We start from the raw sequence: 132,500 nt of genomic DNA, 5'->3' as shown, positions 1-132,500 counted from the left end.
GTAGCAGCAGTAGTAGTAGTAGTAGCAGCAGTAGCAGTAGTAGTAGTAGCAGCAGTAGTAGTAGTAGTAGTAGTAGTAGTAGTAGTAGTAGCAGCAGTAGCAGTAGTAGTAGTAGCAGCAGTAGTAGTAGTAGTAGCAGCAGTAGCAGTAGTAGTAGTAGCAGCAGCAGCGCAGCATTAGTAGTAGTAGTAGTAGTAGTAGTTAGTAGTAGTAGTAGTAGTAGCAGCAGTAGCATAGTAGTAGTAGCAGCAGTAGTATAGTAGTAGCAGCAGTAGCAGTAGTAGAGTAGCAGCAGTGTAGTAGTAGTAGCAGCAGTAGCAGTATAGTAGTAGCAGCAGTAGTATTAGTAGTAGCAGCAGTAGCAGTAGTAGTAGTAATCCAGCAGCGCAGTATAGTAGTATTAGTAGTAGTAGCAGCAGCAGCAGCAGCAGCAGCAGCAGCAGCAGCAGCAGCAGTAGTAGTAGTAGTAGTAGTAGTTGTAGTAGTAGCAGTTGCAGTAGCACTAGTTGTGGCCACCTTAGAAAATAGCACCATTCTTGCAGTTACTGCTGCTGCCGCTGTTGTTGTTGTTCAGGTGTTAGTTGGCCCTAACTGAGCAGAACTTTCATGAAAGACAATCTAGCTTTGACCATCCCATCTTTTATTCAGTCTGACTATCCCGAACTACATTATGCAGCATTTCACTTCTGGAAAAGGAACAATGTAATTTCAGGAAATTTTTGCTGCTGTGTAGTAAGTAGCTTGGTTCCGGGTTCAGTCCCACTGCGTGGCACCTTGGGCAAGTGTCTTCTACTATAGCCTCGGGCCGACCAAAGCTTTGTGAGTGGATTTGGTAGACGGAAACTGAAAGAAGCCAGTCGTGTATATGTATATATGTATGCGTGTGTGTGTGTGTGTTTGTGTGTGTTTGTGTGTCTGTGTTTGTCCCCACCCCCGTCGTATATATGTATATATACATATGTATATGTGTGTGTGTATGTTTGTGCGTCTGTGTTTGTTCCCCCAACATCGCTTGACAACCGATGCTGGTGTGTACATGTCCCCGTAACTTAGCGGTTCGGCAAAAGAGACCGATAGAATAAGTACTAGGCTTACAAAGAATAAGTCCTGGGGTCGATTTGCTCGACTAAAGGCGGTGCTCCAGCATGGCCGCAGTCAAATGACTGAAACAAGTAAAAGAGACCCAGCAACCATTTTCTTTTCGTTGATTGCTGTTGTTGTTATTGTTGTTGTTATTGTTGTTGTTGTTGTTCTAAATGCTAGTCTTGTTGGTCTTCCTGTCTATTTATCTACGTCACCCTCTCTTCTTACGTCTGAGTAAGAAAAAAAACTACTTTATGTTTCAGTATTTCGAGCCATAAAAAGCCTTTAAGACTGCACAAAACTCCTTGGTCATTTTAAGAACTGAGTTTTTGTTTTGCTTTTGTTTTTCATTCTGTCTCCAATTTGCCTTGTTTGTATGTATTATGTATGTATGTCATTGTTCAGTTTTATTTCAAGATATGTATATATTATGTATATATATATATCACTTCAACAGCCATGAGTGATGGATAGAATTGGATGCCTTCTTATAGTCAAGGTTTCACAAGGTTTCTGCGTTGCTTTCTTCAGACAATGCAACTTTGTTTATTAAAGGTTGTTCGGCACATCCCCACACTCCCTTCTTTCCACCAGCCTGTTCATCAGTCACAATGTGGTTCGACCAATAATGGTCCTGGAGGAATTGGTTTTGGCAAACTTGTGTACAGTTTATAAATGATGTTTAGGCAAGCAATGGGCCTATAGTTTCCTGCCATTTCGGTGATTTCATGCAGACTTTTCTCAAGTTCCAAATGTGTATTTGTCTATGTTAACTACATCCCATAAACGGGGCCTTGTATTTTTGTTGGAAACTGGTTCCTTCCTCAGTGGAAGATTTATAATACTTAAAAAATAGAAGAGACACACACACACCACACATACACATACATACCAACTGATTTGTAGTGATCCTCCGTCCTTTTCTGTTTCGCGCGTGCGGGGTTGGTGCTTTCACCACCGGAAGAAGGAATTTGCCTACGTGGCAGTTTAGCCGCGAGGCAAGGGAGCGTAAGACGTTGACCACCAGCGTCCACTAGGCAGTGACTTGAGACACAGCTATCGAAGGTACAAGACGTGTTCTCTCTCTCTGTCCGAACTTGACATAGCAGCAGCCTTTACCAAGACTTTTAACCAGATCTGTTGCAGACATCATCTTCTTCCTATTCGGACGCCATCTTGACCAGTGTCGTTTGCATTTGGACACTGTAAATTCTACAGCGATAAAGTTCAGCTCTGACACATCCATACCAAAAGGATACCAGATACACCACTTATTTGTTACTGTCATAAGAGAATAAAGTAGATATATATTTTTTACGTTTGCGTCTTGTTGTTTCTGACTGGTAGAATCTGGATTATTAAAAGCAACGGAAAGTGATTGCACCAACTGCACCCAAAAAGTGCAGAGAAGATATTCACTCCCGTTACACTGGTGACCCCCGACGTGATTCTGGTCTTAAAGCAGAGATCACTTAACAACAAAAAATCCAGTTTTTCTGCCAAGTCTGAACACGATCAACTCTACGGATTCATCTTTCGACGATTTGTTTCCGGTCCCCTCAAACAGTTATAGAAGGAGCCTTTCTTATTCTTCAGCAATAATGACGGACGCCATCATATCAACGATGCTTTTTCTCTGCCGTCGTCATCACCATCGTCGTCTTTCGACTTCACGTCGTCGTTATCTTCGTCGCCATCACCACTAAGAACAATGTGCCTCAAGTCCACCACAGTCGCCTTCATCACCGTCGCCTTCAACACCGTCGACCTCAACAATATGTAAACAGCAACTCGCCCACACGCTGTTCGTGTATACACACCGGAATTAACAGCACAGTCTATCTGCGAGATCTTCTGTACCCAGTTAACCTGTCACAGCATTGAAGCCACAACCGCTACACGACATGTGTTCAACCGGCATCTGCATTTGTGATCTCAACATTCTGTTACAGAACGAACTGCTATTGTGCATCAGGCTATTACGGACTGGTAAATTAACTCCATCTTGTCTGAAATAGCCCTGAGAGACTTTTTCCTATGCGCTGTATTTGTATTTTGCTCGCATTCACCTTGTTTGTATTTCTGTCGCACACACGTACACACACATGCTTTTCTCGCTTGTTTTTCCATGCTAAATTTGCCATTGTGGACACACCTCATTTCTGTAAGACTCTAGGGGTCACGTATACATAGAGAGGGTTGTTTGTCCATTATAACGCGCCAGCATGTCACACTTTTGTTCCTGTACGAACGAGGCATATAATCGCTCAAGCACTGGCTGGCAGCTCAGCCTTACTACATTAACCACTGGCATATTCATTGCTGTTTTTCTGGCAAGCCCTATTTCATTCATGCACCACTGCTCTGCACGTGTACTGCCTTGTCTTTGCAACACGTTTGCGTTAGCTTAGTTCTTTTCCCGACTCAAAGAACGTCGGATGTTCACATGCGCTGCGCCCATGTATAGGCGTAATATTTTTCCCTGTTAGACCCCTGTTGGTCACGTAATTAACAGAGAAAGTTATCTGTCTCGCGCATCACACCAGCATGCTTGCACTGTCACCTTGCTTACCTTACACTTTCAGCTGAAGCACTGTCTGCCTTTTGTGTTACTAGCGATCTATCTGTCAGTTCCATTTCCTCTCCTGCAGCAATTGATTTAACTGCTATTTCGCAGGACCAACCACCTTTAGAGGAGTTGGATTTAACTTCGCCTAAGTTTATTAACTGTAGGTTTGCCTACCTTCCGCTCCCTACAGCGGAAGGCTCTATTCTTATTCACGCATGCACTTTTGATTTTTGCTCATTTTGAGTATTTTTTCCTTTTGGTGAATTTCTTATGTATATTGTAAATTCTGCCATTTTTGTATATTGTGTGCTATTTGGTTATCTGGTGTCCACCTTGAGTTTTTTATTAGTCACTACAAAGAATTTTGTGTCGTGCTTACGCACTGGGGCGGAGCTTTGTAGTGATCCTATATAACTGTGCGCGCTTGCGCACCGTCCTTTTCTGTTTCGCGCGTGCGGGGTTGGTGCTTTCACCACCGGAAGAAGGAATTTGCCTACGTGGCAGTTTAGCCGCGAGGCAAGGGAGCGTAAGACGTTGACCACCAGCGTCCACTAGGCAGTGACTTGAGACACAGCTATCGAAGGTACAAGACGTGTAGTTCTCTCTCTCTGTCCGAACTTGACATAGCAGCAGCCTTTACCAAGACTTTTAACCAGGATCTGTTGCAGACATCATCTTCTTCCTATTCGGACGCCATCTTGACCAGTGTCGTTTGCATTTGGACACTGTAAATTCTACAGCGATAAAGTTCAGCTCTGACACATCCATACCAAAGGGATACCAGATACACCACTTATTTGTTACTGTCATAAGAGAATAAAGTAGATATATATTTTTTACGTTTGCGTCTTGTTGTTTCTGACTGGTAGAATCTGGATTATTAAAAGCAACGGAAAGTGATTGCACCAACTGCACCCAAAAAGTGCAGAGAAGATATTCACTCCCGTTACAGATTTATACATTACAAATACAATATGTAAGTGGAACAGTGAAATTATACAAGACATTTTTCAAATTCAAAATGTGTCATTGTTTTTGTTATTTATATTCAAAGATGGAGCTTATATCTCTGTTAGAAATCAGCACCTTCTTCAGAGGAATTTAAATGATTAAATACAGCAGAGACATACATACATGCATGCACGCGTACTAACGTCACATATCGTCAGATGAAAGGCTGAGTGTATGTCAGCAGAAGAACTTGCATAGATATGTAGCAAAAACTCTAGTATAACAGCAACAGTCCATCATGGATCAACAACCGGATTACTAACTCTTTCTTTGAAGAGTGCGTGTGTTTACAATCCAGGAACAAGAAACAGCAACCAATTCCTGATACACAAAAACGACAAAGTTGCAGGAAAAACACCGAAATGTGACCAGGACAGACTTTGTGGAGTTAACATCGAAGATATCACCCATATCACAAGCAGTTGTCCAAAAATGTCACAGCGTTTATTATCTATCGATGAGACATGATGATGCGGCCAAGACACAGTACAATGACATCTGTCGGAAAGTTAATCATTTGGCAAAAGATATACTTAGTATACCTAGTATAACATAAATACTGTAAGGTATACTAGCCATCTCAATATGGCTAACCACTAAGGGTGGGTGTTACTGTAGCTTGTAGCCCCAAGAGAACATCGTCTCCAGCTGGCTTTAGGCACACTTTCTGTGCCCTTATGGTATTTGCAAAGGGTGGTCATCCCTCCCTCGTCAACCTAAGTGATACGCACGGACTGCAGTTTCTAGGTATTTGCCTGTCTTCGGCGTACGGAAATCACCGGTTTTCGACGACGGGAGTCCCAATGCAAATCCTTATATATCGTTTTTCCAGTAACTTTTCGTCACTGATCTCAAAAAACTTAGCTATATTGAGATGGCTAGTATACCTTACATTGTCGTTCAGTTACTGTTTACATCTTGTTCAGAGATTTATTATTGCTAACATAAATACTGTTACAAAGAAAAACTTGAATTTCAGGATAATTACTGATCGCATTCAAATGAAGCTTTAAACATGTATTTGTGGGCTGAACAAAAATTTGCATAATTTATTCAAATGACCTCCTCAGTTGATGCAGCGCTTCAAACGTTCAGGCCATTCATTTATTGCAGTACATACACACAATATTAATTGGAAAATCGGTCGTTGCTGCGACAAGAGCGCGCTTAAGAAAATCCACATTTTTGTGTGGCTTACCACACGCCATCCCTTCTAATTCTCACCACAGTTTGTAATCCAGAGGATTCAAATCTAGACTCTCAGAAGGCCAATCCGCCGTTCTAATGACGTCAGGAACATTCTGTGACAGTAATTTCTGAGTAACCTTGGCTTTGTACGCTGGGACTGAGTCCTGCTGGAAGCTTCATTTTTTTTTTACCATTGAACAAGGATTTGTTAAGGCTCTTAACTTTACCCTCTTGGACATTAGTGATGTACACACGAGCCGTGGTTTTCATCCTTTTATCACATAAATGAAGCTCAGTCACCCCTTCGTAAGATACATCCCACCAAATCATGACTGAAGTAGGGTGATGGTCTCTTTGAACTTTGTGACAACCTCAGAAGCTTCCTAAGAGCTCTAGGCATACACCCTGTCATTTTGACAATTGTGAAAAGGATGTTTCTATGAGCACCGCCTGCGTACCGGAGAAGCTGTTTGGATCTTGTCACTCTGATCGCTTTCAATGAAAGAGTTAACATGTGCCCCGTACGTCAATTATAAGCACGCATCCCTAGATCTTCCCTGATTAACCTAGACATTGATCTGGGTGAAACTTCCATCTCTTTAGCCATGATTTTTTGCTTCCTCGGCGGATTCCTTCGAATTCTATCTCCAACAGCTTTGACCTTCTTGGGAGTCCTCACAGAGCGAGGACGACTTTCTCTTGGAATGTCATCCATAGTCTGATGTTCTGAGAACCTCTTTGTGGTGTTATACATACAAACATTCTGCAAATTCCAAATGGTTCAAGTAGTTTGAAAATGGTGGACGCTTCGTGATCTGCCTTGTGAAGACCAACAACAGTTATACGGTTTTCTTTGACACTCCATTCCGTTGTTAAATAAGAAAATTAGATAAGTTAATACCTGAAATTCAATGCAGAAGGTTAACTAATGACTGTTACAAAGGAAAAATAATTTCGGTACAAAAACCTATGAGAAATTAAAAGAGAATATTTGTAACAGTATTTACGGATATACTAGGTAAGAACCCATATTGTCACAGAGACCATAACCACTCATAATATAAAAGTGTACTGCTGGGATGTCCCAGTGAAAACCTCAGTAATATATAAACATAATAGATCAAACATAGTGTATTGGGACAGTGAAGAGAAACTATGTACAGTAGTGGAAGTCAATTGCCCAACGGATGTCACCATAAAGCCAAAGATTTATGAAAAAGAAAACGCCTACACTGAACTATTGAGAAATTTATAGCTATTCCACCCTGATCACAAGTTCAGATTTATATCCGTAACTAGCAAATATACCCGTCCTTTAGACGGTTTAAGTTGCTTTGGTGTATTTCTTTTTACCAAATAATTGAACTACCGAGAAGGTTTATGAGTAGCACAAATGAATTTTTTGCATGGAATCAAGTACCCTGACCTCCTAATATGCTGCAACTCCCTTACTTTGGTTTTGAAAAAAGAAGGGACGAGGGGAACCCCCCCCCCCCCAATCCTGGAATCATTGGAAATTATTATTTTTTTTGTTGAATGAATTCCTGTGACCTCCTAATATTTGCAAAATTAGGCTACTTGAGGTGATCCTGGTAACTGATGGTTTTGGGGTCTTATTTGTAACTTTTGGTGAGCCATGGTGCAACCAACACCATGGTACAAATCCCTGCCATTAATTTGGTGTGGAAGGGTAATATCAAATAATTCAATCACAATATATATTTAAATTAAACATGAAATAAATTGAAATATTATCATGACTTACATGAAAAAATTGAAATATTATATTTTCAGTATTTTATAAGGTAAAACCTTAAATTATAGACACATTATTAATTATCTTATAACAGCAATGCCTGGAAAAATCATGGATTACATGGAAAACTGCGAGAATGAAAAGTAATATTCTTAAGATTATAAACCTGTAAAAGTATAGGACAAGCTATTACTTCTAGTAAAGTAAAGAATAAGAAGCGTTTTACTTAAAATATTGCAACTAAGATTAAAATTTTAATATTAAAACTTATTATATTATAGTTTACAAATAACACTATACTTATTTAAGTAGAATATGACTAATTTACTACTTTAAATACAGAAAAAAAGTGACTAATTAGACAAACTTACAAATTAGCTGAACAGTTTTGTACAATAAATTTAAAAGATGAGAACTGTAAAGAGTGATAAATTAGAAGAACTGGCATTCTTTACTGCAAAGTAAAATGTTTCTTATTCCTTACTTTACAAGAAGTAACAGCTTGTCCTATACTTTTACAGGTGTAATAACTTGTTCTGTACATTTCCAGGTTTATAATCTTTAAAATATTACTTTTCATGCTCTCGTTTTTCCATGTAATAACAGAATGGACAACACTAAAGGCACCCGAGATGCCTGTGGTAGTATTTGATAGTTGACAATAAAAACACAGAACGTATAAAGAATGAATATGCATGTCACCGTTTTGATTCTTGCTGTTCCTCATGGTCATAGTGATTTCTTATACACACACACAACACACACACACACACACACACACACACGCACACACTCACACACACACACACACACGCACACACACACGCGCACACACTCATGTATACATCTGTCATTCTTTTATTCTTTTAATGGTTTGTTGTCGTTTTATGGCAGGAAATTGGTCTATGTTGGAGTCTGTGATGGCTGACCTTTCTTGAGTGTATCTTTGAATGGTTGACTGGTGGTCTGGCATCGTCTTTACGAATTTATCCAATGATTATTTTCTATTTTTTTGTTTCAGTAGAGGCGGATCTTTTCGGTTTGAACGGCAGTTTTTAACATAATTTCTAGGTAACTAAAAAATTTTAAACTTCGTATACTGGTAGAATGTGTTAAAACATCTTTTCCTCTTGGCTTTATTGAGAAAATTCTATAGTTTGTAAGATATTTGTTGGTTTTTTTCTTCAATTTCTGCAATTTCAACCAATCAGTGACGTCTATTGAGTTAAAAAGCATTCTGTGCCGTATGAATATGTCCCTCGTTTAAGAAATAGATTGGGTTTATTTATATTTGTGAAGAAAAAAGATACCCTTCCCCCCACCCCTAACCCTAACCCTAACTAACCTTAAACCTAAAACAGATTGAAATGCAATAGATCGATACTAGGGTCATAATTATGGGTGAAAACTGCCGTTCAAACCGAAAAGATCCGTAGAGGATCCTTTTATATTTCATATTTCTTTAGGTAAGCAGTTGAACAGTTGAGGACCTCTCAATATCAGACTGGTACAATAGAATGCTTTTGCTTGTGGTTTCCAGGGTGGTATATTTGGAAGCTGACAGTGTCTGCTAATTCGTGCTTTGACGTTCTCTTTAATGCCAAAGTTTAGAAAATGTCCCTCCAGGATTTTCCATATGTATATGATTGTATCTCTCTCTCTCTCTCTCACACACACACACACACACACACACACATGTATGTATGTATGTATGTATGTTGTATGTATGTATGTATGTATGTATGTATGTATTATGTATGTATGTGTTTCACTTGTCTCTTCATTCATAACCAGTCAAGTTAAACAGAATGAAACCAGTACTTCCTGTCTGACGATTTTTAACGAATACTAATCTCTCTTTTAACTTTAAGATACTTATTGACAAATGGAAATGATGACATTCCTTCCTGAAAGAATTAATGCAATGAACATAGCAAAATAACTTTGCAATGGTAGTGCTAATATAATATAAGAAGAAGAAGAGAAGAAGAAGAAGAAGAAGAAGAAGAAGAAGACGAAGAAGAAGAAGAAGAAGAAGAAGAAGAATAAGAGAGGAAGAAGAAGAAGAAGAATAAGAAGAAGAAGAAAAACAGAGAAGAAGAAGAAGAAAAGAAGAAGAGGAGGAAGAAGAAAAAGGAGAAAGAAAAGAAGAAGAGGAGAAGGAGAAGAAGAAAAAGAAGGAGAGAGAAGAAGGAGGAGGAGAGAAGAGAAGAAGAAGAAGAAGAAAAGAAGAAGAAGAAGAAGAGAAGAAGAAGAAGAAGAAGAAGAGATGAAGAAGAGAAGAAGAAAGAAGAAGAAGAAAAGAAAAAGAAGAAAGAAGAAGAAGAAGAAGAAGAAGAAGAGGAGGATAAGAAAAAGGAGAAGAAGAAAAGAAGAAGGAGAAGGAGAAGAAGAAAAAGAAGAAGGAGAAGGAGAAGAAGGAGGAGGAGAAGAAGAAGAAGAAGAAGAAGAAGAAGAAGAAGAAGAAGAAGAAGAAGAAGAAGAAGAAGCTAGCATTTTAATACTCCCTGCTTAAAACATCGTAACACTAACCTAATAAATGCCTTAACAGTGTAGCTTAACTGTTATTTTACAGGCGGATGATGTCCATGAGTTATATATTATATATTCTATTAAAACTTTAGTTAACCTTTAGTTAACTCGTATTGTTTTCATACAGCATTTGTCAATCAACAAAAACCTTTGTAGCAAAAGGAACCTATTTTCCATAATTAAATTTACCTTTGAAATCACACTGGAATTGAATTAAGTTACGGTAATTAATTGCTTTGTTTTGTTTGTTCACAGTTATTGAAGTGTTTAAAAACTGTGATTGACTGTGAAGCATTCAAGTTAGGCCTCGGAGAGCAGTTTACTGTAAACTAAAGACAGGGAGCTGTTGCTGATGTTTCGTTTCTTTTATCCTTGTTTATTTAATGCTTTATTTATTCAATTCATTTAAGTGGAATTTATTTCTTCCCTTTCGATTCCCATTCATTCTCTACTTAATCATTTCCTTTGTTTTTTTTGTGTTTTTAACTTTCATCTCTCTCTCTCACTCTCTCTCTCTCTCTCTCTCTCTCTCTCTCTAATATATATATATATATATATATATATATATATATATAATATATATATATATATATATATAATATATATATATATAAATGGCAGTTTGTCTGTGGCGTGTTTCTGTGTGTCTGTTTTCTCGTACCCTCACCCTGACCACGGCTTTCAACCGATTCTGATGAAACTTGACACACACATAGCCCAATGTCATAATTCAAAACTAACGCAGCGAAAATTTTGAAAAGTTCCCCCAGTTCTGAAAAAAATCGATAATTCGACATGGGGTCGAGAATCAGAAACACAAACCGCAAACTGTCTAGGGGACGCAACTCCACCTTTTTTTACTCTCAAAAAAAATTTACCATCATTTTTTTCCATCTTTTTGCTATTTTTTGGCTATAACTCTCTAAGAATGCTTTATAGTTATTTCCCTTACAAACCTGAGCAACGCCGGGCGATACTGCTAGTATATATATAAATGAAAGAATGGAGTTGAACGACGATTTAACAAAATTCCTTTATTCTCGACATATGTTTCGAAGACTGCATATTCCTAATTTCGAAGGAATAAGGGGTGCATTATGCCGCCTTCTCATCAGGAAAGACAAGGAACTTATGTCAGCATCATGATGAACAAAAACTTTTAGATGACTGCCCACACGGAGTCCATAGCGATAATGAGTGTTTCTTTAAAATATTCCTTTTAAGCAGTGACGTCAAAAATGGTTGAATGTAGAAGATTCTAGAAAGTTCAAGAGTTCAAACAAGGTTGGAAGGGGAGAGATCTAAGAATAGGAAGGTGACAGGGTGCAAGTCATATGAATGGTGATGTGTTGTTGTTTGCTTTTTCTAATGAGATTGAGTGCCTATGTGTGTGTATGTATATAACTGCATTCATGTTTATGTGTGTGCGTGATTGTGTGTGTGGATGGGTAGATGTCAAAAACAACTATTGGTGAAGTGACAGGTTTGTGTCTGTGTGTTTGATTGTGCTTACGATAGAGAGAGGGAGAGAGAGAGAGGGAGAGAGAGAGAGGAGGGAGAGGTAGAGAGACAAAGGTAAAACATACCCCAACGAATTAGGTAGTAGTCCTTCATGAGGATAAAAATTTGTCTTTGGTGGTGTTGTATAAGTGGAACCAAATTATTAAATTCAAGGAGGTTATCTATATTACTCATCATTCATATGAGTGAAAGGTGTGTTTCTGCCAGTGCATGCACCTATAGGATTTTTCAACCATTGTATTTACTAAAGGGAATTTGGCGAAAAGTATATGGAAAAGTTCGGAATTACAGACGCCACAAAATTTGCTACCCGTGTATCGGTTATCCGAATTATCCATACTAGGATAATTCATTCAACTACTTAAATATATATATATATAATTCCTTCGGTATGCGGTAAAGCAGCCTGTTGCCCGCCCTTTAATTATATATATATATATATATATATATCTGTAAATGTAAAAAAAAAAAAAACTGGGACAAGAACGTAAAACATTTAAGAGACGATACTAAAAACACGGACGGGACATTCGAAGCCTTCAATCTTCAGTCAAGAACCGGATCATCCTCGCAATTTCGGCTTATTAATCTTGAGATTGCTCCGATCTGGCCAGCCGCAAAGGAAAATCTAAGCCAAGCGCATTAGATTCCTTGGAAGAAAGCCTCGAATGTATACAAAACAAGGACGGAAAACTGGACGATGTTACAGAAATAAAAATACAAAAGTACGTAAAAACAATAATATATATATACCGTAAATCTTCGAGTATAATCCGCATTTTTTCCCCAAAATTTAAAGGTCAAAATCCCTAGTGCGTACTATATACGAGGTTTAAAATGAAAAGTATTTTCTAAGCAATGTCCGAGTCTCTATTTGCTGTCCGGCAATGTTTATTCAGACACATTTTGTGATGTCGGGCGCGAAAATATCTTAAGCTAAGCGTGAAAGCAATGATGTCATAAAAGAATCATTCATAACTTGCAGTAAGCAACATTTATTAAAATAAAAGTATTCAGAACACAGAATAACATGTAACATAAATAATTTGCAAACATATTTACATTCCCATATAACAGTTAAGAACATCACCATTATTGTATTACGCATGCGCGGAAGTGTTTGTTCAACTAGGTGCTGCTGACTTAATTACGCACGACTCGGGTTAGAAGAAGGGGTGCTTATTATACACAAGGTTTAGGCTTTTCAGAAGTACAGCCCCCTAAAAATCCCCTACGTATTATACTCAAGGGCGGACTAAATTCAAAGGTTTACGGTATGTATTATGTATGTATGTATAATCTTTTATCTTTTACTTGTTTCAGTCATTAGATGGCGGCCAAGCTGGGACACCTCCTTTAAGAATTTTAGCCGAATGAACCGACCCCAGTATTTGCTTTTTAAAGCCTGGTATTTACTCTATCAGTCTCTTTTGCCGAACTGCTAAGTTGCCGGGACGTAAAAACACACCAGCACCGGCTGTCAAGCGGAGAGAGGGACAAGCACACACATACACATACACAAAGAAGATACACACACATACACACAACACACACACACACACACACACACACACACAAACACCCACCCACACACACACACAAACGACAGGCTGATTTTAGTTTCCGTCTGCCAAATTTCAGTTTCCGTCAATTCACCACTCTTTGGTCGGTGTCCGAGGTAAAAGTAGAAGACATTTGCCCAAGGTGCCATGCAGCGGGATTGAACCTAGAACCATGTGGTTGGGAAGCAAACTTCTTACTACACAGCCACTCATGCTCCTATGTTGATGGAAATATTCTCAATCCGCGATTTCAAGGCTTAACCATCGTTTCAATCCCCTTTCCTTTTCAAACTTCGTTGTCATCATTAACTATACACACATTCTTACACTGATTCTTCAATTCTCCACATCCCCGTCTCTTTTTTGACGAATATCGTAGTTGCAGTAATTCCTCATCTGTTTCCAAGGTCAGCCGCAATTTTTTCTTAATTTAAGCCAATGCAGGGGTGGCTGTGTGGTAAGTAGCTTGCTACCCAACCACATGGTTCGGGGTTCAGTCCCACTGCGTGGCATCTTGGGCAAGTGTCTTGTGCTATAGCCCCGGGTCGACCAATGCCTTGTGAGTGGATTTGGTAGACGGAAACTGAAAGAAGCCTGTCGTATATATGTATATATATATATAGGCGCAGGAGTGGCTGTGTAGTAAGTAGCTTGCTAACCAACCACATGGTTCCGGGTTCAGTCCCACTGCGTGGCATCTTGGGCAAGTGTCTTATGCTATAGCCCCGGGCCGACCAATGCCTTGTGAGTGGATTTGGTAGACGGAAACTGAAGAAGCCTGTCGTATATATGTATAATATATATATATATATATATATATATATATATATATATATATATATATATATATATGTCTGTGTGTGTGTGTGTGTGTGTGTGTGTGTGTGTGTGGTGTGTGTATGTGTGTGTGTGTTTGTGTGTCTGTTTGTTCCCCTAGCATTGCTTGACAACCGATGCTGGTGTGTTTACGTCCCCGTAACATAGCGGTTCGGCAAAAAGGGACCGATAGAATAAGTACTGGGCTTACAAAAAGAATAAGTCCCGGGGTCGAGTTGCTCGACTAAAGGCGGTGCTCCAGCGTGGCCGCAGTCAAATGACTGAAACAAGTAAAAGAGTAAAGGAGTAAAAGAGAATGAATGTAAGAAACTCATAAAAACAATAAAAAGCATATTAAAAAAAAAACTAACAAAAACACGAGATAAAGCGTCTACAGGACTGTTCTTAGCTCTCTTTATATATCAAATTTCGCCAGCAAATTGTGATGTAAATCATCATGTCAAATTTCTCTGGTACAGTGTTTATCTGATTTTAACTGCAGCTCGAAGGTTAACAGATTATCATCAGAGTAGGAGTGGCTATGTGGTAAGTAGCTTGCTTACGAGCCACATGGTTCTGGGTTCAGTCCCACTGCGTGGCACCTTGGGCAAGTGTCTTCTGCTATAGCCTCGGGCCGACCAAAGCCTTGTGAGTGAATTTGGTAGACGGAAACTGAAAGAAGCCCGTCGTATATATGTATATATATATATGTATGTATATGTATGTATATGTATGTATATGTTTGTGTGTCTGTGTTTGTCCCCCCAACATCGCTTGACAACCGATAATGCTGTGTTTACGTCCCCATAACTTAGCGGTTCGGCAAAAGAGACCGATAGAATAAGTACTAGGCTTACAAAGAATAAGTCCTGGAGTCGATTTGCTCGACTAAAGGCGGTGATCCAGCATGGCGCAGTCAAATGACTGAAACAAATAAAAGAGTAAAAGAGTAAAAGAGAGTAGATAACAAATTTTCATCCTTCAAGTTAATGACGAAAGTGTTTTACTGTGAAATAAAATACGCCGGAAAATGTATTTGCATTCAGCTGCTTTCAGACACTTGGAGAATAATGACTAAATCTTGAGCTATGAACCATGACCCATGAATGAACAGTTTCAAGACAACGGCGATTCCAACATCTGAGACCTCTCCTAAAGGGTTCATCTTGTATTGGATGCGGCAAATAGGTATCTTAACACAATTCCTTTTTCTTTTTTTTTTAATATTGTTAAACAAGTCCAGTTCGATTCCAGGCAGTGACCTGAATAATAATAATAATAATAATATAATAATAATAATAATAATAATAATAATAATAATAATAATAATAATAATAATAATAATGATAATGATAATAATAATGATAATAATAATAATAATAATGAATGCCCTGATGCAGTACCAGGCAGTGGCTCTCATGGCTTCTGATCTTAACTGACTGGAAGTGTTATCATGTACATTGTTTTGTCTTGGTATAAAAGATGGGCTACAGCAAATATTCTGCTCAATACCACAGGTTTGCTTGTCAGTTGTTTGACCTTAACCAGTTGAGCATGTCCCTTAGTGGCTGACGATATGTGCATCTCTGATCACGAGCAGAAATAGTGGGGGAGCATCATGGCCATGTGTTGAGAGGGATTCTTTGGAGTTTGAATGGTTCACCTCTGGAAACAGGTGTTTCGTTCAACATCCTAAAGCAACCCTTATTCAGGGACCGTTTGAGCAGGATGGGCTACTCAACCTGAAGAAAATTCTAACTGGGCCCCACCTGCAAGGTCATGTGTTGTTTATCTTGATATGAGATCACCATGTCGCGCACATATGGTTGTGATGCATGTGCCTGGTGTACCTTTATCAGACGGGTAGTCATGATGGGTATATTGGGCTTCGTATATTTTACCCCAGTGTCACTTTGATGGCATGAACTGCTCTCCTCACTCAATAATAATGATAATGATAATAATAATAATAATAATGATAATAATAATGATAATAATAATAATAATATAATAATTAATATATAATAATAATAATAATAATAATGATAATAATAATAATAATAATAATTAATAATAATAATAATAATAATAATAATAATAATAATAATAATAATAATAACAATAACAACAACAACAACAACAACAACAACATCGAAAAATACCTTAGGAATGAGAACCCAGGTTCGAAATTTCTCCAAGACAGGCGTAGGAGTGGCTGTGTGGTAAGTAGCTTGCTTACGAACCACATAGTTCCGTGTTCAGTCCCACTGCGTGGCACCTTGGGCAAGTGTCTTCTGCTATAGCCTCGGGCCGACCGAAGCCTTGTGAGTAGATTTGGTAGACGGAAACTGAAAGAAGCCCGTCGTATATATGTATATATATATATATAATATATATATATATATGTATGTATGTATGCATGTATGTATGTGTGTGTGTTAGTGTGTCTGTGTTTGTCCCCCCAACATCGCTTGATAACTGATGCTGGTGTGTTTACGTGCCCGTAACTTAGCGGTTCGGCAAAAGAGACCGATAGAATAAGTACTAGGCTTACAAAAAATAATTCCTGGGGTCGATTTGCTCGACTAAAGGCGGTGCTCCAGCATGACCACAGTCAAATGACTGAAACAAGTAAAAGAGTAAAAGAGTAAGACACCTGATGAAGGCTGGAGGGTGTATCAGCCGAAACATTGTCTTAACAATAAAAAAGATGAGGACAAATATCCGTCAATTGTAAATAATGTAAATGTTACACATTCATACCTATGTGTATACGTAGGTATACGTGTGTAGAACACATCCCCCACTCTTGGGACGATTTTGTTAGTAAACAGTACGAACTGTGTCTAAAGAGAATGAGTTTCACTACGCTGAATATTGACAGTTCGTGTAAACAGGTAAAGTAAATAAACACGTAAAACAATAACAATGCCTTCATTGAGTTGTCTATCATCCCATCAAGAACGAAACAATGCATAACAGTAAATAAAGTCCAGTTCTTTTTCTGTTAAAATAATTTTCTTCATTTTTCTTTTTTCGGTTAAGCTTCAACGAATCGTTTCTGCACAATGCAAAATGAAAAGTCTGTAAAAGTTTATTAGACTAAGAAATTCTCTTGTTCGCAGGAAACTGCCCGACAGCGTCCACTTGTTTTATTTGTAGGATGAACCAGATTTACTACAGAGGTTCATAGATACTTATCACATTCGTGGTAGGGGGTACTTTAAGCCAAGAAGGATCTATTATGCAACATCTCTCCATGAAGGTTACCTTCGTGCAATTTAGGAACAAGAAATTCTTAGAAAAGAAAAAAAAGGAATCTAAGTGTGGTAAGAAGCTTGCATCCCAACTACTGCGTGACACATTGGCCAAGTGTCTTCTATAGCCTCGGGTCCACCAAAGCCTTGTGAGTGGATTTGGCAGACGGAAAGTGAAAGAAACCTTTTGTATTGTGTGTGTGTGTGTGTGTGTGTGTGTGTGTTTGAGTCTTTGTATCTGTGTATTTTTTATGTGCCTTTGTGTCTGTGTTTGTTCCCCACCACCGCTTGACAACCGGTGCTGGTGTGCTTACGTCCCCGTAACTTAGCAGTTCAGCAAAAAAGACCAATAGAAAAAAGCCTTGTGGGTGGATTTGGCAGACGGAAAGTGAAAGAAACGTGTTGCATTGTGTGTGTGTGTGTGTGTGTGTGTGTGTGTGTGTGTGTGTGTGTGTGGTGTGTGTGTGCTTGAGTCTTTGTGTCTGTGTTTGTTCCCCACCACCGCTTGACAACCGGTGCTGGTGTGTTTACGTCCCCGTAACTTACCAGTTCAGCAAAAGAGACCAATAGAAAAAGGACCAGGCTTAGAAAACAATAAGTACTGGGGTCGATTCATTCGACTAAAAATTCTCTAAAGCGGTGCTCCAGCATGGCCGTACTCTGAAACAAGAGATAAAAGAGGAAAGATAAAGAAAATAAAAAAAAACAAAACACCAATTAACAACGACTTGAGATGATGATATCATTTCCATAACGGATGATTTAGATATCACCCTTACAATAAACATTTGCTTGTGTGACAGGTAAGTCTCAGCTGAATTCAGGTAGATATATGGTGGGAGTTATACGTATATTAGTTAAATGTCAGTGTGTGTAAGGAACATCTCCGATGTTAGGTATATGTCGGGTAAGTGTCGTGTGTGTGTATGTGTGTGTTTGACAGTGAATTATCTAAGATACATATTCAATGAGTTGTGTGAGATACCATAATATTTTTGCATATATTACCTGGAAATTTTATTTGACTATCCACTCCAGTAGACAAATGTGGAGTTTCTCACTGTAATTTGAAGACGAAGTTATTCCGATCTAAAACGTTTATCTAAAATAATCGAGAAATGATAGACTGCATGAGAAATTACTCATTAAACATTTCACATACACTGAAAATAATCTTGACACCAATCAAGAAATTTTCGTATTTTCTTTTTATTTCATTTTATTTCTTATTTTCACATTTTACTGTTTGTACGAGGGACGTTCAATAAGTAACGCCCCTGACCCATTCCCATAGCAGTAGAGCAACGAAACTTGACACAGTTATTAGTCTTTTTCTACATAGGAACCACCCTGAGTTACGCATTTCTCCCATCGTTTGACGGACAGATGCCTCATTAATGGCAGAAGCGGGCCGACCAGATCTGGGAGCTGTTTCCACAGAGTTCTGACCATGTTTGAATTCACGATGCCAGCGTTTTACAAGGTCATATGATGGGGCATCATCACCATAAGTTACTTTCATTTCATCAAAAGTCTCCCGTGGTGTGCGTCCTTTTAACTATAAAAAGCGGATCACTGCTCGACACTCAACAGGCTCCATTTCACACTTGACTCGGTTCAAACACCTGTAAATCAGAAACCACAATTAATTCAGAGCTGTAATTTGCCACTTACTCTATAGAGATATAAATAATTGCACATGCAAAATTTCAGCTAGATCAAACAACTGTAACTGGGTCAGGGGCATTACTTATTGAACGTCCCTCGTATATGGAAGATCCCAAACATATGATGTGGCGGTCTGGGCAACTGCCCAAAGTACCAATACCTTCAGAAGTGGGCCCTGCCAGTTCCCATCCGTTGGGTCGAGATCCAAATTGTGTAGCGACATGATTTTAAAACGATTGCAGAGAAAAAAATCTTTAACTTTGAAATTGTTGATAAAATGTGAAATGTTCATAAATGTTATACAATGAGTCCTTTGTTATACGACACAGCATTTCATACAAGCAATAACTGATGAATATTTTCCTTCTAAATCTTAAATGTACCCTATCAGAATAATGGGTCACAGAAGATCATTGATTTGCCAAAATGGTTAAGAACCATTGTACAAAATACATTATGTTCATTGGATTCTACAGTTTCACTTTAATAACGTATAGTGAAAGGTTATAAATGACCATGGAATTACACCTAGGAAGTTCCCCTTTAAGGTACAAGTCCGAGCAAGGGTGCTTGTGGAAGATCAGAAGTTGACCATGCATACCAGCCACCCCCCACTCAACGGCACCAATGTTACCCAAGGCAAAACAAAGTCCGATACAACTTAGCACCAATGAATGACGTCGCAACTCATTTCTACAGCTGAGCGAATTGGAGCAACGTAAAATAAAGTGTCTTGCTCAAGAATACAACACACAACCCGGTCCTGGAATCAAACTAACAACCACACGATTGTAAGTCCAACTCTCTAACCACTAAGCCACGTGCCTTCACAATAATATATAGTAACAGACCCTAATCCATGGCCGTTTAAGTAAATAGAAACGGATCTCGAGTAAAATACACAAATTATACCCTACGTGTAAAGAACTCGATGTCGACAATTACATGTTATTTAAGACTCAGGTTTGGAGTTTTCCATTCTAATAGTGCAATTTCGTAGATTGATGTCGGCTCGATCGCGATACTTTTGGCACAAACTCGAAACTGAAATTAGTAAAATCTAGATAAGGGCTCGCTGATGTGCCTCTGTATCAACTTCTAAGATTTTCTCAAATTCACATAATCTGAGCAACAAGAGACAACTCTGATAAAATCGATATTAAAGGAGGCATATTCCCAAGATATAAACTGTCGCAGCAGTAAAGAATGAGTCCGTAACTAAATTATTTAGTCAGAACATTTCCGTCTATTTCTATTAAGTAACAATGAAAGATATCTTGCTAGCTAATATTTCTATCTTTCTTTTTGTAGGGGATCGTTTTGTTAATGAAAGTGTTCAACGCATTGTATCCGTCAGTTCTATGGTAACAATCCCTTACAACACTCATGCTTCGCTTCTCACCTATCAGAGATAGCTGGCAAGTGACAGAAACCACCCTCTTAGATATGTCCTTCCAATACATCACCAAATCTACAACTTCATGTCCGTCAAGTGGTTCGCCTATTGCTGCACAGCGACAGCTTCGGTAAAGAAAACAGCTAATGACACTTGGTAAAAATGCTCTCGCTGCAAGAAGAAAAATGCTTTTTACTTAGTACCATGACTGCAAAGGCTGCCTTCCTGTATTACACAGCCTGTAAGTTCTTCCCAATATCAAGTTACGGGTAACATTTTGTTGTCTTACCCAAATGATTTTTTTATTAATTTTCTCAGTTACGATTGGCTCTTCACATTAGCCACCCACTTTGCATCTAGCCAATCGCTCCATATTTCACTAGGCTCACCACCGTGTACACATACATGCCTGGTTCAAAAGCAATCCGGTCGCTTAAAGCCAACAAGGCCATCGGCCCCGATAATGTCTCTTCCATTACTCTTAATCAATGCGCTCCCGAGCTATCTCCTATCCTCGTTAAATTTTACTCTCTCTCCCTCTGAGAGAGAGAGAGAGAGAGCGAGAGAGAGAGATCTTACCCTTTCTTTAAAATCACATTATAGCATGTCATATTTTAAAAAAAAGCAAATAATGCAAACAGCCATTAGCAACAACTTTCTCAAACATCGAATCTCTCTCATATCCTCATTCTAAAGTCAAGTCTGTTGAAGACCTATTTTTCTATGCCTCTCATTCATTGACTTCTCGCTTTCAGATACAAAACCGTGTCTGGCACGCCAATAATGAATCCTGCTCTCATATTTGATACGGCGCTGTTACTAAATCGCTCGCCGACACACTCCGATCCTTGATCCCATAATATTTCGTCTTCCACTTTTCTACTTTTTCTACCAATACTACTACGGTGGCCTCTACATCTCGGAACTACTTTGTCTCATGCCACTACCATTTATGTACTTTTGACTTTCTCGCCTCTCCTACTCTAGTCACGCTTATTTTACCACACCCCAACAACTCCACCTACTCCGTGCAACACCAAAGCCTTAACGACAAAGTCCTTGCCAAGCAAACTCAGTATATAAAATGATTCTTTATGTAACTTAAAGATAAAAAAAACATTTTTGGTATGTTCTATACCAACAGATGTAGTTCAAACCACGCATGTCTTTTCACTCTTGCTGTTTATATAACAGTAAGATATCAAGAATAACTTACTTGGTAGTGTACGTTTGATAATATTTTTTTATTGTTCAGCTAAAAAGGAGCTAAAACCATTCACTCATTCTCCGAGATTGATGGGAGGGAGGTTGGAAGGCATCTCAAAGCCAGAGATCTGACTTGAACGATTGCAATAAAGTGGACATCACTCAATGCACCTAGGGTTAGATGAGGGGGATCTTTACCTTTTGACCTACAGATTTAGAAAATAATTTTTTGTAACTAAACACTTTCAAACTTCGTATACTGGTACAATGTGTCATATGAAATATCTTTTATTCATAGCGTTTTTGAGAAAAGCTTATATGTACGAAGTTATTTTACGTTAAAGTTGTCGTATTTCGGTAATTTTAACTAATCAATGACGTGTATTCAGCTGAATAAAATTACTGCTGTTGTTTGTCAACAAGGACTTCCGGCGGTGCATATTTCGTTTGTCACTGTTATTTATGACAACTCAAACCCTAAAACCTTAACCCTAACCCGAAAACCCTAATCCTAAGCCTAACCCTAAAATCTTAAAGCTAAAACCAGTACAAATGCACGAACGATGTCATAAATAACAGTGACAAACGAAAAATACACCTCCAATAGTTGTTGTTGACAAATAACAGCAGTAATTTTATTCACCTGAATAGACGTCATTGACTGGTTGAAATTACCGAAATACGACAACTTTAACTTGGAATAACTTCGTAAATATAAGCTTTTCTCAAAAATGCTAAGAGTAAAAGATATTTTATATGACACATTCTACCAGTGTCCGAAGTTTGAAACTGTTTAGATACAAAAAATTATTTTTTAAACCTATTTCTTTACTACCCACATAGAGGAGACAAACAAGGACAGACATAGGTATTAAGTCGATTAGATCGACCCCAGCGCGTAACTGGTACTTAATTTATCGACCCCGAAAGGATGAAAGGCAAAGTCGACCTCGGCGGAATTTGAACTCACAACGTAACGGCAGATGAAATACTGCTAAGCGTTTCGCCCGGCGTGCTAACGATTCTGCCAGCTCGCCGCCTAATTTTTTTTTAAATCTGTCGGTCAAAAGGTAAAGGTCCGGTGAGGGTGTTAAACTAAACAGATTAAGTCTATCGTGAATCCAAAAGAGAGTCTGCTAGATGTCTATAAGTTCGGTTACCGTAACAAATGGTAAAAGCCTGATGTTTCGGTGGCAACTCTTTGACAAAATGTAGAGGTATTTGTGGGATGACGTCAGCAACTGGGTGCGATGACCGGAAGCTGGGGCAACCGGAAGGGGAAACCGTCAGGCGTGTGTAGGCAGCGGTGAATTCGGCCTTTCCAACGTGGGTCGTCGAGGTGTCAAGACGTGTGAGGACGTCGCTAAGGTTTGGGTGAGCAGCTGCTATCTTTAGTGTTCGGGTCGGGGCTGTGTCGAAGGATTAGTTACCACTGAAGGGTCTCCATCACGAGGAAGAGAAGGTAGGTGCCTTTATATTCGAATCGCCCGCACACCACAGTATTAATGTATTCAGGTAACGTTAGGTGGAGTAAATACGTGATTTCAGAGAAACAGGAAGACGCCGAGGAAAAAATCGCAGTGAATGAAAGAAGTACAGTGATCCCTCGACTATCGTGGGTGTTACGCTCCAAAACCTCCCACAGAAATAATTAAAATCTAAAAAATATAAATATCTATCGGCCGCAGAAACCCAGATATACTGAGGGGTCCGCGATATAAATTCACATATATTAGCCAGAAAAATCCGTGATGTACGGAGTGCGCGATAGGTGAACAGCGATGTCCTCAGTGCGCGATAAGTGAACCGTGATATGGTGAGGGATTACTGTAATAGGGTGTGAGGAAAAGAGGTGATGGGGGTGTAAAGCTGTTGATGTACTGGCAGGCTAGTACTAGGACGACAGAGTATAAGGTGAGTTAATTAGTGTTGGACACACAGGTGTGTATCTTTCTTATGGATCAACGTATAAGGCAAAGAAATGCACGAAGAGTAAAGAAGTGAAAAGAAAGGGATGAGGTACAGGTATTAGTGAAAATGATTTACTCTTTTACTCTTTTACTCGTTTCAGTCTTTTGATTGTGGCCATGCTGGAGCACCGCCTTTAGTCGAGCAAATCGACCCCAGGACCTATTCAAGGCTTTGGTCGGCCCGAGGCTATAGTAGAAGACACTTGCCCAAGGTGCCACGCAGTGAGACTGAACCCGGAACCATATGGTTGGTAAGCAAGCTACTTACCACACAGCCACTCCTGCACCTTGTTCGTCGTTCATACTACTGAAAGCAAAATATTCCAGTTGGAAAATGAGTAGTACTGTTGTTCTCTAATCTGTTAGGTCGTCTTCAGACCATGGAATTCGGGAACTGCAAAAACGGAGAGGTGGAAGATGAAGGGAGTGCAACGGTTGTTATTCGTTGTTTGCCATTTGTAAGATGAAGGAAGAACAGTGATTAAAGTTGTAAAGAGATATTTATTTACCGTTACTTTAATATATACCTATTTCTTTAGTGCCCACAAGGGGCTAAACATAGAGGGGACAAACAAGGACAGACAAATGGATTAAGTCGATTACATCGACCCCAGTGCATAACTGGTGCTTATTTAATCGACCCTGAAAGGATGAAAGGCAAAGTCGACCTCGGCAGGATTTGAACTCAGAACGTAGCCGCAGACGAAATACCGCTAAGCATTTCGCCCTGCGTGCTAACGATTCTGCCAGCTCGCCGCCTTAACCAGCTATACCATACCACAATGGGCAGGCTTGTGTAATAGTGTAACACACTTCGTAAAGCATGCAAATAAAAAAAGGTAATTTCGGCCTGTATATGTGTCAACACGATCTCATAGTAGTATATAGAGAGAGATATGGTAATGTTGAAGAGAAAAGAAATTGAGCTAATGAAAGCGGGAGAGTGTGGGACGAGACAGATACTACGTTGGTTAATTCCATAGTTGTCAATCTGTGAAGTTACCTAAGTCGAGACAGCATTTCGCTTGAGCCGTTAGCCACCTCTCTGTCAGTCGCTCTGACTTTGGCCCACGGAGTTCTTGATTTTATAACTATCCAAAACCAACCAGGATAAGCATATTGTTGAGAACAGCAGATTCCGTTGGAGGTCTGTTATCTTTATTCTAGCTTTTGGTGGACTAGAAGCGGTTAGAAGGGTAAAGTGGCAAAGACATTATTCTGCTTAGCGAAGGCATCTGGCAAATGTAACTGCTGTCACTCACAGAAAAACTATTGTTTTACCGCGAGAAAAGTGCTGTTGAACTGTTAAGTGAAATTTGGCTATCGAGGTACAGGGTTAGGGTTTGCGGGTTTATTTTCATTAAATATTTTTACATCTTTAAATCCACGTCATGCCTGCATGAGGTTTACTACAGGAGTGGCCAAAAAAATAAAAGTGATGAACCACAGATATTAGAATGCTCGTGACGTTATTGCATCATACATTGAGATGTTTAGGAACTGATCATCCAATCGGCGACCACTTTCACCTATATTTAAGGCATTACAGTGACGACATGAGAAAAAGGAATCTATTAATGAACTAGCATCGATTATCACCATCATTATCAACCATTCCCTGGATACAGGTTAAATCACTGGCAATTAGAAGGTGAAACCATGACAAAAACCTTTAAAGATGTAAAAATATTTAATGAGTGTGGCTGTGTGGTAAGTAGCTTGTTTACCAACCACATGGTTCCGGGTTCAGTCCCACTGCGTGGCACCTTGGGCAAATGTCTTCTACTATAGCCTCGGGCCGACCAAAGCCTTGTGAGTGGATTTGGTAGATGGAAACTGAAAGAAGCCCGTCGTATATATGTATATATATATATATATATATATATATATATATATATATATATATGTGTGTGTGTGTGTGTGTGTGTGTATATGTTTGTGTGTCTGTGCTTGTCCCTCTAGTATTGCTTGACAACCGATGCTGGTGTGTTTGTGACCCCGTTACTTAGCGGTTCGGCAAAAGAGACCGATAGAATAAGTACTAGACTTACAAAAGAATAAGTCCCAGGGTCGAGTTGTTCGATTAAAGGCGGTGCTCCAGCATGGCTGCAATCAAATGACTGAAACAAGTAAAAGAGAAAATAAACCCGCAAACCCTAACTCTGAACCTTTATCCTAAACCCTCAAATAGTTTCAGTTGGTTGCTTTGAAAACATACAAATAACATCGTTTGTTGGGTAGGGTAAATCTGACTGGCTAAAATTACAAAAAGAAAGTTCCCTTTTTATAACTTTTCATAACTTCTATATTATTAATTTCTTAAAGAAAAAAAATGGTTGTGATTTTCGTAATTGTATGAAAAACTACGTTTGAGCAGAAATTGTTAATAAAATCTAGAAGAGGTAGGTTCAAACCGAAAAGTCCAGTGTTGTTGGGGGATGATGTTGTGGAGAGATTTCGGTGTTTCAGGAGGGGTCGGGGGAAAAAAGAGTTGAAAATGTATGCAAGTATTAAAATTTGTCCATCTCTAGAGATGAAATTAACAGTCCGAAAAATTATAATCATATAAGGTATCGCATTTTAATGTTTGGTATATAAGTTATCATAAGTATTTGCCTGTGTGTATACTTAATAGCAACGACCAGATGTTCCACTCCGTCATATATGATTTTTTTTTTAAATATAGGGGTTTTTTTTCTTAGCATAAATGTGCTGTATATTAAATAAATGTTAGGGGAAATGAGTTTTGACTATATGAACGGTTTCCTCCATAAGAAAGTAAAACGCGAACTCTAGATCTCTCACACCTTCCCTAAAACGACAGTTCGAGTCGTTCCAGTTCACTCCAACCACTGTCCATCTCAACACAGCTCCGAACAACGGTGGTTCAACAAACGTAAAGGAGGCATTAATGTCAAATTCAGTGAATTTGACATCTCCCTTCTGTCCTTCCTTGCCCAGTGCACAACAGATTCCCTCAATCGATTGAAGGAGAAACACCCTCCAGCCTGTCCGAATGACTACCTACACTGGCCCGACCCACAAGGTTTTTAACAACCTCTTTTCGATTTCAACAATGCCAGGAAGGCAACTGCTGGTTCTGGCGTTGGAATTGATCGTCCTCGACCTCAGTATCTCAAAGACGGTATCTCCCTTGTCAAGGCGGAGAGCTGGCAGAAACGTTAGCACGTCGGGCGAAATGCTTAGCAGTATTCCGTATGCCGTTACGTTGTGAGTTCAAATTCCGCCGAGGTCGACTTTACCTTTCATCCTTTCGGGGTCGATAAACTAAGTACCAGTTACGCACTGGGGTCGATATAATCGACTTAATACCTATGTCTGTCCTTGTTTGTCCCCTCTATGTTTAGCCCCTTGTGGGTAATAAAGAAATAGGTATCTCCCTTGTCAACTGGTTATGCCGGTCTAGAACTCTTGGAGAACCTAACCCAGTTCGTCAACATGTTCTCTTTGAGAGTGTCCTTCCTCACATTCGGCTCCTGTTCTTTGGAGCTAAACTGTTTGGTCTCATAAAGCCCAATGGTGACCTCCGCCCGATAGCAGTTGGGTGTACTCTGCGACGGCTCACAGAAAGTGTATCCGTCCTCGGTTTCAAATTGCCTGTCCGCCGAATTTTCCCCTATTCAGCTAGGGATTGTATCAAGCTAAGTTGTGAAGCTGCCGCTCACGCCACAAGAACATTTACCAAGTTGCTTCCAGAGACCCCAAAGGTCATCCTCAAACTAGATTTCAGGAATGCCTTTAATTCCATCAGTTGGGATATCATCCTCCGTATAGTAAGGGAGAATTCCTCACGGCTCTACCACTTTGCTTGACAAACTTATCAGGAGCCCTCCTAACTCTCTTTGGTGACCATTTCATCCCATCTGCCTCTGAAGTCCAATAATGTGGCCCGCTCAGACACGGCTCTATTTGTACTGGGTATCGATGACGTTATCAAGATGGGGGCTGAGTTGGACTTGAATGTCTGGTACCTTGACGATGCTTGTTTGGGTGGGGAGGCCTTTCTGATAAGATCCTTGTTATTCCGAGGACGAGGATTGAGGAACTTGGTCGTAGCGCCTTAACGTCAGCAGTCCCAAATGCGAGCTCTGGCACCTCAGCCATCCAACTTTGTATTAGCAGACTGTAAACCTGTTTGCGATTCTGTCCTTTCTATCACAGTTCCTCTCATCAGTGTGGCACTCTCTTGGAGCCCCAATTACTGACCTAACTTTCGATCCAAGATGACCAACCTTGAGCAACTACTAAAAAACCTTCAAGCAATAAAACCACATCAAGTTTTTTTTTTTTATACTTACAAATTATTTGTCGATTCCGAAGTTTTTATATTTTCTCAGAGTTAGTTTGACTTATAAATTCTTGCCGTCTCTCTAATGATTTGACGACCTAATCTTCAGGAAATTCAAATGCTTAGTCAATATCAGACCTTACAGAGTCCCGCGACCTGGCTCCTTTGGCCGAACGGTCTTTGGTGGCGGGTGGCGGTCTATGTTTGCGCAAGTGCTTGTCTCTGTCACCTCCCTGTTTTCTTTCCTCCATCTACGCTTGCTCCCCTTTGGTAGGCAATATCCTCCCCTTTTCAACTGGGAGATGGATAAAGCTCTGGGTTTCTCAATTCCTGATACAGCTGAGGATAGACAGAAGCAGAGAGTATGGGACAATCTGCACTTAGGAGCTACATTCAACTCTCCCTTTCATCAATCTGATCAACTTTCAAGGTGTCGCCTACTTTCCGCAAATGCGAAATTCTCGGGGGACTGGGTTGATACCCTGCCTGTGGTCAACATTGGTGGCCTACATGGATGAGCTCTGCATCTCCATTGCACTCAGAGAAGGAGCTGACGTCTGTGGGGAACTGAGATGTTACAGTAATGGGCCCCCTCGACTCCACAGGCCTTCATAGTTTGCTGATTGTTTTGCTCTTTACTTTGATCTAAATTTATTCATTAAGCGGGCCTTGACACGGGTTGATACCCGCGATTTCTGGAGTTGGCGGGATTATCCAGAAGTGACGGGAAGAGACCAGAAGGTCTTACCCTTTGTCCCTGGGTAAAAGGTAAGTGTCTCATCTGGGACGTCACAATCTATAACTCTTTTGCTCCCCTCCCCACACACACATTCTAGATGCTGCGGTAAATGGGAGGGTCATTGCTTCCGTAGCCAAACGGGACAAAATCCTTAAGTATCAGGACTTGTCGGTGAACCACTTCTTCCAACCTGAAGTGTTTGAGATGTTTGAAGGAGCTGGGCCACTATCAGCGAAGTTCTTGTCATCGTTGGCAGCACGCCTTCCCGAGGTGTCAGGTGATCCCCGTGAGGGTGCTTGGCTGTTCCAACGCCTTAGCCTAACAGTCGTAATGCCGCGAGCATGTTGGCTTGCTTCAGTAAGTTCCATTGGACCTTGTGGTGTGCGACCAATCGAAGCACTTAGCGTTGAATTGATGATTTTTCTTCTATTTTCTTCACTCATATTTGCATTTGTATTTTAATGTGGTTTTGTATCATATATGTATCAAATACATACGTGTTATATACTCTTTTACTTGTTTCAGCCATTTGACTGCGGCCATGCTGGAGCACCGCCTTTAGTCGAGCAAATCGACCCCGGGACTTTTTCTTTGTAAGCCCAGTACTTATTCTATCGGTCTCTTTTGCCGAACCGCTAAGTAACGGGGACGTAAACACACCAGCATCGGTTGTCAAGCAATGCTAAGGGGACAAACACAGAGACAAAAACACACATACATATATATACATATACATATATACGACAGGCTTCTTTCAGTTTCCGTCTACCAAATCCACTCACAAGGCTTTGGTCGGCCCGGGGTTATAGCAGAAGACACGTGCCCAAGATGCCACGCAGTGGGATTGAACCCGGAACCATGTGGTTGGGTAGCAAGCTACTTACCACACAGCCACTCCTGCGCCTTTATTAAATTCAATCTGCGGGATGTCTTCTCGCAAAAAAAAAAGAAAAGAAAAAGAAAAAAGCTGAATTAAAAAGGAAAATAAAATGAATAGAGCTTCGCCCAGGAATTGAAATCGGCTGCTAACTCAGCTCACCGGGAACTTGATTCTAGCTCTACCACAATAATTCCAAATGTTAAGTTTCGTAAATAAATCTTCATTTACAAATTATATTTGACTCTGAATCTGTTTATATTAGTCAACGATTTATCGAGTTTAAGGGGTGCATAATAAAGCTACTATTTATGAAGCGGAAGTTGATTTTCCCGGCATACTTACCATGAGAAATGGCGCTAACCATGTAATTTCTGAATAGGAGCTAGAAAGATAACACCGGCGTATTACAAGGTGATAAACAATGCCACAGCCGGCATTAAGTAAAAAGTTGAACCCTAAACAGAAAGGGACAAATGAGAAGCAGGTAACAATCTCCAGGTTTTTCGATACAATACATACAACGAAAAAGAGAGAAAATCAAGACGCTGACTGCAAAACAAGAGATTCCAAGAATGCATCTTCCCAGTCAAAGGTGAGTTTATATATAGCTGAGAGTGGGAGAGGTTATAAATATGTGCACAATGTGGTATTATCAAATCGTGATTAGTCATTTTCTTAAATACATTCTTTTATCTTACACGTTCAGCAGTAAAAGTGTTTTCGCTTGTAATTTTTTTGTAACTTTGTTTTAATATTTATTTCTGTATTTGAATGTTGTTACATGTGATTACACTAGCTTTGATCAGATATAATAATGATCTTTAGCTTAATATATAAAGTCTGGCAAGTATAAAACAAAAAAGATTTCCCTGTTTTGTATAAGATTAGATATCTATAGTAAACTGCCCAACGTGGTGGTAGTCAGGTGCGAAACCGAAATTATGAATGACAAGGGAAGTAACTCTATACTATTCTATACTCGTTCAGTTGCTATATGATACGTTCAGCATCATCCTACCTTGCTGGGACGACTCTAAGCTTTACGTGTTGCTAAGTAGGATCAAGTAGACTTTACTGCTGCTTATTCTCAAGGTCATTATATTTATAGTTTCTAATGAAGATAATGATTTTCTTTTCGCCTAGACAGTTAACTGTTGCTGAATTTTATTCTTCAGTTTGCTTAGTTCTGCATTAGAACTGGCCAGAAGTTGGTATTATTCCTATTTCTACTCAGTCTCATTATTCAACTCCACCATAATAAACAAGGGTAAAATTACAGATTAACAAACGAGTCTATGTTTGTCAGACCATTTCCATTAAAGCACTAGCACAAAATTTTCAAATCGTATTGTGATAGAAGGGATCTTTTCGGTTTGAACGGCAGTTTTTAACATAATTTCTAGGTAACTAAAAAATTTTAAACTTGTTAGAATGTGTTTATAAAATATCCTTTTCTCTTGGCTTTATTGAGAAAATTCTATGGTTTGTAAGATATTTGTTGTTGTTTTTTTCTTCAGTTTCTGCAATTTCAACCAATCAATTACGTGTATTGAGGTAAAAAAAACATTCTGTACCATATGAATATGTCCCTCGTTTAAGAAACAGATTGGGTTTATTTACATTTGTGAAAAAAAAAAGATACCCTTCCCCCCACCCCTAACCCTAACTCTAAAACAGATTGAAATGCAATAGATCGATACTAGGGTCATAATTATGGGTGACAATTTCATATGACACCACTAGAAAAAACTGCCGTTCAAACCGAAAAGATCCGATAGAAGTGGCTCGCAGTGAAAATTTTATAAATTACACATAGACAGTATAAATATGAACGTACATACACGTACATCCCCGTCGACAGGCGGTTGATATTAAATAAAGTTTTAAACACTAATGATATGCAAATTAGTCGTCCGGTTCTCTACAGCTACCTTAATTCTTGAATATGAATAAATCGGCTTCTTTGTTGAAATTGGTCAAATATGTAGGAACTTCTGATAAAAACACACTAAGGTTTTGACATTTGGTTAAGGCTATTCTTCAATTTTTCAGTCTACTGAGAAATAGTTAAATTTACTATTTTTGTATAGCATTTTCACCACGGGCCCCAATATGGTTGCTTAACCTCGATTTTGTTTTAAATATTTCTGACAGATGTATCACATAATTTGACCAAGAATCACACCACCAGCAGCTCTGCCTCTGTGTGTTTGTCCAAAATGGATTTTCACTGAAGCAGTTGATAAGCATATGTTTGGACAGTGCTCCGTTTGGCACTGTATGCATATAAGCAATACAGGCTGGTCCCCTAGTATGCAATCTTGCATGGATGACAGGCCCCACTTTTGAAAGCCTAATGCAGCCACTTATTGCACAAGCAAAATTATCACTAGATCCAGTTTTTAGGTGTTATGTTTCAACTATTTGATGGGTTATTTGAAATTTCTCAAACTGTTTGCTATCATTCCTCATTATAGACTGCCTTTCATTTTTGTTCAGTGCAAGATGTTCCAATGAACCATGCTGATGTTCAAGGACTTAAGGCTACTGCATTTTAACCATCACAAAACTTTTGTCTTGATTTGGGCTGGGGATCTTTTCAATCTCAGTCACAGATTTTTTACAAACTGTTAAAAAAATTTTTTTTAATCTATAACTGAGATTGAAAAAGTCCTGTGCTGGAAATGCTTTCCAAAAACTAATTCTCTATAAAGTAATTGCTTTCAGAAGCATGAATTCATCCAGACATGTAATCAGCCCATCAGATATGAAAACTTGATGAGGTGAACTTCCATACTAAGCAGTCAACCTATTTCAACTCTTCTGTATCAAGTGTAAAAGATTTCCAACTGGTATATACCTCAGACACTTTAAGTGAAATCTCTCCAGTATTTTAATGTGGTTGATACAGATGATACAGCAGAGATGTCATGACACTAGTGTTAAATATGCAAGACTTAATGGAAAGTTTAAAATCTGACCAGTGTTCCAAATGCAGTTGAAGTATTCTCAATCCTCAACTTGATTTTGGTATCTAAAGATCCATTCCAAAGGACAGAATTCACTACATCAAGGTCTGATCCCTTAGACAAGTATATTTGGTTCCAAATAAGTCTCTCCTGGAACACATATAAACATCATCTTAGTCATTCAGACTTTGTCTAAAACCAGTACAGGCACTGGAGAACTGGGTCATTATTTTTTGAATATTTTGTTTCAAGCAGTCCACAAGAACACAATCACCAGCATACAACAAATGTTTGATTTAGTTTTGAAATGATTCAGGTTAAAGTTAGTTTGTCTGTTAAATGATAGCCATCAAAAATGCTGAAATCACAATACTTAAATGCATGAACAATTACAACTATATTTGGAGAATAGTTATATGTTACACTATTTAATGTCGTTCTCCATTGGAATCAGTTCCAACAGAGCACTCTTTAAGTTCAAATAGGCCTTTGTAGCGGTGTACAGTTGCACAAACAAATCAACAAACTTAAACGGTCACCCCAACTTCCTAAAATTCTCCACAGTATATTTCTATCCACCATACCAACAATTTTTGCTAAATCAACAGAATGTGGTAAAAGTCTTTATTTTATGTGCTTCTCTGGCAACTGATCATATCTGTGGTGCCTATGCTAGATCTAAATCCATATTAGGACACTGGAACAACATTGGAGATTATGTATTTCTGTAGTTGATTCAATAAAAGTTTAGGTCTTCTCCCTCAAAGTGAAAGGCAGAATGTATGATGTTTGTATTTGAAATATGATGCTGTATAGTTGTGAAACCTGAACCTTGAATGTAGAAGATTTTAAAAGGCAAGAAAGAAATGAAGCATGCTTCAATGGATGAGTAATGTTAGTGTGCTGAGTACATATGAACTGAGAGAAAAGACCAGGCATAAGAGGAATCAAGTATAACATACAAGAGAAAAAGACTGTACTTGTATGATCATGTGAGATGTACAGCAAATGATTCGTGAATAAGGAAGTACTGTGTGCTCCAACTTAGTGAAACCTGTGGAAAAGGGTGATCAAGGAAGACATAGGAAAAATTGAAAAATACTGTCCTGAAGATGTTACATCTTAGGGAGGGGGATGATAAAGGACCATACTGATTGGCAATATGCATATTACGGAAGATCTTGGAAAAATTTTCCCAAACATAAAGGTAGTCATTAAGAAGCTGTAACACACATCTATGTATATCTGTATATTAATGTGTGTGTGTACACACACACATCATCATCATCATCATCATTTAATGTCCATTTTCAATGGTTTGACTGGAGCTGGTAAGTCCAGGGGTTGCACCAGGCTCCATTGTCAGTTCTGACATAGTTTCTACAGTTGTATGCCCTTCCTAATGCCAACCACTCCACAGAGTGTACTGGCTACCATTTATGTGACACCAGCACTCGTATCAATTCTACTGTGGTGAATGGGCTTTCTTGATCATAGCAAAGTGACAGATGTCCCAGTCCTTTGTCCATACACACATATATAAATATATACAGATGCAGTCATGGCTGTGTGGTTTTGGACTCATTATCACTGTGTGTACCTTGTGCAAGGGTCTTCAACAATAGCCCTGAGCTGACCAAGCCATGTGTGTGGATTTGGTATATGGAGGCTGAGAGAAGCCCATCATGTATGTATATTTTTTTTTGTTCCTTTTCGAGCCATGCCAGGCTCATAAGGGCTGGTTTCCTTGGCGTATAGGTTCCTCACCTGGACGGGACGCCAGTCCATCGCAGGTGAGCTGCAAGATGCAGGAGGAAAGAGTGAGACAAAGTTGTGGCGAAAGAGTCAGCAGAAGTTCGCCATTACCTTCTGCCGGAGCTGCGTGAAGCTTAGGTGTTTCGCTCATAAACACACACATCGCCTGGTCTGAGATTCGAACCGTGATCCCTTGACCACGAGTCTGCTGCTCTAACCACTAAGCCATGTGCCTCCACCATGTATGTATATGTATGTATGTATATGCATGCATGTATCTGTGTGTATGCATGTATGTGTGTATATGCATGCATATGTGTATATGCATGCTTGTATGTATATGTATGTGTGACTTCCCCCCCCCCCACCACCACCACCAGATGTACCCAGTGTAAGCTATGGACACATAAGAGGAAAATTAACTGAGAAGATAGCTTTCTTGTGCGGCAGATGCACAGCAGCAATAGACACCCCACAGATACTCAGAAAACAGATTCCATCACACTCCAGGGGGAGAAACTAGAAGTAGTTGATAGTTTCCACTACCTAGGTGACCAAGTTAGTAGTGGGGGTGGATGCTCAGAGAGTGTTACCACTAGAATAAGAATAGCCTGGGCAAAGTTTAGAAAGTTTCTTCCCCTACTGGTCTTTCATCATTGCCTCTGTGAGGCCCAACATGCCACCGGCACAGGTATCACAACTACAATATCCATTTAATTTTTATTTTGATGTTGATGTACTTAACTCAATAGGTCTCCTTAAGCACAGCAGGTCGCCCTATGATCCAAGGTTAGCACAGCAGGCCTCTGAGATATGCTGTGACTCCGAAGACCCAACAAATGAAGTGAGTTCATGGCTCACAGGAAAGCCTGCTGTGCTAACCTTGGATCGTAGGGTGACCTGCTATACTTGAGGAGACCTATTTAGTCGAGTACATTAATATCAAATGGAAATTGCAGTTGTGATACCTGTGCCAGTGGCACGTAAAAAGCACCATCCGAGCATGGCCGATGCTAGCACCACCTTGACTGGAGTCCATGCCGGTGGCACATAATAAGCATCAACTGATTGTGGCCGTATGCCAACCTCCTCTGGCCTCTGAGCCGGTGGCACATAAAAAGCACCCGCTACACTCACGGAGTGGTTGGTGTTACGAAGGGCATCCGGCTATAGAAACACTGCCAGATCAGACTGGAGCCTGGTGCAGCCTCTTGGCTTCCCAAGATCCCCAGTTGAACCGTCCAACCCGTGCTAGTTTGGAAAACGGATGTTAAACGATGATGATGATATTACTCTTTAATTAGAATAGTATTGACTGTGACTTCGAAGTGTTGGCCAGCTAAGCCAGCATCAGACAGTCCGATAATGGCTTAGCTGGATGAAACTTCAGAGTCACTGTCAATACTATTCTTGCTCAGGAATGATAGATTTATACTCTACAAAAGCATTGAGTAACCCTTTTTACTATAACTGAATATAAAAACAAGCATGCAGTTGGCTGTGAGCACACAGCATTTACAAGGACCAATGAGGCTGAAATGTATCTGGCATTCTAACTGGTTGCTGCTGAGACGGCCTTCAATATACATTGTGTTTTTAAACACAAGACATCTATAAGGGGTGTTATCTCTGGATGAATATTGCAGTAAATTTGCTTTCTTACTATGTATTTATATTAAGGATGGTACATAGATGATTTATATATATATATATATATATATATATATATATAGATAGATAGATAGATAGATAAACAGACAGACAGACACATGTACATGTGTGTGTGTATGTGCATATATATATATATATTATATATATATATATATTATATATATATATATATATATATATGACATATACACACATACATCTCTCATCATCATTATCATTTAACATCTGCTTTCCATGCTGGCATGGATTGGGCAGTTTGACTGGAACTGAAAAACCAGAAGACTGTGCCAAGCTCTACTATCTACTGGCACAATTTCTACAGTTAGATGCCATTCCTAATGCCAACCACTTTTCAGAGTGTATGGAGTACTTTTTGTGTGGCAGCAGCACCAACAGGGTCACTAAGTAACATGCAAGAGTGGACCTCTCATCTGAGAAGTGGTGTAGTATTGAAGGAAGTGGCATTGTGTCAGGTGTTGAGAGATTAGAGTATGATAAAGGAACAAAAAGACAGGTGTGTTGCAGTAGATGAGATACATGGCCACCCCAATTGAGAGAAGAGAGAAGATGGTGAAGATGTGTCAGGGTGTACTCTCAAGGTACAAGATGTATATAAGTTGCACGGAGGATTGGATAGGCTGAGAGGGTAGGTAATTTCATGAGTGTGGAAGGAGAATGAGAGATGAAAGGGAGGGGAATGCAATTAGAGAACACAGGTTGACTTGTATATTTTTTTTCTTTTACTTGTTTCAGTCATTTGACTGTGGCCTTGCTGGAGCACCACCTTTAGTCGAGCAAATTGACCCCAGGACTTATTCTTTGTAAGCCCAGTACTTATTCTATCGGTCTCATTTTGCCAAACCGCTAAGTGTGTGTCTATTTGAGGTTATGGTAGAAAACATTCCCAAAGTGCTGCACAGTAGGATTGCACCTGGAGGCCCATGAACTTTTTTACCATAAAGCCACACTTACCAGCACCAGTGGTTCAGTTACAGACTATTTGTGTGTTTGTGTGTATGTGTATATATCACACATGGCTGTGGTAAGAAGTTTACTTCGCAACCACATGGTCCTGGGTTCAGTCCCACTGCATGGCACCTTGGACAAGTGTCTTCTGCTACAGCCTCAGGCCAATCAAAGCTTTGTGAGTGGTATGGATTTGGTAGACAGAAACTGAAAGAAGCCCATTTGTGTGTGTGTCCATCCGTCCCACCACCGCTTAATAACCAGTGTTCGTGTGCTTATGTCCCCATAACCTAGCGGTTCAGCAAAAGAGACCAATAGAATAAGTACCAGGCTTGAAAAACAAAAAATAAGTACTGGGATCGATCCACTTGACTAGAAGTTCTTCAAGGTAGTGCCCCAGCATGGCCACAGTCTAATGACTGAAATGAGATATATATATATATCATCATCATCGTTTAACGTCTGTTTTCCATGCTAGCATGGGTTGGACTGTTCGACCGGGGATCTGGGAAGCCAGGCTCCAGTCTGATCTGGCAGTGTTTCTACAGCTGGATGCCCTTCCTAACGGCAACCACTCCGTGAGTGTAGTGGGTGCTTTTTACGTGCCAGGCGAGGCTGGCAACGGCCAGGATCGGATTGGTGCATTTTACGTGCCACCGGCACAGAAGCCAGTCGAGGCGGCACTGGCATCGGCCACAATTCGGATAGCGCTTTTTACGTACCACCAGTCCAGGGGTCCTGGTAACTGCCGGGTGCCAGTCATAGGATTGGTTCAATTTCGATTCCGATTTCGATTTCGAATATATATATTATAGCCATTGAACTTCATATTTTTGAATTCTGTTTGAAATTAACCAAACTTATTGATTTTATTTTCTTCTTTTTACCTTTTTGCTTTAACAAAATTCAGATTTGTTTTATTGATTACCAAAAGCACACTTTGATTTAGTTGTTTTATTTTACTTAATCATTTTTTAAAAATCAATAAATTAAAACTTGCATCTGTTACTCACCTTCTAGAACAAAGCATATAATCACATGATTCTACTTCTGTGTCAGTGGTTTGTTTTATGCAGTTATAAAAAGTAGAGCACAGTTTTTTTTTTCAATACATCCTCTCTCCTTTCTCCAGAAGGTAATTTAACATTAGATAATAGTTCTTTTGAATATTCATTAGTCACGCAGCTTTTTCTGATCACTTACAAATTACAGTGAAAGGAATAAGCTAAATATATAAAAATAAATAGTAAAAGCCAATTTGTGAAAATATTGTTACAGATGTTCCAAGCTTCTTTCAGGATTATTCAGTGAGATTGGTTGCCAGGATATCACTAGATTATTCTAAATAAATTAATCCATATCACCTCTGCTATTACCTAGGCATGCTACCTAAGTAGGTATATCAAATATCACAAATTATTGCCAATAGCATCTAAATTAGAATCTGTTTTTGCTACTGGAAAATTTGTTGCTCAAATTTATCTTTTGGAGCCAGTGAATGTATGTATGTATGTATGCGGGGGATTAGTAATATTTTCATAACATTCCATAGTATTTTACAAAATATATTTTACCAAATATATTCTCTCAGCCAACCTATGTCATCATCATCATCATCGTTTAACGTCCGCTTTCCATGCTAGCATGGGTTGGACGGTTCAACTGGGGTCTGGGAAGCCAGAAGGCTGTACCAGGCCAGTCAGATCTGGCAGTGTTTCTACAGCTGGATGCCTTTCCTAACGCCAACCACTCCGAGAGGGTAGTGGGTGATTTTATGTGCCACCGACACAGGTGCCAGACGAGGCTGGCGAACGGCCACGCTCGGATGGTGTTTTTTATGTGCCACCGGCACGGAGGCCAGTCAATGCGGTACTGGCTACGGCCACAACAAGGAGAAATGTTAAAAGGATTAATATTGAGGTGTGGCTGTGTGGTAAGTAGCTTGCTAACCAACCACATGGTTCTGGGTTCAGTCCCACTGCGTGGCATCTTGGGCAAGTGTCTTCTGCTATAGCCCCGGGCCGACCAATGCCTTGTGAGTGGATTTGGTAGATGGAAACTGAAAGAAGCCTGTCGTATGTATGTATATATATGTGTGTGTGCATGTTTGTGTGTCTGTGTTTGTTCCCCTAGCATTGCTTGACAACCGATGCTGGTGTGTTTACGTCCCCATCACTTAGCGGTTCGGCAAAAGAGACCGATAGAATAAGTACTGGGCTTACAAAGAATAAGTCCCGGGGTCGATTTGCTCGACTAAAGGCGGTGCTCCAGCATGGCCGCAGGCGAATGACGCTCTGGAGCAGGAGTGAAGAACAGCTCTTTCGAGAGGTTACACTTTCCGCTTATGATGTTGTGAGCAAGAATGAGATCTTATCAATAGTAGAAAGATGAAGGTAAAGTTGACCAAAACAGAATTTTTTTTTTACCCTCTGATCAGGGAGAATAAGGCAGCTCCGTTGACCATTTCTTCTCTCAGTCCTGTGAAACTGATGGAAGGAAGGGAAGAGATTATCCTTAAACCAGAAATCTAGCCTGGCTCAAATGCTTGCAACAAAGTTAAACTCTGCTCGAGGTACTTTGGTACCTCTACTAATCCACTACCCTACAACTGATAATTAATAACTAGACAGTTCTTCACATATTTTCCATTGTTGGTACCCCTGTAGTACACACAAACATTGGAGTTGATAAAAGAGCCTCTATATGATCAATCAATCTGTTAAAAGTAGCAACCAAATCTCCCTCAACATTTCACTGCATCCTTCAAAACTTCCATGCTTTCTGAGATTCGCCAACACTACACCTGATTTCCTCCCCTCCATACACACACAAGCATGTATCTGACTCATACATTGTTCACTTTCCAGACATTTGTACATTACTGCATATACTTTATATGCACTTTATGACAAGTTGTGGTGCACCTGAGCACTGTATACAATAATTTCATTATTATTATTATTGTTATTATTATCCAACAAAGTAAAAGACATTTGGTAATAAAGTCTTAGATATGTCCTAAAAAAACAGGGTGGTCATGGCTAGAATATCTTTGATTATAGGTCTGCTCAATCAAGGATAACACCTATCATAACCAACATCCCTTACATAAGCCAGCCCCTGAGAGTAAAAGACATTAGATGATATATTCTTAGATATGTCCTAGAAAAACAGGATAGTCATGGCTAGAATATCTTTGATTGTAGGTCTGTTCAATCAAGGGTAACCTATCATAATCATCATCCCATTCATAAGTCTATCTCTTAAAGAAGTTAACTTACATGAGGGATGTTGTTCATGGCAGGTTATGCCTATATATGGAATCTAAATGAGGTGATTCCCTACATCATTGCTTGACATGCTTCCCATTTTCTTAGTGGTCCAAACACAGGCCATCCTATTGGCTATCAACTCTTCACTCACCAATGCATTATTTACTTTATCTAATACTAGCAGTATTGCCCGACGTTGCTCGGGTTTGTAAGGGAAATAACTATATAAGCATTATTAGAGTTATAGCCAAAAAATAGCAAAAAAATGCATTAAAAATGGGAAAAAATGGTAAATTTTTTTTTAAATCGTTGACTCGTCGTAGACATTTTTAGAGAGTTACTTCCCTTATATAATAGCGAAAAAATGCATTAAAATGGAAAAAAATGATGGTAAATTTTTTTTTAATCGTAGACTCATCGTAGACGTGCGCTAATACCCAGAAGGGCTCGATATGTATCACGACTATAAGATACCCGGTTTTGGTTAAACTGCACCGCAAAATGTGGGAGTAGTTAGGAATCTAAATCGTAGGAGACAGACAGCACACAACCTCACTTTTATATATAAAGATTATGTAAAATGAAGGGTACGGAAAGTTACTGGAAAGAAGGGTGAGAAGTTGACTAAAAAAAAAATCCAGACTAAATAACTTACTTTTTAGTTTACCTCTACATTAAAAGTCAGTCAAACCTCTTTCATCAAACCAAGAAGAGAGAGTCTACACTGAATACTATTAAACAACTCTGGAACACATCTGGAAAATTCAAGAAAATAAGACCATTTCCTCACCCTTCGATCTATTTTGCAATCCACTTTGATCTTGGACTAATTATTTTAGCCAATCATTCCTTGTCAGAGCTGCCATTCTCTAGAATTTTCTCCATCTACATTCAGACACTGAACCACAGTAATTCAAATAAAACACCAACCACATCAATCTTCAGTGTGCAGCAAGAGCCATTGATACTGTTCTTCCCCATCTGATTTTTCTAATAGCAGGAACAAATGGGAAATAAATCACTACCATCTTTAACCCTTTGGTGTTCAAATTTCTCTATTAAATGTAATACTTTTTCACTCAAATTGTTTTGAATTAGTCATGCATTATGTTATAGCTTTGAGGTTTCAATGATGTGATTGTTTATTTTTAGAATGTCAATGTAGGTTAGGTGTGAGAGACCAGATATGGCCAGTTTGAATATAAAACATGTGGAATATCTGGGCCAGATATGGCCGGTTTAAACACTAAAGGGTTAAACTGCATCACTCAGATTGACCTTCCTCTTTAGACACAGAAAATACTTCAGCTTCCCAACTACTGCTAACCCTTAATAATGCTTAAGTACAGTCTACTGTGAAACGTTGTTCCCACATCTCAGATAGTTTTGTCCTTATACAGACATCCTGTACCACATACAAAGAAGGACCATTTAAGTGATCAGCATAAAGTCAATCACCAATACAATCCAATCTCTGCCTCATAGATATGCTGTCTAGTCTCTGTCTTGTCTTATTCTACTATAATAGCTTCCACTCCTCAACTGGCTGATCTCATACCACTTCTTCTCAAGCAATCCTCTTACTCAGAGTGTCAACTCCAGCTCAGTGCTTTCTCCTAAAAACATTGTCCCACTGGAATTCCTTTTCTCTTTATGCTTTTTCCTGGAGCTGTTGACTTGTATCTGTTAAAAAGAACATTCTCCGTCTTAATTTTTTTTCTCAAAGAGCCTACAAAAGTTAACCCTCCTCTACAAAAATCCTGCAAACTGCTTTATTTTTAATTCTTCATTAAAAGCAAAGTCTGCAGAATTTCAGACAACATGGTCATTTTTTATTCCTTATTTCTTTACTACCCACAAGGGGCTAAACATAGAGGGGACAAACAAGGACAGACAAACGGATTAAGTCGATTACATCGACCCCCAGTGCGTAACTGGTACTTAATTTATCGACCCCGAAAGGATGAAAGGCAAAGTCAACCTCGGCGGAATTTGAACTCAGAATGTAACGGCAGACGAAATACGGCTACGCATTTCGCCCGGCGTGCTAACGATTCTGCCAGCTCGCCGTCATTTTTTATTCCTGCTGACAACAACTTAATAGATTTGCTGTAATATTGATTAAGCAATGAAAATTAGTATAAACTAATGCACTGGACACAATACTTGTCCAGTCTACGTAAAACAAAATTTCATGCCAGGCTACAATATCAATGTAATGTTTCAGCTGCCAAGAAAGGCTGTGTCTCAGATTTAGGACTCTTTCAATTAAATTTGGCTATTGGAGAAACTGGATACATCAGTAATGTAATATTTCATGTTATCCATTATCATTCAAAACTGATTCTATTGTAGTAATGATGAAATAAACAGCAAGATATAACCAGTCACTAGATGTTAAATAGTAGTCAAATGTAAACACACAGCCCTGAGGATAATCAAATTATTAATCTCAGTTTAGAACCAGGAATTCTCGTTCTGTTATAGATCAATCACTGATCTATGCAATAGGTGGAATGTACTATAAACGGTTGTCATCTTTCTGCAATTTTTACATGAATAAAACTAAAAAATTTCAAATGATTTCACACTTTCTACAATATCCTTTTTATTATGTGCAATATTTGTTTTAGTTGCATTTTATGTGCAGCTTTGTGACACCTCCGTTACAATTGGTTATATATATCTACAAGACATTAAAAGTTTTTCTTTATTTTGACTTGACTTGACTTAACTTGACAGCATTCACCCGGGGTGGGTTGAGCTGGCTTCATTTATCCTCAGTGCTGCATCTCTCGCAAACGCCGACCAGGCCTGGCGATTTGAGGTTAACAACTGCGTGATCTCCAACCACTCTTTATTCCAGCGGTGAACGCTGTAGATATGGGGACCTAGGTTGGGTTCCAGATCAGCCTTGACTGTCATCAGCCAGGTTTTTCGTTGTCCACCACATCGCTTTCGCCAACCCTGAAGGGGAGCTGGGGCAATTGCTTCGTAGATGAATTCTCCTGGTTGACGACGGAGGGCATGACCCAGCCAACGCAGACGTCTCGTTAGGATGACTTGTCAGAGGGAGGTGATTCTGCACTGGTGTCGCACCGAATTGTTGAAGACAAAGTGATGCCATCGGACATGAAGGATGCGGCATAGACAGACAGAGAAAATAAAGAAAGGTGATTGAAGGATTCTAGCGACTAGAATCTTTCAATCACCTTTCTTTATTTTCTGAAGCCATTTCCTCCAACTGATTTAGATTTTGCTGTTTGTCTTCTCTATTAGCATTTTCTGCATCTTGTTTGGTGGGAGATAGGAACCTTTATTTCAATTTATCTTTCTCAACAGTTTAGTTTGTTAAATAATATCTTAATAAATTAATGAATAATGCTAATTTTTTACTCCTACTCCTGTAAAATATTGAACACATGCATAGTGGTTCCTTCATCACTACTTCCACAAATATAATGAAGTTTATGATTGAATGAAGAGGTCTAATAAGCTGAAAGTGTATGGAGTTGTCTCCCATACTTGCTATATAATTAGAATACTATTAGTTACTAAGCCAATATTTTTTCTCTCGCCACTATTATTTCTATTTAAGTTTTGATGTGAACATTAACTATATTAGAAAATTAAATCTATTAAGTTTTTAATAACATAAGTAGCTCCCATGTTTTCTGTTGTTGCTCAAAAGTAAGAATATTGTGTAAAAGATAGTGATGTCTATTGAATGCCAGATGATAGTTTTTCAGTTGAACAAAAGTAAAATTATATTGAACAGAACATTGATCGACTTAATGACTATTAAATCAGCTGACAATATTGATGGCTAATTACTTTTACCATCATTATCATCATCAGCATTAATGTTGTATACATGTTGTTGAGCCCTGGGTCAGTAATGATCAAACCCATGTATATCAAAAGTGATCCAGTCATGCCCATCCCATCTGGCTGCTATTTCAAGTGGGTTGAGTAACTGAGTAAATGTTGTTGTATACATCTGAGAGTCGTTGTTGTTGACAAATGCATAACTTATATGGCTCAGAAACCTGGACGTTATCAAAGAAACTTGAGAGGCGGTTGGATGGAACCTACACTCGCCTCCTTATGAGAGCTCAAAATCTCTCGTGGAAGCGCCATCCAACCAAAATACAAATATATGGGAAACTACCACCTGTGTCATCTCTTGTGAAAGGTAGGAGAGTCCAGTTTGCTGGACATTGTTGTAGAGCTGAAAACGAGGCAATTCCTGCTCTTCTTCTCTGGAAGCCATCTACTCATGATACCAGAGGGCGCACACTCTCCTACCCTGATGTAATCTCCAGGGATACAGGCATCCAGCAACAGGACCTCCGTAATGCCATGATGGACCGTGAAGTCTGGCGTAGCATGGTAAATTCCATTGTCTCAACCACGGTCGAACAATGATGATGATAACTTAGACTAAAGAGTCAGTGTTTCTACTCTGTCACTATAGCACATCTCCTACCACTGTGCCATGTCAGTCACATAGCACTGCCATAAAACATAAATATTAATGGCCTACTTTTCACAGACAGAAATATGCACCAGAAAATTGAGAGAAATAACAAAATCCTACTCACAATACAACCTACCATCTTTAACCCTTTAGTATTTAAACCGGCCTGTATCCGGCCAAAATATTTAATCTGTTTTATGTTCAAACTGACCAGATCCAGGCCCTCACACCTACCCTACAATGTTATTCTACATTAAGTAATTACACCATCAAGATCTTGAAGATATGAGTTACTCTTTTACTCTTTTACTTGTTTCAGTCATTTGACTGCAGCCATGCTGGAGCATCACCTTTAGTCGAGCAAATCGACCCTGGGACTTATTCTTTGTAAGCCCAGTACTTATTCTATCAGTCTCTTTTGCCAAACCGCTAAGTGACGGGGACGTAAACACACCAGCATCGGTTGTCAAGCAATGCTAGGGGGACAAACACAGACACACAAACACACACACACATACATACATATATATATATACATATATACGACAGGCTTCTTTCAGTTTCCGTCTACCAAATCCACTCACATGGTATTGGTCGGCCCGGGGCTATAGCAGAAGACACTTGCCCAAGATGCCACGCAGCGGGACTGAACCTGGAACCATGTGGTTGGTTAGCAAGCTACTTACCACACAGCCACTCCAGATAATGCATGATTAATTCAAATCAATGTGAATCAATAAGCATTATGTTTGATAGAATAATCAGAACACTAAAGGTTTAAAAGGAAAGGACACATTGTCTAATGTTGTCCCTGATAAGCAATGCCCGATAGAAAGATTGAATGATGATTGGTAAAGATGTCAGATATCGCCTGGGAATAGTGGACATGTCCAAAAATTTGAACAGTCCCAAAAAGTGAGAGGTATCATTTTTTGAAAGTATCCATAGAAATTGTGGCTGTGTGGTAAGTAGCTTGCTAACCAACTACATGGTTCCGGGTTCAGTCCCACTGCGTGGCATCTTGGGCAAGTGTCTTCTGCTATAGCCCCGGGCCGACCAATGCCATGTGAGTGGATTTGGTAGACGGAAACTGAAAGAAGCCTGTCGTATATATGTATATATATGTATGTGTGTGTGTTTGTGTGTCTGTGTCTGTCCCCCTAGCATTGCTTAACAACCGATGCTGGTGTGTTTGCGTCCCCGTCACTTAGCGGTTCAGCAAAAGAGACCGATAGAATAAGTACTGGGCTTACAAAGAATAAGTCCCGGGGTCGATTTGCTCGACTAAAGGTGGTGCTCCAGCATGGCCGCAGTCAAATGACTGAAACAAGTAAAAGAGTAAAGAGTAACTTTTTGACTGTGGTATTACATTCTAAACAACAGTTTTATATTTTCTTTGATGTTTAAAAGAAAGATCAAATCATGGTGAACTAACAAGTGCAGGCATAGTTGTGTGGCGTCGAGCTGGCAGAGTGGTTAGCACGCCGGGCGAAATGCATAGCCGTATTTCGTCTGCCGTTACGTTCTGAGCTCAAATTCCGCCGAGGTCGACTTTGCCTTCCATCCTTTCGGGGTCGATAAATTAAGTACCAGTTACACACTGGGGTTGATGTAATCGACTTAATCCGTTTGTCTGTCCTTGTTTGTCCCCTCTATGTTTAGCCCCTTGTGGATAGTAAAGAAATAGGTATTTTGTCTGCCGTTACGTTCTGAGTTCAAATTCCGCCGAGGTTGACTTTGCCTTTCATCCTTTCGGGGTCGATAAATTAAGTACCAGTTTCGCACTGGGGGGTCTATGTAATCGACTTAATCCCTTTGTTTAGCCCCTTGTGGGCAATAAAGAAATAAGAAATTTGTTTCTTCACTGCATGGTTCTGGGTTCAGTTCCATTACATGGCACCTTGGGCAAGTGTCTTGTACTTATAGTCTTGGGCTAAGCAAAGCCTTGTGAGTAGGTTTGATAGACAGAAACTGAAAGAAGTCTATTATGTATGTGTGTGGGTTGTCTTTGTGTTTGTCCCCTCTTTATCTCCAATAACTGCTGGACAAGCATTGTTGGTTTGTTTACATCCCTATTACTCAACAGTTAAGAAAAAAACAATAGAATAAGTAACAGGCTTAAAAAGAAGTATTGGTGTCGATTTGTTAAACTAAACCCTTGAAGGTGGTGCTCCAGCATGGCTGTAGTCCAGTGACTGAAACAAGTAAAAGATAAAAACACCATTTACTTTATGCTTTTTAAATTGCAGATGGTCTTTTCCCCAAGCAAAACTCTGCAAAATTGTGACCTTTTCCCCTAGCAAAACTCTGCAAAATTGTGACCTTTTCCCCTAGCAAAACTCTGCAAAATTGTGATCAAGCTTTATCATATCCACACAAACAATTTTTTTTTTAGAGAGGTATAACCCTTCTTGAGTTCTTTCATAAATGTAGATGCTATTTTTGGCATTGCTAAAATAAATCAAAATTTTTTCTTTGATAGATCAGTGTCATAGAACTGTGGGTTATATGACATGTCAAAGTAAAGAGAATTATGAAATATATATTCTACCTGTGGAGGCACAATGGCCCAGTGGTTAGGGCAGCAGACTCGCGATCGCAGGATCGCGGTTTCGATTCCCAGACCGGGCGTTGTGAGTGTTTATTGATCGAAAACACCTAAAAGCTCCACGAGGTTCCGGCAGGGGGTGGTGATCCCTGCTGTACTCTTTCGCCACTCTTTCTCCCGTTGGCCTGCTCGCTTAGCCTGCGGGGTGGCGTCATTCGAAGGCTAAAACAATGTGAACGCATTGTGACCAGCGATGTGTAACAACATCTGATAGTCTGGTCAGTCACGTGATATTCTACCTATGCTGGCGTGGGAGGCACACATTAAATGATAGTCATGATGACCATGATTTATCACAACTGGTTTATTCACTGTCATGTAAAGCTGGGATGCAATGACTCCAGAATAGATTTACACCATCAGTAACATAGCATGAAAAATATACAGCTCTAGGATGAAATATAACCCATCAAACTGTCTATTTATAAAGCAATGAAAATATGCATATTACAACACGTGTACATACATTGCAAAAAAAATTTTTTAATTGCATGAATTCTCACCAGAAAGCAGGTGTCTGTTCCTGTGTGTATGTGTGTGGGAGAGGGGGGAGTGAGAGAAAGAGAGAATGAGAAGGTGGGGAAAGAAGAATTGCATATGTATGTGTTGTTGTTGTTGTTGTTGTTTAGCCCCAAATCAGCCCTTATTGAGTAGATCCTTGCTCAGAAGTGTTTCTGACCATTCCATCATCGCTTTTAGCTCTGTTATCTATGAGTGTTTTAACTAGTGTCTTTTTTTGTAGGGTGCAATATGAAGACTGTTTAGCTGCTATTTCTAACAGGTTTAGCAACTGAATAGGTGCTCCCTCATTAGCATTAACAGAATCATTTGAGTATTGGACTGAATACCTTGCATTCTTTATTCTGGCTGTGAAGGTAGTGAGCCAGTTGAATAGTTTGTTGTGGCGCTGCTCTGGAAGTTTCCAGTAGGCCACCAGAAGTTCCCTCATGCGCATGCGCAGGAACTGCAACTTGAAAGCATCCCCGCTAAATCTGGCCCTTTTTTTGGAAGAACAGCCCTAACAAGCGGATGTAACTAAAACTTCTCCCAGGGAAAACCCTACGCATAGAGAAGCTCTCTCTTCAAAGCGGGAACAGAGACTGTATCTTCTTGAGTCACCTGAGTGAACATTTGTGTACAGTCCTGTGGACTTGGCTGCCGGTTCGCCCTTAAGAAATATATATGTATATATTTTACCTGTGAACCCAAAGAATAAAGTGTTATTTATTGTTATTGAAGACAGCCGGATTCTTGGTTCCTTCAGACACCCCTCAAGTGTTCCTGAAACTCTCATCTTGTTACAGGTTAAAGCATCAGGAAAAATGCCTTGAAGCCATTGCTCTAGTTCTTTATATTCTGCATTCAAATCTTGCTGAGGTTAACTTTTTCTTTCATTCCTCTGAGGTGGATATGAAAGTACTAGTCAAGTCATGTGTCAATTTAATCAGCCAACCCCATCCCTTTAAAATTACTGGGCTTGTACCCAAATCAGAAGCGATTTTATATTCTGGGTCTTTACATTCAAAGCTCAAATTCCATTAAGGCCAACCTTGTTTTTTTTTTATCCTTTGAAGGTCAATGAAATAAAGTACCATTAAGTATTGTGGCCAATCTAAATTACTATCCATCCCCACTATTATGTCCAGTTTGCTGGACATTATTGCAGAACTGAAAAAGAGGTCATTTCTGCTCTTCTCCTCTGGAAGCCATCTACTCGCGATACCAGAGGGCGCACGCTCTCCTACCCTGATGTAATCTCCAGGGATACAGGCATCCAGCAACAGGACCTCCGTAATGCTATGATGGACCGTGAAGTCTGGCGTAGCATGGTAAATTCCATTGTCTCGACCACGGTCGAACAATGATGATGATGACTCTTATGTAAGAAACAAGTATTTTAATATTCACAGGTATTCATGTTCCAAGTTTAAACCCCAGCAAAATCAACTTTGCTTTTCACCTTTGAGGGTTCAATAAACTAGTCATGTACTTGAGTTAATGTAACAAACCACTATTTAAGGCAGCAAGCTGGCAGAATCATTAGCACGCCAAGCAAAATGCTTAGCAGCATTTCATGTCTTTATGTTCCAGGTTCAAATCCTGCTGAAGTCAACTTTGCCTTCCATCCTTTCAGGGTTGTTAAAGTACCTGTAGAGCACTGGGTGTTGATTTTATTGACTTAGCCCCATCCCCTGAAATTGCCGGCCTTCTGCCAAAATTTGAAACCAATATAACAACCCACTATATCTTCCTTTGCAATCACAAATTTTGACTTTTTGTTACCAGTCTGGAATCACTGTTTTTAATTGGTGAGCAATGAGACCACTGCACAAAATTGTTTCTAGATTATTTCACACCTCACTACAATTAGAAACTCTCAGAAAAGTTTTTCTTAACCCTTTAGCATTTAAACTAACCAGATCTACTTGTCTTATGTTTGAACTGTCCAGATCTGGCTTTTCACACCTACCCTACAATGTCATCCTAAGAATAAATGATCACATCATCAAAATCTCAAAGCTACAAAATCAGGCTTTAATAATTCAAAACAAGTGAATAAGTAATCATTACATTTGACTGAATAATCTCAATGCTAAAGTGTTAATAAGAAATTTCTTTAAGATTTTTTAATGATTTGTTTTGTTGTAATTATTGAATTAATTTTCACTAATAATTTATATCATTTTACAATTTTCAGTCTAACTGTAATTTTGATGCTGCAAAAAAAAGGAAAGTCTCGCATAATGAAGATACCACTGGAACATCTTCAGATTTTGGCAAGAAATTAAAATCATCTCTTAGTTCAAAGATACGCCTTGGCCTCCATGAAGAAACGCAATCAAAACTGAACGCTTTTTCCTTGTCTACTTCACATGATGAAAACATTGACTTAGAAGAACTGAAAAATAGATTTGCAAGTGGCTTACCTGATCTTGACGAACAAAATGGCAATGTAGCAAAACACAATGGTGCTGAAATATATGTGAATCCTGAAGATGACAAAACACCTGAAGCAGAATGTAAAGAGAGCGCAGCAAAAGTCAAGACAGCATCTCATGGCAGTGACAAGTTAAAATCGTTTCCAACAATAAAATATACACCTTTAGAACAACAAGTTGTTGATTTGAAAGTAAAATACCCTGGTACTATCTTGCTCATTGAATGTGGTTATAAATACAGGTTTTTTGGTGAAGATGCTCAGGTAAATACTGTTTTATATGTTATTTGCTTTCTTGTTGTAGAACAAGTTTATTTTCCCATGTTAAGGTTATGTAGCTTGAGGCCAACCTTACTGACAGAGCCTCTGTACATGACCTGTACAACTTCACTAACCATTCATCTACTCCTAGCTTCCTCAGAAGCCACCATATCACACAGCAGGGTACTCTGTTAAAAGCTTTCTCCAGATCAACAAATGGCTTATTCTTCGCTAAATATTTCTCTTGCAGTTACCTGACTGTGAAAATAGCATTGGTAGTGCTTCTCCCCGGGACAAAGCCAAACAGCATTTCATCTAGTCTAATTCTGTCCCTAATTAATTGGGCTATAACTCTCTCTGTAACTTTTCTCACCTGGTCCAGCAATTTGATGCCTCACCTCTCTCTGAAGCATCTCTCTTACTTTTGTAGCAGTTGACTGTAATACTGCCAGTCACTGAGTCACATACCTTCCTGAATAACCTGATTAACTGGTCCATATCCTACTCTACCAGATATTTAAAGCATCCAGCAGTGATTCCTGATGGACCAGGGGCTTTTCTTGTCTTCATATTTTTAATTACCTTATCTTTCATACTGCTGTCAACTAGGCTAGCTAGTCCCTCTGTTGGGTGCACATGAGGGAGATCCCCTTTCTCCCATTCATTCTCTACATTTAATACCCTTACGTAGAAACTCTTCCACGCCTCTTTTCAGAATCTCTAAGTGTAAGCATACTATTGTCATCCATCTGTACACATTCTTCTCCTGCAACACGTTGCTTCTCTATTACACACTGTCTTGCAATCTGGAACACCTCAAGTCTCTAATCTTCATTCCATAGGACATTGGTAAACCTCTTCCTTTCTGCTACTGCCCTACCTAGATATACCTGATGACTAGCTTCCCATTTAGATACCTGATTTGGTTCTTTTTCACCTCCACTTTTCTACTTTTTCCAGTCCTGTCTCTTCTATTTTATGGCCCTGTCAACCTCACTGTTCCACCACCATGTCACCCTTGGTCTGACAGAGGCTTTGCTCCAGCCACAGACTTGGCCTGTCGCCCTCAGTAGATTGTCCCATATGAACTTCCAGTTGTCTTCATTGTCATATGTCTCTCTCTCTCTCTTGCTCCTCATCAAAAGCTTGATACAAACTTCTGGTTTAAAATTTTCATTAGAATTTTATGTTGATTTGTTTCAGACACCATTTTAATAACAACAAAATTATTTTATTAAATTCTCCATTATTTTCAAAATTAGTTAAAAACAAAGGCAGTGTATTTTAAGAGAAATATAATAACAAAAATGGCAATTAGCCCTTTACTTCGTATCACATTAGAATTGTTGTTTACAAGACTTCAAGAATCCAATCTCTTATTTTTTAAATTTACAGTTTGCAAGCCCATTTGCAGAATGTTTTAACAAGACACTAATTGTGTGGATGGTCATTAGTTCACAATGAGCACATCTATCCTTTGACAGGTCTTGTCCACAACACCCAGAATGTCCACAACACCCTCCTTCCCTGGCAAGCCAGGTTGGTGGGCGTGTTAAGTCACTGACCAACTGACCATGAAACAGTTATAGTTATAGATCACCTTCTCATTCTTTGCATTACTCCAGCTTTATCACAGAAGTTTCGGTTTAAAATGCTCTCTATTCCTGCATAAATGTTTTCCTCCAAAACTAATCTTATTTCTTAAGTAATTTTTATTTAATTTCAGCTTTAATTGACCTAAAATTATGCCACTAAAATTATGGTTCGATATTATTATCAAGCCATAATTTTAGTGGCAATCTTATTGCTTTGTGGAGGCACATGGCCTAGTGGTTAGAGCAGCGGACTCACGGTTGAGGGATCGCGGGTTCAAATCTCAGACCGGGCGATGTGTGTGTTTATGAGCGAAAATACATAAGCTCCACGCGGCTCCGGCAGAAGGTAATGGCGAAACTCCTGCTGACTCTTTCGCCACAACTTTCTCTTGCTCTTTCCTCCTGCATCTTGCAGTTCACCGTCCCGTCCAGGTGGGGTACCTATACGCCAAGGAAACCGGGGAAACCAGTCCTTATGAGCCACGCATGGCTTGAGAAGGAACAAACAACAACAAATCTTATTGCTTTATTTTGTACCTTTATTCTAATTACTTGTCTTCATCTTTTCAAATCTTATCCATATTTTCATTTTTCTCTTTGTATTTTACTTCTTTCTATTAATGGCACTATCAAGAACCATCATCATCATCATCATCATCGTTTAACGTCCGTTTTCCATGCTAGCATGGGTTGGATGGTTCAACTGGGGTCTGGGAAGCCAGAAGGCTACACTAGGCCCAGTCTGATCTGGCAGTGTTTCTACAGCTGGATGCCCTTCCTAACACCAACCACTCCATGAGTGTAATGGGTGCTTTTTACGTGCCACCGGCACGGAAACCAGTCAAGGTGGCACTGGCATTGGCCATGTTCAGATGGTGCCTCTTACGTGCCACCGGCACAGGGATCACAACTGCAGTTTCCATTGATTTTTGATGTTGATGTACTTGACCCAAATAGGTCTCCTCAAGAATATAGTTGTAAACTAATGTTTCTTTGAAAATTTCCATCTGATCTCTTTGCTTATCTCTCCACTAGTGTCTATGTATTCAATACATTTTTGGTTCCCTAATTGAGTCAATTAGTCACCCTGGTGGTTTACAATAGATCTAATGAATAGAACCAAGATGACACTTAGTCTTTATAGTTCCTCCTTTTAGTATGACAACTTGTTATTAAATCCATTAATATGATCTTCTAAGCTCCTGTCTTTCTCATATTTATTTAACTGGCCGTTGATCTAAAACATCATTTTATATTGTTTGATTTCACATCATTTTTTTGTTTTTATTCGTACAACTTAGCATGTGGATCGATCTAACATTTCCACTAATTAATGAAATGATTGTAATTGATTAATAAATGTAAATAACATCATCTGCAATCCTTATTGATGCATCCTTTGCAGATAATAAATCTTATAATCAGTTCATTAACCTGGATTTCCTGTTTGCATAGAGTATCTTTCTTTTAGGTTAACTAATTACCAATTCTAATTTTCTTTCCTTTCCTATTCCTTTCTGTTAGATAAGATTTCACATGAGTGCTGACTGAGGTACTCACCTGGATTTCTTAAATCCCTATACTCTTACTATCGTCGTTTAACGTCCGTTCTCCATGCTAGCATGGGTTGGACGGTTCGACCGGGGTTCTGGGAAGCCAGAAGGCTGCACCAGGCTCCAGTCTAATTTGGCAATGTTTCTACAGCTGGATGCCCTTCCTAACGCCAACCACTCCGTGAGTGTAGTGGGTGCTTTTTACGTGCCACCTGCACAGGTGCCAGGCGGGGCTGGCAACGGCCACGGTCAGATTGGTGTATTTTATGTGCCACCGGCACGGAAGCCAGTCGAGGCGGTGCTGGCATCGGCCACGAGTCAACGGGAAGCTTTATGAAAATAGACAAAAGACGAAGGCAGGTTTACGGAAATAAACAAAAGACGAAGGCAGGTGGAATACAGACAAACAATTGTATTAGTATGGCGCTCAGGAAATATAAATAAAACAAGTCTTTAACGTTTCGAGCCTACGCTCTTCAACAGAAAGATACACAGAGAAAAAACACAGAAAGAAGGAGAGAAAAAAAATGCGTGCAGAGGCTAGCGAATCAACATGGCGATCTAAATCAATGGAAACTGTAGTTGTGATCCCTGTGCCGGTGGTACGTAAAAAGCACCATCCAAACATGGCCAATGCCAGTGCCGCCTTGGCATGTAAAAAGCACCAATCCGATCGTGGCCATTGCCAGCCTCACCTGGCACCTGTGCCAGTGGCACGTAAAAAGCACCCACTACACTCACGGAGTGGTTGGCGTTAGGAAGGGCATCCAGCTGTAGAAAAACTGCCAGATCAGACTGGAGCCTGGTGCAGCCTTCTGGCTTCCCAGATCCCAGTCGAACCGTGGACCCTATGTAATGGATATGTAAAATTTCATTAAAATCGGTTGGGTGTATCTCAAGTTCTAATGACATGACAGACACACAGACAGAGATACATCCTGTGTTATATATATATATATATATATATATATATATATATAGTATGATAATAATATGAGGGAATATTATTCCAAACTTACAGGGAAAAATTCAGTTTAGAAATACTAAATCAAATTTCACAAAATATAATATATAATATGATGGGCTTTGCACTTTCCATCTACCAAATTCCTTCACAGGGGAGTGTTAAGTCTTGAGTTATATTAGAGGACACTTGCCCAAAGTGCCACTCAGTGGAAACTGAACTTAAAACCATATGACTGAGAAGTGTACTTCTTAGCCAGAAACCGATGCCTGTGTGCATGCATGCATGCGCGCACACACACACAGACGTAGTTGTTTGTCAAATAAGGGGAATTAGCAATTTAATCTTTCAGTATTTCCACTATGTTAGTATTATTAAGAACAAAAAATGTCAGAGAAGCCTTGGGTGTATCGCATATACAAGAGACTTAGACTCTCTTCAGGAAATTTTGAAAATTATTGAAAAGAGAAAATAGTCATGTGTTGGATAAAGCAAATGTAATTATCCAACAAAGCACGCGGAATTCTGTTCTTGATTCAACGGTCATTCGGAATGCTCACAGTAGCCATATTCCTACTGCTCTGTCACGCTGGTGAGACCCATATTGCAGTACGTGATTCAAGCCTCTTCTCCTTATCTCCTCAAAGACATACATCATCTCGAAAGAGTCCAGAAGCTGGCTACCCGCATGGTTCTTGGTCTCAAGAATTTGTCTTATGAAGAAAGGCTGAAGACGCTCGACCTTTATTCTCTAGAAAAACGACGATGCCGTGGAGATCTCATTCTTGCTCACAACATCATGAGCGGAAAGTGTAACCTCTCGAAAGAGCTGTTCTTCACTCCTGCTCTAGAGCGTCGGCTGCGGGGTCATTCCGAAAAGCTCTATCTGCGACGATTTCATCTCAATCGAAGGAGAGGGGCTTTCTCTGTCCGGGTTGCGGATCCGTGGAATAAGCTGCCAGACGAGATGGTGAAGATGCCAACGACCGCTTGGTTCAAAGTCTCCCTTGACCTCAAGTGGCCTGAACTATTTACATGAACACCACCCTGTACATAACTCTATGTCCCCCTACATGGCCTTGCTTTTTGTTTTTTGAGCCAAAAAATTAACTAACTAACATCTCCCACATTTTTGATATATTCTAAGCATTTGGATCAGTTTGCCCTTAACGACAAAGGATACAGGCTGCATGTTTCAATATTTCAAATAGATAAGGCAGTGAGGTGGTGGCGGTGGTGGCAGCGGCAGTTGTGTTGTCTTTTAAAAATGGCACACTGTGATTTGATGGAAATTTCATTGATATGCCAAACTACTCAAGTGATTACATAGGGGGATCTTTTCATTGAATTTAGATAAGATGTGTCCAAAGTTGGTAACTGTAAATATAATTAAATGGTATAGTGATATTAGTTTACCAGGAAACGTCAAGACATTATAAAATAGTTATTGAAAATATGTGATGTTTTTCAGATTGCTGCAGATGTTTTAAAGATCACTTGTAATCCAGACCATAATTTTATGACTGCCAGCATCCCAACACATCGTCTGTTTGTCCATGTTCAACGCCTCGTCACTGCAGGCTACAAGGTGAGTATTACAGTTGCAAAGCTTATTTTCAGTATTCCTGTTGTTTAACCCTGAGTTAACACTCATAGAGCAGACCTAATATATTCCAGCCTTGACCATTGTGTATTTAAGTTTTAGTGTATTTGGGACTACATTAACGTGTCCTTGACACTCAGTAGTAGTAGCAATAGTAGTTGTTGTTTAGCCTTGTCAGTCCTGATGAATTAAACCTATGATCAAAGACATTTCAACCTTGACCATATCATCTAGACATAGAGTATCTAGGACTACAATATCCAATGTGTCCTTTTTTTCTGATGGCCTGGTGTTACAGAAGGGTGATTTGGTTGGTATCTTTAGCATACTGGATGAATAGATAAAGGATTCCTTCTTGGTTTAAGCCTCCTGTTGATTTTTTTTTTCCCTTCCTGAACTTTGTCAGGTTTTTGAGACTGGTGTTGATGTAGATGAAGGGAAAGAAAAACTACAACCTCTGAGTTGCTGCATTTGTTTTTAATGGTTTCATCTAGAGAAAGTACTTCCACTCATGGCCTTCTTAGGCACTTTGATGCTAGTAAGATTGATTCAGTCGGTGTTCAATATTCCAGGGAGGAAAGATTGGTTGTTGCAGGGCTGAGAGAGTAACAAAAGGAAGAGAAACTATTGGTCTTGAATGGCAGTGATATGAGATATGGAACAGTGACCACTGTAGTAGCTGAAATATTTTATTATTATCAAGTTATCATCAGACCAGAGGGCTTCTGCTAATATTTACAACCAAATGTATAAAGGCAAGCAATAATCTCTTGCTGGTGGTGTTAAACAAGGCAACATATTGAATGTACCATCCAAGAACCATTATAGTACCTCCACTGGATTTCTAGACAGTTTTTTCTAAAGGTGGTGCTCCAGCATGGCCACAGCCAAATGACCGAAACAAGTAAAAGAGTAACATATTTGTATAAAGTAGAGTAGTGTATCTTGCACAGGGTTTAGCAACTTGATCTTAGATTGTTAATGTATCCATATAAATATGATTAAAAAATGAAGCAAATAAAAACATGATATGTTGTATGATTTGCTATTTGTTTTCCTATTATCAAAAGTAAGCATCAAATCTTTAAGATTTGTCTGTGAAAAAAAATTATAAAACTTATCAAGATGTACCACTGTTTCTGTATATATTGTTCTGTTATTTATACTTAGGTTGGTGTTGTTAAACAAACTGAAACTGCTGCACTCAAAGCTGCTAGTGACAATAAAAGTTCAGTTTTCATGCGACAATTAACTGCACTTTATACAAAATCAACATTAATTGGTGAAGGTATGTTTACTTTATTTTTTAAATTTGTCGTTGATTTTGTTTTCTCTCATCATCATCATCATTGTTTAACGTCCGCTTTCCATGCTAGTATGGGTTGGATGGTTCAACTGGGGTCTGGGAAGCCAGAAGGCTGCACCAGGCTCCAATCTGATCTGGCAGTGTTTCTACAGCTGGATGCCCTTCCTAACACCAACCACTCCGTGAATGTAATTTGGTGCTTTTTACGTGCCACCGGCACAGGTGCCAGACGAGGCTGGCAAACGGCCATGATTGAATGGTGCTTTTTACGTGCCACGGGCACGGAGGCCAGGCGAGGCTGGCAACGGCCACAATCGGATGGTGCTTTTTATGTGCCATTGGTACAGAGACCAGACGAGGCTGGCAAACGGCCACAATCGGATGGTGCTTTTTACGTTCCACGGGCACGGAGGCCAGGCGAGGCTGGCAACGGCCACAATCGGATGGTGCTTTTTATGTGCCATTGGCACGGAGAGCAGACAAGGCTGGCAAACGGCCACGATCGGATGGTGCTTTTTATGTGCCATTGGTACGGAGACCAGACGAGGCTGGCAAACGGCCACGATCGGATGGTGCTTTTTACGTGCCACGGGCACGGAGGCCAGGCGAAGCTGAAAACGGCCACGATCGGATGGTGCTTTTTATGTTCCTGTCTTTTACAAAGCTTTTTATGTTCCTGTCTTTTACAAAGCTTCCTGTCTCCAACTCATAAGTTTTTCAAGTAGTAGTAGTAGTAGTAGTAGTAGTAGTAGTAGTACATTTCATTTCCATTACACTGTGTAAACATGTTTTGTACAATCTAATTGTTGTTGATCTCCAAGTCAGCTTAGACTGAGCAGACACATGATCAGAGGGTTCCAGCCATGACCATCCAACAGGTCACAGGTATTTTATGTTCTTATACTAAGAAACTGTACTTTCACTAAAGTCATCTCCATAATTACTTAGATAGCCTCCGACTGGCCACCGTGCCGGTGGCACGTAAAAAGCACCATCTGATCGTGGCCGTTGCCAGCCTCGCCTGGCCTCCATGCCGGTGGCACGTAAAAAGCACCCACTACACTCACAGAGTGGTTGGCGTTAGGAAGGGCATCCAGCCATAGAAACATTGCCAGATCAGACTGGGCCTGGTGCAGCCTTCTGGCATTCCAGACCCCAGTTGAACCGTCCAACCCATGCTAGCATGGAAAGCGGACGCTAAACGATGATGATGGTGATGATAATTACTTAGATAACAAAAACTAATGTTGTTACCAAGGTAACAAACTACCTAGTACTTTTTGGAGGTCAGCTGATTTCATGGCAGAACCAGCTGTTAACTGTTCTTGTACATCTGGCTCAGCTAAGATCTTGCTGTACTGAGTACACAGTGTAAACACTAAACTGCCAAAATTATCAGTATGCCAAAAACATTATTTGGTCTTTTTTTTCTCCTCAGCTTATTTAAGGCCAAGGAGTATGTTTCTTTTACACACACACACACACTACCATCATCATCATCATCAATTTACATTTGTTTCCCATGCCAGTATATATTGAATAGTTCAGCATGAACTAAGGAATCGGGGAACCACATCTTGCCTTAATGGTCCCAGTTTTAGCATGGTTTCTGTAACTGAATGCCCTGCTTAATAGCAGCTACTGCGACGATTTCATCTCAATTGAAGGAGAGGGGCTTTCTCTGTCCGGGTTGCGGATCCGTGGAATAAGCTTCCAGACAAGATAGTGAAGATGCTGACGACCGCTCGGTTCAAAGTCTCTCTTGACCAGAAATGGCCTGAACTCTTTGCATGAACACCCTCTTTGTACATAACTCTATGTCCCCCTACATGGCCTTGCTTTTTGCTTTTTGAGCCAAAAACTTAACTTAACTTACTTCACAAAGTATATAGGATGCTTTTTTTTTTCGTGTCGCCAGCCCTAGTGGTGTTTTGTAATTTGCAAGACTAATGAGCCCCCATGACTGAAATGGATAATAGAAGAGAGAGAGAGTGATGAAATTAAAGTCTGAATGGGAGGAATAGGTTTATTGTCATAAGAGGGTGACAGTGGAGAGAGTGCATTAATGGAAAGAGTATGGGAAAGGTAAAGGATTAGCAAGAAAGATGTAAGGATACACTGGTAAAGATAATGAGTTGAGTGGGGGAAGACCCAGTACTACTCCATGTTAAAAGAGTGAATACAGGTGGGAAGATTGCATAAGAGAGAGAGATAGAGGGTGACAGGGAGCTGAAGATCCTGTGGGGGAGCAGAGGATAAAGGCAACCATTTACCAATGCATTCATGTGTGTATTTATACTCATTACATGCAAGCTTACTGCATTTACTTGAAGATGGTTAATACTCTCGTCTTTTGTTCTTCATATTCTATATTTTCTATCTGACTGAATTTTATAACTTTTTGTCTTGTTAAATTCACTCTAATAAGTTTTTCCTGATCAGTTTTAATTAGCAGTCCAGTTTCTTGTTTCTGGTTTCCATCTCTCAACCACAACCAACATTCTTCTTTTTCATCATTTTTGGTTTGTTACATAAATTGGCCTTGCAATTCTTTCTATCTCCAGCTATCTGGCCTGTCATTTTTCTTTCTACTCTTTAAATCTTATAGTTTTGATATTTCTTTTCTCACTATGCACAGCTTAGTTTTTCAAACCCAAAGTCACAGCACTGATGGTGTTGTCTTCAGCATTTTATCTCTGACTTTTCAGAAAATACATCGCATTTCTCACAATTCCAAACGAATCTAAGCACTCAATGATCCACAAATGTGAAATCATATCATAAGCTTTGCGATAGTCAATCCAGGCCAATAATTGGTCTTTGGTTCCTCTGCATCTCCTACAACTTTTTTGTTCCATCGGTAACATATCGTTCTCGTCAAGAAATTTGTATAGCTCTTCTGCAGTTCCTCCTGACAGTAACTTCCACGTTAATGGGAGACAAGAAATTGGCCTGTCAGTGTTGGCAGCATTTCCTGTGATCATTGACAGAGCGGCTATTTGAGTATGATCGTTACCAGCATCGCCTTACTGGCACTTATGCCTGTGCTAGTAGGGTGCCAAGAGCACCATCCGAGCATGATCGTTGCCAGAGCAGCCAACTGGCTTCCGTACCCATGGGCACATAAAAGGGCACCATTCGAGCATGATCGTTACCAACATCGCTTCACTGGCACGTGTAAAAAGATTCGAGCGAGGTCATTGCCAGTACCGCCTGACTGGGCCCCGTGCCGGTGATACATAAAAGCACCCACTACACTCTCAGAGTGGTTGGCATTAGGAAGGGCATCCAGCTGTAGAAACTCTGCCAGATCAAGATTGAAGCCTGGTGCAGCCATCTGGCTCGCCAACCCTCAGTCAAAATCGTCCAACCCATGCTAGCATGGAAAGTGGACGTTAAACGATGATGATGATGATGCATTTTTCGGACACAACATTGTTCATCCTTTTGTCAACCATCCTGGGATTTCTTCTCCATCAACTAATGCATTAAATTGCTCTGCAATCAATTTATGGTGCTTACTGAACTCTTTTATCCAAAATCCCTGTACACCATCAGGTCCTGCTGCTTTCCAAGTGCTTATCTTTGTCCTCATATTTCTGATACTGTCTTCTGTGAAGTGGATAACCTTTTGCTGGGGATAAGAAGCTGTTTGCTTCAGGCTACAGAGTCATTCAGCTGCTGTATTATGTTGTTCTTGCTTATTCCATATCTTACTCCAGATCTGTCAACTTTCATCAATATTAGTAACTAATCTTTAACATTCTATACCATTGATTTCTTGATAAAATCTTTTTTGGTCAATTCTAAACAATTGGTTTTGCTGGTATTGTTTAATCCAGTGTTCAAACCTTTTAGCAAGTATGCACTGCTTCAGTTCTTCAATTACGACATTCAGACCTTTTTTATCTACACCATAATTCTTCCTCACTTTTTCAAATTTGCGATCATTCTTCAATTCTCCTTTTCTTTTCCTGACAAGCATTGACACTATGCTGTTCAAGGAGTTTATATCTTCTGAAATTCTCCTTTTCCACCAGGAATGCTTATTTCCTCTTCTGTCCGTCAACAGTTCTCAATCCCATCCTTTCTGCCACAATCCTACCAGCAGCCTTGATGAGATCATTTGTTTGTGTAATGTTCTTTGTTTCAACATGTCCCAATACATTATTGACTTCACTTGTTTCTTGATTTAGTCTCCATAGTTTAGCCTTCTTAAAGTTGCACATAAATTCTGTCTCTTCTGTAGTTAATGGATCCAAAACCCCGTTATTAATTGGTCTTCATTGTTTAAATCAGTTGTTTTCAACCAGGGTTCCGCCAGTACAGTCCAATTACAAAACTGCTAAAATCGGCAGTAATTTTTAAGTCTCCTGTGCAGATATGTGTGCATAAGACTATTAAATTATTGCACAGGGGTTCCTCGAACCAGTGGAATGTTTCCTTGGGGTTCCGCTCCAGCAAAAAGTTTGAAAAGCACTGGTTTAAATAGTCACTGATCTTGATTCTTTCACAATTCACGGCAGTATATTCTTGCAAACAATTGTCCATGTCTTCCACTAGTTTTCTTATCATCGCTAACTATTATTATCATATTTATTATTGTAGATGTTGCTCCACTTAATGATATTGCCTGCAGTGATGATACTGAAGCCAATGTATCTCAATACTTGATGTCTATCTTTGAAACACCTTGTGAAGAGAATAAAAAATCAAATGAATCTCTCAGCATTGGTTTGGTGGTAAGTTACTATTATTGATTTGTAAAGCAAACAGGGTCACAAGTTTTGGAGTAGGAAACAGTCAGTTCTATTAGCAAACTCATGAGCTTTTTCAGTCATCGAAAAAGAAGCTTATGAATCCATATACTAAAAGATGTGACCTACTTTCCCTTCACTTTGTCTATACAAGCCATGAATTTTGTGTGTGTGTGTGTTTTGTTTTTTTGTTTTGTTTTTCAAATTCTGGCATGGTTTTGTTCAAAATGGTCTCTAGTGATATGAACAATATTGAAAGTTGTTGCAACTAAAGCAGCTGAAACAGTTTAAAGCTTTCTATCAACATTCTACTTAAAAGACTGTTTACATATCATCTTATATTCTTTCCTTAACTGTGGTTAGTAAAATTTTTATCTGGCCTGGGAGATCTCATTTATACTTCAATCCAGAATACAAAACCAAAAAAGTTTGGCACTCCAGGTGCAAATCCTAATTTGTTGGTTCATATCTGTTGTTATTCAGCAAAGTCAACCATGAATCTCTTGATCTATGATCAAAGGTGTTCCATCCGTGACCATCCATCTCATCTTTTTTTTTAGATATAATGTAAGACTACATTATTCCGTGTCAAAGTTTTTAAAAACAGTAGTGTGTGTGATTTAAAAGAGATTTGACTGTTATTTGTAGCAAATTGAATGACCATGTAGAAGCTTTCTCATTGACTCATAAGTATCTGTTTTATTTATGAGTGTCTCTTTCTAATATCTCACTACGTAACCCTGTAAACTGTTGCTAAAGTGTATTCAAGTGGAGCAATATATCTTATCTTTGACATTTCCCTCTGTTTATTCTTCGATTTGAACTAATATTCATTAGTCTAGCTCCTTAACATTGCAGTCGATGCATGGTTATAATTCTTTTTTCTTTCTTTTGTAATTATTGATCAATCCATCAATACTTGCTGGAAAATATAGATTTATTGGTACATAAACTCTCTGATCATGTATTTGATCATGTTGAAAATCTGGCACTGAACCACTCATCCCTAAAACTGAAGCACTACAGTGTCAAATTGAATCTGTCTTTCAATGATACCAACATTTCATCTTGATTTCATCTTGATATGCATTTCGATGAGTAGAGTACAACTTGTGAAGGCACATGGCCTCGTGGTTAGAGCAGCGGACTCGCAGTTGAGGGATCACGGGTTCGAATCTCAGACCGGACGATGTGTGTGTTTATGAGTGAAACACCTAAGCTCCATGCGGCTCCGGCAGAAGGTAATGGCGAAACTTCTGCTGACTCTTTCGCCACAACTTTCTCTCACTCTTTCCTCCTGCATCTTGCAGCTCACTTGTGATGGACCGGCGTCCCATCCAGGTGGGGAACCTATACGCCAAGAAACCGGGAAACCGGCCCTTATGAGCCAGGCATGGCTCGAGAAGGAACAAACAAAGAGTACAACTTGTAGAGCACTGGTAAGTTTGACTGTGAGTGGAAGGCTTAAGATTTTGGGTTCTTTCTCTTTGATGGAGGGTACAAATGGATGATCATTACTCTCTATTGATAGACAAGATCCTGAAACATTTGACTTTCCAGCAATCAAACTTAATGAGATTCTTCAAACTTTCTTTTGGTTAAATTATTGTTGAGGCAGGTAATGCAATTCGCAGTTTGAACTATAAATTACTAATCCAATTTGTTAATCTATATTCTGTTCTCTTTTACATGAGTGTGAAGGGATTCCCTCTCAGCCTTGAAGACCATCAAATTACTTATCATTGCTTTAGCACATTGTAGACGTTGTTCAGTTCTATATTTAAGAGATGAGGAATTATGTACATTATTTATATTATTATTTCCCCAAGACACCTGAACAAGGCTGGAGGGTATATCAACCGAAATGTTGTGTTTACAACAAACAAGATGAGGACAAATATCCGTTGAATGTAAATAATGTAGATGTTGTTGTTTAACACTTGATTAAGCAGACCTTTTATCAAAAGCATTCTAATCTGAATTGTTGCATCTTTTATTTATAGTACATCCAGTTAGATTAACCAATGTGACCCTTCTGTTTTAAGATACTAAAATGTGATTTGAGGGACATTTGGCTGCTGTTTCTAGTAGGCCAAGTAACTGTCTAGATACTCCCTTGTTTATTTGCTAATGCTCCATTTTTCCTGCTTAACGAAGATTAGAAAAGTCTAGCCAGTGCTATCCATTACTCTTAATCCTGTGCTGTCTTAATTCATAAAACTCATCGACTGGAGATATAATCTCACCAGTTCATTCTTTATCCTTCTTGGTCTATTGCTATGGTTACTTTCATTGCCAAAGCTGCCTCTGCCACAATTGCCACATGGCCTCCTCTTTCACCATTTCCACTATAACTTTCCTCTGCCACTACTTCTACTATTACCCACCTCCTGTCATCGCTGCACTGACATCATTCAAGTTTTGATAAATCAGGATTTTATAATTGTCTCCTTTAACTTCTGGACTTATCACAGTTTTAATACTCTTTTAATCTTTTACTTGTTTCAGTCATTTAACTGTGGCCATGCTGGAGCACCGGGACTTATTCTTTGTAAGCCCAGTACTTATTCTATCGGTCTCTTTTGCCGAACCGCTAAGTGACGGGGACGTAAACACACCAGCATCAGTTGTCAACCGATGCTAGGGGGACAAACACATACACACACACATATATGTATATACATATATACGACATGCTTCTTTCAGTTTCCGTCTACCAAATCCACTCACAAGGCATTGGTCGGCCTGGGGCCATAGCAGAAGACACTTGCCCAAGATGCCACGCAGTGGGACTGAACCCGGAACCATGTGGTTGGTTAGCAAGCTACTTACCACACAGCCACTCCTGTGCCTAATGTTAATTAATCAAAGATTATTTTTGCCTCGTAGCATTTAGGATGTTATCCCTCATTTAATTGTATAGATCCTAGTTAGTTTAGGCCCCAGCTGCTAAGTTATTCTTCTTGTTCTTGCCCTATGTTCAGCATAGTACCAGTAATGGGGTGCAGAATAGATATATAGTTCAGTTCTCTTTGCAACTACGTGGTTTTGAATTTGATCTTGCTGCCCAACATCTTTTGGAGGTGTCTTATGAAATTTGGCAGATAAAAACTCTGCAGAAATACATTGCACACACACACGCCTGTGTGTGTGTATGTGTGTGTTCATATATATATTAGTAAATATAAGGCGGCGAGCTGGCAGACATGTTAGCGCGCCGGGCGGAATGCTTAGCGGTATTTCGTCTGTCGTTACGTTCTGAGTTCAAATTCCGCCGAGGTCGACTTTGCCTTTCATCCTTTCGGGGTCGATAAATTAAGTACCAGTTACGCACTAGGGCCAATGTAATCAACTTAATCCGTTTGTCTGTCCTTGTTTGTCCCCTCTATGTTTAGCCCCTTATGGGTAGTAGAGAAATATATATATTAGCAAAGTATACACTTTGCGAATTTATTGATAAATTGGTGTGTTAAACCAAAAAGAGTTTGTGTTATTTATTCCAACCAGGTTACACAGACAATCCCTTATCAGTCAGGATAGTTGTACACCAGTGATTTGCTCGTTAGAAACCCTTAACACAGGGGAACAATTTTGAACATAATTTCTGTTGAGTTTTTCACTTGATTTAGACTAAAATTTAGACTAAAACTGACCCCCAAAATACAAAACATTTACCTACAGTAGATTTGAATTCATGCACTATGAGTTGGTAGTCAAAAATATCCACCTGGTTTAGAAGTTTGATCATAACCATGATGTTTCAGTTTGATCTCATTGCATGGCATCCTTGGACAAGTGATTTCTACCATGGCCTTGAGTATGTCAATTCCTTGTGAGTGAAAGGGGTCTGTATATTTGTATATCACCATCATTTTTAATCCACTTTTCGTTGCTTGCGTAGATTAGACGTGTGTGTGTGTGTGTCTTTGAATATTTTTGTAGAAACCTGTGTTCTGCCCTTTTCTGTTGAGGTGTAACTTAGTAACACAAATATAAATCAATAAACAAGTATCAGACTACAATAAAAATTGGTGTAAGGATGACGAAGGTACCCCCAGCTTTGCTGCTGTCCACTAGTAGTCATTTTTTGATTAATCACAAGTGTTGCTTTCCCTTTATTTAGGCTGTTCACCCTGCCACTGGAGACTTGATTTATGACTGTTTCAATGATGTGATCAGTCGAAACCATCTTGAAACTAGAATCATGCATATCCAACCAGTGGAGATATTACTACCATCAACACTCTCAGAAGCAACAGAACGTTTACTCAAGGACACTTCTATTCTAAGGTATTTTTTTTAATGGCCATTCTTTTTCTTTCCAGGGTTACACTATCCAGAGTGACTTCTTTGAAAGGGTAGGATTTGATGTGTTCTTTAAAATGCTAAGATGTAATTTGAGGGAGGTTTCCTAGCTATGTCTAGCTGGGCATGTGACTGTATAAAAGCTGTCTCAGTGAGAAGTTGTAAAAAAAGGCTGCATGATTGTGGCAGGAATACCGTTGGTTATATATTTCTTTACTACCCACAAGGGGCTAAACACAGAGGGGACAAACAAGGACAGACAAACGGATTAAGTCAACTACATCGACCCCAGTGCGTAACTGGTACTTAATTTATCGACCCCGAAAGGATGAAAGGCAAAGTCGACCTCGGCGGAATTTGAACTTGGAACGTAACGACAGACGAAATACGGCTACGAATTTCGCCCGGCGTGCTAACATTTCTACCAGCTCGCCGTTGGTTATAGTTTAGCTGGGCTAACCTGGCACACCAAACAACAACAGTAACAATAGTGCCATAGATGAAATAAGTAACAGAACAACTTAAACCCTTTAACATTCAGATCACTATCAAATGTAATGTTTATTTAGCAGTGGAATACACAACTGACTTGATTAATTATCAACATACTTATAACTTCAAGTCCCGAATTATCAAACTACATTAAACATTTAGCATTCAGAGTACTTTGTCCAATTTGTTGCTTATTTATCCCAGCACTGCCTTGACTGGCTTCTGTGCCGGTGGCACATAAAAAGCACCAACCAATCGTGGCCGCTGCCAGCCTCACCTGGCACCTGTGCCAGTGGCACGTAAAAAGCACCCACTACACTCACGGAGTGGTTGGCGTTAGGAAGAGCATCCAGCTATAGAAACACTGCCAGATCAGACTGGAGCCTAGTGCAGCCTCCTGGCTTCCCAGAAACAGTTGAACCGTCCAACCCATGCTAGCATGGAAAACGGACGTTAAACGATGATGATGATGATTATTATTATTTTGAATTAATCATACATTTTCTTGTAGCTTCAAGATTTTGACAGTGTGATTGTTTATTTTTAGGATGTCATTGTAGGATTGGTTTAAGTATGAAAGAGGAAGAATATTTGGGCTGGTTATGACCAGTTTAAATGCTGATGCTCAGACTAAGGTCTCTTAGCTCTTTAGCATTTAAACCAGTAATATCTAGCCTAAATATTCTACATGAATAAAAAGTCAACCCAATCAGATTAGCCTCTCACATCTATCTTACAGTATTATTCTAAAAATAAACATATCATCAAAATCTCAAAGCTATGAGATAATGCAGGATTAAGTCAAAACACTGTGGACACCGTAAATCCTCGAGTATAATCCGCATTTTTTCCCCAAAATTTAAAGGTCAAAATCCCCAGTGCGTACTATATATGAGGTTAAAAATGAAAAATATTTTCTATGCAATGTCCAAGTCTCTATTTGCTGTCCAGCAATGTTTATTCAGACGCATTTTGTGATGTCAGGCGCGAAAATACCTTAAGCTAAGCCTGAAAGCAATGAAGTCATAAAAGAATCATCCATAATTTGCAGTAAGCAACATTTATTAAAATGAAAGTATTCAGAACACAGAATAACATGTAACAAAAACAATTTGCAAACATATTTACATTCCCATATAACAGTTAAGAACATCACCATTACTGTATTACGCATGCGCGGAAGTGTTTGTTCAACTAGGTGCTGCTGACTTAATTACACATGACTCAAGTTAGAGAAGGAGCATGTATTATACACAAGGTTTAGGTTTTTCAGAGGTACAGCCCCCTAAAAATCCCCTGCGTATTATACTCAAGGGCGGACTATATTCAAAGATTTACGGTAACTTAATATTTCATTTAACAAAGTAATCTAAATGCTAAAGGGTTAAAGTAAAATATGGAAAATTCATAGTTATTAATTAGCTTAATAGTTTATTTTGAATGTTTTATGTGTTTGTAAAATGTTGTTCTTTAGTTTAATAATCTATTTTTAGTTCTACAGCTGATGACTGTATCAGGATTGAGAGACTTCCAGAAAAAAAATTTGATTACCAGCAGGCATTTGAAACTGTCAGTAATTTCTATGGAAATGATCATACAATTGGTGAGTTCTGGATCATTCATTTTATAATTGTCAGCCTTTATTAAATAACTAGCAGTATCGCCCGGCGTTGCTCGGGTTTGTTTGGGAAATAACTATATAAGCATTTTTAGAGATGTAAAGTATAATAGCCATCTCAATATGGCTAACCACAAAGGGGGTGTGTTACTGTAGCTTTTTACGTTCTGAGATTTAATAATAAATTTTTAGAGAGTTACTTCCCTTATATATGCCAAAAATGCATTAAAAATGGGAAAAATTCATGGTAAATTTTTTTTTAAATCGTAGACTCATCGTAGACGCGCATTAATACCCAGAAGGGCTCGATATGAATCACGACTATAAGATACCCGGTTTTGGTTAAACTGCACCGCAAAATGTGGGAGTAGTTAGGAATCTAAATCGTAGGAGACAGACAGCACACAACCTCTCTTTTATATATAAAGATATATTACACTACTACCATGACAACCACCATAACCACCACTCCATAAAATTAACTTATTGTTTAACCCTAGGTCAGGCCTAACTGAGCTGAGCATCCCAGAAGTAACAACCCATTGTTCATATATATTCTTACAAGCAGTTGACTACATAATCCAGTGTTACATAGACTAGAAAAGCAGAATCAAAGAAGAGATTAAAATCTGCAAGTAAAAGCCTCAGTTACATTCATAGTTTCTCCGACGGAAGAACTACATTGCATATACTGTTGAACTACAGTATCCCAGCTGAGATTGTTAAAGCCATCACCATCATGCATGAAAAGTTTTCAGCAACTGCTGGAATCATTCAGGGAGACACCCTAGCTCTTTTTCTCTTTGGGCAGAGCTTAGTCCCATCCAAGACAAAGGCTTCGAGCAAATATAGTCTAGATATCAGCTGAGCCTATATTTCTCTGACTCTCACCATTCTGATGAGCTTGCCTTCACTGCTCGTCAACTATATGATGCACAACACAAGACTTCTTAACATCTCTTGGATCTTTTCGGTTTGAACAGCAGTTTTTAACATAATTTCTAGGTAACTAAAAAATTTTAAACTTCGTATACTGGTAGATTGCGTTTATAAAACATCTTTTTCTCTTGGCTTTATTTGAGAAAATTCTATAGTTTGTAAGATATTTGTTGTTTTTTTACTTCAATTTCTGCAATTTCAACCAATCAGTGACGTCTATTGAGGTAAAAAGCATTCTGTGCCGTATGAATATGTCCCTCGTTTAAGAATCAGATTGGGTTTCTTTACATTTGTGAAGAAAAACAAATACCCTTCCCCCACCCCTAACCCTAACCCTAATACAGATTGAAATGCAATTGATCGATACTAGGGTCATAATTATGGGTGACAATTTCATATGACACCGCTAGAAAAAACTGCCGTTCAAACCGAAAAGATCCCATCTCTTGAGAATGCTGCAACCATACATACACAAACTTAAATTCAGGCTTTACCATAACAGACAACTAACAGTAGAGGAGGCAACAAAAGAAACTATGTGGTTGATTGACTTTTTAAAAGTAGCAGTGAAATCTCCCTCATATTTAACAGCAAAATTTCACAAAAGATAAAGATTTATTGGACAATATAGTCAAAGTTACATAATACCTAGGAGAAAAAATACAAAACAGGATGGTCCTGACTAGAATTCTTTTTGTCACCACTGACCTAAGCTATTCAACAATAGCACACCTGAAAATTATTTCCTTCTACTTCATATTTTATCTTTTAGTGAATGAGTGACTCTTTTTACACAGTCAAACCTACTCATTGCTACATTCATCAAGTGTCTTTGAAATATATGTTTAATTTCCATGAAATTTGTTAATGTTCAGTTGTGTCTGGGGAGAGTCATTCTCTTTTAGTGCCTTTTTATTTAACACACTCACCTGTAAAATTTCCACTTATTTCTTATTTTTATTTTCTAAAATTTTCGTTGCGTCTTGCAACCTTTTCAATAGTCTTGACTCTATTGAAAAGGTTGCAACATGTAACAAAAATTTTAGAAAATAAAAATAAGAAATAAGTGGAAATTTTACAGGTGAGTGTGGTTGTTATCATTGTATCCTTGACAGAGTTCTTTGTGTTTTAATGGATAACGAATTTGGAGAAAAAAAGTCATTTCCCAATATTGAATATACATATTCAATATTTATGTCGCTTCAAAACCATGACCCGTTCACTGACAAAATATTAAGATATTAAATATCATCCCTCATCCTCCTAGTAACACTCAATCCACTACTATCCCTAACACAGTAGTCAACTTTTTTTGTGGTAAGAACGTACTCTTATGATATTACAATTCATATTAATTCCCTAATTAAATAAAATTAAATAAAAGAGAATGATTCTCCCTAGACACAACAGAATATGCTTCAACACAGGAACTCATATAAAAAATCTTGCAAACCAAATCCAAAAACGAAATATTGTTAATGTTCAGTTATATTACTGTTTAATGATTTTTTTAAATATTTAATATGCCATGTTGTTATTTAGTTCTCATTACTTTCTGATTTTGAATCCCACCAAAGTCAACTTTATATCTTTCTGTAGTTGATAAAGTAAAATACCAGTGAGAGAGATATTAATGCCAGTATTATCAAGTTAACCCCTTCTGTTTGTGGACTTGTATCAGAAATCATTCTATAATTAGTGTTAATTTGTTTACTTTTATTAAAAGGTGGAGTCATTCGATTACATGATGTGGTAGGATTACCACCAACTGTGATAAGTTGTTTGTCAGCACTTATATCTTATCTCACTGAATTCAAGTTGGAGAGAGTTCTAAAACTCAGTAGGTGAGTTCATATGTTGTTTTCAATCAGATGTTTGGGTCTTGTTTATTTATATGTGTACCGGTGGCACGTAAAAAGCACCCACTATACACTCACGGAGTGGTTGGCGTTAGGAAGGGCATCCAGCCGTAGAAACATTGCCAGATCAGACTGGGCCTGGTGCAGCCTTCTGGCTTCCCAGACCCCAGTTGAAACGTCCAACCCATGCTAGCATGGAAAGCGGACGCTAAACGATATATATGAGGTGTGTGATCATCATTTTACGGTCTAATTTTCCACACATTTGAATCATATGGAATTTGCAGAGGCAGATTTTGTATGGCTGGATGCCTTTCCTCTTACTAGCCCTTACTTCTTTCAAGATAAGATAATATTTCCTCACAGAAGATTGGGAATAAAGGACGTTGCTTTTATGATGGTGATACACATTTACAACTATCATACAACCATCATGCTATGTCAAAACAAGGAGACATGCACACACGCATGCATACTCGCACACACACACAGTGTAAGTTATTTGCAATTTTCAGTGAAATCATCCACTCCTTGCGGAGGAAGTGTAGCAAAACTTGAACTGCAAACAAGTTAATAATATCTTCCAAGCTGAAAGATTATAGAAAATATTACCTTACTTGGGAATAGGTGATAGTTGGTGACAGAAAAGCCATCCTGCCATAGAATATCTGCTTCAGTGAATTCCATCTGAAACAATGCAAATGGAAAAGTAGGTGTTAAAAGAATGAGGGTTACAAATAATGGTTTTATATATATATAACAGTAGAGGAGGCAACAAGGGAAACTATGTGGTTGATTGACTTTTTAAAAGTAGCGGTGAAATCTCCCTCATATTTAACAGCAAAGTTTCACGTATATATATATATATATTTACACATGTTAAATATGTATATTAATTGACATCAAGCAGAGTTTGTTTACTGAAGATGATTGTGCTAGATTAATTAATAAATAAATGTCATCATCATCATTAGAAAATGGGTATTAAATGATTATGATGATGATGACCATCATCATCATTTAGCGTCTGTTTTCCATGCTGGTATGAGTTAGATGGTTTGGCTGGAACTGGTAGATTGGAGAGTTGTACCAGGTTCCAATCTCATTTTGGCTTATGCATTTCCTAATGCCAACCACTTTAACCCTTTCATTACTGTATTTATTTTGAGATGCTCTGTTTCTTTCAATTATTTTAAATATAACAAAGAATTTAGTAAAATAACTTGGTTATCATTAAGCTAGTGTTAGGAACATAAATTTTAACTAAGATTTGGTGGAAGATTTGAATTCAAAACTTATGGAAAAAAGACATTTACAGTAAAGAGCCAGAGCCGGTTTCAGCCGGGTTGGTAACGAAAGGGTTAAGAGTTTAGTGGGTATCTCTTATGTGTCACTGTCATGGGTGCCTTTTACATGTCACTGGCATAGGTGCCTTTTATGTGTCGCTGGCACTAATGATGTGTGTGTGTGTGTTTATCTATATACGTATGTATATGTGTGTGTTTGTAGGTCTTCTGGTGTTCTGAATGTGCAACAAATTACCATAGAATGTTGGGTCTCAAATTATAGCTACCAATGTCTTATCTAGGAGGAAGTTTATCTTTCAGTCACTTAACACTAGCCCATAAAATCACTTGAAGCTTAAAAGACATTTAAAGATTCTTTGCCAGCGCTGCCCCGACTGGCCTCTGCGTTGCCAGCGCCGCCCCGACTGGCCTCCGTGCCGGTGGCATGTAAAAAGCACCATCCGATCGTGGCCATTTGCCAGCCTCATCTGGCATGTAAAAAGCACCCACTACACTCACGGAGTGGTTAGCGTTAGGAAGAGCATCCAGCTGTAGAAACATTGCCAGATCAGACTGGACCTGGTGCAGCCTTCTGGCTTCCCAGACCCCAGTTGAACCGTCTAACCCATGCTAGCATGGAAAGCGGACACTAAACGATGATGATGACGACGACGACGATTTATTATTATTATTATTATTATTATTATTATTATTATTAGAAGAAGAAGAATAACTGAAAAAATATATTATAGATAAAAGCATGAGACTGAAGGGTTAAGCTTATTTTGTATTTAATTCTTTTATTATTATTTTTTCCAGTGGTTTCAAATGTTTCTCTCTGGAATCGTCTTACATGAAGCTTCCTGCCAAATCTGTTCAAAATTTGGAATTGTTAAAGAATCTCACCAGTGGTAAATCAAAAGGAAGTTTATTCTGGGTTCTCAATAAGACATTGACTAAATTTGGAGAAAGGAGACTCCGCTCTTGGGTTTGTAATCCCTTAATGAAAAAAAGGTAAATTTCCTTTGAATTTTTCTGTTTATTTTCTGTTTATCTTTTGTCATCTTTATGAGATGTGATAACTTCAGGTTAGCCTTAACCACTTCATCCCAAGTTTTCCTTGTTACCCTCTTCCACTGGTTCCATGACTTTGATTAGCAAGTGTGTGTATTGTTGATAAAAATAAATAACTACATAAAAAAAAAAATTAGCCAAATCTGTGATATTTTTCTAGGGACATTGATGAACGCCAGCTTGCTGTTGAAGAACTTTTGTCTAACAAGTGTGAATGTTTTGATGCTATGAAAAAGTGTCTTTTCAAGCTTGGTGATCTTGAGAGGGGCCTTACGGCAATACTGCATAAAAAGGTAACCACAATTCATGATTTGTCATCTCTCTCTCACATCTATTTATTTAAACACATTGAATTTGTAAAGAGGAAAAAATACCTAATACTAAACTTCATTTAACCCTAATTTTTCTCCCATTAAACACATTTTATGGAATGATGATGTCAAAGTAACACACGCGTGGGCTATTGGTGGAAGAAAAGCAACAAAATAAATCATAATCTAAATTTTCATTCCCACCATCGCTTTGAAACCGCAACCTGTTCACTGTCAAAACTTCTTGCTGCATCCCTTTTGTGAAGTTTTGTCAGTGAACGGGTCATGGTTTTGAAGCGACGTAAATATTTTGAGACAAATGAAATTTTATTGTTGAAATGAAACTAACAGTTTTTGTGTGTTCTTGAATGGCTTACGAACATCTTCCACGCTGCAATTGTTTTGTTTCAGCACACAATCTCAAATCATGTTACTTGCTAAGCAAGTACATCTCCATAATTTTTTTAAATCACTGTGGATAAATGCCAGCAATGACCTTCTCAGGCTCTCCAGTATTTTAATTTCTAACCAGAAACTATTGAGGACAGGGAGTGGGGTTGCCAAAACTTCATAATTTCTCAAATTTTCTTTTTTATAGAATATAATTGTATTTATGGGGAAAAAATATTGAAAAACATCAATGCATGTGAAAGTGATAAAGAAACAAGGAGGGTTGTCTTTGGATGTGCTAGAAACAACAGCCAAATTGCCCTTAAATCATTCACTTTTCCCTCTGAAAATATTAATTTTTATTTTTTACCCATAGTTTTGAAGTGCAAAAAAAATTTACCAAAATAGGCCCAGAGTGGAATGATGAGAGAGGAGGTGTTGTAAAAAAAAAAGAGTTTTCAAAAGTTATTTTATTCAAAGATGACCCCCCCCCCCCGACACCATCATTTCGAAGGCTGTGGTTTAAAAAAAAAATGGAGAAAATCCCTGAAAAAGTTTTAATGTATACCATTTGAAAGGGATTTCTATAAATTTTCATTAAAAGATAACAATTTTCCTGAAAATTATGAGGGGAAAAAATCAGATCATGTGAATTTTCTAAATCTTCTCTCTCCACCTCCTCAGAAAAATTCCTTCCCATAAATCCCTATATCTGAAGCCACAACATCTAAGTGGTATTTGTAGAAAATTTTGCTAAAAAGTTTCCATTTCTCTGGATGTTATGAGGCATCAAAGTTAGGAGCGTATACATGTGTAGTAATGTCCTTTTATTTATACGATTTTTTCATTTCATGTTTATTTCATTCATTGTTTGCAAAATTCTTTCTCCCTCTCTCTTTCTTTCACACATACACTGCAAAGATGGGCTGCTGAATTGTAATCGCTATGTTGCTTTGAGAGGAAAGTAAAACTTGGCACTTTTTATTCTATTCCAGTGCTCACCCTTGGAATTTGCAACAGTTTGTCTTTCATTGAAGAATATAGCTAGTATATTCCACACCCAAAAGAATATGTTTGCAGACCAGATTGCTTCTCCATTGCTGCAGACAATTCTACAAGAGATTCCTGACTTACTGTCTGACGTGGCATTCTTTAGTGATTCAGTCAACCTGCAACATGCCAAGTAAGTTGTGTGTTTGAATTAATAAGGTTATGTTATGGATTACTATTATTAGTGTAACTGCCTAACCGTTGATCCCACAGGCATAAAATTCTTGGCTTCCGTGCCGGTGGCATGTAAAAAGCACCATCCGAACGTGGCCGATGCCAGCGCCGCCTTGACTGGCTTCCATGCCGGTGGCACGTAAAAAGCACCAATCCGATCGTGGCCATTGCCAGTCTCGCCTGGCACATAAAAAGCACCCACTACACTCACGGAGTGGTTGGCGTTAGCAAGGGCATCCAGCTGTAAAAACACTGCCAGATCAGACTGGAGCCTGGTGCAGCCTTCTGGCTTCCCAGATCCCGGTCAAACCGTCCAACCCATGCTAGCATGGAGAACGGACGTTAAACGATGATGATGAGGAGGAGGAGGAGGTTTCAAAGCAGAGAAACTCTCACTGTCATTTTTAACCCCTTCCCAATTGATAAACTGTTTTTCCACCAAATAATGTTGCAATGGTCAGAAAAGATAACAGTGAGATGAAACAAGATCAGGAAAGTAAGGAGAATGAGGTGAAACTTTTATATTTAGTGCCATCGACTGGCTTCTGTGCCAGTGGCACATAAAAAGCACCATCCGATCGTGGCCGTTGCCAGCCTCGCCTGGCCTCCGTGCTGGTGGCACGTAAAGGCACCATCCGATCGTGGCCATTTGCCAGCCTCGTCTGGCACATAAAAAGCACCCACTACACTCACGGAGTGGTTGGCGTTAGGAATGGCATCCAGCCGTAGAAACATTGCCAGATCAGACTGGGCCTGGTGCAGCCTTCTGGCTTCCCAGACCCCAGTTGAACCGTCCAACCCATGCCGGCATGGAAAGCAGACACTAAATGATGATGATGATGATGACGATGACTTAGACAATATGTAATTTTGCATTATTGTGTAAGAATGTCCCTTTTTGCAATTGACCAGTAGTGGGTGCTTTCCTGCAAGTTTCTGTGCAATGCTTCCAGTTGATGACAATATTCCTCCACATTAACTGATTCATTTTGTTTTGACACTTCATGATAGGTGATACCCTTCTTATTCTACCAAATATGGCATCACTTTTTACGGCTTGTCCTTGTTTGGGCAGGGATTCTCCTTTTTCATTGGATATGAACCCATTTTTCATCACTTGTGCTGATTCTACCCAGGAAAGATTCAGTACCAAGTCTACTCTGCAATGATAAGCAAAGGGCAATTCTTTGTGACCAAGTTTAGACAACTTTCCTAGTTTGTGAAAATGGTGGCAGCGGTGGCACTGTTGTTGTTTCTACTATAGGCACACGGCCTGAAATTTGGGGGCGGGGATACTCAATTACACTGGCCCCAGAATTCATCTGGTGCTTATTTTATCGATCCCAAAAAGATGAAAGGCAAAGTTGATCTCGGCAGAATTTGAACCCAGTATGTAAAACCAGAAGAAATGCTGCAAAACATCTTGTCCAGTATGATTCTGCCAGCTCACTGGTTTAATAATAATAATAATAATAAGTGATAGTAGTAGCAGTAGTAATTGTCATGTTGCTTGTTTCTTTCAGGTCTAATGACAAAACTCAGTTATTTGTTGATGATTCCCAATTTCCTGCCATCAAAGACCAAAAGTCTAAGATTCGAGAAGTTCAAAATGAAATTGACCAACATCGCAGTACGATTAGGAAAATTTTGAGAGTGCCTTCCTTTAACTATACCACTGTTTCTGGGACTGAGGTTAGTATAACAGTATGTCTTGAAATTGTTTTCGTAAATCTTGCTCGATATTTTATTCAGGAAGAAGGGACATGTCCCTCACCCTTGGATTGTCCATCACCTTGAAAAGAGTGATGGTCACATTCAAGACTAATGGGATAGAGGGAAGGAGGTATACTGAGGTATATTCAAACCAGGGACCTGGCACAATGGTTCACACCAAAGTGAACTCTGATAAAGGCACTCAAGGTGCAAGGGAGTGGTGTTTACCCTTTAGCATTTAGACCAGCCATCGTCTGGCTCAAATATTCTACCTATTTTATGTTCAAACCAGTTAGATATGGCCTTACACTTACTCCGGAGGCGCAATGGCCCAGTGGTTAGGGCAGCGGACTCGCAGTCATAGGATCATGGTTTCGATTCCCAGACCGGGCGTTGTGAGTGTTTATTGAGCAAAAACACCTAAAAGCTCCACGAGACTCCGGCAGGGGATGGTGGTGATCCCTGCTGTACTCTTTCACCACAACTTTCTCTCACTCTTACTTCCTGTTTCTGTTGCACCTGTATTTCAAAGGGCTGGCCTTGTCACTCACTGTGTCACGCTGAATATCCCCGAGAACTACGTTAAGGGTGCACGTGTTTGTGGAGTGCTCAGTTACTTACACATTAATTTCACGAGCAGGCTGTTCCGTTGATTCGGATCAACCGGAACCCTCGTCATCGTAACCGACGGAGTGCTTCCATTCCACACTTACTCCACAATATTCTAAAAATAAACAATCACATTATCAAAATCTCAAAACTACAAGATAATGCCTAATTAATTGAAAACAATAACTGAGTAATTGTGGTGTATGCAAGAGATTCGAAATAAAGGCACCTACCTTCTCTTTGCTCAGATGGAGACCCTTCAGCGGTAATGGATCCTTCAACACAGCCCGACCCGAACGCTAGAAATAGCATCTGCTTCTCCCAACTTTAACAACATGCTGACCCGTCTTACTCGTTCGGCGACCGCGATCGAAAAAGGTCGCATGCTACTACCCTACCTGCGCGCGCGTCACTACTGCCCCTTCTGGTCAGCCCCAAGTTCCGCTCAGCTCCCCAGCTGCTGATGTCATCCCACAGTAATCTGATTGCTAAACAGTTAAACCTGGTTGCAGATTTAGGGATTTAGTCTGTCATTTAAGCAGACCTTGACAGAATTTGAATTCAAGATACAAAGCGCTAGTACAGATACCACAAGGCATCCTGTTTGATGTTCTTACAGTTTTGCAAATTCACCAGCCTAGATGGCTTCATTTTTTTTATCAGTTCCAATAAATGAAAGGCATAACTCTGTGTATAGAAAGTTGGAACAAATGACCACATGACATTCTATCTTGTGTTCTTGTGAATCTCTGAGATCTTAGAATTTATTGCTTACACACACACACACACACTCACCATATTCTTTCATTGGTCAATCTGAACAAAAGATAAGGCACGTATCCCTTTGATCCCTTTGGTATTAAAAACATCTACTACCAGTAATACTCTAGGTTCAGTTCAAACAATGGCTACTTCTTCCCTATCTTACAAAAATTCACTTTGTGAAATTAATTTTGAAAATAATTGTTACTGACTGACATCTTTCAGCAATTTGTATGAAGATCTTATTCTTGTTGCAAATTTGCATCAATTATAAGGTCAAAATTTGCCAGATGTAGGATCAGAATTTTTTGAGTAAAACTTTAAATTATAATTTCAGTTTTTCTGCCTCTTTTTTTTTTCTTCTTTTAGTTCCAAATTGAAGTCAAAAACAATATGTTGAACACAGTTCCATCAGAATGGATTAAGATTAGCAGGTAGGCTGTCATTTATTTTCTCCAATATCACATTAATTTGTTGAATGCTATAATTAGCAGCTCCATCAATTAATAAGGATATGGAGTGGTTGGCGTTAGGAAGGGCATCCAGCTGTAGAAACATTGCCAGAAAAGACTGGAGCCTGGTGCAGCCTTCTGGCTTCCCAGATCCCCGGTCGAACCGTCCAACCCGTGCTAGCACGGAAAACGGACGTTAAACGATGATGATGATGATATTAGGTGTGCCATGTGAGTACTGCACTGTCACCAAAGATGTTAAATTCATCATAAATGCTAAGCTCACTCAATAATGTAATAAATTTTCTGCTGTGGCAGGTTTTCTAAGATAGCAGTACATAGCCTATAGCCATTTGTATTATGATACAGTTCAAGATGGACGGGGAAATAATGGGAAGATTACAAAAATAAAGACTGAAGGATGAGCAACATATCACTAGCACACATCTTATGTTAAGTTGTATACATACAATGACTACATATATTTATTGGAAATTCATTAACTGAAACTAAATTTCTTTATAATTATTCTCATCATGATGTAATTTTTCTTTTTTTTTTTGGGTGGGGTTTCAGTCATTTGACCATGGCCATGCTGGAGCACCACCTTTTAGTCAAGCAAATCGACCCCAGGACTTAGTCTTTGTAAGCCTAGTACTTATTCTATCAGTCTCTTTGGCCGAACCACTAAGTTACAGGGACATTGTTTTCTAATCCTGGTCCTTTTTCTATTGGTCTCTTTCACCGAACTGCTAAGTTATTTGGGCATAAACACACCAGCATCAGTTGTCAAGCAATGTTGGGTGGTGGGGACAAACACAGACACACAAACACATACACACAGAGAATGCTACAAGTGCTTTACACCACCAGAGGGACCAATCTTAACACTTATGCTGAGGAGTAAGGGGTCTTTTCCATACATATATACGACAGGCTTCTTTCAGTTTCTGTCTCCCAAATCCACTCACAAGGCTTTGGTCAGCCCGAGGCTATAGTAGAAGACTCTTGCTCAAGGTGCCATGCAGTGGGACTGAACCTGGAACCATGTGATTTGTAAGCAAGCTACTTACCATACACCCTCTCCTGCGTCTATTGGTCATAATTTACTTTCAGATCTAATAATGCTTACTGAGAAACAAAAATTATGGCAATTTTTATTTTTTTCATTTTTCATTTTTTTTTGTAATACTTAGGTGCAGGTGTGACTGTGTGGTAAGAAGCTTGCTTCACAATCACATGTTTCTGGGTCAGTCCCACTGCATGGCACCTTAGGCAGGTATCTTCTTCTATAGCCTCGAGTCAACCAAAGCCTTATGAGTGGATTTGGTAGATGGAAGCTAAAAGAAGCCTGTCATATATATGTGTTTGTGTTTGTCCCCCCCCACTATCGCTTGACAACCAATGTTGGTGTGTTTACGTCCTGTAACTTGGCAGTTGAGCAGAAGAGATCGATAGAATGAGTACTAAGCTTACAATGAATAAGCCCTAGGGTCGATTTATTCAACTAAAGGCAGTGCTCCAGCATGGCTGCAGTTAAATGATTGAAGCAAGTAAACGAATTATGAAATCCGCAGTGGTATGTTCAGCACTGCAGTATACATTATGACAAGGACCACTGTATGTTACTGCTTTCCAGCCATGGCCATTCCATATAATGAATTATGTTGCAAATATAAATAGTTAAGTTAGAAGAAACAATTCATGTAAACAGTAATATTGTATCTTGAAAAACAATGTATTGTTGACCCCCATCATGAGCTTATCTCGATTTGATGCTTGCTGTTCTTGAGGAGACCTGTTGAGTCAAGAACGTCAACATCAAAATAAAAATTCAAATGGAAATTGTAGTTAAGACACCCATGCCGAAGACACGTAAAAAGCACCGTCCGAACGTGGCAGATACTAGCATCGCCTGACTGGCGTACGTGTCGGTGACACATAAAAGCACCAACCGGTCATGGCCGTTTGCCAGCCTGCCCTGGCCCCTGTGCCGGTGGCATGTAAAAAACACCCACTACACTCATGGAGTGGTTGGCGTTAGGAAGGGCATCCAGCTGTAGAAACACTGCCAAATCAGACTAGAGCCTGGTGTAGCCTCCATGGCTTACCAGACCCCGGTCGAACCGTCCAACCCATGCTAGCGTGGAAAACGGACGTTAAATGATGATGATGCTTATGATGACTAGTACAGGTACAGCACAAACATTCCAGACACTAATCCAACCACTAGTTTGTTACTCTCGCTTATATTTATTAATTTTCATCTCTTGTTCCAGTACCAAAACCGTTTCTCGTTTCCATTCACCTTTCATTCAAGAAAAATGTAAACTTCTAAATCAACACAAAGAGCAACTTGAGATTGTCTGCAATGATTCTTGGATTGAATTTCTCAAGTAAGTTTTATGACTGATGTCTGAAGATTTTTGTGAAAAGAACATTATTTTCTTTGTTTGTCTGTCCAGCTTTCTCTCTCTCTCTCTCTCAACTATTTAAATGCAATGTAAATGCATATAGTTAAAAAATGATTTATCTCTGAAGATGAGGTTACTAATCCAGAAACTTATGATTCTAGTTTCAAATTTTGGTACAAGGCCAACACTTTTGGAGGAGGATTTAAACCGATTACATTAACCCCCAACACTCAGCTGGTACTTATTTTCTTGACCCTTGAAAGGATGAAAGGCAAAGTCGACCTCAGCAGAATTTGAATTTGAAAAGACAAACAAAATGCAACTAAGCATGTCACCCAGTATGCTAACAATTCTGTCAGTTCACTGCCAAAAACTTATAAATCTTGCTAACAAAGAGAGAATGTTTTAGTGTTTGCCAGTAAAGTGCAGAACTACTGTCTACAAAGAAAACAGTAAAATCTGAAGAAAATACTGATGGTCTACATTATTGGCATCAGAAACTGCTAACAGTTTAATAGTAGCATAAATTAATGTACTACAAGAAGGGAGAAGAATCCATTAATCCAATACCTTGCAATGTTTAGTTCTGTATCCTTACCTCTGAGTTTAAAATACCACAGCAATCAGTTTTGTTTTTCATCCTTCTAATGGAGTGAGCAATAAACTAAAGCACTAATCAAATACTAGGATTGATATAATTTGTGACCTTCTGCCTATTATTATACAACTTGCACCCAAGTCTCAACCACAGATACCAAGAGACAACAAAATTTTGCATCTGAAAATGCTAACAGGTGTGAGAAAAAGAAAAACTGATGTCTGTGTGTAACCAAAATACCCCCTCTTCTTTTGTTGTTGTTGTTGTTGTTAAGGTGATAAACTGGCAGAATCATTAGCACACTGGGCAAAATGCTTAGCAGCAATTCGTCTGCCCTTGCATTCTGAATTCAAATCTTGCCGAGGTCAACTTTGCTTTTCCTCCTTTTGGTCTCAATAAAATAAGTACCAGCTGAGCACTGGGGTCAATCTAATCGACTTGCTCCATACCCCAAAATTGCTGGCCTTGTGCCAAAATTTAAAACCAGTATTATTATTATTATTTTATTATTTTTCTTTTTATAAATTAGTTCCTTCCAAGAAAGATATCAAAATTATCGCAAGGCAGTGTCACATCTTGCTGTATACGACTGTCTCCTCTCTCTAGCTAAGGTAGCAGAACAAGATGATTATGTGAGGTAAGTTACTAGCTTTTATTTGACCCCCTTGCCAGGAATCTTTAATTGATAACTCTTTTGAGATATTGACTTATTAATACTCAACCTCGATAACTATATTTTCTGTAATGAGTTTATAGGAAACCTCTGTTTGCTAGTATAGCAGACAAACTGCCTTCAAATCATAGCTTACTTCCTTAAAAAAAGGACCCATTGGATCATATAATATAAAGACAATACAGTAAGTTAGGATGTTCATGGTTGGAATATCTTTGACATAATATCTGCTTGATCAAGACTATCAAAGATTTTTAGCCTAAAGAAATTCTTAATAGAGTATTTGGTTATAATGTAGGTACTAGTAGAGGTTGTAGTAGTGGTGATGTTTGAATACAGAGAAATAATTCTTGGTGAAGGTGGTAGTTAGTACAGGTGGGGATGTAGTGTTGGGATTGGAAGTGGTGGTTGAATGCAAGGTAGTGGCTGGTTGTTGATTACAGGTGTAGTAATGGTAGTGGTTGTGGTTATAATAGAAGTACTGGTTGACTGTGGTGAGGTGGGAAGCTGATTGTGACTTTTATTAATGATTGAATCTAAGGCCCTACTAGATTGGTGTATGGAGGAAATCAAAAGCTTATTTGGGTGGTCCTTGGGTGTTTTTAGCAGAATATACTTTGTTACAAGCATTCACATCAGGTTTCTGGTTCAAACCAGATACCACCAGTCTCAAAGCCCTGTAAAGGGATCATGAGTTCTTCCCTTCCTTCATCATCATCATCATCGTTTAACGTCTGTTTTCTGCACTAGCACGGGTTGGACGCTTCGACCGGGGTCTGGGAAGCCAGGGGCTGCACCAGGCTCCAGTCTGATCTGGCAGTGTTTCTACAGCTGGATGCCCTTCCTAACGCCAACCACTCCGCGAGTGTAGTGGGTGTTTTTTACTTGCCACCAGCGCAGGTGCCAGGGGAGTCTGGCATCGGCCAAGATCGGTTGGTGCTTTTAACGTGCCACCAGCACAGAAGCCAGCCAAGGTGGCGCTGGCATTGACCACGTTTGGATGGTGCTTTTTGTGTGCCATTAACTACAAAGTAAAAAAAGAATGCTGACTTTGGGCTTTTGGTGGTTACTAATTAGAGGAAAATGCAAGTTTAAAAAGCACTGCTCTAGAGGGATGCATTGGAGTGGGTGATAGAGCAAAGTGCTAAGTGCTATGAAATATAATTGTTGTTGTTTAGCCCAGGTCAACCTTGAGCAAACCTGGCTGAGAAGCAGTATCTATGTAGGCCACTGTTGTAAAAGGCAGCCAAATTTCATTCTAAAACATGGATGAACATACTGGATATCATAATCTCAGATATAATACACTAGAAAAGAAATGAGAATGGTCTTGGCTAGAATATCAGTCAAACACTAGTGGTGGTCATAATTGGATGTAGCATTAAAAGTCATTGTTATTTTCTGGTTCAACACTGATACTGTAGATTTATTATCAAAGGCATTCCAGAGTGGAGTGTTTTTTGAAGGAGATCAGCTGTTACTTCTACCAAGTCAAGTGACTACTCAGAGGCTCCCTCATTGGCTTGTGAGGATAATTTTTATGGTGATGCTGTTGGTTAGTTGGTTGGTTGATATAATGCTATTGGTCACCACCATTGATGATAACATTGTGGCTTAATATTCTGTTTCTTTTTGTAAAGTATTTAATTTCTCATGTAATACTCACCTCTCTCAATTTTAGGCCCCAAATGGTTGACAACGAAAACTGTATCATGATAGAAGATGGCTGTAATCCCATAGTGAACTTGTTACTAAGTGAACACCAGCAATATGTTGCGAATGATACCAATTTGAATGTACGAAGATATTGTCTCCTTCATCTTTTACTTTCTTGTTTTTACCCTAAGTTTTGTTGTGAGAGATGATTATTGGGATCAAGCATCTTCAATAACAATAAGCAGCTGATAATATTAAGCAAATAATGTGATTGGAATCCACTTTTTTTATATCAATAACCAGTTGAAGAAATTGCTTGTGGTTACAAAAACGCTGTGTTTGAATAAATTACTCCATATCTATTTTTGTTGCTATCTAACACACACACTCCATGCTTTATTTATGTGATCAGAAATTTGCTTAAAACTCGTGTTGAAAGTAAAATACTTGCATCATGGTATAGTTTATATGGATCTTTTCGGTTTGAACAGCAGTTTTTAACATAATTTCTAGGTAACTAAAAAATTTTAAACTTCGTATACTGGTGAAAAGTTTTCCAAAAAAGACCCATTTTGCAATTAAACACAAAAGTGACTAAAACATGCATTTGCATTTTGCTTGCCTCTTTATCATTATTTCTTGCTAAACCCAAGGATTCCATGGAAATGCAGCTCTACACAGGTGCTACTTAAGTTTTAAATATATGGCTCAAATATAAACTTTGAGCCTGTTTCTTCTTTTCTTCTTCAAATTCATGTTTGTATCAGTTAATATTAAAAATTATATCATCTAGTATAATTTATTTCCAAACCATAAAAACATATTTTGTTCTATATTGTTGTTCAGGCTGCAAAACATCGAGTTATGATGATAACTGGTCCTAATATGGGTGGGAAGAGCTCCTACATTCGACAAGTGGCCTTGATTGTCCTCATGGCTCAGATAGGTTCATATGTGCCTGCCAAATCAGCAACACTTGGTATATTTGATGCCATCTATACACGGTAAGTAAGAACATTGTTCATTGGTTTTATTTATATATATATATATATATATAAATATATATATATCATCATCATCATCGTTTAGCGTCCGTTTTCCATGCTAGCATGGGTTGGACGGTTCTACTGGGGTCTGTGAAGCCAGAAGGCTTCATCAGGCCCAGTCAAATCTGGCAGTGTTTCTACGGCTGGATGCCCTTCCTAACGCCAACCACTCCGTGAGTGTAGTGGGTGCTTTTTACGTGCCACCCGCACAGGTGCCAGACAGAGCTGGCAAACGGCCACGAACGGATGGTGCTTTTTATGTGCCACTGGCACAAGGGCCAGGCGAGGCTTACACTCTGTAAAGTGGTTGGCATTAAGAACGGCATCCAGATGTAGAAACCATGCCAGAGCTGACAAAGAAACCCAGTCCTCTGGCTCATATATATATAATAATATGTATATATATATCTATATATATAACGAAGTGGAGTTGTAAGGTAACTCACGAGTGGAATTATATATGAAAGAAGGTTTGAGAATGCAATTTTAAAAGATGTTTATTTACTTGACCAGTTTCACTTTTTTAGAAAAATATTGTCAAAAGTAACATGTAAAAGCTTGGTTGTGTTAGGTACTCTTTTGTTATATATATATGTATATGTGTATATATATATATATATATATATATATATATATATATAATTAGGGTTCAGTAAAAAAATTTACTTTACCACACACCGAACTTTTAGAAATAGCAGCCAAAAAATTTCACTATTTCCTCTACTATAAGAAAATGTATACTTAAAAATAACACACGTACATCGATTACTTGAGAACGCCGTTTCTGGTTTAGTTAGACATAGAGATGGCGTTCTCAAGTAATCGATATACGTGTGATCTTTCGTTGTTTTCCCTCTATACCTGCGTGAATTATTTTTGAGTATACATTGTCTGGGAGACTTTTCTTATAGTACAGAACATTGACCTCCTGGAATCTGTCCAGAGACGTGCAACCAAACGCATACCCTCCATCAGACACCTACCATATTCTGAGCGCCTTGTTTCCCTGGGCATGGATTCACTGAAGCTCTGGCGTTTGGCGACGGACTTGGTAAACACCCACAAAGTTATCAACCACCTCACCAACAACACTGAACACCTTTTTGATCTCCATGTGTCTAACACACGTGGACATGCCTACAAAGTCAGAAAACAATACAGCTCCCATGACTTTTGGAAACATTTTTTCATGCTCAGAGTTGCTGAAGCATGGAATAAACTGCCTGCGTCAGTTGTTGACTGCCATGACACTGCATCTTTTAAGGCCCTCATGCTTTCCGAAATCCGCCGAAACTACACCTGATTATATATACACTTTAGATGAGTTGTAGTGCACCTGAGCACTGTACACAATTATTATTATTATTATTATTATTATTATTATTATATTATTATTATTATTATTATTATTAGAGGGAATAGTGAAATGTTTTGGCTGCTATTTCTAAAAGTTCGGTGTGTGGTAAAGTAATTTATTTTACTGAACCCTAATTATATAACGTAATGTTTTAAATATACCGTAAATGGTCTTTTTACATACTGAACACTACTTGGTAAAATTATTAATTAATAATTAATTAATTTTACCCTTTTATTATTGACAATATATATATATACTTTATTTAAAGCAGCAGAAAATTCAACAAAACCTGTTACTCTGAGTTTTACGTTGCCGTTCATCGGACAGTTTTTGCTAGAATAGAACCGATATCGGTTCTATTCTAGCAAAAACTGTCCGATGAAAGGCAACGTAAAACTCAGAGTAACAGGTTTTGTTGAATTTTCTGCTGCTTTAAATAAAGCATTTTACTCTACCACTGGTATTTGAGTACTCTTTTTTCCACCTTGTTTCACATTTATGTGTTTACTCTGGTATATATATATATATATAGATATATATATATATATATATATATGTATGTACGTATTTGTTGATGTTGGGAAGAATTGCTTAATGTTTTAAATAATATTGTCTTCCATTATTATATTAGGATGGGTGCTGCTGATGATATCTACAGAGGCCGCAGTACATTTATGGTGGAGCTACAAGAAGCATCAGAAATAATGAATTCCGCTACAAATCGATCTCTTGTGATCCTGGATGAACTTGGACGCGGCACCAGCACACACGATGGTCTTGCTATTGCTAATGCTACTCTTCGTTATTTTACCGAAGACGTAAGAACTGTTCTTTTCTGATTCCAGTTGTTTACTTCTTGCCTCTCTTTTTCCTCTACAATTTCACTTGGCTTGACAGCATATTGCCCATCATTCAAAAGCACTGACCATGACTATGATCTCACTTGGCTTCACAGGTCTTCTCAAGCATGGCATATCATCAAAGGTCTCAGTCACAAGTCATTGCCTCTGTGAGGTCCAATATTTGAAGATCATGCTTCACCACTTCATCCCATGTCTTCTTGGGTTTACCTTTTCCACAGGTTCCCTTCACCGTTAGAGTACGTCATTTCTTCACACAGCTGTCTTTGTCCATATGCATAACATGACCATACCTGCACAGTCATCTCTCTTGCACACCACATCTGATGCCGCTTATGCCCGACTTTTCTCTCAGGATGCTTACACTCTGTCATGCATGCACACTGACATTACACATCCAGCAAAGCATACTAGCTTCATTTCTTACAAGCCTACGCATATCCTCTGCAATCACAGACCATGTTTCACTGCCATGTAGCATGGCTGTTCACACAAAGGCATCATATAGTTTGCCTTTCACTCTGAAAAAGAAGCCCTTTATTACCAGCAGAGATAGGAGCTCTCTGAACTTTGCCCAGCCTTTTCTTATTCTAGTAGCTTCACTCTCGGAGCATCCACCCCAGCTACTGACTTGGCTACCTAGGTAATGGAAGCTATCAACTACTAGTTTCCCTGCCTGGCATTTGATGGAGTCTATTTTCAGTACACTTTTAGTGTTAATTATACCTGTGCACCTTCCATGCACAAAAACTATTTTTTTGTTAACCTTCCCCTGATATTGTTGCACCTCTCATGTGTCCATAACTTACACCATGTATATCTTATGGAGTTTCTACCTATGCCTTTTCTACATTTCAAGCAGGACCATCTACCTCAAGGGACTTGTGATTTGTCTGCTCTCCTACTTACTAAGATTTTGGTTTTTGCTAGATTAACTCTAAAGCCCTTTGATTTAGACCTAGCTTCCTTGTCTGAAATTCTCTAGTTCTGGTTGGGATTCTGCTATAAGAACAAGGTCATCAGCATAGAGGGTGTGTGTGTGTGTGTGTAAAAATATGACAAATGAGAAAGAGAAAATGGAATTCACAAGATACTTTATTAACCCACATCTGGTCGACTGGTTCTGCTGCATTCTTCAGTGCAGACATGTCGCGTCAGGTGACTTTTCAAAATGTCTGTCACTCAATAAACTTGGTTTCACTTAGTTTAATTATAATGCATTTCATTATTTACCTGTGGCTGGTTGCATACAGGGTTCCATATATATACTCTTTTACTCTCTTTTACCTGTTTCAGTCATTTGACTGCGGCCATGCTGGAGCACCACCTTTAATCGAGCAACTCGACCCCGGGACTTATTCTTTGTAAGCCTAGTACTTATTCTATCGGTCTCTTTTGCCGAACCGCTAAGTGACGGGGACATAAACACACCAGCATCGGTTGTCAAGCAATGCTAGGGGGACAAACACAGACACACAAACATATACCCACAACACATACATACATACATATATATATATATATATATATATATATATATACACATATATACGACAGGCATCTTTCAGTTTCCGTCTACCAAATCCACTCACAAGGCATTGGTCGGCCCGGGGCAATAGCAGAAGACACTTGCCAAAGATGCGACGCAGTGGGACTGAACCCGGAACCATGTGGTTGGTAAGCAAGCTACTTACCACACAGCCACTCCTGCGCCTATGTGTATGTATATGTGTTTTTAAATTATTTTATATGTATTATCGTGCATCCATCTTTTCCATTGTTAGGTAAAGTGTATCACTCTGTTTGTCACCCATTACCAGTTACTAGGACAGTTTGGAGATATGTATCCAGATTTTGTTCACAACTATCACATGTCTTTTCTTGTCCACTCAAAATCAAGTGAAAATGAAGGTCAGTATTAATTGTATAACAACTATCCATTTTTCTGCCATCTTTTATATGTATAACTGGGATCATGAACACTTGCATTAATCAATATCGGACTCACATAGTTGTAAACATAGTGTGTTCACAAGGGTGTATGCAAGTACGTGTGTGAGAGAGAGAGAGAGAAGTGAAATGTTTTACTTTGGGAGGGTCATGCTGTCAATTGATTTGTGATTTTTTTTTCACCCACAGCCTTTCCCCTAAACAACCATGACTATTTCCCATTTACAACCCCACCTCCAACTCTAACCCCCATCCTTATCTACTTAGCCATATCAAAACACGATATTCTTAACACAGCTATCTCTATATCCCATTCTTAACCACACCTATTTCTACACCTGACCTACAACATACTAGAGAAACCAAAGAAATGGTTAAATAATGACAATAGGGGGTTAAATAAATGAAATGGGGAATACAATTTGAAAGTTGTTAAAAATATTGGTTCTTTTCAGTTTGAACGGCCATTTTTTCTAGCAGTGTCATATGAAATTATCACCCATAATTATGACCCTAGTATCGATCTATTGCATTTCAATCTGTTTTAGAGTTAGGGTTAGGGGGAAGGGTGTCTTTTTTTCTTCACAAATGTAAATAAACCCAATCTGTTTCTTAAACGAGGGACATATTCATATGGCACAAAATGTTTTCACCTCAACAGATGGTCAATGATTGGTTGAAATTGCCGAAATGCAAGAAATTAAAGACCAAATATCTTACAAACTATAGAATTTTCTCAATAAAGCCAAGAGAAAAAGATGTTTTATAAACACATTCTACCAGTATACGAAGTTTAAAATTTTTTAGTTACCTAGAAATTATGTTAAAAGCTGCCGTTCAAACCGAAAAGATCCAAAATATTTTCTCTTATGATTAAAAATAGAATTTAATAACTGTCAAATATACATGAATGATGTTGGTATTTTGGTAGAATATGATGCCTCGGATGCTGTAACATTCCTCTATCAGCTTGTCAGAGGAATGGCTGCTCACAGTTATGGATTAAATGTTGCACGTCTTGCCCATATTCCAGCTGAAATATTAGAAAAGGCAAGAAAAAAATCACATCAATTGGAGAACTCCTTGAATAAAAATAGGTATGTCTTATGTTACAAATATATGTCATATCATTTACATATATATCTGTTATTTATTCTTATGTTGTGTAATTACAATCTTATCTCTTATATTAGTACATATGTATCTGTCAATACCTATGTTTATATTATTACACGTTTGTCTATTATTACACATATTTGTCGTACATAAAACATTTCTTATAGACCAGAATACTGTTGGTTCATTTCTGGAATTCTCATTTTAAAGTCTGTTTACATTAGAAACAACTTCCTTCATTTCAGTTGTATTTGTTTAGTAGTAACTAGATCTGAGATGTTGAAACTGAAATAATTATATCTTGGAAGAGTTAGCACAGTCAAAACACACGTGACCTATTATATTCATTTGTGTTTTATTTCTTGTTAGTACTAAGCACTATAAATGTGTTCCTGGTATAACAATCTAGTCCTTTTTTTAAAATTTTGTTTTCAACATTATCTACATTATTCACTGTATCCTGCCTTTTTTTAAGATGGCCTGCTAAAACAGGGCTGACTTCATGCTAAACAACACACCTACAGATGTTAAAACTATACTAATAGTGATGGTGCTGGGAATATTTGTCATAATGATGATGAGGAAAATGTAACTAAAATACAACAATTAAGCCTAATAATTTGATCTATTTTTAACAACAGCCTACTTCACCAATTACACCTCAAAGATATACCAGACTAAGATTTTTTTCAGTGTGACCTCTTTTCTTAGACAGTAGTGTGTGATTTGGTTGTTATTTCCAGCATGTCAAGTGACCAGCTAAAGGATACCTCATTTTCATGCTACCAAATACTATCTCTGGTCCTATGAAACAAAACTGCCTGTTTTGAAGTATTCATATTTAAACATGCTATCATCATCTTATGTCAGAACCTTTCCATGAGCTTGGTAGAAAAAGAAATGTAAAAGTTAGTTTATTAAATGCACTTAAATTCTTCATTATTTGCAAAAATAATTGAAACTATGAGTATTATGTCATAAGAAGATAGGCATGAAAGGGTTTAAGTGATTAATAAAAACATCCATCCATAAAGATTATTAGTTCATCAGGCATAGGAGTGGCTGTGTGGTAGGTAGCTTGCTTACCAACCACATGGTTCCGGGTTCATTCCCACTGCGTGGCACCTTGGGTAAGTGTCTTCTACTATAGCCTCGGGTCAACCAAAGCCTTGTGAGTGGATTTGGTAGATGGAAACTGAAAGAAGCCCGTCGTATATATGTATATATATATATGTATGTGTGTGTTTATGTGTTTGTGTTTGTCTCTCCAACATCACTTGACAACCGATGCTGGTGTGTTTACATCCCTGTAACTTAGTGGTTTGGCAAAGGAGACTGTTAGAATAAGTACTAGGCTTACAAAGAATAAGTCCTGGGGTCGATTTGCTCGACTAAAGGCGGTGCTCCAGCATGGCCACAGTCAAATGACTGAAACAAGTAAAAGAGTATGCACATATCTAAATTTGTCAAAAACACCTTATCATCTCTGTTGCTGTCAACTGTATGGAGGTAAGAAAAAATAATAAAACCTTAACCCCTCATAACTATTTTGATTTTTGCGAATTTAAGAGTTGTTACAAAACTCAGAGTATGGAAGTTTGACTCAGTTTTGTAGAGCCCTAAACTACCAAAACTCAGTAAAATCATGCTATAGCTGCAGTATTATATATTTTGTGTCGCATATTTATAAAATTCTCAAAAATCCTTTATTTTCTCGAAAATGTCAATTTTTAAAAAAATTTTCAAAGTTTTCTTTAAATCTCTAAGGTATTTCACCTGTTTTCCTATACTTAGCTTCTGGTTCAGAATCCTCTTCTTCCCTATACACACTATGTTTTCTTGTATTTATATTAGTTTTACGTGTGCTGACACCTCCCATAAGTCCTATTCTCTTTGTGGCATGTGTGTTTACATTTTCGTTGCATTTATTATCGCCATGACATGTGCATCCACATCTGTAACATTCTCCATAACTTATACATCTACCTTTTTTTGCAAGTACATGATAATTCTGACATAACTGCCGATTGGGTGAAGCAAAATCAAAATCTGGACTACCTGTGTGGTTTTTTGATATATTAATTTTAACCAATCAAATTGCCCTTTTTATTATTCAGTTTGTGACAGTTCAGTATTTTATAGAAAAACTCAATACTCTGACCCGCAAAGTGGCTCTTAAAAACAAATTTTTAACCCAAATAAGGCCTAAAAGTTCCACTCTTTTTCCAATTTTTTTTAAAAATCAGAGTTTAAAATATGGATAGTCTGAGTTTTTGGTTAAATCCCAGCAATAGACCAACCTTGGGTGCATCATCATTCCATCAAAAGTGTTCGTGGGCAGAAAACTCTTGAAAAACATCAATATATGTCAGAATGACAAAGGAATGAGGAATGTATCAGGTGGTCGTGAGATGTACTAAAAATAGCAGCTAAATCACACACAAAACCATTTTCTTTTCTTTTTTGCATAATCGTATAAATTCCTCTGTATAGAACACAAATTCACAAAAATTTTCTGAAAATTTGAAAAAAAAAATTGAATGATTAATTAGGGGGTGCTTAAACCAGAATTCCACCCAATACCAATATGTGTCAAGTGTAGTCAGAGTCTGTCTTTTAGCTTGTAGTTTTCTTGTTATTCTGTTTATATGAAATACTAGCAGTATCACCCGGCGTTGCTCGGGTTTGTAAGGGAAATAACTATATAAGCATTTTTAGAGAGTTATAGCCAAAAAGTAGCAAAAAAATGCATTAAAAATGGAAAAAAAATTATGGTAAATTTTATTTTTAATCGTTGACTCATCGTAGACATTTTTAGAGAGTTACTTCCCTTCTATAATAGCGAAAAAATGCATTAAAATGGAAAAAATGATGGTGAATTTTTTTTAAAATCGTAGACTCATCGTAGACACGCGCTAATACCCAGAAGGGCTCGATATAAATCACAACTATAAGATACCCGCTTTTGGTTACACTGCACCGCAAAATGTGGGAGTAGTTAGGAATCTAAATCGTAGGAGACAGACACACAACTTCACTTTTATATATAAAGATATATTTATTGAACTAAATTCTGATACATTTTTCTTAATATTTTCAGAGAACTCAAATCTGACTTTTTGACCATCATGAAGTGCCCTCCAGAAAATCTTAACAAACTACTCTCAGATATGATTCCATCTTTATGACAACCATCTAATTACAACTTTTTTCATTTCATATATGTGTAAGTGTGTGTGTGTTTATATATATATATATATATATATAAATAAATAAATAAAATTCAATTTTATATTCATTTTCCATGTTAGCATGGATTAGAAAAATATGTTATTGAATATGTTATATACACACATATGTACACAGACACACGCACCCTCATCTCATCAGGTTCTTGTTCTTATGGTGGTTGAGTGTAATCTTAATGAAAAATAAAATCTGTATATTGCTTTTTACTCATTTGTTCATTTGTTGCTCAGCAGTGTTCTCCAGCTCAGTGCATCCCAAACTGACAAATTATGAGTCTCCACTTCAAATATTACTTTAAAATGTTTCCCCCACCACCACCACCACCACCATCATCATCATCATCGCTTAGCGTCCGCTTTCCATGCTGGCATGGGTTGGACGGTTCAACTGGGGTCTGGGAAGCCAGAAGGCTGCACCAGGCCCAGTCTGATCTGGCAATGTTTCTGCGGCTGGATGCCCTTCCTAACGCCAACCACTCCGCGAGTGTAGTGAGTGCTTTTTACGTGCCACCGGCACAGGTGCCAGACGAGTCTGGCAAACGGCCACGATCGGATGGTGCTTTTTACGTGCCACTGGCGCGGTGGCCAGGCGAGGCTGGCAACAGCCACGAACTGATGGTGCTTTTTACGTGCCACCGGTACGAGGCCAGTCGGGGCGGCGCTGGCAACGGCCACGTTCGGATGGTTCTCCTACATGCCACCGGCAATTAATGAGAAGAGTTTCTATCTGTTTAATTTTTTTTCACCATGCTGTTTGGCAAGTTTTAAAACTATCCTAATTTTAATAAGCATGGTAATTTGTCTACTCTTTTTTCAATCCTCACAACTTCATCCATTTATGAGAACCACTGGTTTAGTCAGTAATAGTCAAATGTGTTCCGACCATGACCATCTCTTGTGTTGATGTTTTTTTTTTCAAATTTATCTTTCATTATATAAAAACATTCAAGTGATATACGAGGGAGACTTGTAGGCTTTTTCTAGTGGTTACAGGTAAGTTCACCGCCATCAATTCACTGTGAAGAAAGTTCACCATGAGGAAAGTTTATCAAGATAATATATCTATAGTATCTCATCATCATCATTTAACGTCTGCTATCCATGCTGGCATGGGTTGGATGGTTTGACTGAGGACTGGTGAGTCAGACGGCTACACCAGGCTCAATCTGATCAGGCAAAGTTTCTACAGCTGGATGACTTTCCTAATGCCAACCACTCCGGGAGTGTAGTGGGTGCTTTTATGTGCCACCAGCACAAGGGCCAGTCAGGTAGTTCTGGCAACGAGCTGGCAGAATCGTTAGCACTCCGGGCGAAATGCTTAGCGGTATTTCATCTGCCGTTATGTTGTGAGCTCAAATTCTGCCACGGTCAACTTTGCCTTTCATCCTTTCGGGGTCGATAAATTAAGTACCAGTTACGCACTGGGGTCGATATAATCGACTTAATACCTATGTCTGTCCTTGTTTGTCCCCTCTGTGTTTAGCCCCTTGTGGGTAATAAAGAAATAGGTAGTTCTGGCAACGACCAAGCTCAAAAGGTGTTTTTTACGTGATACCTGCACGGGAGCCAGTCCAGCAACACTGGCAATGACCACGCTCGAATGTTGTTTTTCACGTACCACCAGCACATGTGCCGGTCAGGCGATACTGGCAATGATCATGCTCGAATGGTGCTTTTTACATGCCACTGGCACGGGAGCCAATCCGTTGCCCTGGCAATGATCATGCTCTGATGAGCTTTTAACATTCCACTGGCACAAATGCCAACCAGGCGGAACTGTCATTGGCCATATCAGTGATTTTGATTTGTTTACACTTGCCTCAATGGGTCTTTGCAAGCAAAGTCTATTTTCCAATGAATGAAGGGTACTCATAAGTGAACTGGTTACACCCCATGCTCGGATATGCTTTTAATGTTCTACTGGCATGAGTGCCAATCAGGCGGTACTGTCATCGGCCATGTCAGCGATTTTGTTTTTGATTTCACTTGCCTCAGTAGGTCTTTGCAAGCAAAGTTTATGGTCCAATGAATGAGGGGTACTCATAAGTGGGCAGGTTACACCCACTGGCATAGGTCACGGGCTATGGTCTCACTTGGCTTGTCGGGTCTTCTCAAGCACAGCATATCTCCAAATGTCTCGGTCACTAGTCATTGCCTCGGTAAGGCCCAATGTTCAAAGGTCGTGCTTCACCACCTCATCCCAAGTTTTTCTGGATCTACCTCTTCTACAAGTTACCTCAACTGCTAGGGTGTGAGTCTTTTTCGCACAGTTGTCCTCATTCATTCACAACACATGACCATACCAGTGCAGTCGTCTCTCTTGCACACCATATCTAATGCTTCTTAAATCCAACTTGTCTCTCAGGGCGCTTACACTCTGTCATGTATGCACACTGACATTACACATCCAGCGGAGCATACTGGCTTCATTCCTTGCAAGCTTACACATGTCCTCAGCAGTCACGGCCCATGTTTCACTGCCATGTAGCATGGCTGTTCCTACACATGCGTCATACAGTCTACCTTTTACTCTGAGTGAAAGGCTCTTTGTCACCAGCAGAGGTAGGAGCTCTCTGAACTTTGCCGAGGCTATTCTTATTCTAGCAGCTACACTTTCAGAGCATCCAAGAACGCAAAACATCCAGACAGCCAGGTGATACAAAAATGGGACAACACAACATCCAGATAGGCGATACAAAGAAAACAAGGACGGGTCATTCAAAGTTTTCTTTCCTCAGTCAAGCACCAGATTATCCTCGCAATTTCGGCTGATTTATACTTGAGATTGCTCCAATCTGGCCAGCCCCAAGGAAAAACTAAGTTAAGAGCATTAGATTCCTTGGAAGAAAGTAGCGAATGTATACAAAAACAATGTTACACAAATACAAATACAATAAAAATAATAACAGGACATAACAACTGGTGTCTTTCAATTAAGGACGAATTGAATTAAGCTGGTGTGTGTGGAAATGAAGCCTTATGGCAGAGATACAATATTTCACAAACACAGAGAGGAATATCGATGTTGCATGGACAACGGTCAGCCCAAGAAAGAAAAAACAGGCTTGGCCGAATGCCGGTCACGTGGGAAGAGAAGAGAGAGAGAAGTAGAAGCAAAGGAACAGAAGAATTAAGGAGGGGTGAGAAAAAATGACAGGGACAGAGTGAAGTGAAAAGTGAAGAGAAAGTGAGCAAGAAGAGAAGGCAAAGAAATGTGAGAGAGGGAGAACGAATAAGCATGAAAGGGCTGACTGACAGAAATAGAGACGTACAAGATTTAGTAAAATGTATACTTACATATAAGAGACCAAAGTGTACGTACACCACTCTATATATATATGTATATATATATTTTACATGCAAAATTTAAAAGACTGACCACTAAAAGTGGACAGTCAATATGCTAGATATAGATGTCAAAATAGCAATTTTGACGTCTATATCTAGCATATTGACTGTCCACTTTTAGTGGTCAGTCCTTTAAATTTTGTATGTAAAAAATATTTTAATCTTCGGGGTTTTTTTAATATGCTGGGCCACTGGTTTTAATTGATTAATATCAATTTCTACCCTTATTGAATTTTAAATATATATATATCTTTATATATAAAAGAGAGGTTGTGTGCTGTCTGTCTCCTACGATTTAGATTCCTAACTACTCCCACATTTTGCGATGCAGTTTAACCAAAACCGGGTATCTTATAGTCGTGATTCATATTGAGCCCTTCTGGGTATTACCACGCATCTACGATGAGTATGATTTTAAAAAAAATTTACCATCATTTTTTTTCCAATTTTGATGCATTTTTTTTGCTATTTTTTCGCTATAACTCTCTAAAAATGCTTATATAGTTATTTCCCTTACAAACCCGAGCAACGCTGGGCAATACTGCTAGTGTAAAATAAAAAATGGGACAAGAACGCAAAACATCCGAACAGCTAGATGATACAAAAATGGGACATGCATACGTACATGTGTGTGTATATGTGATGGTTGCTCCTATTGGTTTCAACATATGATTGTTTAAAGGAAAGGACTTATAAAGAGAGTAATAGGAAAAAAGAATTAAGAAACTGCATCTATTTACGATGGATTTACTGTAATTTCAGTCCAGGTAATGATTTTGCCATGAAGTCAGAATGGGGTAAATGTGTCTGTTGATTGCAGGATTTAGAAGTTCAGTGACTGCATAAAAGTTTTAAGAATATTATGTCAGAATCCAACTATCCCTTATGTATGTATGTATGTATGTACGAATAAATGAATTGGGAGAGAGAGAAAGAGCTGTAATATTAAAAAGAAAAAAAAGAGAAGTGAGAGTGCATTTTGAAATCAGTATTACTTAGATGGCATACAGGCAAACATTGCAGGTCCCATACTGCACTGCTTGTGAGGTGCTGCAAGCTTCTCAAAAAAAAATTTGGATCTTTTCGGTTTGAACAGCAATTTTTTCTAGCGGTGTCATGAAATTGTCACCCATAATTATGACCCTAGAATCGATCTATTGCATTTAAATCTCTTTTACGGTTAGGGTTAGGGGTGGGGGAAGGGTATCTTTGTTTTCTTCACAAATGTAAATAAACCCAATCTGTTTCTTAAACGAGGGACATATTCATACAGCACAGAATACGTTTTAACTCAATAGATGTCACTGATTGGTTGAAATTGCAGAAATTGAAGAAAAAAAACAACAAATATCTTACAAACTATAGAATTTTCTCAATAAAGCCAAGAGAAAAAGATGTTTTATAAACACATTCTACCAGTATACGAAGTTTAAAATTTTTTAGTTATCTAGAAATTGTTAAAAACTGCCATTCAAACCGAAAAGATCCAAAATTTTTGTATCTAATATAAAGAAGTGGAAAGCAAGATTGGTGAGGTTGGGATCATTGATACTGCAGGAATATCAATACCTGAGTAACCTCTGCATAGGTTAATCCATCTATGTTCCAATCTTAGAAACAATTGGTACCATGGTATTGGAGGAGTTTCATGATAGACAATCTGAACTTTCTGGCTCCATATGCAATACTATGTGGCTGACCTTTTTACAAACACCTCCCTATTTTGATTCTAAACCTCATTTCATGATACTTATGTGTTAGCAATTGATATTCTACATCACTAAGCAATACAGTTTATAACATTTAATTTGAAAAATAGTCATGTTGGCACCTGGAGAAATATTAGCAAAATTTCAAATCAAGGTCCACTGTGAGATACTTGATCTTCACTATTCTTGTATGTGTTTAAGTTTCTGATCAAAGACATCTAAATCATTTATGTAGGTGCAAGCATGGCAGTGTGGTAACAAACTTGCTTCTCAGCCACATAGTTCCAAGTTGAAGAAAGGCTGAAGACGCTTGACCTTTATTCTCTAGAAAAATAACGACGCTGTGGTGATCTCATTCTTGCTCACAACATCATAAGCAGAAAGTGTAACCTCTCGAAAGAGCTGTTCTTCACTCCTGCTCCAGAGCGTCGGCTGTGGGGTCACTCCAAAAAGCTCTATCTGCGACGATTTTATCTCAATCGAAGGAGAGGGGCTTTCTCCGTCCGGGTTGCGAATCCGTGGAATAAGCTGCTGGACGAGATAGTGAAGATGCCGACGACCGCTCGGTTCAAAGTCTCCCTTGACCACAAGTGGCCTGAACTCTTTACATGAACACCACCCTGTACATAACTCCATGTCCCCCTACATGGCCTTGCTTTTTGCTTTTTGAGCCAAAAAATTAACTAACTAACTAACTAACTAAGTTCAGTCCCACTGTGTGGTGCCTTGGGCATGTGTTTCAGGCTGACCAAGCCTTGTGAGTGGATTTGGTGGACGGAAACTGAAAGAAGCCCATTGTATATATATAGCACCTGTGCTGGTGTCACATATAGAGTGCCTACAGTGGTGTCACATAAAAAAGCACCTGTGCTGATGCCATATCAAAAGCACCCAGCACACTCTGTAAAGTTGTTGATGCTAAGGACATCCAACCATAGAAACCATGTCAAAACTTGGAGATTTGTGTAGCACTTCGACTTGCCAGCTCCTGTTGAATTGTTCTACTCTTGCAGTAGGAAGCAGACATTAAATGATGGTGGTGATGATGATGATGAAATAAGAGAAAGTAGAGCAGATAATTAGACAGAATTTTGATTGTGTGTATGTCATTATAAAACACAAGGTTAATTTGCCTTTATCAACCATAAATTTTCAGTAGATCTTATGTGAACTTTACCAGAATGTGGCTGGAGTATTATCTGAACCTGGTATCTTGTTTGTTCCTTCTCGAGCCATGCCTGGCTCATAAGGCCTGGTTTCCCGGTTACTTAGCATATAGGTTCCCCGCCTGGACGGGACGCCGGTCTGTCGCAGGTGAGCTGCAAGATGCAGGAGGAAAGAGTGAGAGAAAGTTGTGGCGAAAGAATCAACAGAAGTTCGCCATTACCTTCTGCCGGAGCCACGTGGAGCTTAGGTTTGATTTCACTCATAAACACACACATCGCCCGGTCTGAGATTCGAACCCACAATCCCTCGACCGCGAGTCTGCTGCCCTAACCACTAGGCCATGTGCCTCCACACCTGGTATCTTGTTGTATCTTAATCTTTTCAGGTATTTTTGAAGCTCTTCCTTGATGAGTGGGCCAGTCTGGATCAGCAGGTTATGTACTACTTTAAGGTTGAAAAAAAAAAGTATAGTCATTAAAATTGCTATGTTACCATGTAATAATCTAAGCAACAAAGTAATAGCCAAAGATCTCGGGAAAAGTAACAGGTGCACAAAGTTTATGGTTGCAATACACAACAGGTTCATCAGTCTATGACAGATTTGAGGGCAAGAATTGCAATGCTGTATTTCACAACCTAACAGAAATATTGCACTGGAATAGTTCTCAAAGAGAAAGAAAATACCAAACTTTGCTTTGAATGAGAACATAACAAGAGCCTGAGATGATTTGAAATAGCCAAAAAAAAACATGAATCTAGGTCCATTAGGAATACTGAAATGAACCTTGATTCAGCTGGTCACATTTGATGAAGGGAACATACAAGAAGGCATTACAAGTACACATTAGGCACAGGAGTGGTTGTGTGGTAAGTAGCTTGTTTACCAACCACATGGTTCCGGGTTCAGTCCCACTGCGTGGCACCTTGGGCGAGTGTGTCTTCTACTATAGCCTTGGGCCGACCAAAGCCTTGTGGGTGGATTTGGTAGACGGAAACTGAAAGAAGCCCGTCATATATATGTATATATATATATATATATATATATGCATGTGTGTGTGTTTGTGTGTCTGTGTTTGTCCCCCCAGCATTGCTTGACAACCGATGCTGGTGTGTTTATGTCCCCATTACTTAGCAGTTCGGCAAAAGAGACCGATAGAATAAGTACTGGGCTTACAAAAGAATAAGTCCCGGGGTCAAGTTGCTCGATTAAAGGCGATGCTCCAGCATGGCCGCAGTCATATGACTGAAACAAGTAAAAGAGTAATAGAGTAAAGAGTATTAAGTCCAAAACTGAAGAACATGACAACCTCTACTGAGTACAGCTCTGAGAAAACTTACCAACCAGAGATCTTCCCTGTAATACACACTGTGGCTTTAAATTTACATGTTGTAAAAGGTAACTAAGAGAGGTTGAGGTAGGATATGCACTCCAGCCTTGTAAAACTCTTACCAGCCACAACTACCCAAACAGAACCATAGGTTGGAGCAGGGCTGGTCCCAGGAATTTTTCAAACAGAGGGCACAATATCAGAAGGGAATACAATTTTTTTTTCTTGAGGGTGTGCATATGCCCCTTAAGTTCCCATCCCCATGGGTCCGCCCCTGTGGAGAGTAGTCGCTTGAGTGGTGCAGAGGAGTCGTCCACCAAGGATAGTAGGGAATAACCAACAAATTGTGAATGCAGCAACATACTGTTACAGCACATGCCCCCACCATACTAATACTGCTGCTACTACTACTACTAAATGTCGCATTATACATATTCCATAATATTTACAGGGATCTTTTCGGTTTGAACGGCAGTTTTTTCTAGCAGTGTCATATGAAATTGTCACCCATAATTATGACCCTAGTATCGATCTATTGCCTTTCAATCTGTTTTAGGGTTAGGGGTGGGGGAAGGGTATCTTTTTTTCTTCACAAATGTAAATAAACCCAATCTGTTTCTTAAACGAGGGACATATTCATACGGCACAGAATGTTTATTACCTCAATAGACGTCAGTGATTGGTTGAAATTGCAGAAATTGAAGAAAAAACAACAACAAATATCTTCCAAACTATAGAATTTTATCAATAAAGCCAAGAGAAAAAGATGTTCTACCAGTATACGAAGTTTAACATTTTTTTAGTTACCTAGAAATTATGTTAAAAACTGCCGTTCAAACCGAAAAGATCCGTTTACAATTACTTATGTCAGTTTACAAAATAAGTGATACACGAGGAAAAAATAAAACCGGTAACTTTTTCCTGTTTTAAAATAACAGATTAAAGATTAATAAATTGCCGCAATAATAAAAGTGAATTCAGTCAATTAGCTTGTAATTTTTTGTTCCAAATCAAAACGATTCAAGAGAGAATTGCATTATGGGCCATGAATTGCTAGATTGGCAGCCATCCTGAACACCATTTGACTACAATCGATTTTATCGAAATAACTTTTATCATTTTTATGTTTTATTCAATTCATGACATTATTTTCTTGTGAAAAACAAAAAAGTAGATTTTGAAATTAACTTTCTCTGATATTTTTTTCCGTTTTGCTTTCTTAAAGACATTACTATCTTTGCCTTTCTTAAGAAGAAGCAGACGATTTTACAAAATGGCTGTCTTGCCATTATACGCTGGTATGTTCTTTATCATTTTAATTGTTACCTATTTATTTTATTTTGTTTCCCAACTAATCCCAATTGCAATTTTCCAGTCAACTTCGAGTTTTGCGGTTCATCAAATAAATAGAAAACCTCATTCATATTTAAACAATACTTATTTAACAGTTTAGTTATATACCTATTTCTTTATTGCCCACAAGGGGCTAAAGACAGAGGGGACAAACAAGGACAGACATAGGTATTAAGTCTATTACATCGACCCCAGTGCGTAACTGGTACTTAATTTATCGACCCCGAAAGGATGAAAGGCAAAGTCGACCTCGGCGGAATTTGAACTCAGAACGTAACGACAGACGAAATACGGCGACGCATTTCGCCCGGCGTGACCGATGTGCAAACAGGCCATTATGGAAATTTCATTTCTTTTTCGTTTCTACTCTTATTATCATTGAATCGATGCAGTGTTTTTAAATATATATATATATATATATAATTCGAATATTTCTTTCGTGATACTTTGTCTGAGGACCCTAGGTATAAATATTCGTGTTAACAAGAAACAATGTCGATGCGGTTAACTAACAGAAGTCACAAAAGCTAATAATGGCTAAGATTTGATTTTGCTTATTAAGAAACCTTTTAGTCGCTAACATTAAAATGTTTTCTTTGAGCATTGCCTTTTGTTTTGTTTACATTGACAAAACGTCTGCTTTTTTTATGGAAAGTAGATTGACATTGACGTCTTTCAAGATAATTGTATAAGCTTTTGCAGAACAAAACCTCGAGTTTAAAATGTAGAATTGGTAAAAGAAAATCCCACGAATTTTCCCAACTGATTACATGAATTAAAATTTTCAAAATAAAATTCATGAAATAATGAAATGATTTATTAATAACCTAATGTTATTTATCGCATTATTTTCGTTATAGAAATACTAAATACACACTATTTTCGTTAAGAATTCTATTCTTTTTTTCAAACGTTCTTTTACTGGGATTAAATTTATTTTATTCAAATATTTTTTAAAAAATTGGTTATTTATTTTATTTTATTATTTTTTTATTTTATCTAGTTTCAGCTCACGAGCTGTGGCCATTTATGCTTATATTTAAAATTTAATAAATTGTTCTGACATTATTATCTTGGCGATATTTCGGTATAGGTACACACGTGACTTTGTTCACATTTCTGAAGATAACAGAAACCCTTTTCTCCCACCCCTAACCATAACACAAACCCTGACCCTAACCCTAACACCCCATATATAAAAAAAAATACATTTTTGAAATGTATCTGGTACTTCCGGTACTTACACTGGTACATATACCGAAGGTTCGCCATTATCTTTTATATTTGGACCTTTTTAATCACACTGTCAGCAAGTTTTTTCAGCAGACCTAATTTGTACCATTCTTCTTAAGTTTTACAAATGAAGTTCAACTTTTATTTAATGATATGTTCAAGTCAAAACAATGTCTGTATTTCATGATCTTGGGAAAATGTTTTGACTGATATGGTAGAATGTGCAGGCAAATTTTAAGGATCTTTTCGGTTTGAACGGCAGTTTTTTCTAGCGGTCTCATATGAAATTGTCACCCATAATTATGACCCTAGTATCGATCTATTGCATTTCAATCTCTTTAGGGTTAGGGTTAGTTAGGGTGTGGGCTGGGGTGGGGGAAGGGTTTCTTTTTTTTGTTTCTTAAACGAGGGACATATTCATACGTCACAGAATGTTTTTTTTACCTCAATAGACGTCACTGATTGGTTGAAATTGCAGAAATTGAAGAAAAAAAACAACAAATATCTTACAAAATATAGAATTATCTCAATAAAGCCATGAGAAAAAGATGTTTTATAAACACATTCTACCATCATCATCATCATCATCATCGTTTAACGTCCGCTTTCCATGCTAGCATGGGTTGGACGGTTCAACTGGGGTCTGGCAAGCCCGAAGGCTACACCAGGCCAGTCAGATCTGGCAGTGTTTCTACAGCTGGATGCCCTTCCTAACGCCAACCACTCCGAGAGTGTAGTGGGTGGTTTTATGTGCCACCGACACAGGTGCCAGACGAGGCTGGCAAACGGCCACGCTCGGATGGTGTTTTTTATGTGCCACCGACACAGGTGCCAGACGAGGCTGGCAGACAGTATACGAAATTTTAAATTTTTTAGTTACCTAGAAATTATGTTAAAAAGATCCAATTTTAATTTTGGTAAATTACTTATTTTATAAACAAAACTACTTTTGTAAAAATTTCTCCGTGTATATTTTTATGCAGGGATATTCTTGATGCAGACAATGACTGGTCCGACACGTCTTCACTAATGAAACACTTTTGTATCACTTTGTCGATAATAAGCATTCTTCCTTGAACATGTCATTTCATTTCAGATAGCCATCTAGAAGGAAAGAAAATTTTGAGTCAACCAAGAAGAATAAACTGTAACCCATCTGTACTATTTGGGAGTTTGTTTTCTCTTATCTTTTGAACTCTGACGGGTTTTTTTTTCTGCTTGATTATGTTTTCCGTTGTTGACCTTCTTTCTCAATATTAATCAACTATTTTATGTTTGTCATTTAATGGAGTGTCTAATTTTCTTTCAGCTTTTTTTTGGATGGGCCTTCTTTGAAAGTGAGATATTTACTTCCTTCAATGGAACCTATCAAACATAAAATAGACTTAGTGCAATCTAATTATATAAAACTATCAGAAAAAGTAAAAAATAAACCTTAATAAAATGAAGTTTCTGTCTAGATCATCATCATCATCATCATCGTTTAACGTCCATTTTCTGCGCTAGCACGGGTTGGACGGTTCGACCGGGGTCTGGGAAGCCAGGGGCTGCACCAGGCTCCAGTCTGATCTGGCAGTGTTTCTACAGCTTGACGCCCTTCCTAACGCCAACCACTCCGCGAGTGTAGTGGGTGCTTTTTACGTGCCAGGGGAGTCTGGCATCGGTGCTTTTAACGTGCCACCGGCACGGAAGCCAGTCAAGGCGGCGCTGGCATCGGCGACGTTCGGATGGTGCTTTTTATGTGCCACTGGCACATGAAAATTGAAATGAGTGAACAAAATTTTAATAAAATAGAAGCAAAACACTTTTTAAAATTAAAAATAATCACATAAATAATATTTAAAAAGAAACTTGATTCCAATTCTATTTTTTGTTCTTGACTGTTTTTCTGCAAATTTATGTACATTTTTACACACTATGCTTTCCATTGTAAGGTATTTTAATATAAAACCTATTTAAATGTTGGTTTATGTATGGGACATGCTGTATGTTGTACACTTCTCACTCATATGTATGTGTATGTGGTTTATATATGTATAGTTATACATAAAAACATTTCTATCTGCGTATTTTCTGATTTTCATTCAAATTGTATGGTTCCCATTTGTCGAGCTTTTTGATTTCCTGATTGCATGCAAATGTTTGCGGGCAGTTTTCTGGTTAACTTGAAGTTCTTTTACCAGTTCTCAAGTGGTTTTTATGTGGATCTTTCTCAATGTCGGTCTTTAATTGACCATCATCGATGAGAGATGGACATCCACTATGCTCATGATCTTCAAGGCTCTGGTCTCCACTGCAAAATAGTTTAAACCATTTTTGGACAGACCATTTCCCCACCAAACGTTTCATTGATATCACGAGCAGTTTCAGCTGCTTTACATCCTTTTTTGAAGTTGAATAGCAAAATTGCTTGACTATCGCATTTTGACAGTTCCATTTCAATGATTGTAACAACGGTGAATAAATATCATTGTTAATTTATTGATGCATTTGGGCAATTCTATGTCTTTATTATCAGACAATTGCAAAAAATGGTTTGAAAGAAATTCAAAACTCCTTAAAAATCCAGTACAAATTCTTCATGGTTCAAAACATTGCTTACTTTTTACTCAACCTGACAGTTCCAAGTAGAATGATAATTGGAATCAGGGAAAAGCTAGGGAAGTATGCAGTTCTGCTCACAGTTAATTACAGCAACATAATGTTGCATTTAGAGAGATATAGGAATATCTTGAGAAGGAAATTGGGTGAGGGGGCCACATTGTGCTTCCACAATCTCAAAAGACGGTTGGGTTTTCTCAAGAACTGCATATTGTTAATCATCTTGGTCCTTTGTCAGCTCCACTCCTGAGATCAGCCTTCACCATTTTGTTCCATGTATTCCTTGGTCTCCCTCTTCCACAAGCTCCACCCATATTAAGTGGTCAGCTCTTTTTCATACACCTGTCCTCAACTATAAACATCACAAGTCCACACCAACACAGTTTTCTTTTTTTGCACACTACATCTGATTCCTCTTATACATAGCTCCCTGAATGTTTTCCAACCTGTCCTTACCCTAACTATAGTTTCAGGGTGACCACCTCCCCTGAAAATTAGGTAACAATTAAATTACAGAAGTTATTAATTACTTCTAGCACGCAATCCAGGCATTTAAGAGCATCTGTTCCCAATATGCTCCTAGTAAATACTGCTCCAATGTATCTATTACATAGAAACCTTATTTTCTCTGTTAGTCTGCTTATGATTCTGCTACACTTCTCATATGTCCATAGCCTATATTGGGTACAGCATATGGAATATATGATACTTAGCTGTTTTCTGCATATCAGGCCAAGTTCAATGTCTATTGTGTCTGCCATTGCCATGCATTCTACTGGGCTGTTAAAATAAGTATCAATCATATACTGTTTTCACTTTTGCTTTGCTCCATGCTGTTGCTTGATGGGGTTGGGGTCATCCCAGTTTAGTAGTCCCAGAGATGTCGTGCAGATCTGACCAGGTCTACAAGTGCTCTCCATTGCTGGCAGTCCCATGTCAGCCTCTCTGCATCCTCCAAGGTGATGTCAAACCTCTGGAGATCTTCCCCAATCATGTTCAGCCATCTGATGTGGGGCCTATCATGAATTTTTTTCAGCCTACAGCTGCTGCATTGAATAAGAATAAAACCCTAGTAGAATGATCTAATAGGGGATGGAGGACATGTCTGTACTAGCACATGTGATGGATAGCTAAGAGGTGGAAGGCTATGAGCTGATGTGTACACACATGCAGTTCCTTGTTGGAAACGTGATGGTACCATCTGATGTTTGCGATGGTCTGCAGAGCTCTGTTAAAAAACCATTGATCTTCATTGCCAGGGTCTTCTAGAGGTGGAGGCATGTTTCTACTCCATAGAGGAGAATTGAGAGGACTGATGCATTGAAGATGTGGAAATAAATATTAATTTAATCTTCTATATGTGGAAGCACTCCGTCGGTTACAATGATGAGGGTTCCGGTTGATCCGATCAATGGAGCAGCCTGCTCGTGAAATTAACGTGTAAGTGGCTGAGCACTCCACAGACACGTGTACCCTTAACGTAGTTCTCGGGGATATTCAGCATGACACAGAGCGTGACAAGGCCAGCCCTTTGAAATACAGGTACAACAGAAACAGGAAGTAAGAATGAGAGAAAGTTGTGGTGAAAGAGTACAGCAGGGATCACCACCATCCCTGCCGGAGCCTCGTGGAGCTTTAGGTGTTTTCGCTCAATAAACACTCACAACGCCCGGTCTGGGAATCGAAACCGCGATCCTGGGACCGCGAGTCCGCTGCCCTAACCACTGGGCCATTGCGCCTCCACATAATTTTCTATATACATTCTATATGAATATGAAAGTTAGAAATAACAATTAGATTAGTATGAGAGTCAAGTATTTAGTTTTGTTCTTGTGTATCCTCAGGTCAGCTCTGATTAAACAAGCATGACGGTAGTTAACTGATCAACTTAATGTGACCCATAATCAAAATTTTAATTTTTGTAGCAGTATCTTAAGCTGCCATTGGCCCTGCAGTCAATAAAGTATGTATTATTGGATCCATTTAAACCTTTTGTGACCATATTTTTCACACAAATATTATTCCTTTGTGTATTAATCATCTAAATAATCAAGATTGATACCCTTCGTAACGATGAGTGCACTCGAATTGGAGTAACCCAGCACCTTAGTATCCAAGTGTAAGAGCCATACAAATGCTATTGTGGGGCTGTAGTCAATGAATTCAGCCTGCATCCATTATTCTGTAGCCAAAGCAAGGGCCAGATCCTCTGACATGCTGCTCATAAGAAGGGGCCTTAACATGGTTGGTTTTCCATCACAACTGGAGCCAGTAGGTCTTGACTGCGGGGATGGTAAGCACAGTGATGGACTAACCCTCTTCCCATATGAGGGAAGTAAATCATTAATCTGAGACATGACATGCTACAGCATATTCTATGTTTGGCCTTGTTGCATTAGCAGCAAACCTGGGTATTGTTTCCTGTAATAAAAAAAAGCAAATACCATAGCCTAAATGGCCACCATCTGTTTGTGTCAGTCACCATTGAGACCTCAGATGTTCTTAGACTGATTTCTTCCACAAAATCAGGATAACAACAGCCTATATAAGAAATGAGCCCTGTGGGGTGCGGTGGCTGTTGCAACAAGTGTCACTGGTTATTCTCCACAGCAATGCCTTTGCAGTTATGTCCACGGGACATGGCTGAACACACCATTTAGACTGGGGTGTACAACCTGTTTCTCTCTCCACATTTGTTGCTGCTTAATTGCCCCCTCCCATTTTTTTCTTTTTCTTTGTTTCCTTGTTAAAGTAATTCTGGGGTTTTTTTTTGTTGATAATTCGATAATTTAATCTTTTATACTTTCAATTTTTCCTTTCTTTTCCTGTAAAAATATGTTGTTAAATAAAAATCCGTTCTGCAATGAGCAACAAAATTACATCTAAGTATTATATAAAAGATTTAGTGGAATAACTAACTTTTTATGTAACTATTGAAATCTATTATCTATTATAGTCCAAAATTTGAGTTTAAAAGTTGAACACTAATAGAAGTAGTTTCAGGTGCGTTGGTGTTTAAAAGGTTAATTATGTTTATCCTTGAAAATAATTGCCTTTGTGGTTTGTTGAAAGATATCATTTTGCCCTGATGTTCATTTTATGATTTTTTAATATTTTTTTCCTTTCATTGCTCTTCAAAACCACCACAGAATCTGTTTCTTGGTAAGTTGTATTAATTTAATTTCAAGATTACTATGACAAATTGTTGTTAATATTTTTTGTAATAGCTAATAGAACCTGTTTTATATTTAGACTTGTAATTCAGTTTACATATGAATATGTTAAATGAAATAATTTAACATAATTTTTTATGGATAATTACATTACCATTGAAATAAGGGCCATTAAGGCCCACTGTCAGTGATTGAAGGAATTAGGTGTTATTTCTGTTGAACTGAAGAATTAACACATTAGACTAATTATGGGTTTTCCCTGCTTTCTTCTAAAATATTCCCAATAATTCTTTGTGGAGAAGGCTCCCCTTTGAAATTCTTTATATTAGTAATGTATTCAATATCTCTCATAAAGTAATTTACTTAGGTTAAGTTAAAGATAAGATTGTGTTCACTTTCCAGTTGCCTTCAATTTTTACCTATTCTCTCTTTCTCACATACTTTTGATTTTGTAATATATAAAGCATTTTTTCGTCCAACACACATTCAATAAAAAAGTTATATATTTCAATTTTAGTTTGGAAAATGTATTCAGCAATATTCAGATATCTCCAGATTTTAACAAAGATACAACTCTAAATATAGTTCAACACTGCCATGGAATTGTTCAACAACTTATGACCACAGAAAATGACCAGCTTTTAGTGGTAACTAAATTTTTTTTTTACATCATCTATAATTGAAAACAGTAAATACATATGAAAAAAATTTTGGTGAACTAAAATGAAAATAGATATATCATTAATTCATAATGCACTACACAGCATTTTGAGGTAATTTGAAATGAAATGTCATGTTAATAAACATACAATTTTAGCTCTTCTGCATGAGTTTCATATCTTGTGTCAGTAGAAAAAGTAGAATCAGTCTGGTTAGTTCTTACACATCTTAGAGCTTCATCAGCAAAAGAGTACACATCTGCTAAAAGAGATTTATAGCTTACTAGCAGTATCGCCCGGCGTTGCTCAGGTTTGTAAGGGAAATAACTATATAAGCATTTTTAGAAATGTAAAGTATAATAGCCATCTCAATATGGCTAACCACAAAGGGGGGGGTGTTAATGTAGCTTTTTACGTTCTGAGATTTAATAATAAATTTTTAGAGAGTTACTTCCCTTATATATGCCAAAAATGCATTAAAAATGGGAAAAATTGATGGTAAATTTTTTTTTAAATCGTAGACTCATCGTAGACGCGCGCTAATACCCAGAAGGGCTCGATATGAATCACGACTATAAGATACCCGGTTTTGGTTAAACTGCACCGCAAAATGTGGGAGTAGTTAGGAATCTAAATCGTAGGAGACAGACAGCACACAACCTCACTTTTATATATAAAGATAACCACTTATATGACTTGAAAGTCATAACATGCCAGCGAGAAATAACATCATTAGGTGAGACAAGCTGACACTGAATCAGCTTCGCTGACTGACAGGTGACAGTCGTTTAGAGAATGCGCGGGCTAAAACTACACGCCTTCACTAGTCAGTTAAGGTGAGACAGTGTCACGTGACAACTTGCTGGGACTGCCTGCTGGAGCCTAGCGGCAGGTATTTAAAGGGAAAAATTTGACAAGTCACTCAGTCACCGGCTGACACTCGCTGACGATACATCGAAGAGGCCAGGGAACAGAAGAAAGAAGATGTGCACCCAACACCAGAGATGAAGACACCTCCGAAAGGTGGGGCCCCGCCACGTCAAAATGGTAGAGGAGTAGGGGCCAAAACCGGACATGGTTCCTCTTGATGATGTCTTGAGCTAACTGGATCCTATAAAGGAGCTGTTGTGGTAGCAGACCATGAAACACGGTTGTAATTCCTTCCTATAGACTAGGATAAAATTCAAATGGTCAGTCTAATTTACATAATAGTGCATATATTGACAAAGAGAATTAATTCATAGTGCATTACACACAGTTTTTGAATAATTTGAAAGTTATGTATCATGTAAGGTATACCTTTTAATAATAAAACATTATGGAAAATAAATTGATTGCTCCTCAGTTTTTATCTTTTCATAGGTAGAACAGTCCTAATTTGTATAGGCTGTAAATACTAATTAGCAACTAATCTTTTCTAGTTTGTATACACTGCAAATAGTTATAATAGCTGATGTACAGAAAATAAGTATTCTTTCGCTGACTTAGTTTTTGGGAGAGTAGAAAATAATTAGATTTATATCACTTTTCCTAAAAAGTGATTTTGCTCAATTTGTAAGAAGGGTGTCAAACAATGATGCACTGAGGTATCTGGTAGGCTGATAGAAATCACAAGTTAACAGTCGTTAGTAGTAAGAACTATGAAATGAACATTTAAGACAACTCTTATATGTTCTTATATGGAGGTGAGTTGCAATGATGCACAATAATGAAACATGAGAATTTAACATGAAAGATCTGCAAAAGTTTGAGAGAAATGAGGTGAGCATGATCAATTGGATATGTAATTTTAACTGGCCGGATATTAAAGGTACTGGTTGCTTTATGCAAGGCGAATCTGTGCTGATATGGACATGTGATGAAAATAGATGATGAAATTTAGGTGAAAAAGTATGATGTTCATTCTGTGGAGGGTGATTTATACAACTGAAGATCTGAGACAACAAAATATTGGTTTCAAATTTTGGCACAAGGTCAGCAATTGGGGAAGAGGCTAAGTCGATTACATCATCTCCACTACTCAACTAGTACTTATTCCATCAACCATGAAAGCGTGAAAGAAAAGTTGACCTTGGTGGCATTTGAAATCAGAACGTAAAGATGGAGGAAATGCTGCTTAAGCATTTTACCAGACATAGTAAAAGAGAGTACAAAATATTGAGACAAGTATGACAGACCCATTCAACCTATGTCAGTATGAAAAAAATATATGTTAAAATATCGATGATAATATTATATTTTACTGTTTCAGAATGTGTTGTGGCATCTTTTGAAGTGTTTAGAATCTCACCATAGAAAGATTGCTAAATGGAAGAAAAAACAGTCTGAACACCCAATAAGTGATACAAGTCCATCAGAAAAAAGTTTGTATTATGTCTTCATATTTAGAGTGAAATTAATATATTGAAATAATATTCTGTAAATACATTATGATGCCATCTTATGACAAATCAAATTTCCAATGCAGTGGAATTAAATATAAATTCTGCTGTATTTCATGAAACAATTGTTCAAGCAATTAAATATCCAGTTATGGAGCAACCTGTATATATATATATATAATATATATATATATATATATATATATATATATATATATGTATGTATATGTATGTATATGTATATATATATGTATGTATGTGTGTGTGTGTGTGTCTGTCTGTCTTTTATTTTTTATCTTTTACTTGTTTCAGTCATTAAACTGTGGCCATTGACGAATTCTTTTTTAGTTTAGTTGAAAGAATTGACTCCAGTACTTATTCTATCGGCCTCTTTTACCAAATTGTTAAGTTACAGGAATGTAAGCACACCAACACTAGTTATTAAGCAATAGTGGGTGACAAACACACACACACACACAACAAGCATCTTTCTTTCAGTTTCCATTTACCAAATCTACTCACAAGGCTTTGGTTGTCCCAAGGTCGTTGTAGAAGACATTTGCCCAAGGTGTCACACAGTGGGACTGAACTCGAAACCATGTGATTAGGAAGCAATCTTCCTACTACACAGCCATGCCTGTATATCTATCATCATTTAATGTACATTTTTCATGCTATATATATATATATATATATATATATATATATATATCGGGCTGCGTGTTGTGTTCTTGAGCAAGGCACTTTATTTCACGTTGCTCCAGTTCACTCAGCTGTAGAAATGAGTTGCGACGTCACTGGTGCCAAGCTGTATCGGCCTTTGTCTTTCCCTTGGATAACACTGGTGGCGTGGAGAGGGGAGGCTGGTATGCATGGGCGACTGCTGGTCTTCCATAAACAACCTTGCCCGGACTTGTGTCTAGGAGGGTAACTTTCTAGGTGCAATCCCATGGTCATTCATGACCGAAGGGGGTTTTTACCCCTTTATATATATATATATGTGTATGTACGTAGATATATTTTCCGACTGCTACTTTCAGCAAGTCAACACGGCTTATCCTGTTCTTCTCATAAGCCATCTTCTCAATGCATTCAAAATAATTTTTCCATCGTCTCGGCTTCACAGCCCTCCTTGTCCTGTATTTTACTGTTTTTATTTGTATTGTTTTTACTGTCCTGTTCTTGTTACCACTTTTACCCCTCTGCAAAAAATCCCAAATTTTATTTAATTTGCTTTGTGGGAAGTACTGTTTCACCGAAGTTGTGTCTCGCCTTTACCTTCGAAACACGGAGTAGACGAAGCGGAGGCAGCTGAAGAAGGGGAATTTTCCTTGTGTTGTATGTCTTGTACCCTGTTTTTTCATTGTTTAAAAAAATGTCCGTTTCCGTGGTTCTGTTTTTATGTTTTCATTTCTCATTGTGTTTGACGTTTTTTTTGTGTCCTGTACCCATATATGCGTGTATATATTCATATAGATGTAGGTACGTACATATATGTATGTATATATGCATATGTTTTATATATTATTTTGTTATTATATATATATATATATATATATATATATATATATATATGTATATATATATGTATATATATGTATGTATATATATGTATGTATATATATGTATGTATATATATGTATGTATATGTATGTATATATATGTATGTATATATATGTATGTATGTATGTATATATATTTATGTATTTATGTATGTGTATATATGTATGTATATGTATATATGTATGTATATATGTATGTACATATATATATATATATATATATATATATATAATATATATATATATATGGGTGTCCTGTACCCATATATGCATTTATATATACATATAGATGTAGGTACATATATATATATGTATATATGCATATGTTTTATTTATTATTTTGTTATTATATGATCGAATGCCACGCATCCACTTCCAAGTAAGTTTTATCTATCTATATATATATATATGTGTATGTATATATGTATATAGGTAGAATATATTTCATTGTTTAAGAATCTTATGCAATATGAATGGTAGTATATGAAACATTTTATGTGTACACACACAATCCTTTTGTATTGATTACATAATATTTTCTTTGAAGTACTTTATATTGGCTTCTTTAAAGATCTCTGAGGAACTTATTGATTTGGTCCTCTCCCCACATTTATTAAAAAAAACACATTATCCTATTTTGTGTGGATTAGCTAAGTAATATTTGTAATTAATCTTCTATTCATATTCAGTATTATTACAACCCAACTTTTACATTAAAGAATGCGCTCTTCTCCATTAATGTAATTTATTACATTAATGGAGAAGAGCTGAAGGTATTAACAACTGAGAGCAGAGATAGAAAAAAAATAATGAAATAATCTATAGAACAATATGGAAGGGAATAAAAAATTTAAACAAAATAAAAACACACAAAAGAATCAATAGCAGGAGTGGCTGTGTGGTAAGTAGCTTGCTTACCAACCACATGGTTCCAGGTTCAGTCCCACTGCGTGGCACCTTGGGCAAGTGTCTTCTACTATAGCCTCGGGCCGACCAAAGCCTTGTGAGTGGATTTGGTAGACGGAAACTGAAAGAAGCCCGTCGTATATATGTATATATATATATATATATATATGTATATATATATATATGTGCGTGTATGTTTGTGTGTCTGTGTTTGTCCCCCAAGCATTGCTTGACAACCGATGCTAGTGTGTTTATGTCCCCGTCACTTAGTTCAGCAAAAGAGACCGATAGAATAAGTACTGGGCTTACATAGAATAAGTCCCGGGGTCGAGTTGCTCGACTAAAGGTGGTGCTCCAGCATGGCCGCAGTCAACTGACTGAAAAAAGTAAAAGAGTAAAGAGAAAAAGAAATAGAGAAAATGAAAAACGTGCCTGAGACATTTGGTAATTTGCTGTACTTGAGAAGACATATCAAGCTAAGTGACATTGTAGTCATGGCCAGTACCATTGATACATGAAAGGCACCCATATCAGTAACACATTGAGGGCACCTGTACCAGTGACATGTAAAAGGCACCCGTGCCAGTGGCACATAGAAAACATCTGTGCTGGTGACATGTAATAGACACCTAGTACATTCTGTGGAGTGATTGGCATCAGGAAGGGTATCCAGCTGTAGAAACCTAGCCAAAATAGACTGGAGCCTGGTGGAGCTCTCTGGCTTACCAGCCCCAGTAAAACTGTCTTACCCATGCCAGCATGGAAAATGGATAGTAGATGATGATGATGACAATGACAATGATGGTGATGATGATGATGAAAAATACTGTTGGAGTAGCTAATAGGTAGAGTAAAGAATGACTAAGATAAAAGAGAGATAGGCTGTGTATGTGTTGTAAAGAAAATCATGTAAGAATGTGCATGAGAGAGAGAGTGAGAGGAAAGATGCCTCATAAATTATCATCAGGTTAACAGACTTCTGAACTCACTTCCCTTGAGAATTCACAGTATGTGAAAAAAAAAATTGTGACTTAGAAATTCCATCTCAGCTATGGACATCAGCTGAAAATATTCCTTTTGTTATTAATTTATTTTAATTTTTTTAATCATTTTGCTAATTAGTATTTATAATAGATTACAAATTCTGATCATTAATCTCATTAATAGGTAAATTTAAACAAAACCGAATAACTGCCATTGAAGACAGCATATATACCAAAAGCCATTTGACATTTAATGATGTTGCTGGTTTATCTGATGCCAAACAGGCATTATATGAAGCTATTATAATGCCTTTGCAGTTTCCACATCTTTTTACAGGTAAATATCTAAATGATGAGTACAGCAATATCTTCTTTAATTACAGTGTTGATTCTAATTTTGTACGTAATGATTTTCCAATGTTTCCAGACAAATATATTGGGTCATCTCATAAATAATGTGGTTTTTTATACTTCCTTTATTTTTCAAAATTAAAATAAACAAAGTTCTTTTTTTTATCTAAAATATACTCTCCTTCATTTTCTGCCTTTATTTATAATTGTTTATAATTTTCACCTTAAAATTTTCACCTTTAATATGCTGACCACTGATAAAATTTTTTTTTTGAAAAAAATTTTATCCTTATATTAGAAGTAAATTTATTACTATTCACTTTGGGACTGGTAACCCCTCTATGTGAGTTTCCTGACCGATTACACGTGTGTTGAGGCTTGCTACTGAATTTCTATTTGGATATATTTGGGGTACTTAAATGTATTCATGACTTTGCATCTGTTTTTTTCTATAGGTATATGTAAGTATTCCATTTATTCGATCTGATTCAAGGATAATGGAATTTTAAAAAAATTTCTGTTAACTTGCTTTCTTCGTTTCAATACGCTGTGTTTTTATAGTGAAATATTGTATGTTGTTAGATGATACAAAGTCTATTTTTTCGGCATATTGGCATAGAAATTTTTTCTTTTGCCCTTATTTATAATTGTTTATAATTTTCACCTTAAAAGGCCACTGATAAAATTTTTTTTGAAAAAAATGTTATCCTTATATTAGAAGTATATAATATATATATATATGTGTATGTATATATGTGAGATAATAGTTTCAGTATTAATAGTGAAAGTATTAAACTGAAAGTATCATCTCACATTACAATAGAGATATTATTGTTTCACTTTTGACACGTAATACTGAAATACTGTAAGAGATAAGAGATTGCTCTGGGCTCACATTAGGCAAGAAGTTGAAAATTTTTATTTTAACCCATGACACTGCATGAACCCTGAGTAAGGCATGTGTAAAATTTGAATGAAATTGGTTGGGTAGTTCTCGAGTTTTAGTGATGCACACATACAGACAGACACACATTCTCAGTTTTATATATATAGATGAAATGACAACTCTTGAGTTTTAATAGAGATGAAATGTCTTTGACTGTTATTGTGAAATAGGGCTGCGAATTTCCCGTTTTAGCATCATCACTAGTAGTAATCTCATGATATCCCTGTCTAGTCTGTTTAGTATTCCCATTCAATAATCCAGTTTCATATACTGTGTTATAAATGTATATTTGAGAAAATAGTGGTTCCTGATTGGGGAGGTGCAATTAAATGTGAAAGTTATTTATGGAAGGCCCAACCATATATGTGTATACACTCCTAGTTTATTTGTATTTTGATCTTTAGTACATGTGATATGTGATTATAGGAATTATAAACTCTAATGTTAGGTCTGAATTTGATAATTAATTGAAGTTTTAAGCTCAGGAGTTGCATGTGGAATGGATAGCATCTGTCTATTACTATAGCACAATTTGATCTGAAATTATGTTATCTCTTAAATGCCTCTCGTTTCTCATTCATCTTTTTCCTCAAATTCTATCTTCTCTTTAATTTCAAGACTCTTGTCTTTAAATTAAGTAACATTACTATATATCTTTATTTTATTTATTTATTTATTTATTTTCAGGAAATAGAAGACCTTGGAAAAGAATATTATTGTATGGACCACCAGGAACTGGAAAATCTCGTTTGGCACTTGCCCTTTCTTCGGCAATAACCTCTACATTTTATTCCATATCAAGTGCTAATCTCCTTTCAAGCTGGGTTGGGGAAAGTGAAAAGTAATTTTTAGTTTGTATGTCCTTAAAGAATTAGAATATTAAACAAATGGCTTAACTATAGAAATCATAAAATCTCAGACAAATCAGTCTTTTGAATTCAGTATTTGAATTTACATTAAATGTGGTTTCTATATTAGCATTGATACTCATTTCAATAAGACACCATGTATTTGGAAAGATCTATCAAATTGGTATCTATTATTCCTTATTTTCATTTATGTAGAAATATTAAATTGCTTGGGATTTTATATGTCAATTGACAAATGCTAAAATTTTAGTAATTGATTTATTCTAGACTAGTAGAGATACCCGGCATTGCTTGGGATTAAAATGGTGTAGTTTGTATATATATTATGTTGAAACAGGTGATACGAGAAAGTGTGGAAGCACTCCGTCGGTTACGACGACGAGGGTTCCGGTTGATCCGATCAACGGAACAGCCTGCTCGTGAAATTAACGTGTAAGTGGCTGAGCACTCCACAGACACGTGTACCCTTAACGTAGTTCTCGGGGAGATTCAGCGTGACACAGAGAGTGACAAGGCCAGCCCTTTGAAATACGGGTACAACAGAAACAGGAAGTAAGAGTGAGAGAAAGTTGTGGTGAAAGAGTACAGCAGGGATCACCACCATCCCTGCCAGAGCCTCGTGGAGCTTTAGGTGTTTTCGCTCAATAAACACTCACAACGCTCGGTCTGGGAATCGAAACCGCGATCCTATGACCGCGAGTCCGCTGCCCTAACCACTGGGCCATTGCGCCTCCGACGAGAAAGTGCAGCATTGACGACAAAACATTTGTGAAGTAAATGATGGTGTAATTTGACTAAGCAACATGTTATATGTTTGGAGGATTCCATGCCCTAACCTATCATGGAAAATTGAGAGTGGTGGGGTATGTCATTTTTGAACCCACGAAAAAGCTGTCAGTGGATATACTCACCTTTTAGGCCGTCAGTGCTGTGTCTAACACAATGCATTGTATGGTTGACAGTCAAATAAATGGAGGTGTAATGGAGATATTGTACGTACATGAGTACATTCCAGAAAAAATGCTGCAACGGGAAAGTGAACTGTTGAAATGTTGCAGAAGGCGAAGAGTTGACATTGGATTGCTGGTGTGGCTGTAGAAAAAGAAACATAAAGTGAGCTTATGCAGTCACATGAGAATATGTAGAAATGAATTTCCTGAAAAAATAAGGCATAATGGCTTACTGTGGACTATAGTATGTCTGTATTTCTGTTTGCAGTGTAAATTTTAAAAAATATAAGCAAATGAATGAAATAGAACATGTATGGAACTGCTAATTTGCCACTAATTATTACAGAGGGACAAAGAATTATATATACTCTTACTCTTTACTTGTTTCAGTCATTAGACTGCGGCCATGCTGGAGCACCACTTTTAATCGAGCAACTCAACCCCGGGACTTATTCTATTGTAAGCCCAGTACTTTTTCTATCGGTCTCTTTTGCCGAACCGCTAAGTGACGGGGACCTAAACACACCAGCATCGGTTGTCAAGCAATGCTATGGGGACAAACACAGACACACAAACACATACACACACACACACATATATATATATATATACATATATACGACAGGCTTCTTTCAGTTTCCGTCTACCAAATCCACTCACAAGGCATTGGTCAGCCTGGGGCTATAGCAGAAGACACTTGCCCAAGGTGCCACGCAGTGGGACTGAACCCGGAACCATGTGGTTGGTAAGCAAGCTACTTACCACACAGCCACTCCTGCGCCTATATATATAGGATAAATTTCTTAATGTAAGGGTAGATATGTAATTGTAAATACCTTGTAACCTAGCAATCGCTGCAATAATTATTAACTAGTAATGGAACAGTAAATGTGTATTTTTATATATATACTTTGGACCTTACCACCACATTGTTTTTTTTTTCAAGAGCTTCACCTCTAGAACTCACATACATACATTCAGGCATGTCAGTTATCACATGTGTGTATGTATCTGTAGATGTGTGTGTGTTTAATTACACAACTGACATGCATGAATGTATGTCTCTGTGTGTCTATCTTACTATATGTATGTGGGGGCTAGCCAGTGTCAATATGAAATTCTATTTTCATTTCGATTAAAACAGTATAACATTTCATGGAGATATACTTTCTATTGTCAACAGGACATTTTATACCACCATGACAACATCACATTTTGTATATGAATGTGTATCTGTCTGTGAGTGTAATTGTGTAAGTGTATGAGTGTGTGTGTGTGTTTAATAATGTACTGTTACATATGTATATGTATGTGTAGATGTGTGTCTGTTTAATAATGTACCTAATGCAAAAAGACACACTAAGACATGTACACACTCATACACTTACACACATACACTCTCAGACTGGAACACATTCATATAAAAAATGTGATGTTGTTGTCATTGTGGTATAAAATGTCCTGTTGACAATAGAAAGATTATATCTATGAAATATTACATTGTTTTAATCAAAATGAAAATAAAATTTCATATTGATACTGACCAGTCCTTACATACATATAGTGTGTTTAATAACGTACCTAACACGGAAAGGCACACACTGTGAGACATATACACACTCATACTCTCACACACATACATTCACCGACAAATACACAGTCCTATACAAAATGTGACATCATTGTCAGTTGTCACATATGTATGTGTAGATGTGTGTGTGTTTAATAACATATCTAACATGGATAGACACACTCACTCATACACTTACAGACAGATATACAGTCATATACAAAATGTGATGTTGTCATCGTGGTACAAAATGTCCTGTTGACAATAGAAAGATTACAAAATGGAAAATGTTTGTAAGCCATTCAAGAACACACAAAAACTGTTAGTCTCACTTCAACATTTAAATTTCATTTGTGTCAAAATATTTTCGTTGCTTTGAAACAGTGACCTGTTCACTGACAAAACTTTATGTTGCATCTGAGAAAGTAACAGTTAGTTCATGATATATATGTGTTTATATATGTATGTGTGTCTATGTGCGTATATGTGTAAAGGCGCATGCATGCATATATGTATATATGAGCATTTCCATATGTAAATGTGTAGATGTGTCTGCATGTGTGTATATGTGTATGTACATGTAAGTATGTTTATGTACTGATATGTGTGTCTGTTCAAGTTACATATATAACTGTTAGTATTACCATGTAAAATTTGATTTGATTTGCTTGAGCCATTTGAGAATGTATTGGGAACAGACAGAGACAAAAGATTTTATATATATATAGATGTTATTTATATTTTTAAGCTATACTATTCATCATTATTCTTCCTTGTGTGTGTTGTGTATCTATATCCTTAGTTATTTCTATTGTAAATTAGTTTCTCAATGTTCCATACAAAATTCAGGCTTATGATGTTTTTTCATTCTTATATTTCCTAGATCTATCAAAGAACTTTTCCAACATGCCTGTAGAAACAAATCCAAATCAGTAAGTATTGTCAGATGTTTGTAGATTTGACAGAGCTTTTGCTAGACTTGTGTTTTGTGATCTAGTTGTTGTTTTTATTTGATTAACTTAGTTTGTTAGTATTCTAGCTCCATTTGTAATATAAAAGTATTTTTCATCCAGTTTCAGATAAAACTTTACGGTCTACAGTATATATTATAGTTTTTAATCAGTAGAAATACAAATTTCTCATACACACTCATACACTTACACACATACACTCTCAGACAGGTACACATTCATATACAAAATGTGATGTCGTTGTCATTGTGGTATAAAATGTCCTGTTGACAATACAAAGATTATACCTATGAAATATTACATTGTTTTAATCAAAATGAAAATAATGGAAATGAAAATAAAATTTTAGTAAACTTGGCAAAAACTCAACTCATTTGGTTGGCTGTGGCCATGAATGACTCTCACCTATAATATTTTGGTTAAAAAATCTTATATCCCAATTTACTGCACTTAAAACATGGTCTGGTGAAAATGAACACACTTTACTACTAGGAATATAATACAAAGTGAATGGAAGGTAACAAAACAGTCTCATCTGACTAGTGTTATCTCCAGATTCAAAGAGGATGATTATAGTTTACTTTCTCAAGAGAATTTATTAAGCATCTACATATGTTTATTGGTCTTACAGAAAAGAAGTATGATCTAACATTTTGGGAATTGTGCTTCCTTGTAGAATGAATGAGTTAGTGTGGTATCAAGTTTAGTAATTATTTCTAGCATAGGTATGAAGCTTGAAATTTGGGGGAAGGAGTTTAGCTTAGCTGTTATCATTGACCCCCCCTCCTCTCCACTGGTACTTTATCTTATTGACTCTGAAAGAATAAAAGGCAAAGCCGACCTTAGCAAGATTTGGACTCAGGATGTAAAGCAATAGAAGAAATACTATATCGTATTTTTCCTGGCAGTTTTAATGATACAATAAAAAAATATACCAAGTTGACATCCTAACATTGATTTCTTGTTGAAAGCATTTCAGTTCAGCCATGCCCTAAGGAAAGGCATCAGGTCACCAATATAATAAATAAGCATTACTAACTAAACATTTCATTACACACTCTTTACTTAAGATTACTTTTTGTCAAATTTTCTTACTAATAAGATTTCACTCCTGAATCTGTTTGCTGAGATTTGAATTCCAACTACAAGATATTCAGTTAGGGACCATGAGTAAACCACCACAATTTTACGTGATTGATCTATAAATTGATCAATCAGCACAAAGCTGTGATGTGATGATTCCTCAGATGATCTGAACTTCACCCTCATTTCACTAGGTAGTGAACCTCAGGTATTCACATAGACAGTTTCAACTGACCATGAAGACAGGTGGTCTCAGCAGACAGCTAAAACTAGATGACCATGGGCATTCATGTAGACCACTTTGGATATTCACAGAAAGCAGGTTGCTGAGACCAGACCACCTTGAGCAAAAAATGACTTCAGACAGTCTTATACAATGTATTACAGCTAGCCTTCTATGAACACAACATAGTTCTCTCCTAGTCAGTGGTTATAATATCGACATCTTTCTTTTGTAAACAGTTAATGCAGTAAATAATGTCCAGCAAAAAATGTTAAAAGATAAAAGTTTGTGATTCATTTCATTTATTATACATGCAGCCAGCTAGACCACATGGCAATGATCATCAACACAATACACATTCAACAAGCTACTACCACAATAATGGCAACCAAGCACTCTATGTAACAATGGTGCCCAATTTCCATTGCAAAATCGGTGATGCCCAGCACAAGTAAAGGCCAGCAAAAAACTGCAACAGTAGTAGCCCAACTTATCATCTCATGAAATCCAACTCCCCAACATAGCAATGGATACAAGTCAGAGGCAGGCAAACAGCAGTAAGTTCAAAAGGCCAAACACAGAAAGCTCATAACTTTTACTACTACAAGCCCCCTACTACGATATTTATATGCTAATAGCATATCTATTAATGGGTTAGACATGTACTTTCACCCGCAAATTTTTCGTCCACATGATATAACAGTTAAAACCAGCTATTCAACACTGAGGAATGTTTCATCTACCTTTGAATGCATGATTTCAGAGCAAATTTCATCACGAACCTTCCCAAGTTTGCAGTAATAACCGATATTTGATATTGGCCTTGAATATTCATGCACACCATCATGGGCACTTACAGAAGGCAGACTGCTAAGATCAGACCACATCAGACACTTGGACTGACCACTTTGAGCAAGAAATGACTTCAGACACTCACACACAAGCAAACATGACTAGCCTACTATAGACACAATGGCGGCGAGCTGGCAGAAATGTTAGCATGTCGGGCGAGATGCGTAGCCGTATTTTGTCTGCTGTTACGTTGTGGGTTCAAATTCTGCCGAGGTCGACTTTGTCTTTCATCCTTTTGGGGTCGATAAAATAAGTACCAGTTACACACTGGGGTCGATGTGATCGACTTAATCCGTTTGTCTGTCCTTGTTTGTCTCCTCTGTGTTTAGCCCCTTGAGGGTAGTAAAGAAATATACAGACACAATGTGGTTTTCTCCTAGTCAGTAGTTATATTATCAGTATCTTTCTTTTGTAAACAGCCAACGCAGTAAATCATGTCCAGCAGTAAATATGCTAAAAGTTAACAGTTTGTGATTTGTTTCATTCATTATACATACAGCCAGCTAGACCACATGATGATGGTCATCAACATAATACACATCCAACAAGCTACCTTCACGACAATAGTAACCTAGCACTCTATGCAGCAATGGTGACACAGTATCTTTGCAACATGTCCATCAAATTATCAAATAGATAGGACCAGTGCTCACATAGTTAGTGCAGTGATTATTATCCCCCATTCCCTCTGCCCAACATTAATATTCAATCTTTCATTTCCAAAATGTCAACTCTCCAGAATTCTCTTACTGCCTATGATTTATTGCAGATGTCAATTTACTGACATTCAAACTAAATATAAGCCATATTAATTTTATCAGTCTAGCAAAGAGAATCTGCTTCTTTCTCATGATAAAACTCTAAAAATATAGATTTGTGCCTCACATTTATTTGTTCAAATCCTGTCCAAGCTGTATTTTTATACATCTGAGATTAATTCAACAATTTCATTAGAATTGGGAGCCTTGATTATAAATATGTGTTTCATTGACTTATATTGTTTCTGTGGAAAGCTTTAATTGAAAATTTCTCTAATTAAAACATTAGTTTAACATTTACTATAGCCATTTCATGAGATTCACTTTAGAATATTGAGTACAATTTGATATTTTAGACATTTTATTCTTATACCATCGCTTTTGGCATTGTTTTAAGTATAATCCTTCATTCAGTAATTGTGGTGTGGTGATGAGGGAGTGTGACAGAGAGGGAGGGAGTGGAAGTGGGTCTTGCAGGTCTCGCAGGGCGCATGCACCGGCGGAAGCGGAAGTGAGAGACAGAACGCACGTGCGGCATCGACCAGGGCAGTCAGACTCGAGAACGACGCTAGCAAGTTGGCTCAAGGCGAATCCGGCTTCATCTCTGCAGGTAAGACCAAATTACACTTCTAATTCTTTTCCTTGTTCTGTTACGCTCCTTTTCACCACACTTATCACAAGCTATTTCGGCGAAATAATCACTCGGTTTCGTGAAAATAAAAAAAAAAAAATAAAAATTATGCAGACTGCTATGATTTCACGCGACCCTATAACACCGTTTTGCGGCGACACACGACGTGGTCGCTTGGTTGAGGAGGGTGAAGTTGGTGGTGAAGCTACACACGGCATAGCTGATGGCGTTTTATGCCGTTGTATTTGGATGGCCTGGCGTTGGCGTTATATCTGGAGATGGAGGAAACGGACCAACGCAGCGCGGACAAGGTGGAGATCCGACTTATGGAGGCCTTCGCGGAAGGAATGTTCGAAGCGTACACTCGACTGGGTAGGATGAGGTGGACAGGACAGCAGGTGGACGTGTTCGCCGGCGAGCTTAGAAGGTTGGCAAAACTTGCGGGATATGAGGGAGAGTCGCTAGAACGCACGGTCAGGTTAGCGTTCGTGACCGGCTTTCCCGACATCATGTCGGTCGAGCTACAGAAGCTCCCGAACGTGCGTTCGATGCCGATGGCCGAGATTATATCGCGGGCACGTGTACTGGTGTCGTGCAGCAGGTTGACGTCGGTAGCAGCGACTGCAACGTCGAAAAGTGGCCCAGCTAGGAGCAACGGAGAGGGGCTGGGGAAAGAACGCGTGCGGTCGTTTAAGGGACAGTGTTTCCGATGCCAGGGCCCACACATGGTCCGTGACTGCGCGTCGCCCAAGCCCGAGGTGATTTGCTACCGGTGCCAAGAGCCGGGGCATGTGGCCAGCGAGTGTCTGCGGGGAAACGGACCGCGGGAGACTACTGCGCCGGTAGTTGTCCTTTGGATTAGTAGCGGCGCGTTTCTCATCGTTACCTGTGGTCGACATTCTGGTGAAGGGGAAGATGTCGCGAGCCCTGGTGGACACGGGCTGTACGACGACCCTGATGACCACAGAAGTGGCAGAGACGTGGAGTGGAGAAGCAGTGTCAGGGCAGGGCAGTCGACGGAAGAAGTGCACTGCGAAGGGGTTACGGATGCGCAGATCGTGGTGCAGGGACTGCAGCTGACGTTGCGAGCGATTGTGGTCGGTCACTTGGTGGACGAGATCGACGTGGTGATGGGGATGGATGCGATCACCCGTCTGGGAGGTGTTACCGTCAACGAGGCTGGCGTAACGTTTGGGCTAGCAGGGAAGCCGTGTAGGGCGAGACCACGCACCGACGACAAACGTGAGGAAATGGATGCGGCGCACACCATTGAAGACCAGGATTTTCAGGCTGTCTTTGATGGCGAGAGGTGGACAGTGGAGTGGCACTGGAAGGGAGAGCCCCGATGTTAAAGAACAAAGTGGGCTGCTATCAGCATACTCTAAAAGGAGATGCCAGAAGTGAGTTCGAGGGGGAGGTGGAGCGGTGGATTAAGGAGGGCATACTGATCCCCTGGGAAAAAGAAGAGAGCGGAGTCCTGCCACTGATGGCGGTGATACATCCCACAAAGCGTAAGGTCAGGCCAGTGCTCGACTTCCGAGAGCTGAATGACCACGTGTCGTGTCATACAGGCGGCGAGGCCACGGATGTCTGCGGAGACACCCTGCGAGAGTGGAGGCAGACGGCGGGGGCCTCCACGATTGTCGATTTAAAGTCGGCATACCTTCAGGTCCATGTGGCTGAGAAACTATGGAGGTACCAGCTCGTCAGGTATAGGGGCCGGACGTACTGTCTGACCAGGTTGGGATTCGGGCTGAATTCAGCTCCGAAGATTATGGCAACAATTCTCAAGGCCGTCCTGGGGAAGGTGGACAGAGTAAAAAGGGCCACCAATTCATACATCGACGACATTCTGGTGGATGAAACCGTGATACCAGCAACGGAGGTCATAGGCCACCTGAAGAGTTTTGGACTGATCGCCAAGCCGCCAGAGGCTATGGAGGGAGGTGCTGCACTGGGCCTCAAGCTATGGAGAGACAAAGCCGGCGCCTTGGTGTTCCGGCGAGGGAATGAGATCCCTGAACTGGGCGCCAGCATGAGTAGACGGGAGCTGTTCTCTGTGTGTGGGAAGCTGGTGGGACACTACCCGATTGCAGGCTGGCTCCGGACAGCATGCAGCTTCATCAAGAGACGAGCCGAAGGAGTGAAGTGGAATGATAAAGTGGGGGAGAGGACGATCGACATGATGCAGGAAGTCCTGGTCAGAGTAAGAGCAGAGGACCCGGTGAGGGCAGCTGGTACGTTCCCAAATCAAAGAGCGGGATCGTATGGTGTGACGCCAGTAGCATCGCAATAGGGTTGTCTTGGAAGTGGGAGGTGTCACGGTGGAAGATGCAGCCTGGCTCAGGAAGATGGATGACTGCAGTCACATCAACGTGGCGGAGTTGGAAGCCGTGCTGAAGGGGGTGAACCTAGCCTTGAAGTGGGGGTTGCACACCATAGAAATCAGGACTGATTCAGCCACTGTACTTGGTTGGGCGACGGCAGTCATCACCGATGAGCGGAGGGTGCGGACCAAAGGGGCTGCAGAGATGCTGGTAAAGCGTCGATTGGGGATACTGCGTGAACTGACCACTGAGTTCAATCTGAAGCTGAGCGTGATCTTTGTGCCTTCCGAGAAGAACAGGGCAGACGTCCTGACCAGGTTAAGCGAGCCTGGTTGCAAGTGCCAGAGGATGCGAAGCAGGATGTTTGCAGTATGCCATCTGAGCGACTCGGAGTTGCGGAGACTGCACACCATGCATCACATGGGTGTGGACAGGACGTTGTTCCTGGCCAGAAAAGTCGACTCCGACGTAACAAGACAGAGCGTGCGGAGAGTGGTTAGCAGTTGTGACAGGTGCCAGTCCATCGACCCTGCTCCGGTCGTGCATGAAGCGGGAAGTATTCCAGTGGACCAGGACTGGAGACGACTGGCGGTGGACATAACACACTACCGGCAGGGGACATACCTCTCAATGGTTGACTGCGGACCGGGGCGGTTCGCCATATGGAGGGAGATGAGGTCAGGAACCGCAGAAGAAATTGCGAAAGTGCTGAACGAGATATTCCTGGAACGAGGCCCCGTGGATGAACTGCTTCTGGACACGGCACTGCATTTCGCTCGGAGGCGCTGAGAGAAATGCTTGATGAGTGGAAGGTCAACCGCTTCTTCAGGGCGGCATACCGGCCAAGTGGAAACGGGTGGTGGAAAGGCATCATCGTACCATCAAGGCCATGGCTGAGAGGGGTCACATTTCACCAGTCGAGGCCGTGTTTTGGTACAACATGTCGCCCAGATCAGGACAGGCCGAGGAGTCGGTGCCACACAGGGCAATATTCAGGTACGAGTGGAGGCATCCGTGTACTACATCAATGCGACCCGGGGCAGAGGAAGAGCACGCCTTCGTGCAGGTCGGGGAGGAAGTCTGGGTGAAACCCCGAACGCACGGTGTACATCGCAATGGGGAAAGGGGACAATAACCTCCGTAAATTCAAAGAATAACATCTCGGTAGATGGTATGCCACGCCACGTTTTGGACATACGGAGGATTGTCCATGCCCCGAGGATGGGACAAGCAACAGTGGGCAAGACGATAACAACAGACAGGATGACGAGGTCGGCAGCAACACGCCAGAAACAAGTCCTAGGGTCGCACTGCGACCACAGAGGGAGCGGCACCCTCCTCCCTGGTTGGCTGACTACGAAACCAGTTTCAGGTGCGGGAGCGAGTGAGGAAGCCGGTTCAGTGATCTATAGATCAGGGGGCGTGTGGTGTGGTGATGAGGGAGTGTGACAGAGGGGAGGGAGCGGAAGTGGGTCTTGCAGGTCTCGCAGGGCGCATGCGCCGGCGGAAGCGGAAGTGAGAGACAGAACGCACGTGCGGCATCGACCAGGGCAGTCAGACTCGAGAACGACACGCCAAGACGACAACGCTAGCAAGTTGGCTCAAGGCGAATCCGGCTTCATCTCTGCAGGTAAGACCAAATTACACTTCTAATTCTTTTCCTTGTTCTGTTACGCTCCTTTTCACCACACTTATCACAGTAATAAATCAACAGAGAAAAGATATCTAGATTAGAAACAAAAATGTTACTATAGTAATGTTCTTAGCTGTAAGAACTTTAAAAAATATTACTAAAATAAAATATTAACTATACAGTAACACATTTTTTTTTCATTTTTAGATTAAGTTACAGTTATTGTAGTAAATATGTTGCTACTATTTCTCTATACTACTATTTAGTTTTTACCAATTGTCACTGATTTTTATTTTCACTCTGATTTGCTTCTTATGTTTAGGTTATTTTTATTGATGAAATTGATAGTTTGTGCAGAAAGAGAAATGTGCAAGAAGAGGAACATACAAGACGATTCAAAACTGAACTATTGAAACAAATGGAAGGAGTTGGCAACACAGAGACCAAAGACAATATATTTCTGCTATGTGCAACAAACTGTCCTTGGGAACTTGATGTAGCGTTTTTGAGACGTTTCCAGAAACGGATTTATATTCCACTTCCCGATAAGTAAATAATACTTTGAACAAGTTCACACCAGAAAGTAATCAATTTGCTGTTGCTGACATGAATTTCTTAAAACCAATTCTATTGATTAAAAATGATAGCAGGTCTGGAAGGCATGTAATCGTTAGAAGTAAGCAGTCGGTTCTAGCATTGTTAGTATACTAGGTGGTTGCAGGTTTGGTAGCCCAGTAACAAGGAAATGAGCAAGGAAAGCTCACATACCTTAGAGTTAGTTCAGAAGTTGGATAATATGGAATGTGAATATTTAGATGCTCTGCATCATAGTTAAACTTGAGAGATGTTCTGAAAAGTGTATTAAATTTGAGAGAAAATATGTTCTTTCTTGAAATGAAGATCTTGAGTTGTGAATTTTTAAGTAACATGGAAAAGAATGGCTATGTGATTTAGTATTTACAGTTCATATTTTTGGTAAATTTAATGAATGGAGCCATTAAGTTACAAGGCCAAAGTGTTTTTGCTTATGAATTGTTTGAGGAAATTAAATCATTTCAAATGCAACTAGCACTCTTTTCCAAACTAATTAATGAACACAACTTTCAGTATTTTTCTTTGTTACAGACACCTTGTGACACATTTTTGTTTAGAGAAACAAGCACAGCAGATATCTTGCTTTAAAAGATTAATTTTCTAGGCAGTTTACTGATTTTAAATATATAGGCAGTCTATTCAACTTGCTTTTACCTTTAATATTTAAGCAGTGTTGAATTATTTCCAGTTGGAGCATATAATTCTCTGAAAGAAAATTTTAAGAGTTTGTATTGTAGACTTAAATCTGCACTGTCTTTATGTAGAACTATGAGCGTGTGGAATCCTGACCACAGCAAGATAACATTAAATTCAGTTGTATCTGTTACTTAACTCTGTATACCAAATAATTCACTTGTATCAATGATAATTATATTTTTATGTTCTATTTAGAAATTTAGTTTTTAGTCAAACACAGACTTGTGGAACCCACACAGAAGTTCAGATGGCCTTCTTGGAGAAATGTTTACTCAGCTCTGTTCTCGTATTTGACACTATTGCTAAGGTTTCTATTTCTTGCACCAGCCTTATATAACTATAATTCAGTCAGATGTATTTTGTTTTTCTAATTTCCTGCTGATATGAGTTAGAATTATAAATACGGTATATGTAGAACAGAAGATTGGATTTATTCGGTCAAAATAATCATGTCAGCAGCATAATATTATTGTGTGTTATAGTACTATCGACATATGGTAATCATGTGAGCATAGTTATTCTCAAGGACATTTCTTCAGTTCACTTCATAGATAACCCTATACAATATTTCTTGATAGTATCTTCATTGCAGTCTAGTAGATTTATCAAAATTTATTGATGTTGATACATTGTGTATAAACAGTTTTGCTGAGATGAATTAGATAGGTCTACAAAAAAACCTATATCCAGTTGTTCATAATTACCTCCACCTTAGCGAAGTTAAGGGTATTGTTTTCAGTTGTGTTTGTTTGTCCGTAGACAAGATATCTCAAGAATCGTTGGATGGATTCAGATGCAACTTTCAGGGATGTTTGGCCTCATGACTGGCACAAACTGTTTAGATTTTGGGATCGATTTGGCACTGGACAAGGATTCTGGATTATTTGTTATATTTAATTTACATGAAGTATTATGATCTTACATTCACTTTCAAGTCTTTCTCTGATTATCTCCCTTGAAAGCACACTCATGGTTTCCACATAAGTTAAGGTGGCGTTGCTGTTTCCAAAGTTTTATTTTTGTTTCTCTATTATCAATTTTACTTGTGTTTCTATCTTAGTAGAAACTGATGGATAAAGAAATCAAACTGCATAAACAAACAGCAGCAAAACTGTTCAGAAATTAATTAGCACTAACATATTCAGTAACAATAAATAGATTTAATTTATCCTTGACAATTTTTAGTTTTACCAATTTTGAATATATTGCTCCTGTTTAAAACCTCTTACCTACTTGACAATTGCATTTCTAGCTCTGACTTCAAGGAAGCTTTACTTCTTGGACTCATACTTTTGTGTGCAACAGTGTTGTTAAACCTCCATTAACAGCACTCATATGCAGGTCCTTTCTGTTTTCTTTCATGCACGGTTAAATTTTTCACTATAGACCTTAATGGTCGTAAAGACATTATATCAGTGGATAGACCAAAAGAGGCCTTCATAGAGAAAACTCCCTGTTCCCACTGCAGATGACACACGCACAACATTACAACCCCCCCCCCCCCCACCACACACACCTTTACATTCA

The 132,500-nt window shown here is 38.6% G+C and overlaps 3 protein-coding genes across 3 annotated transcripts in view; 2 read left to right on the top strand and 1 right to left on the bottom strand.

The window, feature by feature from the left end:
* Positions 1-29,622: 29,622 nt before the first annotated feature.
* LOC115209337 (DNA mismatch repair protein Msh3-like) lies at positions 29,623-94,323 on the top strand. Its single transcript, XM_029777700.2, has 21 exons — positions 29,623-30,055; positions 49,883-50,386; positions 55,967-56,083; positions 57,269-57,386; positions 62,013-62,146; positions 66,285-66,451; positions 68,452-68,561; positions 71,242-71,359; positions 73,480-73,674; positions 73,895-74,027; positions 75,431-75,618; positions 77,183-77,351; positions 79,113-79,177; positions 81,475-81,591; positions 82,737-82,844; positions 84,562-84,676; positions 85,383-85,540; positions 87,574-87,760; positions 89,587-89,713; positions 90,684-90,849; positions 93,969-94,323. Exons 1-21 carry the CDS (start codon positions 29,885-29,887, stop codon positions 94,054-94,056), a joined length of 3,255 nt encoding a protein of 1,084 aa, XP_029633560.1. The 5' UTR covers positions 29,623-29,884; the 3' UTR covers positions 94,057-94,323.
* An 8,261-nt stretch (positions 94,324-102,584) lies between these two features.
* Positions 102,585-132,500, top strand: part of LOC115209197 (protein SUPPRESSOR OF K(+) TRANSPORT GROWTH DEFECT 1-like) — a 34,285-nt gene continuing 4,369 nt past the window's right edge. Inside the window, exons 1-9 of the mRNA XM_036501644.1 lie at positions 102,585-102,966; positions 110,005-110,017; positions 110,546-110,675; positions 112,939-113,050; positions 116,704-116,856; positions 118,504-118,657; positions 122,089-122,137; positions 130,006-130,232; positions 131,169-131,280. Of these exons, the coding sequence (XP_036357537.1) occupies positions 102,942-102,966; positions 110,005-110,017; positions 110,546-110,675; positions 112,939-113,050; positions 116,704-116,856; positions 118,504-118,657; positions 122,089-122,137; positions 130,006-130,232; positions 131,169-131,280 (975 nt within the window). The 5' untranslated portion in view covers positions 102,585-102,941. The remainder of the gene's footprint in view (positions 102,967-110,004; positions 110,018-110,545; positions 110,676-112,938; positions 113,051-116,703; positions 116,857-118,503; positions 118,658-122,088; positions 122,138-130,005; positions 130,233-131,168; positions 131,281-132,500) is intronic.
* Positions 113,327-132,500, bottom strand: part of LOC115209065 — a 72,535-nt gene continuing 53,361 nt past the window's right edge. The window contains exon 13 of the transcript XR_004998163.1: positions 113,327-113,342. The gene's annotated coding sequence lies outside the window, so the exon portion shown is untranslated. The remainder of the gene's footprint in view (positions 113,343-132,500) is intronic.

Source organism: Octopus sinensis, linkage group LG3, assembly GCF_006345805.1.
Source record: "Octopus sinensis linkage group LG3, ASM634580v1, whole genome shotgun sequence".
NCBI lineage: Eukaryota > Metazoa > Mollusca > Cephalopoda > Octopoda > Octopodidae > Octopus > Octopus sinensis.
The sequence above is the reverse complement of the archived record's forward strand: the minus strand, read 5'-3'. Positions and strand labels throughout refer to the sequence as shown.

Bases quoted from the DNA above. Each gene is read 5' to 3' on its own strand.
- LOC115209337 (XM_029777700.2), top strand. From the start codon at position 29,885: ATGCCACAGCCGGCATTAAGTAAAAAGTTGAACCCTAAACAGAAAGGG. The intron at 30,056-49,882 runs GTGAGTTTATAT...TACAATTTTCAG, and splicing joins ATGCATCTTCCCAGTCAAAG to TCTAACTGTAATTTTGATGC. The intron at 74,028-75,430 runs GTAACCACAATT...ATTCTATTCCAG, and splicing joins CGGCAATACTGCATAAAAAG to TGCTCACCCTTGGAATTTGC.